General features: G+C 48.1%; 3 protein-coding genes, 1 long non-coding RNA gene and 5 gene segments (V, D, J or C); 7 read left to right on the top strand and 2 right to left on the bottom strand.

Annotated features, from left to right (window-relative positions):
• The first annotated feature begins 7976 nt into the window (after window positions 1-7976).
• Window positions 7977-8517, top strand: LOC123646943. The segment is given in 2 exon segments: window positions 7977-8031; window positions 8171-8517. Coding segments are annotated over 2 exon segments (396 nt in total).
• Window positions 8518-13323: 4806 nt separating this feature from the next.
• Window positions 13324-14170, top strand: LOC123646942. The segment is given in 2 exon segments: window positions 13324-13506; window positions 13629-14170. Coding segments are annotated over 2 exon segments (591 nt in total).
• An 11820-nt stretch (window positions 14171-25990) lies between these two features.
• On the top strand, window positions 25991-59300 carry LOC123647069. The segment is given in 7 exon segments: window positions 25991-26057; window positions 26350-26654; window positions 53293-53350; window positions 57646-58032; window positions 58499-58516; window positions 58665-58771; window positions 59054-59300. Coding segments are annotated over 7 exon segments (930 nt in total).
• Window positions 34348-38568, top strand: PRSS2 (serine protease 2). 2 transcript variants are annotated; one of them, XM_045564263.1, is made up of 6 exons: window positions 34348-34715; window positions 34848-35134; window positions 36190-36349; window positions 37397-37650; window positions 38024-38160; window positions 38360-38568. In XM_045564263.1, the coding sequence occupies exons 2-6, from the start codon at window positions 35023-35025 to the stop codon at window positions 38510-38512; spliced, it is 816 nt and encodes a 271-aa protein (XP_045420219.1). In that variant the 5' UTR covers window positions 34348-34715; window positions 34848-35022; the 3' UTR covers window positions 38513-38568. The 2 variants fall into 2 exon arrangements, with proteins under 2 accessions (XP_045420219.1, XP_045420220.1); XM_045564264.1 differs by having other exon boundaries at window positions 34806-35134.
• LOC123647059 lies at window positions 44200-50556 on the top strand. The segment is given in 5 exon segments: window positions 44200-44329; window positions 48871-49257; window positions 49718-49735; window positions 49884-49990; window positions 50312-50556. Coding segments are annotated over 5 exon segments (648 nt in total).
• A 6070-nt stretch (window positions 59301-65370) lies between the features above and the next one.
• Window positions 65371-66430, bottom strand: LOC123646869. The segment is given in 3 exon segments: window positions 65371-65396; window positions 65584-65871; window positions 66228-66430. Coding segments are annotated over 3 exon segments (357 nt in total).
• Window positions 66431-66458: 28 nt separating this feature from the next.
• LOC123647143 lies at window positions 66459-102656 on the top strand. The gene is made up of 3 exons (XR_006738145.1): window positions 66459-66507; window positions 101763-101879; window positions 102322-102656. It is a non-coding gene; the product is annotated as an uncharacterized LOC123647143 (long non-coding RNA).
• Window positions 102657-102836: 180 nt separating this feature from the next.
• Window positions 102837-118493, top strand: EPHB6 (EPH receptor B6). 2 transcript variants are annotated; one of them, XM_045564110.1, is made up of 19 exons: window positions 102839-103143; window positions 110148-110214; window positions 110521-110721; window positions 111019-111083; window positions 111360-111548; window positions 111825-112128; window positions 112813-112968; window positions 113289-113642; window positions 113806-113930; window positions 114139-114301; window positions 115184-115298; window positions 115536-115588; window positions 115767-115886; window positions 116034-116281; window positions 116524-116697; window positions 117201-117350; window positions 117597-117790; window positions 117914-118069; window positions 118175-118493. In XM_045564110.1, the coding sequence occupies exons 3-19, from the start codon at window positions 110622-110624 to the stop codon at window positions 118281-118283; spliced, it is 2775 nt and encodes a 924-aa protein (XP_045420066.1). In that variant the 5' UTR covers window positions 102839-103143; window positions 110148-110214; window positions 110521-110621; the 3' UTR covers window positions 118284-118493. The 2 variants fall into 2 exon arrangements, with proteins under 2 accessions (XP_045420065.1, XP_045420066.1); XM_045564109.1 differs by having other exon boundaries at window positions 102837-103143; window positions 111360-112128.
• A 93-nt stretch (window positions 118494-118586) lies between these two features.
• Window positions 118587-133526, bottom strand: LOC123646926 (transient receptor potential cation channel subfamily V member 6). Of its 3 annotated transcripts, none has more exons than XM_045564111.1 (15): window positions 133169-133526; window positions 125627-125724; window positions 125358-125480; window positions 124847-124984; window positions 124465-124563; window positions 124143-124318; window positions 123486-123632; window positions 123183-123395; window positions 122819-122905; window positions 122643-122719; window positions 122234-122399; window positions 121856-121922; window positions 121234-121502; window positions 119728-119834; window positions 118587-119388 (listed from the first exon to the last, which is right to left on the bottom strand). In XM_045564111.1, the coding sequence occupies exons 1-15, from the start codon at window positions 133294-133296 to the stop codon at window positions 119106-119108; spliced, it is 2178 nt and encodes a 725-aa protein (XP_045420067.1). In that variant the 5' UTR covers window positions 133297-133526; the 3' UTR covers window positions 118587-119105. The 3 variants fall into 3 exon arrangements, with proteins under 3 accessions (XP_045420067.1, XP_045420068.1, XP_045420069.1); XM_045564112.1 differs by lacking the exon at window positions 133169-133526 and adding an exon at window positions 127101-127139; XM_045564113.1 differs by lacking the exons at window positions 125627-125724; window positions 133169-133526 and having other exon boundaries at window positions 124847-124979; window positions 125358-125448.
• Between the last annotated feature and the right edge of the window lie 7859 nt (window positions 133527-141385).

Genomic DNA, 141385 nt, shown 5'->3' with positions numbered 1-141385 from the left:
GGAAGAGAATCTCACTCTTTTTAATTTTTTTAGTCTCCTTTATGGGCTCTATCTCATCATCACTTTCTCTTTAAAAAACAACTTTCCCCAGAGTTTTGTTTCCTGTTTTCCATGCCCACTTCATCAACCATCTTACCTGCAATAATTATTCTTCTCTCATGAGCTATGAAGTGTTCCATCTAATTGTCTCCTGGACATTCCTAATAGAGTTCCCTAGGATTTTTCCTTCTGCCCTCTTTTTTTCCTCAATATATGTATTTCCCCTCAACTTTTCCACTCACAGTCGTGACAACTTTCGTAAGTTCCTGACTGGCAAATCCACCTGTCTACTGAACACTTCCAGCTGGCTGCTCCCCAGGCAACTCACACTCAAGGAATTGACTCTTGAGTTTACTGTCTCCTCACCCCTACGTGCACCCATTCCGGCCACACGTGTTTCTGTCTCCGTGAGCGGAACAACCATTCTAGGCTCCTCTTTCCTGCTAGCTCTCACATTAAATCCGTTTCCATTTCTGTATCCCACATTGTCATAGGTTACGTTCTTGGAAACAGACTTTTAGAGGGAGATTAGTGTGCAGGGAAGTTACTGGAAAATACTCTTGCAGTCTACACAGGAGGAGAGGAAAGGAAGAAAGTGGGATTGGGCAGAGGGCATGGCTGGGCTACGCTACAGCCTCAGCAATGGCCTTACCTGACCCTACAGAGCGCTCTGGAGCTGGAGGCTCCTTTAGCATCATCCCAAGGCCAGGGGCCAGGTCTTACACCCACTGTCCCTGCAGCCACCTCATTGTATATGGGTCACTCTGAAAAGTGATCGTGAGTGTGGTGGGAAAGAGGTGTCTCTACACCAAGCCAAGAGGGCTGTCAGCATCGGAGTTTCCAAAACACACGTTTATCTGATTCAGCCACTCCTCTCCTCCCTCACTGCTTTTACTTCGTTCAGGCCCTCATCACCCATCCCCTAGAAGAAGACACAAAGCCTCTCCCTGGGCCACCCGCCTCTTCCCTCCTCTCCCGTACTCTGTCTCACCCATCGCCACCAGCACCGTTGTGTCTGACATGTCTCACAGCACACAAAGCTCCATGAGTGATCCTCTGACTAAAAGTATGGCCAAATCTTCCAAATTCACTCCAGCACTTTAGACTCTAGCTCGACTGAACATTTCGTATTTCCTCAGATAGGCCAAGCTGAATCGCACAGCTGTGCCTTTGCAAAGGCTCTTTCCTCCCTCCGAAACAGGCCACTTCTGGACTGCTGGGCTGAGTCTCATACATCCTTTGATGCTCAGATCAGAGATAAGCTTATCTATAAAGGATTTTGTGTCTCCTATAGACAGAAAAGACTCAGCTCCTGGTCTCTTCTCTGTGACAGCTTATACATGCCAAAGCTACCATCGTTATTATGTTTTTTTGCATTTCTTTTCATACTGGCTCTTCACATAAAGACTATATATCCTTTAGTTTGAGAGTAATCTCTCCCATCGTGTATCCCCAGCCCTGAGGACAATGTCTAGCTTAGTGAAGTAACAGTAGAAGGATGGAAGGAAGGGAGGGAAGGAGGAAAGAAAGAAGATAGGAAAGCAGATTCAAATATGTCTTCAAGTACTTCTTCAGGATTTTCTTCCAAGTAACATATTTTCTGGCTTCTGGTGCATGTGTATTTAAGTGCTCCACACCTCCCACCTACAAGTCCCTTTAAAACAAAGAAAATGAGCGTGATTAAGAGAAGACTTGAAAATGAGAAAAGGAGTTTTACTGGACCAAAAATAGAGAGACATATGTAACAATTATTATCTGGTATTACTATCTGATGGTATCATAATATATGATTGGGAACTAGGGCAAAGTGAACCATAATCCCAAACATAGGTGGGAGAATGGTCAGGGGGAAATTAAAACTGCTCTCCTAATACAGTCTGCATTTTGGGACATGGAAAGGAGAATGTATCTATGCATGTGCATGGCATAATTGTTTGGTTTTAATTTTTAACAAACTTATATATGCATATATTGGGGTGGGTTTAAAAATATATTTTAGTTAGAATATGTGATAATTTCCATTCACGCCCAGAGTTCTAGGTTGGTATTACAGGCAAAGAAGCAGAGTTTGGAGCAAGGATGATATGCTCTATTTGAGGGCCATCAGAACTTCCACATGCTGGTATGGTATACAGTCGGCCTTCTGTATCCATGGGGTCACCATCCACAGATTCAACCAATCACAGATCTAGAATATTAAACAAGTATATATAACAATACAACAATAAAAAATAATACAAATAAAAAACAATACATTCTACAAATATTTGCATTGTATTGCATTGTATTAGGTATTATAAGTAATTTAGAGATGAGTTAAAGTATACGAGGGAGCATGTGTGTAGTTTACATGCAAATACTATACCATGTTATATAGGAAACTTGAACATCTGCAGATTTTGGTATCCATGGTGGCGGGTGGTGTCCTGAAACCAATCTCCCATGGATGCCTGTGGACAACTGTGCTCAAAACATGGCATTGAAGCTCATAAAAGGCACTTGGTGTGGGATTCAGACATGTGAGTAGTTGCATGAAAGCCCTGCACCTATGCCCTTTGGTCAGTGTCCGTGATTCTCTGGAATCAAACTCTATCTTGTAAAAATAGGAACCATGATGTCACGGACTATGCTTGGCATGGCAGATTAAACCTCAGAGATAACTCCACTTCCAGGTGGGGCCAGAGCCCTGAGCTAGGTGATATATATCCCTTTTTGGGAAACCAGGACCCTCTGCCTTTCTTGTTTCTGCCTCTTCTGAAGACAGGTAAATCCTATGCTATGGTAAGAAGACTTAGCTTAGCATTGCCATGTTCTGGTTCCAGATTTTTTCACCCTGGCTGAATAGTAAGAGTTCATTTTGTCTTTTGTCTTTATCAGTAGCTCTTTCTCCTACTAATTCTCAGCAGCTTCTCCAGACATTTCCCTAGGTAAGTCAGAAAGGTGGTCTTTGGGGAAAGTGTTTTCATTGATACAAGGCCAGCCATGTGTGAGAGTTATTCCTGCACTGAGCAACAAGTGGTGGACAGTTTACATCTCCTGCAAGTGTCCCTTCATCTGAGTAGGACCTGAGCCTTCTCATATCCACTCCCAACCCAAGATCTACTCTTTTCCTTCTGCTCTTTCCTCAATCACTTCTACTGTGAAGTGTAGATTTACATCCAGACACTGCTGAAGACCTTCATCAACTCATCCTTAAATCTTCTCACACTTAGAACATCTAGGGGCCTCTCCTCTTTCCTTCTGTTGTTTCTTTAGAATTCATCGTAATCTTCCCAAATCTACCTCTTTCACCTTTCTTCAGCAGGGAGCAGTAAAATTTCATTTACTTTTTCTTTCTCAACACTTCTTGTTAAGATGAGACCAGAGTTCACAGTAAAGGCTAACGACAAATGTCATTAATGATGTTAACGATTACCTTTGTCTTAAAGGAGCCTCTAATGGGACAAGAGTATTTCAGGGTTTGCTAAGTCATAATTGTTGTATGAAAGAGCAAGAGTAAGCAGGAGCCTACATGTCTTACATATAAAATACAAAACCCTGACGAAAGACCTGATGCTCAAAGAGTGGGGATAGAATAGTAAAAATCCAAACCCCATGTTGGTATGATGTAACAGGAATTTTAGTTAATGTCAGTTGTGGCTCTTAGTGAACTGAGGCAAAGGAAATAGACAAAGGTAGCAGGAATTTTAGAATTAATCTTTGTGACTCACAATCAAAACCAAAGACGTTTCTGGATGGGGAAAAGGGAGAAAAGAGGAGAACATTTGGTTTGGATGTTGTTTATTGCACCAGCTCTCAAAAACTTTTAGTCAATGTTACCAAAACATGGATTTGCTTGTATTTTCTGTTCTGCCATGATTGATGGTGGAGTAAAAGGAAGATGAATCTAAAATCATTTTAGGTGGAGCCTATATTGACAAAGTTGATGAAGTCTGAACACCAATTTAGTGAAAACTGACACTGAGAAAATTGTGCTATTATCTATAATAATATTATATTTTCTAAGAACTCAGTGAATTCCAGTTACTGCTCTAAGCCTTTACATGTGTTATCTCATTTAATACTCACAACAAGTTCTCCTGCTCCCTGCCCTGTTGATCCACTCTGTTTACTGGGTTCTTCTTCTGAATGTTCTTCCTTTTTGGCTTTGCAGAGTTCATTCCTATTCAACATATAGGCAAAGAACCTGCATAGATATTTCTCAAGAGAAGGCATCCAAGTAAAGAAATGCTCATCATCACTAATCACAAGGGAAATGAATATTAAAACCACAATGAGATACCTTCTCACAACCGTTGGAATGGCTATAACTAAAAAGACAAAAGATAACAAATATTGGTAATGATGTGAAGAAAATGGAACCCTTGTACACTCTTGGTGGGAATGGAAATTATTACAGCCATTATGGAAAATAGTATGGAGGTTACTCAGAAAATTAAAAATAGAACTACCATATGATCTAGTAATTTCACTTCTGGGTATATGTCCAAAGGATATGAAACCTATATGTCAAAGAAATATCTGCACTCTCATGTTTATTGCAGCATTATTCACAATAGCCAAGATATGGGATCAACCTGTTTCCATCTATGGATAAATAGATAAACAACATGTGAGATATATATGTGTATATATATACACACACAGTAGAATACTACTCAACCCTAAAAAAGAATAAAATTCCATCATTTGCAACAACCTGTTTGGACCTGGAAGACATCATGCTAAGTGAAATAATACAGGCACAAGAAGACGAATGCTGCATGACCCACTTATACATGGAATCTAAATAAGTCAAACCCACAGAAGCAGAGAATAGAATGGGGTTGTCAGGGGCCAGGGGAGGGTATGGAGGCAGGGGGTACATGGGAATAGAGAAATGTTGGTCAAAGAGTGCAAAGTTTCTATCAGACAGAAAGAATAAATTTTAGAGATCTATTGTACAGCATGGTGACTATAGCTAATAATAATATATCATACACTTGAAAATTGCTAAGAATGTAGATTTTAAATGTTCTCACCAAAAAAATCCTCAAAAAAACCGTAAGTATGTGAGAAGATACATGTGCTAATTACCTTTATTTAATAATTCCACAGTGTATACAAATATCAAAACATCACATCACAAAGTAAACAATAAGTATATATGATTTTTATTTGTCAATTTTAAATAAATAAATAAATGAAAATGAAATGAGATAGCTTTCAACTAAGATAGCTTAAAAAGCAACATAATGTGAATTTTTTTTACTAACGAATTATAGTAATTTTGGCTTATATTGAATGTGCATTAAACAAGTGTTTGCATAAAATTTAAATTCAAATTACTCTTTACAGCCCACAGAAAGCCATGAAAACATGTGTGCCTTACTGTGGGTACAGAAACAAATAGATTTGTGCTCTTAAACAAAAAAGAAAATTTCATTTTGATTATATATATATATATATATATACACACACACACACATACATATATTTTAGTTTAATATCTATTTTTTGTAGAGAGGATTTGCTGACCTCTTCATTCTGCCATACTGGTTCTGCCATAGCTGGATAGCCTCCCTTGTGTGTTCTTTTGTCTCCTAGGAGCAGGTGGATCTTAGAAACATTTGGGAAAGTCTTATTCTGAGCTTGCCAGGCCACATCCCAGGATCCTTTCTAGACACTGAGCATCAGGCTCTTTCCTCACCTCCTAGGCCCCATGGAAGCCTAAGTCACCCAGACTCCAAGACACCTGATTGCAGAGACAGGAAAGGAGTGCCATGATGTTACATTGGTATCAACTAGAATCAGGTTGGAATTAGAGCTGATTCATTGTTCAGTTAATACTGACATTCTTGACAAGAGATACATTCCTGTTGAAGACTATTTCCTGTTAAAAGTAGAAGTTCTTTCCCCTCCACCCCCACCCTCAGCTCTGAAATCTGCAAAGCTCCTTTAGACATCTCTGTACCTCTGTGCCAACAGTTAGTCCACAGTGCTGCACAGACATGTGCTCACTGCACAAAAGTGACAGTCACAAGAGGAAGGAGTCCCCACCCTCATGAGGCTCCATCTCATCGGGGAAAAGAATCTGTCCTACAGGAGTAGAGAATAGCCCTTTCCAGAGTCTCCAATGTGCATCTTTCCATGGAGTCTGACCTGAGTAGGATACTTGTATCAGATTTCAAAAGACAACTTTCTTTTATCTCCTTGTGCTATACCAGTGGGTGCAGAAAGTCAAGAAAAGTTTTCCAAATATATGACCAGCTCAGATTGAATCATTTCCTATTTCTGAGATTAAATTACATGTATTAAGATCCTTGATCAGCCCTTTCAGCTTTTTTGCTCCTGAGATAGAATATCTCCTTTTCAAATCCCAATCGCATTCATTCCCAGGCCTTTCCTCGTTCTAGTCCTGATCCTGGCTTTTTAGCTGCTGGAGACAATAGCCCACTTTAAGGCATGTTGCAACATACATCTCTCGAGTCACCTGGATCCCTAAATGGCCCAAGTGTTCTCTCAGTTGCTCTATCCAGAGTGGCAGGAATACCTGCATCTCCTCCGCAACACTCTCCTTCCCCATCTGCTCCATAACCACATCTTTACTAAAACCTCTCAAATCCCACCACTGTTTTTCTACCAATATGGTCTTAGCTCAGGCAACCACTGTCCTGAATTACTCTAACACCTTCCAAATATCCGCCTACCTCGTGTCTTACTTCCTTCTCCAACTCTGTTCACTCTGTAGCTTAAAACCCTCCAGTAGATTTCCATTGACTTTAGGCTTATGACCAAACTTCTTTATATCTGTTAACCTACAAGTCCTTTTCCCTTTAGCCAACATCTCCAAACCTATGAATTCTTAAAATCTTCCATGATCTGGCCCTTGCATACCTATCTATTCTTGTGAAACTCACCTACTGTTTACCCACTTCTGGCACACTATGCCCTAATCTTATTCATAATATCTCCTGGAGGTTTCTTCCCAGCCCCAGAGACATCTGCATATCTCCGTGCTAGCAGTTTAGCTAAGGAAATTTACAGCCACATCCTTAGCTGATCAAGAATTTGAGAAATCATCTTCCTAGAAATAATGCTAAATGTCAGAAAGCCACATCAGTGACATTTGATCTTCAGTGCATCTGTGGTGACTAGCATCCCACAATTTCCCTAAAATGCTTTTTTCCCAGAGCAAGCATTATTCAGAGCAGTCACCAGAACAGCCACTTGAGAGGGAGGCAGCTGCTAACAAGTCCCTGCGTCAGCATTTGTCATACCAATTCCATCTGCAGTGAGATGAGTGACTGCCTCAGGTTCAGATTCTCTCTGAACATGTTTAGGTACCTTCTATTATAGTTTTCCTAAGTTTATGTACATATGGTTACTCCATGCCTTCTACCACACCTCTCCGCTCCCTTGAGAGCCCAAGGAGAGAGAAAAGACAAGACCAAAATGCACACAAGCTCCCTGTGGAAAGCATGCACAGCTTGTATAGCACCTGTGGAAATGAAGACCATTAGACTGATTTAAAAGATTAGAGTATTTTGGAGTGAAATTTGAAGTTCGGGTATAGGGATAAAATGGAAAGGAATTTCAAGAAAAGTATTCAGAGAAAACACTCAAGGGCCCTTGTAACACTACTAAATTTACCCTAATAGTTCAGTAAAAATTCAGGAGAAAAAAAAACTATCTTATCAAAAAGCATATATAAAGGAAATTAGAAAATTCACAGAGGCAAAAGATCGCCATGCTGATTCTTCAAGGCAACAACACAGACAGTTTCGTGCGTGGCCTGGATAAATGAAACTACCACCTTATGCTACGTTTCAGAGTCTTAATTCTTTTCTGAAGCAGTGCAGGAGGAGGGTGCTGTTTCTCTGGCCAGGAAGTAGATGAAAAGTGTTGGTATCAGAGGCTGAACGCATCGCAGCACGAGGCAGCATTCTGCATCTGACGCTGCCATGGGCAACAGGCTCCTCTGCTGTGTGGTCCTTTGTCTCCTGAGAGCAGGTGAGTCCTGGGCACAGGTGAGGAGTCCCCGTCGCTGGCTTCCCAGGCCCTAACTACAAAGTGTTTCTTCATGACTGTCACATCAGTCTCCTCTCCCCCAGGCTCTGTCTTTGTTTCATCACCCTTTCTTCCCCTATAGGCCTCAAGGATGCTGTCATCACACAGTTCCCAAGACACAGGATCATTGGGACAGGGAGGGGATTAACTCTACGCTGCTCCCAGAATATGGATCACTTTGCAATGTACTGGTATCGACAGGATCCAGGGTTTGAACTGCAGCTGCTCTATTACTCCCCTGCTACCGCCAGCATTGAAGGTGTCACTGAGGGGTATCGTGTGTCTCGAAATAAGACAGACTATTTTCCCCTGACCCTGGAGTCTGCCAGCACCAACCAGACATCTGTGTATCTCTGTGCCAGCAGCTCATCCACAGCGCTGCACAGCCACATCCTCTCCGCACAGAAAAGGGGCAAACCAAGGCATTAGGGGGACCCTACCCTCCAAGTCATTGCCCCAAGAGAGGTTTCTTCACAAGATTTCACCAAAGCCCTGGCCTGAGCTCAATATTCCTTATCTCCCTTTTCCCATTCTTTTCCTTCCAGGACGCCTTTCCTATTGTAATCTGTCTTTGTCCATTGTCAGTGTCCCACTAGACTAGAGGACATCAACAAAGTGTGAACGCTTTTCTCTTAGTCTGTTGTGCTATCACAAGATACCCCAGACTGAGTAATTGATAAAGAATAGAAATTTATTTCTTTCAATTCTGGAGGCTGAGAAGTCCAAGATCAAGGCACTAGCATGTTCAGTGTCAGGTGAGGGCCCCAGTCTCTGCTTCTGAGATGGCACTTTGAGTGCTGTGTTGTCACAGGGCCTTAGCTAGTCCCCACCCCAGCCCTTTCTAAGGCACTGATCACTTCCCCTAAGGCCCTACCTTTTAATACCACCACAGTGGGGACTATGTTTCAACAAGAATTTGAGAAGGGACATTCAAACCACAGCAACTTTCTAGGCAAACTTCACTTTTCAGATACAAGTGTAGGGAAATTTTGGTGAAATTGAATTCTGTTAAATCAAGTAAAGAAAAATAACTCCCAGGTTTGCAGAGATCCTTCAAGCGTCTCTCACTGGTCAATCATGCCACTTAGGAAAATGAGAAGGGTGGCGGCAAGACTTGCTCACACGTGCAATGCCCGGGCAGCAGTCTAAGAGGGTGAAGAGGGTGTTGAACACTTTTACGAGGTAGCAGACTAGATGTTTCCCTGTTGACTGGATCCTGACACTTATGTTTACTTATCCTGATACTTATTGTTTCTCTGAGGTCCACCTTGAGGTTAGTTTTTCTACTCGTTGGAATTTCAAATGATTGTGCTACCTCCTAAAATAATTATTCAACTGATACGGAAAACTATTTCCATGTCAGGTCACCTTAAAATTCATGCAGATAAAGTTATTTATATATCTTTAAATATGTATTGGCCTAAAAAAATACATATTTATTTTGCTTTGGCTCTGGGAGGAAAAGACCAGGTCTGGAGGAAGCCTTAAGGACACTCCTCTGTGCGTGGCCTCTGGCTCTCAGGGCAGGTGTGCTCCGAGAGCACGTGGGAAACCCCCACTCTGGTGTTTGCAGGCTCTGGGGACAGACCCTTCCTCGTGACTTTCACTTTGGTTTCCTGGTGGGCTCTGTCATCGGTTTCTGCATCTTCTTCCAAGGGCTCATGAGTGTCGAGAAACAGAAAAGAAAGTCATATTGGAATGTTTTCAGAGTAGCAACTAGACAGAATGTTCTGGAATGCATAAAATCTAGGGCTAGGGATAAAGTTGATCCCTTATTCCCCTGAAGTTGGCAGTGTTGAAAAGATGCCCTGAATCAGTATAGTCTAACAAAAATTTAAAAAGGAAGAAATAATGGTCTAATCAAATCCTTAAATTGTCCAGCACTAACCGGACATCTGAATCCCTGTGCCAGCAGTTTATCAATGCAGCCCGTCCCTCTCTGCGCAGATAGGGCAAACCCACAGCGTGCAGCTACCCTGCCCTGTCTCTCTCTCTCTCTCACACGCACACACACACACACAGAGACACACATACACATACACACACACAGAGACACACACAGACACACACACACAGAGACACACACGTGCACGTGGTGTTATTTCCTGCTCCTTCGCTGTTCCCATCCTACTTGCTTTCTTACAATCTTGCCACAGATTTTGATCTCGGTCATTGTATCAGTTTCCTCTTGGTACCATACCAATCAGCACACATTTGGTGGCTTAAAACAACACAAATTTGTTATTTTACAGTCCCGTAGGTCAGACACAGGTCTCATGCAGCTAAACATCCAGGTACTGGCAGGGCTGTGTTCCTTTCTGAAGACTCTGGGAGAGAATCAGTCTCCTTGCCCACGGCTCCCCTCCTCTGTCTTCAAAGGCAACGACGTTTCATCTCCCAGACCCTATCCACAGCCTCGGCCCTCAGGACACACACGGAAAAGGTTCTCACGTTTAAGGACCCGTGTGACTACCCTGGGCTCTCCGTATATCACGGACAGCTGATTAGCAGCCTTAATTGCACCCCCAACCTTAATGCCTATTTGCCCTCTGACTAAACACATACACAGGTTTCTGGGATTAGCACTCGAACAAAGGTCGCTAGGGTACTATTATTCTGCCTACCGCTGCGACGTTCCACTAGAGGGCACTAACATACGCTTTCGCGTCAATGTTAATTGCAGACACTGGTGGGAGAGAAAGTTTGATAAAATCGAATACCACATCATCAATGAAGAGAAAACTCAACATACAAATATCTCTCACTGGGGTCCTTCAAAGGTTAATCTTATAGTACAAGAAAATAAACGGAGTGCAGTGAGTTCCCTAGAACCAAAATAGCCTGAGCATAAATGAAATCAGATTTGAAGAGTGGCAAGAGTTCTACAGTCTATACTTGGGCTCAAAATCACATAGAAAAAAAGATTGTTGCATATTTAAAGGGATAAAGCATGTGTTCCCTTAGAGGGGTTTGTACAAAATGGTTCATCAGTTGAGTAGATACAGACATAATCAGTCTTGTCAGGACACGTTGCCCCAGATGGGTGGATGAGAGACGCAGAGTCACTGAGCAGTGCCTGGACGTAGGGGGAAGAGAGCAGACACCGAAGAGGGTTAGGGAAAGAGAGGAAGGCAGGGCACGGCACAGAAGGAAGTGGAGAAGACCGATGGAGAGTTTCAGAGCTCCAGACATGTAGAAGGTTTGGTTTATTTCTCAGGTCCTTTGTTAGGGACAAAGGAGCTGGCCTGACATTGGGGAAGTGGCATAAGAGCTTCCAAAACTCTTGGATGTGGTGGCATTGGGTAGAAGAGCTCAGAGGGAAGAGTGTGGGAAGGAAGGGGGAAGTCTAACAACTGACTCCTGCCGTGAGGATACTGGTGACGTGGGTCAGCAGCATCGTGTTAGTGCCTTGGCTGACGTGGAGAAGGAAAGGAGAGACCAGAGAAGCCTCACGGTCAGAGCGACGGGGCAGGGAGAAGCCACGTGTCAGAGCAGAGTGAGTAGCTGGCGGAGGGTAGGACTATGGAGCCAGCTACCTCCTAAATCTTGGATTAACCTACTGTGGAAAGGGCTTGGGAAAAACGATACTACTTCGAGGTGTCATTCTCCTCCTCTACATTGGAACCACTATGAACACGGGAAATTTCAGTATCCACTGGATAGCGAGCTTAGCTTTGTGGATGCAGGTAAATTGTGAAAAAAATTCTGAAGATGAAATTTGGGATGAGAAAGTTTACTAAGTACTATGAAATTATTTACCTGAGCTGGTTTTTGAAGAATGAAAACTGCTTTCTTTCCTCCAAGACAGGCAAACCTGTAGTTAGGATATGGAGGATTTGCCAGGACAGTGCAAACACCTGTGACTAAAGTAGAGCCAAGCTTGCTCCCCACGTTCTTTTCCAGAAAGGAATGATACAGAAATGTAATACAAAATAAGAGAACACTCCTCCTTAGATCCTGAGCGCTAGTGACCGCCCCTCCCTCACTCACGTGGAGCGAAAACTGTCAGAGCTGCATGATCCACCACGAAGGGACAGGGTCGGGGAACAAGAAAGCCTTCCCTGAGGTTTGAGGGTAGCCCTGACAACTGGGATGAGGGCCCCCCTCTTGCTTGGGGAGGATAATGATTTGGCAAAACACCGAAGGGCTCTGTGATGCTCTAGCTGTGGTTGGAGCAGTTAGGAGGAGTGTGGCTGCCTCCTTCTCTCTCCGCTCCCAGGGATGCCTTGGTTCCTTGGTATAAGAGAAGTTCACAGATATATGTATATCAAACCATCACACTGTACACAGTAAATATATACAATTTTTACTCATCACCTATACTTTAATAAATAAATTAAAAAGAAAAAAAATAAAAGCTCGAAGGTGTTCAAGAGGGCAGACATTCTACGGAGCCCCAGGACGTCACCTCTGTGCAGGAAGGACACACTTAGCGAAGTGGGCAATCCCTGCAGCTGCTGGAGGAGCTCAGAGGAGAAGCTCGATGCCCCCATCCCCAAATGGGTTCCCCATGATGTGGCTCCATGGCAGAGAAAACCCTGCCTGGCCACACCACAATCTCCAGGGGCAGAAACCAACATGTGGGGGTGGCAAGACAGCAAAGCGTGTGCCCGAAGCAGGCAAGGAAGGAGTTGGCTGGTGAAATATGAGGTTGCTGAAGGAAAAAGATGTTGCTTCTGCCTGTCTCCAGCCCCCTTTGCAGAAAGAGACAGAAGAGGGAACGAAGAAAGATATGCCAGATGCCACCCTGGAGGGAAGCAGCTGCCAGCTCCAGCAACAATGGCTAAGTCTAATCTGCTAATGAGCAAAGAAGCTGCGTGTCTAGGATTTGAACTACATACGGATGAGTAAAATAATCCACGGTGTGAATCTGGCTGAGATTTTACACCTTAGACTCTTTTCAAGAGTAGTGACTGAAAAATGTATCAGTGGATAGACAAAGTCAAAAAATACTTGGAATTTTTTCTGCAGAGAAGAAATGACTTCAAAAAATACGAAAAGGCAGTTTTCATAATAGCATAAGCTTCATGTTCTCACATTGCTAAGCAGTAATCAAATATGGTATATCTATTTATACCATAAGGATCCAAAATACATAAATATTTGACAATTTTTACAAGATGACATTAATAAGAAAACATGGCACATGCATAAGGACAAGCAGCCTCAGAGAGATTAAGGGAAATGAAACCGATCACAAATGTCCCCAGCCTGAGTCGCCCGGCATGGCCTTGGCACACTGCAGCCCTGTGAGGAAAGGGGAGTGGTTCCTCTGCTGAGAACTCTGTGGCCCGAGGAGCTGAAGAGGTGGAGACCTCGCAGAAGCCAGCTAGAGCCCCCAGAGCTGGCAGACACCTGCTGGCACTGCCATGGGCCCCCAGCTCCTTGGCTGTGTGGTCCTTTGTCTCCTGGGAGCAGGTGAGTCCCAGAACACACGGGTGACTCTTGACGTCATCTCCTAGGCTCCAGTCCTGTCCTAAAGGCTGCAGCATCAGGTGCCCCCTCGGCCTTGTCTCCAGCTCTGTCCGCTTCCCTCACAGGCTCCGTGGAAGCCCCAGTGACCCAGACCCCGAGATACCTCATCACAGGGCCTGGAAAGAATGTGACAGTGACCTGTTCTCAGAACATGAACCATGAATACATGTTCTGGTATCGACAAGACGCAGGGCTGGGTTTGAAGCTGATCTACTATTCAGCTAACGCGGACTTGGTGACTGAGGGAGATGATCCCCACGGCTACACTGCCTCTCGGAGAGAGAAGCCGAGCTTCCCGCTGAACCTGGAGTCCACCCGCACCAGCCAGACGGCTCTGTACCTCTGTGCCAGCAGCTTATCCACAGCAGGGCACAGCCAGCTGCCTTCTGCACAAAAAGGGCCACCTCGAGAGCAGGAGGCCCCTCCCTCCGCAGGCCCCGCTCCAACCACGAGGGGAAACGTCCCCACCACCCGAGAAGCCCTGTCCCCACTCCCTGCCTCCGGGCCTCTGAGCAAGGCAGCTGCCCTGCAGCGGGGGCCACCGGGGCCGGCCGGTCTCTCACCGGCTGAACCAGAGAGCCCTCAAAGCTTGGGCAGGACAAGCTAACTGTGCGCAGCGGACACTCTTCAATCCTTTCTCCCTGTGGAGCTTCAGTCTTACCTTCAATCGCGCTGTTGCCCAAAGTGAAGATTCCATTTCCAGTTCAACCACTCTCAGCAAAATTTGGTCCCGTATTCCAGGTCCTGTTCTTGGATGTTTTGTCACTCGGGAGAACACCGTGTTCTGAGCTGTTTACTAAATCCAGCATCTCCCATTTTCTTCACCCCAGCAGGTGGTCCTGCCATCTCCCAAATGCCCAAGCCACAGATGCAGGAGGGACCTTCCCTGCCTCCCTGACACTCTCCTTCTACAAATAACCCATCACCCCACCCTGCATGCTCCTAAGCATTAAATCCCTCACACATTTTACTGTTTTCCTTTAACTTCACTGATAATACTATGGTGCAGCCAAGGTCGCCTCTCACCCGGATTCCTCTAGCCCCCTTCTAAGTAGTCACCCTACCCGCCAGCTTGCTGCCTGTCCCCTTCCACAAGCATTTTCTGGAACCTTTGGCGTCTTTCCATTAACTAGGTAAAGTCTCAAGTTTATGTTGGTTTGCAAGTCTCTCAACACCCTCCGTGATGTGGCCTTTGTGTACATGCCCCCCACCGTCCCAGCAATGACTTCCCCTTCCCTCCAGCTGCCACAACTGCCTGCACTGTCTCCAGAAATATCCCACTTCTCTCAAGCTCCCAAATGAGTCCTGTGCTGACTCACACCTTAGTCTTCATCTACTATGGTCGCCGTATCCAGAGCCCCTTCCCCTCTCTGGCATTCACCCGGCTACCTAGCTAATGATTCCTTCTATACCAGTTTATAAGTCATTTCCTCCAAGTTGATTTTCTTAAATCCCTGACTGGGCTAGTCCCTCCACTGTGTGCTCATACAACAGCCTGAACAGAGCTAACACCCAGACACCCCCATAAACTCACCTGCAGTGGGCCCCAGGCTTCCCCCATCTGTAGCCCTTTGTCTCCTTGGAATAGGTAGACCAGCGCAGGTGTGATGTCCTTGAACTTGGTTTGGCAGACCCTGCGTTAAGCCTGTCTCTGGTGGGTGCACATTAGTCCTTCCTAAGTTCTCTGTCTCTTTTTATCTACAATGTCCATGGATGCTGGTGTCATTGAAATCTCCGTTTACCAGGTTTCAGGGTCAGAAAAGCAGGTGACTCTGTGATGTAACCAGAATATGTTCTATGAACTATTTGTGACAAGAGCCAGGAATGAGACTACAATTAACCTATTATTCGGTCGGTACCCACAGTGCTAACAGGTGGGACATTTCTGAGAGACACTGTGTCTCTTGAGATAAGACTGAGCATTTCTCCCAACCTTCAGACGTCCAGCCCCTCCCAGACACCCTGCCGGCTGTCACCCTGCCACACTGTGTGGCCACTTCCGGTCTGCACAGAAAGGGTTTTCACAAGGGGAGATGTGGTCCTACTTTCCTGAGCCCACCAAAGCCTTTCCCAGTGCCCTGCACTGAGGCCTCTGGAGCCCGGAGGGCCCCGGTCAGTAGGGGTCCATCCCCAGGTCGCTGTGGGGGACGGCACCTATGGTCGAGCTGTCACCATGCTCTCTGCTTGCTTCCTATTTGCTGTTCCCGCAGAGCTTCCTCAGCCCAGGCCTTTCACTACAACTCACCTGCGTCCATCCAGCTGCCCGCACGCCGCCTGCTGCAGAAAGCTGCCTCCCACGCTGGGTCTTCAGGGACCCCCGCGAGAACCCCGCAGGCCTCTCCTTTCATGTACCTGAGCTCCAGGGAACAATTCTAATCTTAGTCTAATACTTTTCATTTAAGCAGGTCAGACTATATTATGCATTTATGGATTTTTGCCAACAACAGAAGCTTTCAGACTTTGTATGTCTCATAAAGAAAAACCCTGTTTTAAAGATAAGAATGATTTATTGATTTAAAACCCTTTATGTAAGCAAATAGGCCAGTCAAACTGAAGTTCAGAGGGTTTTTGTGTTGAGTAGCTGTGTCAATATGCTTGAGTTATGGTAAGGCTAAGTTGTTAAGTTAGTAGACGTTTACAGTAATGTCTAAACTAAGGAATATGGTCTGAACCATTATGATGACTATTTTATATTATTGTAAAAAACGTAGACACTGCTGTTGTGATTATGATTGGTTTGTGCTGTACATAGCAACATTTAAAAAAAATGTGTATACCATTAAGAAGTGTTAATGGATGATATAAGTGAAATAACCACAAGTAAAAATTTACTGAAAATACAGTATAAGCATCACATTGACATCTGAACCTGACCCTTTTGTTTTGATGATTGGTTCTCAATGTGTAGCCAAATGAACTGGTGAGATTTCTTTTTATGGTACGAACACTTCGTACTAGACGAAGTGGTACAAACACTTTGCATGAAATCTACCCTTTAAACAAAATATTATGTCTACAATACAGTACTGTTAACTATAGGCACAACGTTGTACAGCAGATCTCTAGAATTTAATCATCTTGTGTAACTGAAGCCTCACACCAGGTGAATAGCAATTCTCCACTTCCCTCTCTCCTCCTTCCCTGGAAACTGTCATTGTACTCTCTGCTTCTATGTGTTTGACATTACACTTTATGAAATTAGCCAATGACAAGAGGACAAATATAGCATGGAAGGGTTCTTTTATCACCAAAATTATTTAGAATTTCTGACACACGGTGATAATGAAAGCAGAGCCATTTTAATTGGGTATTTTTATCCTTTATAAATTCTCTGCAGACATTACACTCCCTATTGCTTGTACCTAGGGCTGGCCGTGCCCACACCCCACTGTTGGTACAGCACTGTCTCCACCACCCCAGCAGGGGAACCTGCACGTGCGGGCACTGCGCCATTGCTAGCATCGCCACCAGGGCGGCAGCGTGGGAAAGGGGGACATTTTGTAAAAGGAATTAGCCTATTGTCCATTGGGATAATCATCTCTAACTTTCTAATTCTATGGAAGCAAACCAGCAACAATTAGAACAAAAATATCCAAAACTAAATATTTTCACTACACTAATTCCTGCTTGTATTTAAGGACAGACACGCGGAAAAGGAGGACGAAGGGACAGGTGACGCTGCAATACAAGATGCCAACCTGGATGCAAGGGTGTGCTCAGTGTGGCCGGGAATGGCTTGAATTCCATAAAACCTCCTAATGGCTAAAGCAAATCATTTCAAAAGCAGAAAGTAGCATAAGAGGAAGACAGAATTTGACCCAGAACACAAAGTCAGACATACGTCTAACCACTTCTGGTTAAGAGATTCATCTGGAATGTAGGAGAAAAGAATCGATTGCTAGTGTTAGAATTACCTTGGAGTTTGTAGCTTTTCCTTCCTAGTAGGTCAGGCAGGCCTTGGGTGAAGTACGTATTGTAAAAGCATTGTGAGGCTTAGCGAAGGAATCTACAGAGATGGCACAGGACGCATGATAATGACCATAGTTTAATGTCCATCGTGGCTGAAGAGGGCACATTAAGTGTAGGTTTAATTTTGTAATTAAACCTACACTTAATTCATTGAAAAACAATTAGAATTCATTGAAAAACAATTCCTACAGAAGTAGTTTGGAAGGCAAATCTAAAAGGACAAAGACCCCAAAGTGTAATGTCAGGATGTTAAAATAAAAGAAATCTTACATTAATAAAGAATTTTAACATACTGCCTTACACAAAATTAGTATTCAATAGGTGATAGTAGTAGTAATAAACACTGATGTTTTTCACGGCTACCTTTATCAAGCCACTCATGGCTACGACCAATTTACGTGTATCAACTCGCCTTCTTACGGCAACTCTGCAAGGTCCACACTTTCATTGGTTTCACTTTCCATATAAGAACACTGAGGCCCAGAACTCGCCCAGGGTCACAGGCAGTAAATAAAAGAGCCAGATTTCAGACCCAGGCAGCACAGCTCCAAAGCCTGTGCTTCTAGCCAGTACACCACTTGTAGTAATTATTATTATTAAATTAAATGTGTTGAATGAAAAACTACAAGTGCTGGGAAGGAAATCTACGAGAGAGAAAGGGAGAGGGAGGAAGGAAGGATCAGAGTTGATCGGGAAAAAATTATCCCCACTTTCAAAGACTCCCTAGAAGGACTCAAGGCACTTACAGCTGAGATGTACGTATCACAGAGATGTAGTACGGATGCTACAAGCACAAGCAGGAACGACACAGGTAGAGTTTGGAGAAATCCACGTGCCCTGCCCTGTGTCCTCCACCTCTGCGGGGGAGCACACCCTCTCCCCAGCAGTGAAAATGCAGCAACGTGGGGGCAATATTTCCACCCAGGGAAGCCCATTAGAGACTCAGCACCCCAGATACTTTTGGTGGCTGGTGTTATGGGCTGGACCAGTCCCTAAACATTCATATGTTGAAGTCCTAACCTCCAGTATCTCAGAATGTATTAATAACTATATCTGGAGATAAGGTCTTTAAAGAGGTGAGTAAGGTTAATGAGGGCATTGGGGTGGGCCCTTCACCAATATTAGTGGTGTCCTTGTAAGAAGAGGGGGGCAGACACAGACATGCACAGAGGGAAGACAATGTGGAGACACAGGGAGAAGACAGCCATCAGCAACCCAAGGAGAGAGGCCTCAGAAGAAATCAACCCTGCAGACACCTTGATCTCAGACGTCTAGCCTCCAGAATTGTGAGAAAACGAATTTCTGTTGTTGAAGCCATCTAGTCTGTGGTCACTTATGTCAGCCCTAGCAAACTAATATGGCTGATCACACAGGCACCCTCTACCTAGCCGGCACCAAAGTTCCAGACTCAGAGAAGCACAGCAGGTGTGCGGCATGCACCACACTGTTGATGCGGGTAGTCTAGACGCACTGAGCCACACTTGCCAGTTACTGAAATTCAAGTTCCCAGATGCAAGACCAAGGCCCAACTGTGCAAGCAGGCTCTTCTATGAATAGGGTTAATTCTTTCCTATACATGCACACACACACATACTCACATAGACAGACACGCACTGACACTTCTCACGAGGAAAAGGGATGCCCTTTACTGTCTAGCACCTCTAGACTCTCTCTAGTCTAGACAATGGCTGAAAGACCCTGAGTGTGGGCAGGGACAGTGACATCATAGACAATCAACCTACAGCCTGGTGCTGGAAGAACACTCATTCTTTCTTCAAAACTGCCATGGGAATCCGGCTGCTTTGTGGCGTGGCCTTTTGTCTCCTGGGAGCAGGTGAGTCCTGGGAGCAGGGGGGTGCAGACAGCTGATGGGTCTGAGGAGTTGGTGGCAAACCCTCTCCTGTGATCGCCAGGCCTTGAATACAAGACTTTTCCCTCTCGGGCTTCCTGGTGGCCTGTTTGTTCGCTTCCTCTAATCCTTCTCTCACAGGCCTCATGGATTCAAAGGTAACCCAGACTCCGAGACATCTGATCAAAAGGACAGGAGAGAGGGTTTTGCTGGAATGTTCACAGGACATGGACCATGAAAGAATGTTCTGGTATCGACAAGACCCAGGTCTGGGGCTACGGCTCATTTATTTCTCATATGATGTTAACAATGAGGAAAAAGGAGATGTCTCTGAGGGGTATAGTGCCTCTAGGAAGAAGAAGGAGGGTTTCCTTCTGGTTCTGGAGTCTGCCAGCACCAGCCAGACATCTGTGTACCTCTGTGCCAGCCGCTACCCACAGCGCTGCACGGACACATCCCCTCTGCACAAAAACAGCAGACGTCTGAGGGAAGTGACCCTAACTCAGCTGGAGCTGGCTCCTACGGCACATTTGTGCCAATGAGAAAAAGGTGGCCCCTAGGGAGAAATCAGCCCCATAGGCACACCTGTCCGCCAGGAGAGCATGAGGTATTTTTCTCCCCTTGCCAAGTCAGGGGCCATTCTGAAGTCAACCTGCCCACTTTTCTGTGTTCTCCCCAACTTGAGTTCATGATACTCAACATCAATAAGAAGATTTCCTCTCATATAGTCACACCGAAGCTCCGTTTATCATTTTTTATTAATTTTTCCTTCCCTTTCCTATCCTAGTCCCTCTCGCTGTGTGTTTTCTGCTTTGCCCAGTGACTTTGCACTCAGCTGATCTTTCACTAGAGGGCGCTAACCATTCAAAATTCTCGAGAGAGACTTTATCGTCTGGGTGCTGATTCAAGAGAAAGTTTGTAGAATTTGAATTTTTACTCAAAGTGGAAGACTCTGATAAAAACGAAGCTTTCTCCAGGTTGTCTAGTCAATCATGTTGTGTTGGAAAAATTCTGATCAGGGAAGAAATAAACTATGATGCAGGAGGTGGTAAGAATTAGTCAGCCTATAACTGTACTCACAGTCATTTGGAGAAAATGTCTTGTCTGTCTGTTTTTAAGAATAAAATACATACTATGCTGCCATTAAATATTAACAGAGCCTTTTCTGCTTTGGAAATACAAAAGAAATGTGTAAGGTGTTAGAAATCCCAACCTGCAGGGAATTTGCAAAACTATCAACAAGACAAAACAGGCATATGAAAACACATTTTGATTCAGTGCTAAATTTTTATGCGGAGGAAATCAGAGAAAAACATAAATCGAGGTGTATTGCAATATTCAAGATTAAATTTGTATGAGAAATAGGAGTGGAGCTAATTTTGGATAAAAGTAAACAATGAAGAGGAACTGTCAGAAGGAAAAAGGACCCTGCAAGGATTCTGCGACAGAGCCCGCTGGGGGGTGGGGTAAGATCTTTCCCTGAGAAAAGGCAGGAACCACAGCCCTTGTGACTGAGGTCAACCTTTAGAACAGAAAAAACACGTCTTCACAGAAAATAATTAAATAACACGACGCTGTATCTACAAACTTTTATATTCAGTGGGCCGTCGGGGTGTCTGAGAGTCCTACGTTTTCCCACAAATTATTTATTTCCCATAGCAAGCCCTGCCCAAACTCAGAAGCACAACTGCAAGAGAAGGGAACAGGTTCAAGCACTGTGGTCACTCCCAGCGCTGTTTGGGACCACCCCCACCACAGATGCTACCCTCTCCATTGAGTCCCCGGCAGAAAGAGTCCCTGCTCCCTCCAACACACCCTCACTTTGATAATGAACTGCACGCAGCCCAAGGAGAGAGGAAGAACACGTGAATTAAATGGAAAATAAGCATAGAATATCAGACATCAAAATGAGTAACAGAAGACATCCCAAGAGGTCACAAGGATTGTGGATTGGGATAGATTTGAGTTTAGAGATAAACTGAAAAAGTGTTCTAAGGGAAGTTCACGGAATAGACTCTTAAAGACACATAATACATCATTAATGTTCACCATGAGAGTATGGTGAAGAATTCAGAAAATGTAGACCATTATTTCAATAAAAATACATCATATGAAGAGACTAAAAAATTTGCTGAAGGTAAAAATTGCTACTTTAAATCCCCAAGTAAACATTTTTAATTGTGTGACTTGGAAAAATATAAAAAAATAAATTCTTTCTTGTTGAATGGGAACATGATCAGAGCTCTTTGCGGGGACATGGTGGGGAAGAGGCTGTGGCCTCTTCCTGCAGGGAATGAGGACAATGATAGAGAAGGAAGCAATCTTTTCTTTCCCTCTCTCTCATTCTCCGAAGAGCACTGAGATACTGCAGGGAGTTTATTTTAACATACAACAACCCTGACGTGCAAATATTACCTTCTCCTAATTAAAAATTTTAAAAACCCTAAATTTAAATAACTTGCCCATAGCCACACAGCTGGCAAGTTAATGTCAGAGCCCAGTGTTTCTGTACTGTTTTTGAAATGATTAGATGATTGAGTTCAAGGTGGGTATATTTCCATTCTCAGCTGCGTGGGTTCCCACACCCAGCTGTCAGGGTAAAGATGTAACCCACATAGCCGGAAAACTGGACCTTTTACTTCTGTACGGGCAGGATAGTGACAGACAGCATCAAAAACATTTTGCATTTCTTATAATAAACTTTCCACACTTCCCTTTTTGAAGTAGAAGAATGAAGGGTTGTGAGCAGAATCTGGTCTTCCTAAGTGATGGACAAGTGAACATAGCCGTATTAATTGTGGGAGCTTTATAACATTCTTTGGTAACCACTATTAAACCAGTTATAGATGCATTGTACTATCATTTATTACTCCTGTTGCCATCTTATACATAAGGTTAACATGTGGATGTTAACATTCACATGTTAACTGAAGACTTTGAAATTCAATGCTAATATCAAATGATCTTCCTCTTCCAGCATTCTATTAATAATTGACCCAGCCAATTATTTATGGCTTGAAAAATTGGAGGAATATATTCTTACCTGTGCCAGATCTTATTCAATTAATTTCAAATTCATTAAAACAGAAATAGCAGGAAACCAATAGTCAAGGGGGTTTCTTCATCCCATCATTCCCTATAAATGCAGTGACAAACACTCAGATGCAACATAGGTCTCTTTTGTCCTCTGTCAATGGCCTCAGAACTGACTCAGTGCACTCAGACTTTGGTGGTAGGAGGTAAAGGAAGATCTCATCACTTATACACAAGCTTTTAGTAGAATAAACAGGTGCCCGTTCTATTCAACTGATGCTGTCTTATTTAATTTGAAACACTGAAGAGGCATTATTCACTAATGAAACATTAAAAAGCAAGCCATACAGTATCTTTAAAGAAAGAGGAATATGATGAAGGACATATAATCATTGCATATTATATATTGAAGATGTATAGTCAACTGTCTTAGATGGGATACATATCGTCATAAAAGACAATCACAGTCCAATAATGGGAAAATTAGACAAACAAATGGTTACATGGTAATGATATGTAGTAGTAGTTAAAGCAAAAACTTCAGCATTGTATTGCAGGCTATATAACATAGACACTATAGATGACAACTATAACTTAAAGAATGGACGTAGGGAAAATCTATTTATTTGCAAATTTCTTATAATTTAAGTGAAACTTTACCATATTAATTGTAAGTAGATTGCAAATAGTTTAAAATGTATCATATTATATTTTCTAGAATAGCACTAAAAAAATTAAAGAAGTATAGCTGAAAAGCCAATAGATAAAAATCAAAATAGAATTTAAAAAATATTCAAATACTTAAATAGAGTCTATTCCAAGAGCAAGTTTAGTCTAACATTCAAAAATCAACCAATGTAATTTACTTTCTTAACATATTTTTTAAAAAGCTATTAATATTTGATTATCCCTACAGATACAAAAAAACCCCACAAATTCCATACTCATTTATGACAAACACACTCAGCAAATTAAGAAGAGAAAGGGACTTCCTCAATCTAATAAAGGGTATCTGCAAGAAACCAACTAACATTGAACTTAGCAGACATATTAAACATTTTCTATTTTTATTTCTTGAATATTAAACATATTCAAGATCATGAACAAGTCAATATGCTAACTCTCACCACTTTTGTTCCACATTGTACTGGTCCATTAAAACAAGAAAAAGACTAAACAGCTAAAGAACAAAAGATGATGAAAAACTTTTTAAGAGATAAAAGGACTGTTTACACTCAAATATTAAAAGTAATCTATAAAATAACTACTAAAATTAATAAGTGAATTATTAAGGCTACAGGTTACAACTTCAACATATAAAAATTAATTGTATTTTATATACTAATGGCAAACAATTGGATAACTAAATTTTAAAACTTGAATTTACAGCAATGTAAAAAACATAAAATTCTTAAATCTGGCAAAAGACATGCAAGACTTATATACAGTAAACTAAAACTCATTACTGAAAGAAATGAAAGGCAGCCTTAGAAAGTGGAAATATAAATCATGTCCATGGATTAGAAGACTATGTTAAAATGGGTATTCTTCCCAATTTGATCTACAGATTCAATAAAATCCCAATTATTATCTCAACTGTTGTTTTTTTTTTTAAGAAACTGAAAAGCTGATTCTAAAAGGCATATGGAAATGCAAAGACTTTAGGAGGAGTCCAGCTCCAGGTTAGAAGCCTGTGTCTGATCTTTCAGGCCACAGGTGATTACAAAGGCTTTCCCTGGCAGGGCTCCGCGGGGAGGCTGTTCTGCCTGCCCCAGGCTTGGTGCACAGCCAGGGTGCACATATTTAAATCCCTAGCTCAGGGCCTTTGTTCTTAGGTCTCTTTATCTGAGGCCCGGTGCAGAGGTCATCTTCAGGCGCCTCTGCCAAGGCCTCCTAATGGGCGGAGGAGGAGAGAGCCTTGAAGACACTTTTCCCCACTCCCCCTCAGCACCCAGTGGGTGCCCACTGCTGGCCCTTCCCTCTCGCAGGCCTGGATCAGCAGCGAGACGACCCCACGTCTGTCCTGATCCCCCTGGCCTTTGACCAGTGCCATTTCCACGGAAAACATGATTCGGGGAGTTGGTGCTTTCTCCAGCTTTAGATTCTTGCTTTTACTATCAAAGGAGATTAAAGGCTTCACTCTTTCGTTTCTGGCATGTTGCTTTAATTGGCACCTGACGGCTGAGCTGAGTACCTGACCCTCTAGAATAGCCAAAACGGGCCAGGTGCGGTGGCTCACACCTGTAATCCCAGCACGCTGGGAGGCAGACCTGGGAGGATCTCTTGAGGCCTGGAGTTCGAGACCACTGAAGCTTGAAAAGCATGAAAAGGGAGGGGAATGTCTTCACTGCTGTTTTGGACAAAGAAAACACTGATGAAGGAGCAAAAGTTTGGCATTTTGTGAAGAATAGGGATCATTCGGTAATTTTCAGAAGGATTTAGGGTGAATGAAATGAAAAAAGATTTGGGGTTATTCTGGCAGGAAGTTTGATATATTTGACTAAAAGTTTTTAAAACATACCTACATATTGAGAAAAATTCGAGTATTCCATATCTTTTACTAGTTATCCTACTTAGCAGGGTTTATGTTGAGCCACTGCCCATGGCAGACCCCATAGATGGAGGCTGCCCACACACCCCCATGAAAGGGTTACTGGAGTATTGTTATCCCTGATGTGCCACATTTCCTGTTATAAGATAAATTGTTTTTCATGATTTTAGTTTTTTGAAATATGGGTAAGTCCTATAATCAATGTTCACCTTTAATGTAGTAGAATTAACCACCACCCAAAGGTAACAATGACATATTTAATGGTGCATCTTGTAATTGATGGAATCTCAGAATCAAAGGCATAAGATAGGTCGGCTTTGCAAAGCGGTCTTTCTAGAGGTCCCCAGTTTCCTTTAGGGTGTTGGGCCTGTCGTTCTCAGGCACCCACCAGATTCTACGCTCCCAAGGCACAGGCGCCGGCACAGGTGAGGGAATCCTTAACAGCATTAATGCTAACGTTCGGACTTCGGGATCGCAAAGGCATGGATTTGAGTCCTGACTGTCACTTACTCTTAGATTATGTGAACTTGGGTAGGTCCATTTAAGATCTCTAGGTCCCATCTGTAAAATTTCCTAATCTGTAGAAATAGGGTGACAATGGTAGTCTAAATAGCCTAACCCATAAATAGACTGAAATAATACATGCAAAGCACAGAGTAGGTGATCAAAAAAATTTAGCTCCACTTTTATGACAACCATGAAGACCCAGTAGCCAGCTGATATTGTGTTATAAAGTTCCCTTATATTCTAGAATTTTACCTTTAGCTCTTTAGTTCTTTGAAGTCAATACTGCACCCTCTATTTTTGCTTGCATACCCCAAGAGTAGCACACGTGGTGCTCAGTCGTGACAGGTGGTGGGGTGGGGGGCTTGTGAGCGCAGCCGCATCCTCAGGGAGGGGCCGCACAGTTCCACTAGGGGGCAGACTGATTTTTTTGTATTCTGCAGAAATTCAGCCTCCTGCTAGAGGTGGGGAAGAGCAGGAAGGGAAGGAAGTAGGCTGTAACTCGAGGTTGATGTCTTAGTGCCTTTTCTCAGGGGAGAGGCCGTCACTTAGAGATGCGGACTCTCCTGCTCCTTCTCCTGGGACGAGGTAGGAGCCCTGTCTGGGGGGGACAGTCCGGGGTTAATGTTAATGCTGAGTGGAGAGGTGGGGAGACTTTCTCTCCAGAGGGTCTGAAGCCACCAGGCAGATGATGAGCGGGAGATGTTGGATTAGAGGATCCTGGCAGAATAGAAGTTGGCAAAACAAAGAGGAGGCAGTGCCATGGGGTCCTTTGGGAGCCGAGGTGACATTGGTGTCAGAAAGCAGAGACAGTCCTGCCTGTAATGTGTCTAACCACACCCTTGTCGGTCCTCACGGGTCTCCATCTCTCTGGAACTAGGCTCTGTGCTTGCTGTGCTCATCTCTCAAACGCCGAGCAGGGCTATCTGTCAACGTGGAACCTCGGTGATGATCCAGTGTCAAGTCGATAGCCAAGTCAACTTCATGTTCTGGTACCGTCAGCTCCCGGGGCAGAGCTTGATGCTGATGGCAACTGCAAACCAGGGCTCTGAGGCCACATACGAGAGCGGATTTACCAAGGACAAGTTTCCCATCAGCCGCCCAGAGCTAACATTCTCAAACATGACCGTGAGCAACGTGAGCCCCGAAGACAGCAGCTTATACCTCTGCAGCGCTGGAGACACAGTGCTGGGCACAGATCAAAGATCTGAGCAAGAACCTCCGTTCCCTCCTCCCGCCCCAACCTCAAAAGAGCCTGAGGATCCTGCCCGGTTGGGACAGAGGGAGGAAACCACAGCTCTTGGGCAGAGACAGCTGCTTGTGTGTTTTGCGGGTGGGCAGGGGTGTGAATGGGCGGGCTGGGGATGAGGAGAGAATCTGTAGGACTAGCTGGAGGGTTCCATCCACACACAGGAAGAGTGGCTCCTGGAAAGCTGAGGGGAAAATTTCTTCCGGAAGGGTGCTCAGAAATACTCAGTAAAGTCAGTTTGCCTTCAAGTGGCAGAGTCAGCAATAGTCTTTATCTCAAGGCTGTGGTCAGCCTGTTCTCTTTCATAATTTTTCTTGGAAGGACCTTAGTCATCTTGAAACCATCCTGGTCCATTACACTGATGACATGTTGATTGTTCTTAGCAACCAGGAATTATAAGACATTCTAGATGGCTCCATATGACACAGCCATGCCAGACCAATGTAAAATTTGCCAGAGTTCAGGGGTCTGCCACATTGGTGAGCTTTGTAGTGGTCCAGAGGTCTGGGGCATGTTGGAATATCTCCTGCAAAGTGAGAAATAGGCTGCTGCACCTTATACATCCACAGTGGATAAAGAGGTGCGATGCTTAGTCCTCTTGGGACTTTGAATTGTGCATTGCACATACTGCATTTGAGTGTGCTACTCTATTCTATTAATGGTGCAATCTGTAAAGCTGGGACCAGTGCAGAAGAGGGTTCTTCTATAGCAGAACAAGCCTGTGATGAAAGCTTCCTGTTGCCTGGGCCATAGACCAGGCAGACTCTGTTGTCCTTGAAGAGTCTGTGGCAGATAGGGATGTCCTGTGGGGCCCCTGGAATTCCCCAACAAGAGGATCACAAGGCAGCACAAGGCAAGTTCACTGTGCCCTGGCTACCGCTTCAGCCCACTGCATCTTGGGCTGCACTTTTACTACTTGCCTGATTCTGGTGAGACAGAACACTCACACACACAAGTCACATGAAGAGAGTTTATTACAGACAGGCATCAAGGAGCAGCAGAGGCCTACGATTCAAAGAGAGCCAGTCCTTCAAAGCTCCAGAAAGCTGCCCACGGTGGATGGAATCTCACCTGTGCTTGCCCACTTGCACCGCAGCTGCAGTACCCCAGAGAGCAGCCCACCCTGGGTTTCATAACCCAGGAGCAACATGACATCCTGTTCCTAGGAGGGTCTGGAACAGAGCCCAAGCTGTCCTGGCCAGTTCCTCTTGATCTCAGGATATTGTATTCCTGGCACATGCTATAGTTACTCTTAAAAACTGTAAGTGAAAAAGGTGGGCAGGGGGGACTGGGTTTGCCTAAGGCTTCCTGGAGAACTGTCCCACAGGCACATGTAGAGTTTAGGTGCAAAGCCATACTCTCTTCTACCTGCTAACAACTGTTCTTCCTTTGAGAAGCTGCTTCTGGCTCTTTACTGAATACCTCATCACGGCATTCAGAACCTGGTGTTAGCTGATCTGCAAAACTGTAAAGGTGGACATGCACAGAGCATTCTGTTATTAAGCTGGAAATGTATAATCAAGACCAGACTCAAGCACAGCTGGAAGAAGGCACAATTCAATTTCAAGAGCAAGTCTCAAAGTCCCATGGTACCCACTCCTATGTTTCCACCCTTACCATATCCAAGGTTTCATGGGAATTTTGTGTTTCCAGTTGAAAAACATGGGCCTATTTTCTGGATGGGTCTGCATTTTAGTCTGGAATGATCATTGAAGTCTAGCACAAGTATGGTTCTGAAAAGTAGTGGTGAAGGGAAATCCTTTCAGAATTTCAGAACTTCAATCTGTAAATCTGGTTGTCCACATTTTATAGAATAAGAGATGACCTGAAATATAGATCTAGCCTATGTTCAACTTTCACACTATCATCTAATCTGTACCTATTCAGTCATATTTTTCCTCTTTTTGCTTTTCTGTGCTCCATTCAGGTTAATTCCTTTAAAACTACTGTGTAGTTTTCTAATTTACATCTTAGCTCCAATAAGCATCTAATTTAAGCTTTCAACTGACTTTATTTAAATTATATTAATTTTCATTTCTAGGAAATCCACTTGGATCTTTTACAAATATGGCCATTTTTGAAACCATCTTACTCCTTGTGTATTTTTAAATTATTTTATTTCTTTAAGGATATTAAACATATATTTGAAATTTTTATCTAATAATGCCAACATTTGATACCTGTTTGCATCTGGTTTTCTTGGTAGTTGTCTGCTGACTCTCACTCAGGGTGGCTTGTTTCCCTGTGCATTATGTAATATGACATAGTGAATTCATCTTTGAGAATTCTTTAAATCCTGAACTAAAGTTTTTCCAGGAAACATTTATGTTTGCCTCTGTCAAGCAATTGTGGTGCCATAGACCTAACCTCATTGTATTTTATAATTCTCAGTGTGCATCTTCTTACAGTGTCTATCCCAACCCCCAGTGGTCTGACTGCTCGGTGATCATGAATATTCACAGGAATTTTTTTAAATCCTCCACCCAAGGCCAAGGCCAAGATAAGTAATATTCCTTGTTAACTGCTTCTGGGATTATTTTTCTAGTTTGTCTTTTTGCCAGGTGTGTAGCTCTTCTTGTATCCTGGCTTCACAAGGGAGTGACTCCCATCTAGTTCCTGGTCCTGTACAATGTTGAATGGGTCATCTTCAGCATCCACACGCTGATTGACTAGGCCACAGGAGTCACGTGGACCTGTTGTAGCTAATGGGTCCCATGTTACCTTAACTTCCTGCCTTATGCTCCCATAACCCTAAGAAATCAACAAATTCACCTGAAGTAGAGCCTTGGATTATGGAGCACGTTCCTATATTCCAGAAAAATTGTCTACTTAAAAGCAGTAAAGCACTGCAGGTAGGAACTTGAACTCTGTCAAGAGACAGACCTGAGTTTAAAGCTTGGTTTTTTTCCTTTATCACTAGGTGTAAACTTCAACAAGTTACACAATTTCTCTATACCTTAATTTCTCATATAGAAAATAAGGATAATAATGAGATTTTGTAAATGGGGATTTGTTATAACAGTGAGATGAAATCATCTACGTAAAAGCACATAGCACTGTGCCTGGCAGAGACAAAACATGCAATTAATGCAGTTACTACCTCAATTTATTTCTCACTGTAAAAAGCTTACAGTAGCAATTCTTTCCTCAAGGTTAGGTATTACTCTTTCTGAAAAGTTACTATGATAATTGTTTCTCTTTCTTTGAGCTATTTTAATCACATAAAAATGCATGGCATTATAAAATATACAAATTATTAAAATGAGAAAAATTAAAAGTACTCATTTTTAATAAACTTAAGTGACACAATATATAATGTCTTAGAATTTAGTTTCTTAATATTTCATAAATACCATTTCATGTCAAAAAGTTTGTATTACATTAACTTTTGTAAGAATATTTCAATGTATGATGACCATCTGTCATCTCACCAGTTTTTACAATCAAAACTGATGGCAAGGGAGATGTCCAGATGCTAGGGGTATTTCATTTTAAAAAAGCAGTTGGTTATGCGTGTTGATTTATTTCTGTTATAGACTCAGAAGGGAACAATGAAAGTCCTCCTAACTCTCCCTTCACATGGCACGTTCCTCTTATTTAGGTCTTAACTCAAATACCACCTCCCCAAAGAGACCTTTCCTGACCACCCTGTTTAACACAGCACCTCAGCAATCACCCCATGTTATCACTTGACCCTATTTTAATAACACCGAATCACCACTGTCTGAAATAAAGTATGTGTGTATATATGAACACACACGTCAGTTATTCTCTGTCTCCCGTCTCTACACCTCCCCACCTGTGCGTGGACACACACGGGCACATAAATGCCTTGAAAGCAAAGGTCTTTTCTGTCTTCTTCATTACTGTTTCCTTACAGCCTAGAAGAACTCCTGGATATCACAAGAATTCAGTAAATATTTATTGGGCAAATAAATGTGATTTAGAAGATAAAAATGTGTCAAGCAGTAGTGGACTTCCATGGATGAAACTCTTCCCAGGCATTTGAATTTAGGCTATCTAAGCCTGTAACGAAATTGATTAGATTATTCTAATAGGAAGGAACAAACATTTCAAGCTTGACAATTGAATAAACCTTGTATTTGAGTAGAAAGGCACACAATGATGTGTGCCAGCCTCCCTCTGCTGCCTTCCCCAAGGCTGGGAAACAACACAGATGCTGCAGATTCCAGAGAGGCAAAGCCCAGAACCTGCTCGACGCAGTGGCCCTGAGGTGGAAGGTCCCCATGTTGGAGTTATGTCCATGCCTGTGGGACTGAGCACTCTGTTCTGAGCCTTGGGAGCCCTTTGAAGATCCTCCTGGCTATGCTGACCTGGAGAAAATAGCTGAGCAATTGGCTGCCTTCCAAGTGGATGACACAGTCTAGACTTTCTACAAGTCAAATGAGAGCATGCGGAGCCCAGTGGACTGGACACGTCACCAGACCTGGCTTGTGGGTCTCAGTCCAGATCTAGTATGATTTAGAAAAATAGATCCATACATCATTTTTTAAACTGAGTATCATGGAACAAGTCACAGATGTTACAGTAACAACAGCCCACATGGGTGTTCCTCCAGGACTCCACCCTGGCTGTCCCCTGCCTCCGTGCATGGATTCTAGAGTGACTTAAGCAGCTCTAATAGGCCCAATGAGGGAGGGACAAGGAGTGTCCAAAAGGTGAGCAGAGAGACTCACCATGACATTACAGCAACCAATCTGTCTTTAGGTAACTTAAATTTAGCCTCAATTGGTAGAGACTTCCCCATTCACCTATCTATAGAAGCCTGAAGGATAAATAAATCTGCAAACGGAATTTCCCTCTGGACATAAAACTTGCACGTCTTCCATGGCTTCAAGGTATAGCTGACCACCTTGACCATGTCATGCCCCACACCTGCCTCACGATTCAGATTTTCCTCCAGAGCAAACACAGAGCACTCCCTTCTGAGCACTCCCTCCACCACCCAGATTCAGGGATTCCCGGGATGAGATATTCAAGCAAACAATTCCTTATTGGATAAAGAGAAATTGGGTCGTAGGGGAGATATGTAGCTTAGAAAAAAAATAATAGACAAGGAAGGGAGCTGGGAGAGTTGAGGGAGACAGCCTGGAATCTGACAGTCTGGCTGGAGAATGGTGAAGGATCCTGGGACCCACAGAGGAGCTGAGGGAGGTAGACCTGATCCAGCTGGACTAGGAGAAAGTGTTTAAAAAGCAAAAGGAAAATAGTGATTTGGAATCTGACAAAAATATGCTTTTCAGACTACTGGGAGGTCTAGAAGACTCCATGGCATAGCAACATGAAGGGGAATGGGCTTGGTTTGAATAGGAGAGGTTCTGTGCCACCTCTGCATGCCTTAGCCAAGTGACCCTGGAGATGTCACTTAACCTCTGAGCTTTAGATTCCTCCTCTGCAAAAAGGAGAAGACAGCATCTGCCGCCTGCCGCCTCAGTGAGGCTGCGCCAAGGCCCAAGGAAGAGGGCGGGAAGCAGAACGCCCTACGACAGAGAACGTGGGCACTGGAGTCGGCCTGCTCTGCTTAAATCCCATCCGCACAACCTACGCATTGGATCATCTGTCAAATGGGCAACTCTGCAGGTGGTTGTGATGACAAAATGAAAAACAAAAAAGGTCCGTGAAAGACTCACACGATGTTTGGTGTGCAGTGAGCACACAGAAACTAGTCACTGTTACTGTCATCAAGGGACAGTGGTCTGATCTGCTCAGCAGTAAACACGAGCCAGGAGGATGTAGCAGCAGGCAAAGGAATCAGAGCTCAGGACGAACAGTCCCAGGACCGGCACAGACATCCAAATGGCATTTGGGCAGCTGGATCTGAGCCCGTCCGGCACACCCGAGCCAAGGTGTGAGGTGACAGTCTCTACCGCAGCTGTCTCCTCTGCCTGTAAGGCCAGCCCTGCTACTTGGAAGAAGGCTGACCTCAGACTGTGTTGTGGATGTGATAGCATATTTTAAGCAGGAGCGCAAAGTATCAGAAGAAGCTAGTCTTCGAGCTTTAGATACAGAAAACTCTCATGCTCTTGGGAGTTTCCTTTTAGACATTTCCAAAATGATTTCCCACCTTCTGCCAAGGATCAGCTCCCTGGGTGCACCTGTCCAGTATGCTGTCACCTAGAGGTGCCGGAGCAAGAGTTTCTCCTTATCCTCTAAGACAGGAGACCTGTCATGACCCCACAACAAAGGGACAAAACAAAACAGCATGTTTAGGGACATCAGAAGAAAAGTCCCTATATCAGTGCTCCCCAACCTGGCTACCTTGGACTCTGCGTTACCTGTGAGCAGAGAGGTATGTCAGTCACGGCCTCAATGGCTCTGGGGCCATGGCAGGGCAAGGCTGTGAGATAGGTGCCAGGTGCAGGATCAATTCAATCTTCCATTCCTGTAGAAAGAAAAGTGCCAGGAGGGATCCAGATGCCAGGGGACCTCTGGCTTGACCCTCGATAAACCCTTGACCCTCGATAAATTCGTTTAGATGCCTCCTGCGGCAACTCTCACATTCCCCAGTGCTCTCCGTGTCTTCCTGTGGCCTTGAGTCAGCTGTGTCGTTTTTACATCTGCGTTCTTGGGCAAGACAGAATCTTTCTGAGCCCGAGTCTCTTCCTCTGTTAGTGAGAAGAATGTTCTGCACACCTCACAATTAGCAGGTTTGTGAAAAGTTCAACTGTGAAACTCGGCACTAACGAAAAGCCGTGGGCCACTGTTGCTTGCGTAAAAGCTCTTGAAAACCTGCCGTGCACGGTACAAATAGAACAGTATTCCCAGTTAAGCATGAGCACATCAGAAATTAGAGGGGTGCAGGGTGGAGGGGTGGGAGCTCTGAGTGGGGGGCCTTCTGGCTGCGGAGAAGCCGGCGTGGCAGCCATGCCAGGAACTGGAGCAGAGGTGCCCTACGTGTCCCTCCCAGACCCGTGAACCGCGCTTTGGCATTTCCCCCGTTCACTCTAGTTTCCATGTACTGCCTCCCTCCAGCCCACCCTGCCGTCTCCAATTCCACCTCCAGATTTATGGGCTTTTCTCACTGTGTTCACCATCTCCAGAACATTCCTCCTTTCCTACCTTTCAGAGAATTCAGATGTGAGCTCAGCCCACTCCTGCCCGTCACCGGGCCTGAGCTGAGCACTGCAGAGGAGGAGAAGCATCCTCATACGAAAGCTCTTTCAACCGGCTCACGTCAGACACAAACACAGACACCACCTCCCTCTCTACACCCCTCCGGCCAGGTTGTGCCTCAGTGAACTACAGGGCTGCGTCTTGCTGCCCATGGCAGGTTCCAAACGGAGATCCTTTCTGGGAAGATTCACTCTGTACTGAGCCCAGCATAATCTCACCGTATCTAAAATAGAAAATTCCAGACCCACCCCCCATGTCTTGGTTATTAAACCCAATATGTGACCCCTTTGCCACATGCTCATCTCTCTACCCACTGCTGATTCTCTGATCCTAACCCCGACGTACCACTGTCCAGACTCATTCTGATGTCTGATCTGGGGCACATAATTCTAGTACAGGCTGTCAGCCCCTAGCAGATGGGGGCAGCTTTCATCACCTTGAGCACAGATTGAGGCTGCTTAAGGAGAACCCATAACAGGACATACATGAGAGACACAAATGCCTGACATTGAGGAAGAGGAGAAATGTGACATTGGTCTCCCATCTTCCAAATGTGTTGGGTAGGCTCCAACCTAACCCTCACCCCTGCTCATTTGAAACATTCCTCATCCATAGGCCTCGGTAGGAAGGAGCCAGCTGAAAGCCCAGGTTCCCAAGGAACACTGCATCTCCTTCTCATCACCTGCTGGTGTAGGAATTCCGGGCACCAAAGCCTCGGATTTGACCTTCCTGCCCAGTGGTTTAGCCTGGAGAGAAGGGTCTTCATGCTCAGAGGCAAGAGCCTCGGACAGATGTCCTTCCTCCCACGGGGCTCCAGAACACTGAGAAGCCAAGCTTGCTGCCAGTGCCAGCCCTTCCTTAAAGTAAGTTAAACACATTGCCAACAGGCCAGAGGATTTCTGAAACGCAGGCCGTTCTCCCTCCTCCTAACCCCATCTCCTCTGCCTAAGAAGACCCAGCTGTGCCCCTTGGCTTCCCCTGTCTCCCCATGCCAGCATCCTTCCAGGAATCAGCCGGGCTCCCTCCCTGCCCTCAGAAGGCAAGTTTCCTTATCGCCGGCCAGGCACAAATCCACAGAGTGGGCAAACACAGCAGAACTGATGCAACAGCCTGGGAAGGGGAAGCTGCAGGTGTGTTTGTGCTGGGAGGAGCGGCGGCCCTCCGCCTCCCATGCACCTCCGCTGCCTCTGCCAGAGGTATAAAGACGGGCGCTCCACCACCTGCTCCATCACTTCCACCACCATGAACGCACTTCTGATCCTCGCCTTTGTGGGCGCCGCTGGTGAGTCCCACGCCTGGCCTCGGGCCACGCCCGCCCTCCCTGGCAGACAGGTGCCCCACCGTTCTTGCTGCCTCCCTCCCGTTTCACCTGTGCTCTGATGCGCTAGCCCCCTGCCCGGCACCACCTCTCCTTCCCATCTGCCCTGGGCGCTCTATAAGCCTCAGCTCTCTCACCTCCTCCCCGATTCCACTCCCACCCCTCACCTCCTCCCCAGTTCTACCCCCACCGCCATCCTTCATCCACGGCGAGGCTGTGGTGGAAGCTGGAGAGGGACACCAGGTGGAGCTGCCGGGAGAGGAAGCTGCAGGCTCCAGGCTGCGTCGGGCAGCTCTGGGATAGCTGGGGTAGCGCCACTAGAGCTGCACAGCTGCTCTTAATCTCAAATGCACCTGGGGAGGTTGAAAAACTACTCATGCCAGAGACTTACCCCTAAAAATTCTGACTTCATTTATTTGTATGGGTGCAGCCTGCGTACTGAGGTTTTAAGCTTCCCAGGTGAGTTTAACATTTCCAGGTGTGCAGCCAAGGTTAAGAATCACGGTTGCCTCGGCCAGTAACAGTGCCTACCTGTGTCCTGCCTAAGTGGGCCTGGGGGCTGCCTGCCACTCTGGCCTCACTGTACTGAGCAGCCCTGAACTGAGCTGTGGAGAGGCTGGGTACAGCCAGGCTTTCCTAGCCAGGCCAAACCGTCCTGACAATCTGGGGCTCAGGCAGCCATGGGGAGCAGACCAGTGATGACCCGCAGAGGAGAGTAGTCGGTGGGTGAGACACCACATGCCAACTCCTATCCCACGGAGAGCATTATGAGGGGCATTCTCTGTCCTCAGCCTGATGCCCCCAGGAGAGGCCGAGCCCCTAGGGTGTGCCCTACAGACATGCAGAGACCGGGGCAGCCACCTCCTGTGACAGCCCCTGGGAAAGGCAGTGCCCCCGCCCTTGCCTGGCATCACTGTGCCTGCTGAGGAACCCTAGTTAGCGTGAGCCAGGCACAGGGCTGAGGGTTCCAGCCCCAACATCCTGCTAATTTGGCTTCTCCCTCCCTATCTCCACTCAAGTTGCTGTCCCCATTGATGACGATGACAAGATCGTCGGGGGCTACACCTGCGAGGAGAATTCTGTCCCCTACCAGGTGTCCCTGAACTCCGGCTACCACTTCTGTGGAGGCTCCCTCATCAGCAGCCAGTGGGTGGTGTCCGCGGCTCACTGCTACAAGTCGTAAGTGCTGGGCCCCTGGCCATGAAGCCCGCGGCCCAGGCCCCCTCACCGTGTGGGGGCTGCTGAGGTCGGGGAAGATAAGGGGACGGGGATGGAGAAGAGAAGCCGGTGGCAGCAGCTGACGTGCCACAGCCCAGGGTGAAGAGGGGCCCTCCAGGAGGCCTTGCACGCCCACACTCACCCACGCAACAGCAAGGGCCGTGGGTCACAAGAGCAGAGAGGGATTATCTGGGGGTGGTAGGGGCCACTGGGAAAGCACCTCTTGCTGGCTGGCTGCACATTAAAAACCACATAAGAAACAGCAAGAAAAGAAAAAAAACCTCATGCTTGGGTCTTATCCCAGGACAATTAACTCAGAATTTTCAGGAAGAGGCTGTGAATATGGGTGAGTCTTTAAACTCTCTGCCTCTGGTAATTCTACGGTGTAGACAGAGCTGAGAACCACTGCCTGCACCCAGGGTTCTCAAGCCTGAGTGTGCATCAGAGCCACCCGCAGGGCTTGTTAAAACAAATCTCGGGGTCCCATCCTCAAGGTGCTGATGCAGGAGGTCTGGGGAGGGACCGACAATCCGCATTTCTGACAAGTTCTCAGGTGACACTGGTACTGCAGGTCCGGGGGCCACACTTGGGGGCCCACTGGATTCGATCGTGCAGAATGGTGGCGCTCACCAGGCCAAGAAGGAAGGGAGTAGAAATCAGTGTGTGGCGAGCAGGGGCACGGAGGATGAAGAACGCCTGGGAAGCTTCAAGTGGCCCTTCTGTGCCCACGGCGCTGGGTGCCCAAGGGGGTGTGAGAAAGCAGGCGGGAGCACAGGTTGAGGGCAGCCCCCAACTGGATGCCTTCGCTCGCCCCACTCCCCCACCGCCCGCCTCTGACGCAGAGAGGTCCTGGGTCTCACACCTGCATTGACACGCTGCCCCCCGAGCTACCGCCACACCCCCCACCCCAGGCCTCCAGGGTGGCCGTGAACAGGGGGCCTGAGAACCCTGGGGGGGGGTGCAGCAGGCTGCGGAGAGAAGGGCTCACTGTGCCTCCCCTCCCTACAGCCGCATCCAAGTGAGGCTGGGAGAGTACAACATTGAAGTCCTGGAGGGGAACGAACAGTTCATCAACTCGGCCAAGGTCATCCGCCACCCCCAATACAGTTCCTGGACCCTGGACAATGACATCATGCTGATCAAGCTGTCCTCGGCCGCCGTCATCAACTCCCGGGTGTCCACCATCTCCCTGCCCAGCGCCTGTGCTGCCGCGGGCACCGAGTGCCTCATCTCGGGCTGGGGCAACACCCTGAGCTCCGGCTGTGAGTGGAACCCTTCACCCCCCACCTCCCTCTGTCCCCACATGTTCCAGAACCAAGCATGCCCCTGAACTTGAACCCTTTTGCCTACAGGCCACAAATACATTTCTAGTGTCCACTGTGCACAAGGCTCTGTACCGCGTGCCAGAGAGATGCAGGGTCTCAAGGAGGTGGCTCTAGAGTCAAGAGAGGACAAATAGAGACCTTGCTGGGATCACATCTGGGGAGGGGCTCAGCAGCGATCGTTCTGGGAACTGGGGCTTACGTTCCTGGGGTCCTCTCCTGTGGCAGCCCTCAGGGTTCAGCACTAGGTAGTTGTCCCCCATTCTGGCCCGACTTACATTTCTTCTTCCTGATCTCTTCCTGCTCCTCCAAGCCAACTACCCGGACCTGCTGCAGTGCCTGGACGCACCCCTGCTGAGCGAGGCCGAGTGTGAGGCCTCCTACCCCGGGGAGATCACCAGCAACATGATCTGCGCCGGCTTCCTGGAGGGCGGCAAGGATTCCTGCCAGGTGATTTGACCCCTGTCCACCCCGAGGAAGGGAGGAAGGCTCATTTTGGGCTTCGTGTTGTCTCCTTAGTAAGAACAGAGAATGGGCCACACAGACAAGGGTGTGGAGCCACACAGCCGACGGGGACAGGTTCAGAGTAAGCGTAGCTATGTTCCTCCTTGTCTCCCTCTTCATACACCTCGTCTCTCCTTCCCCCCAGGGTGACTCTGGTGGCCCTGTGGTCTGCAACGGACAGCTCCAGGGAATCGTCTCCTGGGGCTACGGCTGTGCCCAGAAGGACAGGCCTGGAGTCTACACCAAGGTGTGCAACTACGTGGACTGGATTCAGGATACCATAGCTGCCAACAGCTAAAGCTCCCCAGTCCCTCCCTGGTCACGGTACCAATAAAGACGTGACTTTGCGCTCACTGCCAGTGTCTGTGCCTGCTCCCTCCAGCTCCCTCACTCTGGCAAACACCCTCTATCCGAGGTGAGACAGGGCTGTGCCCCTCGGGGGGCTCTGCTCATCTCTCACTCCCAAACCTGTCCATGGTACACTGGATTAGCAGCATGCAAAGAGACGGAATCCAAAATGTAATAACAAGCAAGGGGCAAGGGGCTGTGTTCTAGAGAAAAATACATCTCAGAAAGTTGGTGTCGAAGAGGTTTCCTGACCTTGGTACTTCCGTGGGTCTTGGATGTGCTAATGCGTGCACAGGTCAGCTCCCGTGGGCGAGACTGCACTGCCGCCCTTGCCCACGCGATGCACAGACCCGGGAAGCCCAGCGCTGCCTGGCCCGGCTTCTCCCGTGCCCCTTCCACGCTGCCCTTGCTAGCCCAGCTGTGCTCCCCCCGTGCAGATGGCCTGCTTCGAGAAGGCCCCGCTGGCCCTGCTGCCCAACGATGTGCTCAGGTGTCTGAAGGGGAAAGAGAAATCCCTGGGTCTCCATCTCTCATGCTTCTGAGAATCCGCCACTTGTTCATCCCATGTAGTAATGCCAATCCGCATACACCATCCCTGGAGCCTTACAGACATTTTCACACTCAGTTTCTCTCCCTGCTCGGGTGGTTATTACTCCAGAGGTGCAGATAAGAAAGCAGGTTCGGAGCAGTTTGTGAGTTTACCCACGTGCCATACCCAGCAGATGGCCCAGCTGATGTTTGACTCCTCTGTGCCCGGTTCCAAAGCCCTGTCTCTCTACCCTGTCTCACGTCCTGCCACAACTGTGCTCTGAGGGACAACGAGTCCATCAGCTCTCATCTTCAACTTCTCTCTAGCCCACTGTTACCAGCCTCAGTCCCCCCACCCCACGCCTCAGGAGGGGCTCCTCCCGAAGGCTGCCTGGCACACAGCATGGCTGCAAAGCTTCCCAACCTCCCACTGTGTTCACAGTGGAATTCAAGCTCCTAGGGAAACTCAGGATTCTCCTTGCTCTGTCCCTGCCCACACGTCTAGCCTGGGACCTCCCCACCCCTCTCCTGTGCCACTCTCCTCCACTGTCCAGAGTCCTGGTGGGCCACCCAGCAAACCTGGCACCCCAGGCCTCTGTCCCTGGACACTTGGGCTCCCTCGGACTGGATGCCCTTGCCAGCCTCCCCTTCACCCTCTTCAGAAAAGTCTTTCCAGTCTCCTCCTTCTCCTCCTGCATCCCTGTGCTGGCCCCACTGGCTCTGGGGTCTGAGTCAGGAGTCTCTCTCTGCCCCAGCCTGCTTTAGTCACGGTCCTGCTCCTGCCACGTGGGAGCAATGGCTGTGTCCCTCGTGTCACTCTACTGTGAGCTCCTCTGGGGAAGAAACCTTGCCTTCCTCACCCTGGTATCTCCAGTGATTAAACAAAGCCTGGAATATAATAAGCACCTAGGGATGCAAAGGACAAAATGTGAAGCAGGAGTGGAGGGAAATGGACTGAGAAAAGAAAGAACCTTCCAGAAGAATGGTTCTCAAAGAGTGGACCAGCAGTACCAGAATCACCCGGGAATTCAGGAGAAATGCAAATGCTACCCCAACATCTACTGACTCAGAAATTCTGGGTTGGGGCCCAGCAACCCGCATTTTAACAAATCTTCCAGGTCATTCTGGTGCAGGCTGAGACGTGAGAACCAGTGTGGTGGAGCTATCCCTGGGCAGGTATTTCTGTGAGAATTACAGTAACTGACGTTTTCACTCTCCCCAGCCGGGCACCATGATGAACCTTCACAGGTGCTATCTCATTTACTTCTCACAGCGACCCCATGAGGTGGATTTATTCTTATCGTTTACTCTCATTTTGCAGACGAGGGGACTGAGCGTTTAGGAGGCTTAGTGACCGCCCCCATCTCCTAGGCACGGCGCGGGTGGGAGCCCGGCAGTGGGCTCCAGGAGGTGGGCTTCGCTGAGCGGGGGGGACCCGGCAGGGCGTGGTGGCACCTGCCAGAGCCCCAGAACTAAGGAAGGAGTCTTGGGTGGAGGTTGCAGCTCCTCCTCGTCACCGCTGGGCCGCTCATTTTAGCCTCTTCAGGTTTCAGTTCCTCCACTGAGAACATTGTGAGAAAAAATCTAGGTTGAAATGAGTCTGTTAACATGCGGCAAAGCTTTCAAGAATTGCACGTGTGTATAACGTTATTTGCGTGTCTCCCCCAACGCACACCTGCAGAAAGGCGCAGGGGTAACCCCGCTTGCCCCGCGCACCCCTCCAGCCTCTGCACGTTCTTCTCGCCCCCTCAAGTGGCCAAGCTCAGTTTGCAGAGATGTGGGTCCAAAAAGTAAGGAAAGGCTGCCCCCTGCTGCCGAGCTGGTGAATGACTCCACCTTGATACCTGCCTAATGGGTCTACGCCCCTTTAAGAGAAAAAAGTGCCGTAGGAGCACTTGGGCATAGCAAAACTGGGACACACTCCGTCAGGATTAAGAGAAACTATGATGTCAAGACCAACAGGTGTTATTACTGGTAAGGCCAGTCCGGGCGAAGGCCCCCAGCTAGGTCATTAAAAAGAAACTAACTTAGAGGGTAAATTGTTGATAGGCAAAAGGGGTGAATAAAACAGAAAAACATGGGGAAATAAATCAAAATAAACTCTGTGCCCCAACGAGGACAGATAACAAAGAAGAGGCCTTGCCACCTTCCAGCAGATGAAAGCCATCGACCTCTCATTCGGGCATTTGGTAGAGTATGGTGAGGTCTGTCACTATTAATGAGGTAAATAGCCTCCTCTTTCCTTTTTCCCCTAAATTCTAAGGGCCGTTCCCTGGCACCCAGCTCGTGGCACCCCTAGACAGCTCTCTGATGTTCTCCAGGGCTTATCCCTGCCCCGTTCTAGTCAGGGACACGCTATGTGCCCCAGCTCTGGCACTGTGACAGAAATGCCCAGAAGAATTCTTTTTGTTTATTTAAATATAAATTATTAAGCCCAATCCTAGAGACTTTAACTCAATAGGTTACAAGGACTGCTCAGAAATCTGCATTTTTTCACAAGCTTCCTAAGTAGTTGGAGCTCCACTGAGCAAATTCAGGACCATGAAACAGCTTTTTACATCAACTGATGATATTCTTTGGAAAAAATAATGGCTTTGTAAATTAAACAAGTAGCTTTTTTATAGGTAGCAGATATATTTTCAAATATTATTTAAAGCAATATTGTGTTGTCTTTCTTTTATTTTTAAATGTTATAAATTTAAAGTTTGATTTTATATAGATATATGGCCCCAAAATGGAAACAACCCAATAAAGCTGACATTGAGAAATGTAACTTTGACTTCCACTCTGTCTCTGTCTCCTTCACACATCCTTAATAGGTCATCACTTTTATCAGTTTCTTTTGCATCCTTTAAATGCTTTGGCATGAAGAATCAGCTAAACAAAAGTATAATCCTTATTCCCCCCCCTTTGTTAGACTAAAGGTAGCATACGGTTATGCTATTTTGCAGCTTGCTGTTTTCCAGTCAATAATGTATCTTAGAGGGCTTTCCACAGATATAAGAAACATCTTCATTCCTTTTTAGCATGGAATATTATTCCATCATGTGAACATATCACAGTACATTTTTTAGTCCCTTACTGATGGGCATTTGTGCTTTTTCCTATCTTTTTTTTTTTTTTGCTATTCTAAATGATGCAAATATTTTACTCATATTTTTATTTGTATGAAAGAATATGTACAGGATAAATTTTCATAGGTGGGACTTCTGGATGAATGAGCAAATGCATTTGTACTCTTTACAGATACATCCAAATTTCTCTCCATAAGCATCATCTTGGTTTCCTACCAGTGATCCAGGTGTAAAGAGCTGATTTCACCACAAACTAGCTAGTAGAATGATAGTCCAAAACTCAATTTTGTCCATTAAATTAGTGAAAAGTAGTATTTCGATGTAGTTTTACTTTATTTTACCATTGTGAGGGTTTTTTTTTGTTGTTGTTGTTGTTGTTCCTGATAGTTAAACACCACTTGGATTTCTTTTTCCCTGACTCATCTGCTCTTTGCCCATTTCTATTGAACTGTTGGATTATTTTCTTACCGATTTCTAGTTCATCATATATTGGGGAGATTAGCCCTTATGGTGAGAATTGCAAATATTTTTCCCAGGTTGTCACTTATCTTTTGATTCTGTTTATATTTTACCATGCAAATGTGTCTATATCATGTAGTCAAGTTTGTTTGTCTTTTTTTCTTCTTCTGGACTTGAAGTCATAGCTTAAAAGGCAATGAAAGGGGGCACCACTTGATGAAACGGTATCTAGGCCACTCAAGTACAGCTGGAATGTCAGGGTCATCTTGTGCAAGGAAAATAAACTATCTACCAACAACTTAGAATCTCTCTGCTCTTCAGGAAAGAGACAGCAAAGACTGTGACCGTGGCCTTGCGGTTACATCTGAATGTTTTTCAGACTTTCTCTACTGTTCCAGCCTCCATCCATTTCCCCAACCCCCTATACCTGCTCTGATTTCTGAGGCCAAGAAGGAGAGGTCAGGAGAGCTGACGACACAGGTGGTCTTCACTCCCCCACACCCTTCCTGGAAAGGCAGCCAAGCCCCCACTCTCTGTAGCTCATGGTCAAACCTCCAGAGGACTCCAGACCTCAGCTGACCAACCCGGAGGCTCAGAGTTGGCCAAGAGACAGAGTTTAGGTACTGAGGGTCTCGTTCTCAGAGGGAAGGTGATGCACAGCCTCGGGGCAGAGCCAGGGCAGACAGGGGGCTGCAGCTTCCGGACAGGGAGGCTCCCCACTATGACGACAGCTTGGAGGGGGTGGATACTGGGGAGACCAGCCCCCTCAGCAGACAGCCTTACAAAAACACCCAGCTCTGAGGAGTCAGAACGCCCTGAAGACAGGGCGTGGGGGTGAGGAGGGAACCCTGAGCCTGGTCCGTACCCCACACCAGCACCTTGCATGATAAGCGGTGACGTCCAACCCCCACCCCCGTGCCGTCCTCCACTACCCTCAAAAGACCAGCTGCTCTGGTGGTTTCTTCCAGCCTTGGGAGGCGGGCCCATGGGAGGGGCCCTTTTTGTACAAAGCTGTAACATTGTGGGGACAGGGGGGCCACAGTGATTCAACTCCACGGGAAACCTTTACAAAAACCTTTCTGCCTGTCCCAACAATACCCCCATTCCCTCTACTTTTCTCCTGGGTTCCAAGCCCAAGTGTGGTTTGGTTCAGATGCCTCCCTCACCCCGGACCACAGGTCAGACCAAGGCCCTGGCCAAGGACAAGCCCAGATCAGAACCAAAGCTTCCCAGGCAGAGAGAACCAGACGTAAGAAGAATGACTTGGAGGACTCACAAGTAACAGACTCAGGGACAAGGTCAGTGGGAAGGTGCACAGGAGGTGACCAGCTCTACAGAGGACTCAGGAAGAAGCCAGAGGTCTCAATGGAAGGAGTCACAGGTTCTGGGACCCTGCCCTCCTCTCCAGGCTCACATCTTTGATGCACCCTCAGAGAGGGAGCGTCTGTATGGGGCATCCTCTGAGAAAGGAGCCTAGGACTCTCTGGGTGGACTCTGCCATGCTCTGCGGTCCCAAAAGTGAAAAGCTCAAAATGTTCTGTGTGATGACTATAAGGCACAGAGGGGTTGCTTATCTCAGGGTCCCCTAGACATGAGCCAGGACACCCTCCCCTCTCCATGCCTTGAATTTGTTTTCCTCCTTGACCCATGTCACTGTGTGAACACTGAAGTTTTCTTTGGAGAAGGCACCAGGCTTGCAGTTGTAGGTAAGACTTTCCAAGTCCCTCGTGGGGTAAAGTGGATCCAATGTGTCCATTTTAGAGTAGCCGTATTCTGATGTGCCAACTATGATTATACCTTCGGCTCAGGGACCAGGCTCACGGTTGTAGGTAAGGCTGGAGGTCTCTGGGTGTGGTGCCATGAGGGAGGACTTTGCCTTAGGAAATGTCAAAGGGAAGGGAGGATCAACTCCTGGGTCCTGGTTCAGGGAGATGTCATCTCACGTCTGGGATTGAGTTCAGGGAGGTTCCCAGGGAGGGTGGATCCCCCCAGGCAGCCCAGAGGGTCACAGCAGAATCGGAGCTGAGCCTGGGGTGACAGGGCAGGGAAGGGACAGGAGACGGTGCTGCCTTTCCATGTGGCCCCTGAGATGGGGGCCGGGAGAAAGCCCGGGGGTGATGAATGAGCCGCGACACCTGGCTGTCCTCTTCATTGGCAGAGGGTCTCTGCAGGGGCTTCACATCTTCCTGCTCTAGATTTCATGGGAGGCCCTTTCTCACCTGTTCAGGTCCTGGGCAGGCTCTAGAAGGGTGTCATAGTGTTTGAAGCAGGGCTGGTGGCTTTGTGAAAGAAAAGATCCGTAAACGTCCAACCTCTGCCTGAATCCCAGCTGTGCTCGGCAGAGAATGGGAGGTTTTGAAGTGGCCCCTGGAGGCTGTGATCTGGAAACAACCTCTATTTCGGGGAGGGAAGCCAGCTCACTGTTGTGGGTGAGTAAGTTAAGGCTGGGGGTCTGGGAACCTACAAGGAGGGGCTGGGATCCAGATGGAGCCTTTGTCTTGGGTGCTTAGGTTCAAGCGTATTTTGATCAGGAAGATCTGAATTCTTGCCTTGATGTAGACAGGAGGGGACACCTCCATCTCCAGTGTTTCATGGACTGGCTGTGCCAAGCCTGGGATCCCCTCAGAAGGTGGGTAGGCTCAGCTAGGAAGGGATCACCTCGTCCAAGTCCTGTCTCCTTGGAGGGTGCCCACGATGGCCGTGAGAGATGGGAGAGCCCCGGACCTTACAGCTGCATGGTCCTGCCATTTTGCTCCCTCAAGCAGAAAGGAGAGGGACACCAGTGATGGAACATTAGAGGTCACACAGGGCCTGAGTGGTCCTCTGACCACAGCATTTTAGGTTGCATTATTGCCCAACTATCCACTTCCCAGAGTTAAAAATCGCCTAAGGAATGGGAGAGGAGGGCCGGCAGGTGGACTCGGGGAGGCAGGAATGGAAGCAGCAGGTGGTAACTTTTCCTGCGGGGCTTTCATGTTGTGCAACTAATGAAAAACTATTTTTCGGCAGTGGAACCAAGCTCTCCGTCTTGGGTATGTAAAAGGCTTCTTTTAGGATAACATATTGAAAGGGTGGAGTTCCAGGAGTACTCCCTGGAGGGGGCAGGGACTGAGAACACAGCCGAGAAGAGGTTCAGAGAGTGTGGGTGAGTGGAGTATGTGCGAGAGCCACCAGGAGCTCTGCGTGGAAGGGCCAGCTCTGCGGGGATTTGCCACACTCGCGAGGCATTGTGTAGCAATCGGGCACAGCACTTTGGAGATGGGACTCGACTCTCCGTCCTAGGTAAGGTGCAGACCAGGGTGGTAGGGCCATTGTCCCTTACAGCCAGGGTCTCTGCTTCTCGTGCTGGTGCTGGTGGAAGGGGGTTGAGTAAACTCTCTTACCCCGTGGGGGTTTCACAGGGCTGCATCTGCCATCCATTTTGGTGTGACTTGGTCGACTGCTATATTTCGCTTCTCTAAGCCTTCAGTCTGTAATCTGCTTCCTCACTCCTTTCTCCATTCATCCTTCCTTCTTATGTGCATGGATCCGCTCCTCCAAACCCCTTCCTCTTACCCCTCTTGCCCCATGGTACACTGAGGCCTTTTTCTGGATAGAATTCCTTTAGTCCAGAGCCACAGGTCCAGGCAGAGACAGGTGGCCACCCCGCTGTCAGGGAGCTAAGACTTGCCCCCTGGCTGTAGACGTCCGGGTGGGTTTTGTCTCAGCCACCCGCAGCTGTGCTCCTATAACTCGCCCCTCCACTTTGGGCTCGGCACCAGGCTCACCGTGACAGGTATGGGGGCTCCATTCCTGACGGGGGGTGCCCGCGTTCGACCGCAGTGATCAGTGGCTGGGAAGGGAATCGGGTGTAAGGACAGAGATCAGAGCCACCCCTTCCCACCGGGAGCCCTGTGCCCTCTTCTACCTTCCCGGAGCTTGTCTGGCTTGTCGATCTGGTGTGTGCATTGCTGCTGCCGCCACAGAACTCCTCGCTTAGTCTTCAGGGCTTTGTGTTTCCTGCCTTTCTCATTGTTCTCCAGAACTGCTCTCATCTCTGCATTCTTACTGTGTATGTTGTTTTACTTTCCCTTTTGTTGTTATTGTTTCTTCTTCATTTTCCCTTCCTGTTATAACTCCAATTCTGCACTGGTGACTCCGTGTTGGTGAATCGCTCCGTCTTCTACGTCGAAGTCTTTCCCGGCGGCTACCTCCAGCACAGCACTCTGTTCTCGCCTTCGTCTTCCTCCTTCTCTTTCTCTACCGGTCTTCAAAGATCCATATTTGTCTTCTTGAAGTGGCTGAAAGGATCGGGAGGTGGTGGGGACCACGTTGCTGAGACCAGGTGGCTTGAGGGCAGAAGTCCCCGTCACAGCATGGCAGGCATTGCGGGTGCCGCAGGGGAGTCTCTGGGGTGCACCATGCTTGCAGGGGCTGAGAGATAGGTCTGAAAGAACTGTTACCAATGGACACTGACCTCATCTTAGTAAGACATAAGGTATAAAGGAGAGAAAATAGATAGGAGATCCCATCTTCTCAATCTTCGAGGTCTATGCTGGGGTAACAGGGTAAGGGGCCCTTTGGGAAACCCTAACACAAGGCTCACCATGCTGGGGAGGGGGGAGACAGGTGGGCGGAGTGGAGCTGGGATGGGATGGGGTCTGGGCTGGAGACACAGGCAAGGCTGGAGGAACGGGACTCACAGAATCACCAGCCAGGACTGGGGGTTGGGCAGGCACTGTTCTGCTGGTGGGGACACATGCCAAAAAGTTTAATGGAAAATACAAATCATGAGATTCGAAAGCCTGGGCTCAAGGTGTTGGGGAGGTGCAATTTGAGAAGCAACTTAGGCTGCTCGGGCTCTCTAAGTCATGCAAAATGGAAGGGACTAACTTATTTAACATCCTTGGTAAAGTAGTCAATCTATTGTGACTATCATTTTCGTTCCTGATGTTTATTATCACTCGGTCACAGGGTTTGCCTTTTTCCAAACCTATGCCTCAATTTTCTCATCAGAAATATTTCTGAAATTTGAATAAAGGGGACACATCTGGGCTGGCCACATTTCTGTACCAAAAGCTTACTCCCATGGTCGGAACAGAGCCAAATGGAGGGCACAGTAAATTCTAGCAAAAGGGAAGGTGTGTGAAGGATGGATGTGGTTTCTTCCACTCCTTACATGTCTTCAGATGAGGTCATTCCTTCCACTAATCCCAAAAATTCTTCCTTTCATATCTGTTAAGCACGGAAAGGGGCCCAGAGCATTACAAAGTGGACCCTCTGCTGAAATGGCCCTCAGACTTTGCCATTTGTTCATGCTCTCCAAACAAGCTTTTACTACTTTTACGAATGCAAAGCTTGGCTATAAACTAGGATTCCAAACCTGGCCAGGGAGGTTTGTCAGACACTGGGAAAAAAATGGCTGAACAGATTAGCTCTACCTTCCCCAGGATCACAGCTGTCCTTGGCAAACTACCACACACCCTTGCTCTCCAGGCTAGGGGTAACTGTGGAACATCAGATAGGTTATTAGCCAGAGGCAACTTGGCTCTTCAAAGCAGGTTACGTATGGGGAAAAAAAGTGAGTTGGGCATAGAATATAGAATAAATATACTCAGATGTAACAGGATAATTGTCTCTTCTAGTCAAGAAAAGCTAACTCTAACATAGGGCATCACCCAAACAGACAAACACATACACCTCACCAAAAAAGAAAGAAGAAAGAAAGAGAGAGAGAAAGAAAGAGAGACTGAGAGAAAGAAAAAAAGAAAGAAAAATGATAATTAGAAAAAAATCAATGAATCAATGTGATTGCTGTACTCATGCTCATGAGAGTCCACTGCCTCCAAATTCTGACTGATTCAACTCTACCATGACTGCCTCTAAGTCTGAAAAATTAGATAGCCCTGCACCAAGCAGGGCTTTGAACCAGGAAGAAAGATAGACACTTTTTTGATGGATGATCAAACAAGTCTCACGAGTACTAGACACTGCAAAGAAAGCCAAGAAAATGAGGCCACAGTGCCACTTAGGGAGGGGTGAGCTGCTAGGCAGGTGCATCTGTGGGAAAATTCAGAAAGAAGAGGGAAAGCCAAGGGACAGCAGCAACACACACTGGGACAGTGTCCCCAAAGCAATCAGGATCCACTAGGACACAGCTGTGCTTCGCTGTGACCCTCCCAGCCCTCTCTCTCTCACACACATAGGGCCCCTGCCAGGCCCAGGCACTCCCAGACAGCCCTGGCCCCAACCCCTCTTCACTTTCCAGAGGACCTGAAAAAGGTGACCCCACCCAAGGTGGCTGTGTTTGAACCCTCGGAAGCAGAGATCTCCCGCACCCAGAAAGCCACGCTCGTGTGCCTGGCCACAGGCTTCTACCCCGACCACGTGGAGCTGAGCTGGTGGGTGAACGGGAAGGAGGTGCAGAGCGGGGTCAGCACGGACCCCCAGCCCTACAAGGAGCAGCCCGGCCTCAACGACTCCACCTACTGCCTGAGCAGCCGCCTGAGGGTATCGGCCACCTTCTGGCACAATCCCCGCAACCGCTTCCGCTGCCAAGTCCGGTTCTACGGGCTCACAGAGGAAGACGAGTGGACCCAGGATACACCCAAACCCATCACCCAGAATATCATTGCTGAGGCCTGGGGCAGAGCAGGTGAGCATGGCCTGCGGGGGCCCAAGAGGAGGTTGGGTCAGGCCCCCAGAGGGAAATGGGAAGATCCGGGTAGAAAACCAGAAAGATTAGATACAGGAAAAAGAAAAAAATGCAGGGGACTGAAGCCCACCGTGAAGGTAAACTGGGCACCTGTGGCTATTCCTCCCCCAGATCCTCAGCCCAAGACCGCCTTGCAGCCGGGCCCCTCTTCCTCCTTGCCCTGTGCAGCTCAGCGTCCGAGCAGTGCCCCCCTCCCCAGCCCCTTCAGTGCTGCCACGGGCCATGGATTCCAAGGGTGATGTAGCTGACAGTGGCACGACAGAGGGAAGCTGGTGCTGGGCAGTCAGAGGAGGCTGGTCTGGGCCTTGGAGTCTGTGCCAACTGCAAGGCTGACTTAATTTTTAATCTGCTTAAGGAGATGAGGTCTCTCATCCATATTTCTTTCCACTTTTTCTTGCAGACTGTGGCTTCACCTCGGGTAAGTGAGCCTCTCCCCTTTCTCTTTCTCCGTCTCCCGTGGTCCTTGCTCTGGAGCCACGGCCCGGAGAACCCACGGGCACTGGGGCTGGGGGAGGCCAGAGCTACCTGCACAGAGGTTCCTACCTGTTCTCCCTTCCTGCCAACAGTGTCCTACCAGCAAGGGGTCCTGTCTGCCACTGTCCTCTATGAGATCCTGCTGGGGAAGGCCACCGTGTATGCTGTGCTGGTCAGCGCCCTCGTGCTGATGGCCATGGTAGGCATAGGGCGGGATGGGACAGGCAGGTTGGAGGTAACACATGACACCCAGCAACTCATAGCCAGGACTATAGAGACCCTGCCAGGACTGGAAGTGGGCAGTAGGGAAGGAGGGAGTTTCACTCAGATGGCTCAGAAGACAACTTGCACCTCTGTGTGGTCACAGTGGAAGGTCCATGCTGGGAAGGAGAAGCTGGAGTCACCTGGAAACCCAATGTGTGAGGAGCCCCACCACTTGTCTGGTCCTAGGCCCTCCTACATCCTCTCAGTCCCCACCGCTCCTGAGTCTTGGTAACCCCAAAAACCTTTTCTTCTGTAGGTCAAGAGAAAGGATTCCTGAAGCCAGCTCTGGAGGTGGAGCCAGAAGTTTCCCACCCGTTACAGAGTCAGTACGCATTTTCCTTCTGCCAGTGCTTCTGAATGCTGCTCTCACCTCTACGTATCCCAATGTCTGCCCCCTGTGCTTGCGTGCCTGCACGCTCCTGGCTGAAGTCTCCCCAACCCAGAGAGGCCCCTAGTGTGACTCAGTGACTGAACCAATAAAAACGTCCTGGTCTGGCCTGACTCTGACTTGTGAGTGCCTAGATGTCTCTTCTGCCCATCTCCGAACTCCCTGTGACTCTCTCCACTCAGTAGAAACAAGAGGCATTCTAGAAAAATGACAACCCCTCACATAAGAGGAGAGTAAGTGGATGTGAAAATGTTCCCAAATCACTCTTGAAAGGATAGGAAATAAAGTTCCCTAAAACCGAGAATCAGTCCTATTTCTATTTCTAGAAATCCTTCAGAAGCTCCCCAATGTTGCACTGTCACCGTGCTGATATAGTCCTAAGTCCTAAAGATGGTGTAGAAGCCCCTGTGGTTGTCCTGACCTCCTCCTTCCTCACTCTCCCCTCTCCTCTCCTCCCTGATCCGCTCCCCCAAGCTGCTTCTTTTAGAACATTTGCACACGTCCTCCGTCCTCCTCCACCTGGGATGACAGAGAACTCCTGGGTAACTCCTACTGAGCCTTAAAGATTTGGTGCTGATAGCTTCCCGTCCAAACTCCCTTTCCTTACCTCTTACTCCCCTGAGACTGAATTAAATACACCCTTTATTTTGCTCTCACAGTGCCTGTGCATAAACTCCTCATAATACTTATCACATTTGATGGAAACCTCCTCCTTACTTGTCTGACAACCCCATTTGACTGTGAGCTCCTTGGTAACAGGGATGGGTTTTATGATGGTATCCCTGGGCTGTGGCATAGTACCTTGGTGCAGCATAGACACTGGGTAGGCACCTTTGAATAAACAAATGAGTGAGCTCAAAATGACCCACTTCAGGAGCAATCATCCCCATAAGGTTTGCCTGAAATAGTCACTACCCTTCCACTTATGGGACCACACCACACAGCCTTCCCTCTTTATTGAAACACATACATGCAATAAAAGATGTGTGTGTACATGTATACACATGTGTACACACATGTATATATTTACACACAAGTGCACACATTCACCCACTCTTTGAACACATGTCATTGCAATGTGTTACCACCGACTCCCAAGAAAATAAAGATACCCAAATATCAGTCCCGAAGAAGCTTGCCTGTTCCTAACGGGAATTAGTTACAAACAGAAAGAGCTGAACTAGGAGGCAATGTTTTGACACAGCAATGTGAACTCTCTACTAAAATGCAGTCACAGGCTAGTTTCAATTTCTGACTGGGATAATCAGAGAAGAGCTGGGGAAGGTGGAAAACCCTTTAAAAGAAGAATCAGTCTCAGTTGTCCACTCTAGAGAAGGCCATGCCAGTCAGAGGCGTAAACAAAAGCCCAAAGAACATGGTCAGGTACTTCTGGGTACCTCTGTTTAGCTGAGTGCAAGGTTCAGAGATAGGAGCAATCAAAATTAAGGCTAAAAAGGCAGTTTGCGGCACACCACTCTGAGAACGAACTCATATCCACACAACCAGTATGGAGCCTCGCATGTAGTAGGTGTTCGCTTGTGGAATAAATGGGTGAGAAGGAGTTTGGCCTTTGTTCAGGAAGCAATGGAGAATTACAGAGGTTTCAGAGCTGCTTGTCCTTGTGCCATAGGTGCCACCTCTTGCTCTGTGGAGTCCCCTGTTTGAGCTGCCCTTCCACCCCTGGCTCTGCCCAGCCACTTCACTATACGCGCCAGCTTCAGCAGGTGGGCACAGTGAGGCCCAGAGGGGGAGACCCGATGACATAGCTGGAGGTCTCCTTAGGGTGGTACATGTTCCAAGGAGGGGCCTCTCTGCTCCCCCCCCCACTGGCACTGTGACGTCCCCCAAGCCCCTCCCCACCTTATTTTTACCCTGAGTTTGTCTTTCCCAAGCCCCACTCAATCAGACTAACCTCTGCCACCTGCGTTTCCTACCGCTGCTCAGTGGTTAGGGGAGGGAACAAGCGGGGAGGAAACATTTTTGTATCATGGTGTAACATTGTGGGGACTGGGGGGCCACGATGATTCAGGTAAAGGAGGTGCTTTTACAAAAAGCCCTGCCCTAGAAAACATCCCCACCCAGCCCGGGGAGTGCGGCTACCTGATGGGCAGAGGTCTCTGGAGCTGGCCCTGCTGTGGTTTTGCAGAAGCCTGGATCCAGGGAACACCTGTGCAACCGCCGCTCCAGACTCAGCTTCCCAGGAATGGGAAGGCCTCAGCAGCAAAGTGGGATCATCATTCAGCATTTTTCATAAAACTTGACCTTAATAAAGTATTTGCACATGCATTAGTTACTAAGAACTATAGAAACCCCAAGGTAAAGATATTGCCCCATTTTTTAGATGAAGAAACTGAGGTCAGAGAGGTTACAGGTCCTATAACTAATAAGAGGTAGGGTCTAGCCTGCAGCACTTCCCAACTTCAGCCGACCCACCACCACTAATACCCCTTCAGATTTCAAGTCCACTGCATTGTCCCCAAGCCAAGCTGGTTCTTGTCTGCAAATTGACGGTGACCTCCTGCAATGCCCAGGTTACTGCATCCAGCTGATTCTCCAGGTGGGAAGAGAAAAGCCCAGGAAGGAGAGGGAGGTGTGCCCTCAGCCTGTGCTAAGGGAGGTGGGGAAGGAGCAGGAATTCTGGACAGCCCGTGCCACTGTGCTCCTACGGTGAGCAGTTCTTCGGGCCGGGGACCCGGCTCACCGTGCTAGGTAAGAAGGCGCTCCAGGTGGGAGAGGGAGAGGGCTGCTCAGCCTGGAGGAGCCGTGAACCCCGGCCTTAGCGGAGTGGGCGCTACACCATCCAGGGCCCTTGGTCGGGGAAGGCAGGGGGTTTGCGCCGGGGTCCCCAGGGCTGTGCGAACACCGGGCAGCTGTACTTTGGCAACGGCTCCAAGCTGACCGTGCTGGGTAAGGAGGCAGCAGCCCGCGGGCGGCTGGGGAGGGCTGGGCAGCCGCCCGGCTCCGCGCGGGGCCCTGCTGAGAGCGCTGTCCGGCGGCTGGGCTGGAGCTCCTGGTTCTGGCGCCGCCGGGACAGCGATTGCACGCTCAGGGGTGGTGGGGACCCTGAGTCCCAGACAGGAGGAGCGGGCACAGCCGGTTTTTGTCCTGGGCATCCAGGCTGTGAGCACAGATACTGTGTATTTCGGCCCAGGCACCCGGCTGACGGTGCTCGGTAAGCGGGGTCCCGGGGTCCAGGGGCCCCGGGGTGCTGGGGAGCCAGGGTGGGGGCGCCCCGGGACGCGGGGACCCCGGCGGTGCCCGTTTTTGTGCGGCGCCCCGGGGCTGTGAGCCAAAACACTCAGTACTTCGGCGCCGGCACCCGGCTGTCGGTGCTAGGTAAGCGGGGGCCGCCGGGGGCCAGGGCGCGGGACGGCGGCCCGGGTTTTTGTGCGGGGCTCGGGGGCCGTGAACCAAGAAACGCAGTACTTCGGGCCGGGCACGCGGCTCCTGGTGCTAGGTGAGCGCGGGGCGGGCGGCCGGCTCGGGCGGGTTTTTGTGGGGAGACCCCCGGCCGTGCTCCCAGGCCACGGCCCAGACCTTCGGGGCCGGCAGCCGGCTGACCGTGCTGGGTGAGTGCCCGCGGGGCCCGCAGCCGGGCGGCGGGGACGGGGCGGAAGGCGGCGGTTCGGGTATCGTGGCACCGGGTCCCCGGCCCTGCGCCGCAGCCGACAGCCCCAGAGCTCCAGGGACCCCGGCTGGGCGCCCGGCGGTGGGGTAGCTCGAGCGCTGCGGGGTTTGCGTGCGGGGCTGTGCCTCCGTGCTCCTACGAGCAGCATTTCGGGCCGGGCACCAGGCTCACGGTCACAGGTGAGATTCGGGTGTCTCCCACCGTCTGGCCCCTCGGTCCCCTGTGCGGGCTGGTGGACCGGAGCCGCGGGGGGTTGGCGATGGGGGGAGAAGGGGCTCAGCTCTACAGCTTCACCTTCCCGCCCCTCCCCGGCTTCGCGAAGGACTGGGGAGGGTGCGGGGGCCGGGTCGGGACCTGGGCAGAGGCAGGGCCGCCTTCCATCTCTTTTCTCTGAAGTATTTAAGGACAAGGTGAGCAGAGGGAGAAGGAGGTTTGTTAGGACTCTGGGAACCGCTAGATTGGAGAAAAAGACAGAAGGAAAACCTGTTTTGGGGAATGGGTAGGAGGGAGTGTAACCGCTGCTCAGAGGGGAAGAGAGCCGGGAGGGCCCGGAGCAGCGGGAAGAGCGGACACCAGGCCCCGCGGTCCCTCGGGGGCAGCAGGGTGGGTGTCGGGGACAGAAAACACTCAGGGGAGGCTAGGAGGGTGCAACTGAACAGAGGGGGCAAAGGCCGCCAAACAAGAATGGAACAAAGAGTCCGAAAAATAGACAGATAAACATGAGTCAGTAAAGAAAAGAATCCCAAGTTGCAGTTCGGTAGTGTGGCTTTAGACTTAGATTTAAACCCCCTGCTCCTCCTCGTTCCTGTTCCTCCTAAAGCACCGCATCCACGCCTGTCCACGGGCTGGTCAGCAGAGGGGCGCTGGCCTGAGGGCAGGGGACAGAACCTCAGCCATTGCGGGCCACTTACCCCCAGATACATCCTCCCTCCCCCCTGGCCTGAAACCTCCCTTATCACACTCAGTATTCTAGGTCAACCAACCCAGATGGTGCAGGGAGTTCATTTCCCACAAGCATGTCAAAGTGCAGACATTTTGCCTGTTACCTAAGGAAAGTTCCCTGGAAGATCTCAGGATCTTAGAGCTGGTAAGGCGCCCTAAGCATCCCGTGGTGCTGAGACCCCTGAGGCCAGAGAAGCGAAATAACTCACAACAATGGTGTATTAACCTGGATTCTCTGACAACAACCACCACACAACAATGGGCGCATTTGTAGTTAGACCGTCATCAAGCTGGATGCAGTGGGCTCAGCTCAGTTCAGCAGTGAAGTGTGTCCAGCAGAAATGCTGGGTCTTGCAGTCAGCTGGGGTGGATAAAACACAGACTTCTAAAGGCTGGCCCCCAACCCCTGGCTCTTTAGTGATCGGGTGACCTTGGGCAAATTAATGTGTGAACCTCAGTTTTCTCAACTATACAGTATAATTAATAATACCTACCACTTATGACCACTGTGAAGAACAAAAGGGAAGCAAGGCATAGAGTACGGAGGCTGGTGTAACTCAGTGCTTCTCATCCCCAGCTTCCCCTAGGAGGTCACTGGGGAGGGGCTGGAGGTGCAGCCCAGTGCCAAGGGAGGGGTAGGATTTGGATTGTGGAAATGGAGTGAAGGGTGTGAGGGGGGTTGGAGAGAGGACAGGTAACCTTCACAGTTGTGCCTGAGGCTAGTCTAACAGCAGAGCACAGCAAACAGCAGCTCACGAGAACACACACCCACATAGGTGAGCCCCCCCACACCTCACAGGGACTCACAAGCACAGAAGGGTAGTTGACCTTGGCCTCACCGTGTAGTTGTCCAGGTGTATATTGGAGTGTAGTGATGGTCTGCTTGTGCTTGTCATGCCTGTTGCATGCATAGATATCCTACAGGACAGCACACATGGTCAAGGGGCAGCTTTAACTTTTATAATAGGGACTGATGTCTGCTGAGTGAGGAGATCAAAGGGGCACATTCCCTGGTACCCTTGGAGGGCCAGAAGAATCCCAGAGCCAGGGTCTTTGAGATGAGAGTGAAATTATCATGCTGAGAGCAGAAAGAATGATGGAGCCTGGATATCTCCATTTCAGGCCTGGCTTGGCCAGCGAAGGCCTAGAAGCATGGTAGTAATTAGCAAGGTGGGAGTTAGGGGCAGGGAAAGCAGACAGGATGGGAGGCAGGACCAGCTACAAAATGTTCAGGCCCAGCTCAAAATGAAAATGCGAAGGTTCTTGTTTTTTTAAAAAAAAAAATGATTTAGAATTTCAAAATGGGAGTAGCAGAGCATTCAGCCAAGCTCGGGCCCTTCTAAGTCCGTGGTCCCCTGTGACTGCTCAGGGTGCACACCCACGGGGCCAGCCCAGAGAGGGGGCCACATCCTGGGAATGGGAAGAAGTGTCAGAACAAATTTTTCTCCGTAATCCAGGAGACTAGGACTAGGTTCTCATAAGAATAATATTTCTTCATTTTAACAGAATTTCTCAGAAACAAAAAACAATCCATGGAAAGCAAAGGACAGGAAGAAATGGATGGAGGGCAGGCCTAGACAAAGTGGGTCAGCCAGATGGGAAGGGCACTTGGGGGTGAAGGGAGCGCAGTCACCTGTCGCCCCTACGAATCTACAAAGGAGAGGCCTAGGAAAAAATCATATCCGTATAACTAGTAGCAAGAAGTCGGTCTGTTGATCTCAGATGCTTATTTAGGAACTTGCAAGTAGGGAAAAGTGTAACATTTGGAAGCAAGGGGACAAAGATGGCTGAAGAATCCCTGAACTTGAAATAAGGGGAGATTATTATCTGTGTGAGCTGAGGAAACTCAGGTGTGCCTGTGGGGAAAGGGCATGGATAAGATGGTTTCATGCACTACAAAAAGTCAGAAAACCTTGGGTTCTCATGAACGCTCTGCACTGTATGACAAAAGGGTGTCCTCACAGGAGTGCACAAAAATAGGCCATCTGTAGATTGTCAGCTAAAGAAAGCCCACAGCCTCAAAATGTCTCCTTCATCCCCAATTCTCCTTTCTTCCTTAGCACCTTAGATTCAGACACAGATAACCTGACTTAGGATCAGGCTTTCCGAATCCCAGATCGCTTGGTCTCCACACCCTTTCTGGGAAGTCAGTGTGGTGATTGTCACTTCACAAGCAGAAAAAATGATGTCCTAATGTCAGCATTGCTGGGCAAAGACAGGTCTAGGATTTGGGTCCTGTTATTCTGATTCTGTAAGTGCCTTGTTTAAATAACTACTGGATAAAATGGTGAGAAGTTGGCAAGCACATTACTGATGGAGAAGAAATCAAATGAAGTCAATGAAGAGACATTACCCAGAATGTTTGGCTATGGCATGCATGATGCCACCTGAGGGGGTGCGGAGGGAGAGACAGTGGGCAGTGCCCACCATAGGGTGAATGCAAAGGATGGGAAAGGAAGGGGGAGAACAAGGAGGAATGGGACAGTGTCCCCAAAGCAATCAGGATCCACTAGGACACAGCTGTGCTTCGCTGTGACCCTCGCAGCCCTCTCTCTCTCACACACACACAGAGCCCCTGCCAGGCCCAGGCACTCCCAGACAGCCCTGGCCCCAACCCCTCTTCACTTTCCAGAGGACCTGAAAAAGGTGACCCCACCCAAGGTGGCTGTGTTTGAACCCTCGGAAGCAGAGATCTCCCGCACCCAGAAAGCCACGCTCGTGTGCCTGGCCACAGGCTTCTACCCCGACCACGTGGAGCTGAGCTGGTGGGTGAACGGGAAGGAGGTGCAGAGCGGGGTCAGCACGGACCCCCAGCCCTACAAGGAGCAGCCCGGCCTCAACGACTCCACCTACTGCCTGAGCAGCCGCCTGAGGGTATCGGCCACCTTCTGGCACAATCCCCGCAACCGCTTCCGCTGCCAAATCCGGTTCTACGGGCTCACAGAGGAAGACGAGTGGACCCAGGATACACCCAAACCCATCACCCAGAATATCATTGCTGAGGCCTGGGGCAGAGCAGGTGAGCATGGCCTGCGGGGGCCCAAGAGGAGGTTGGGTCAGGCCCCCAGAGGGAAATGGGAAGATCCGGGTAGAGATAAGACTGAGTCCAGAAGAAAGCCAGAGTGGGTGGGATAGGAGGATCAAGGCCCACAGTGCCAGCAATCCACGTGCACGTCCTCCCCGCGGGGCACAGGCCCTCGGCCCTCAGAGCTGTGCTGACAGTCCCCCAGACACCTGAGTGGCGTGCCTCCCACCCCTTGAGGGCTCCTGGTCTCCTAAGATCATAATGACCAGGTCCCTGACACTGGGGCCACATGAGAGCGACAGCACCAGGGCTCTCACAGAAGGCTGACCACACCATCTATACCATCTGACATGCGCGTGCTTGTGGCCTGAGTCTGTGACTTTAAAGTCTATAGTTGAAGGCTCAGTGTCCTCAGGAAGTGGCATTCTTCATCCATATCTCTACTTCTTTTTTCTTGCAGACTGTGGCTTCACCTCGGGTACGTGAGCCTCTCCCCTTTCTCTTTCTCCGTCTCCCGTGGTCCTTGCTCTGGAGCCACGGCCCGGAGAACCCACGGGCACTGGGGCTGGGGGAGGCCAGAGCTACCTGCACAGAGGTTCCTACCTGTTCTCCCTTCCTGCCAACAGTGTCCTACCAGCAAGGGGTCCTGTCTGCCACCATCCTCTACGAGATCCTGCTGGGGAAGGCCACCGTGTATGCTGTGCTGGTCAGCGCCCTCGTGCTGATGGCCATGGTAGGCTCAGGGCGGGATGGGACAGACAATGGGGGTGGGGGCGGAGCATCATACATGGGACCTAAGGGAATCCCAGACCCAGACCCCAATCTGCTGTCATCTCAAGAAACCATAATGGATGGCCCAGCTGGGGAGAAAAGGCAGGGGACAGTACATCACACATTCGCTAAGGATGGGGAGAACCCGAGAGCCCTACTCAAATCAGGCCCCAGAGCCTGCCTGCTCTGCCCCACTCTATTGCCCATGACTCCTGGGACACTGACAATGTCCTCTCCTCCTCAGGTCAAGAGAAAGGACTCCTGAGGCCAGCTCCAAAAGTACATCCTGAGTCGTTCTTCATCCTCACCTGGGATTCTCCTGTACCTGCTCCCAACTGTGTCCCTAAAGAGTTACTGTGTCTCCACCTCTCATCCCCTTCCTACATGGACATCTGTCCTTTTTCTCTGTCTCCCCGCAGATGGAGCTCCCAACCCCCAAGTCTGTAACAGACTAAAGCAATAAACATGGCGTGCTGGGCCTGGCTGTTTCAGGGGTGTCTGTGGAGTTCTGCCATCTGGGGAAAGCAGTACCCCCGCAGGTGTAAGGCGTGACTAGTCCTCTTCCTCCCCGCCCAACGCTGCTTTCTCGTTCATCCTGATGGGGTTCCCCAACCCCATGTCTGCACCCAGGCATGCTGTGTCCCCAGCGGAGGGTTGGTCTGAAGGACAATGCCGGCTTCGAAAAATCCAACATGAGGAGGATAGAGAGGAGCCCAGGAAACCACAACCCCCGCCCAGCGCAGCGCAAAAGGCAGGGCAGACCTATGGGTTCCAATGCCTGGTCACTGCTCAATCCAGATTTCAAGTGTCATTTGTTATATCTTTAGGTTTCATTGGTGTCTCATCTAAACACTTCTAGCCTGTCTTGTTTCAGGATTTGGGCTTGAGATTTAGTGCTGCTCTGCATGTCTAGGTTGGAATCCTAGAGAAGGCAGAGGGTTGAGAAAACTGACATGCGAAGCCTGGGGACAAGTGACTTTCCAGGAGCAGAGAACACAGGGCCAGGCCTTGGGGGAGCTGTGGGAGCAGGACCCAGAGGGGGCTGAGGTGCTACAGCAGGAGAAGCCCTTCCAACACGCTCCTTCCCTTGGAGGGTGGAGACCAGACCACCCCAAACGTAGGCTGAGTTCACTGCGGCAGAGCAGTGCACCAGGGGAGGGGGGGTGGACTGGAGAAGAGGAGGCACAGAAGAGTGACAGGCCATGTCTCAGTGAGCTGAGGCAACATCTGAAAGCAGAGAAGGGTGGGGGAGATGAAGGAGCCCCTTGTGGAGACCCACTTGCTCCAGGCCTCAGGCTGGACACGGGCGGGCACATGCGTTGTGCCACTGAATCCCCACAATGATCTTAGAAGCAGTTATTATTTCCCCTATTTTATAGGTGTAGAAACCGCTGTTCACAGAAGAAATGACTTGCAAGTGGTGAAACTGTGGCATGTTCTTCTGAAGACAGCAACTCTGGAAGCTTTTCCCAAGTAGTGGCCAGGATGGTGTGATTGCTTAAGGCGTCAGGGTGTGACCCTAGAGCTGCTGCTCACAAAATCCAGGGCAGGACTCAGAGTAACACACTGAAGAGACCTTAATATTCCTCCACGTGTTGGTTTCTTAGGGCTGCGGTAACAGAACACACAACAAAGGACCATAACAAAGTGCCACTAGGTGGTTTAAAACAATAGAAATGTATCCTCTCCCAGTTCTGGAGGACAAAATTCCACAATCAAGGTGTCCCCAGGGCCATGCTCTGTGACAATTCTAGGGGAGAATTCTTTCTTCTTGCCACTTCTGATGGCTCCTGGCACTCCTTGGCTTGGGGCAGTGTCACTCTAATCTCATGCTCAAGAAGAGCCCTTCATAAGACAGCCAGGTGCCCACCCTCAGGGCAGAATTTACGAATCTATGAGAGACAGAACAATTAGAACCTTTAAAGAGCTTGAGTTTGCAGAATGGAAAAAGCATGAAGCAGGTAGATGAAAACATTATCATAGCAAAGAATCTGGGCTATAAAGCAAAAAGATCTGGATTCACGCCTTAGTTCTGCCATTTACCAACTATGTGACCTTGGGCAAGTGACTATCTCTGAGACTCAGCTTTCCTTTCTGTAAAATGGGCTCAATCACCATCCCAACTTCACAAGGTGGTTTTATCTTATTTAACCCACATAAAATGTAAAGCTCTTAGCACAATGTTAGTAAATATTAGATGTTATTATAATTACTATTAGCCTGAAGTTTTTTTTAAGCTAAACGTTTTCAGTTCTCTCGACGTTACTCTCATGTAGCACAGTTTTGAGCACTTCCTACTCTCCAAAGCCCAGTCTCTCTTGTATGAAATCGCTGAAGTTCCTTCTTATCCTTCTACCCTTCTAAAAGCATATTGTTCAGAAGCAGACACGGCACGAGGTGGGTGCTGAGAGACACAGGGTAAAGAGGAGGCTTTATCTCCTTGTTCTCAGCACCTCCCACGTTGGTTCCAGTGTAACTTTTCTACTTTTTGTACCCACATCACCCCATTGACTCAGAGCTTACTTTTGACTCAAACCCTGGGTGTTTTTCACGCACACCTTTTGTGAGCCAGATGTTCCCCTTCCTGTGGTCATGCAGTTTCTTTTTTCTCTCTGGTGGTGGGGGGTGGGGGACATTTGCTTAATTTTGTCTTAGTTCTGCAGCTCAGCTCTCCACCCTGTCTAGTTTCTGCAGGATTCCGATTCTGTGGTTTATCGTGTTTATCCCCCTCCCTCATGCCATCTCGGATATGATCGTTTTGCTTTATTTCTTCTTATACAAGTGATTCATAAAATTCACAACAAGATCACAGTGTGGAGCCCATATTCCCTAGGCTTTGTCTGCAGCCCGGGGGTTGCTAAAACACAGAGAACTGGCCCGTGGTCTTCCTCTGTCCCCAGCGGCACGGGCTCGGACAGCACTGACCCCAGAGTCCCACAGTTATCAAGAGGCACTTGGAGCCCTGACACCTGTTCCCTGACCCTCCCCCCCACAGCCTGGGGCCGTGAATGAGGATGAGAAGACAGTGTTAGAAAGGATGGTGGTCCTGAATCAAAGGTCCGGAAGTAAAGAGATGCAGGTGGGGGTCCTTTAGGTTGCAGCAGATGACTGGGGTAGGATAGAGGTGTCTGAGCCCAGGCCTGGCTGCAGGGCTGTTTATCTCTGAGCAGCATCAGCACCAAGTAACAACAGCCACCTGTCTGAGCTCCATCTCGGGGAGTCACAACAGGATGTGGTTTGACATTTACCAGGTCCTACATCTGGGGTACCTGTGAAAGGCCCTCCCCCCACCCACCCTCCAAGCATCACAAGAACCACACTCACCACATCCTGCCCCCAGCCTGCTCCCAGGCTGCTCCTTCTCCCCGGGCCTCTGGTTAGTCCCCTGGCGGTGGAAATAGAACTGCAGAGGGGAGAGGACGGGGTCTCTAAAGGGGAGGCAGCTACCTCAGCTCCACACCCAGCACCCCGTCCCCCCCACGTCTTTTACACCTGCTGGAGGTTAGAAGCAAGATCAAGGGCTGCAGCGGGCACCACAGAGACAGTGGGGAATGAAAAGCAGCTGCGATAACTGCTGTGACCCAACTGGGGTCCCTTTGGTCCCACATCACTCAGGCAACCCCTCCTCCCACCTCTCTCCCCGTGTGCCCTCCCACTTCCTTCCACTCATGTAATGAGATGTGCTAATGAGTCACAGGAAGGGGAGCCCTAGATAATCAACAGACTGCAAAACGGCCAGTCCCTGGGCATTTGAGCTGCCGCCTGTGTGCCGCACTGTCTGGGTTTCTCTGTTTCATTCTCCAGTTACTAAGGCCAGTAAGGTCTGGGTGATGGAAATTTTCTATTCCATCTGGGGAAGAGGATGACGAGGAACATAATGCAGGAGAGAGGCAGAAACTCCCAAAGGAGGGAAGGGGAAACAAGTATGTATATAACAGACTCAAGGACTGTAGCATGCTCAGGCCAAAGCATGTGATCCTGGGCAAAAGTATGAAGTAGCCCAATTTTACAGCCACCAGTTTCCCAACCCTGGCCATTCCCCACCTTCCTCAAGCAGTCTAGAGGCCCCAGAATGTCAAACTATAAATCCCATAGGTGGCTGAGATCTACGCAAAGCATCTTGAAGGGAGTTCCTCTGGCCACCAGTCTGTGGCCCTGGAACTTCCATGCACAGGTGGCCAGGGAATGAGATGTGTGGAGAAATAGTTATCCGGGCACACCTACAGAATACTGGAAGCTCTCCTAGAAAAAAACCCAGCTCATCTGACCCAAGGAGCAAGTGAGGTTGATGAATTCCTGGCAAGAGATAGCATATCTGAGCAGGATCTGCCATCCTTTGTCCTCTGAAATTGCAAGGACTGTGGATTTCTGAGTCCTAGATGCTATAGAAACAGTCATGGGAATAGGAGTCTTCTGCCTGAGTTAGGGCAGGTACACGCAGGATATTAACTTGTTTTGTTGAATTTAGACGGCTTTAAAGCCCCTCCTTAACAAGCCTTGCCTTACCTATCAACGCTCACCTGTCTCTAGGTCACCCTGTGCAGCGGTCAGGACCCTTTTCTCACTGCTTTTTCTGAACTTCCAATATCCACTGAGATTTTCACATTTCTACACAAACTGTCCTGCTTGGAATGTCATTTTGCTTAGCTAAATACTGGCCTCCTAAAAAGCTAAACCTAACTAAAGTTTTATCTCCTTTATGCAGTTTTCTAGAACTTTTGTGAATATCTTACAGGAAGGAAAAACTCTGTCTCAAGTCTCCCACCAACCCCACTTGACTGGTGGTGACGGCCGGGCTGTTTCTCTGTTACGAAGGGGCTGCAGGCTGCCTGAGGTCCCAACAGAAAGGACTGGTGGTCGATACCTGAATGCGCACAACGTGGACCACAAGCTTCACGGGTTTGCCGTCCAAGTATACGTAGCGTTTTAAAATATTTACATGCCTGTAGTTTATAATTTAACATTTTTAAAATGAGTCTTTCTTTTGAGTAAGTTGTAATCAAAATGTCTTGTAAGTTTAAAGAGAGGAAAATAATATCTGTTGAAAATTAGACCCTGTCATAGGGCTTTAGAAACACCATCTTATTTAATACATTTAACAATTCAGTGAGGCAAATGAGGAAAAGGAAGCCTAGAGAGATTAAAAAGATAGCTCAAGGTCAGAACAACTGGTACATTTGGATTCAAAATTCAAGTGCTTTGACTGAACCACGCTGTGACTATGCTCAGCACCTACTGAGTCTACCTCATTTTCCCCTTTGATCTGTGTGATGGCTCACTGTGCCCAGCAAGTAGTAGCTGCTTAATATACAGTTGATCTTTGATCCTTAAAGTGCAGTAGGGACCCTTGGGCATTATTACATGCTCTCTCACTCTTTATTTTATTTTATTTTATTTTATTTTTTTGAGACAGGGTTCCAGGCTGCAGTGCAGTGGTGTGACCTATCATAGCTCACTACAGCCTGGAACTCCTGGGTTTGAGGGATCCTCCTGCCTCAGACTCCCAAATAGCTAGGACTACAGGCACGTGCCACCATGCCTGGCTAATTACTTTTTCGAAATTCTTTTGTAGAGATGGGGTCTTGCTGTGTTACCCAGGCTGGTCATGAACTCCCACAGCACTGGGATTGCAGGCGTGAGCCACGGCACCGGGCCCCCTACATGCCCTCTTGATCACTCTGTGTCTCTGTCTCAGATTTTCTTCTTCAGATTAAATGATACTGGAAACAAACACATGTCTGGATTGTCCTAGATTAAGTGATGCCAGGAACAGGGTATTTTAAGACTTCTTATGCCCTCTTGTGGAGGATAAGGGACATTAGAAAGAGAATCATTTTAAGAAGAAAGAGAACTAGGGAGGGATGACGGATGAGCAAGGAACTCGGTTGCCGGGGTAACCGTGGCACCTCCTCCCAGCCATCCACATCAGCCTTGTCCTCTCCTTGTTTCCATCCAAGAGATTTCTCTTTTTTAGGGCCCTACCATTCCATACACAGCCCTCTTCTTTATTTTCAGTCTTGTGTATCTCTTGGATCACCATCTGTTCCTCTGTTCCCTCTTTGCTACCAGGGAAGGGATGGAAGACAGCACAGCAGGAAATTTTTAAAAGCTCAAAACCCAAAGCAATAATCAGAATTTCTAAGTGCATGATTCTTATACTAAAAACCACACTTCTACCCCGAATGAGAACAATCTCCCGAACGTCTTGCCCTTTCCCTGGCTCCATAAAAGTTCCAGTTTCAGCAGCAACGTCTATGACAGGAGACTCTCCAGGTGATGAAAGTAACCAATTAAGTAACCTGAGTTGGTGTCCCCACCTGCCCCGCTCCCTGCTGTTTGTTCTCCATCCTTTTCCACGCCACATCCTGTCACAGGTGTATCTTTTTTCACTCAGCCACATGTGCACAAACCCTGTACCCGGTGTACACCCCCGGGAATTGGGGAGCCGGGAGCATTAGGTGAGGTACAGCGCACTGCGAGGGCTGGAGTATGAGGTCCAGGGCCAGATAGCCACACACTGGGAACGTGACTACGTGTGGGCAATTCCCAGGTTCTGTGCACTTAAAATTGTTTGTTCTCCCTGAGAACTTAGTAAAGGTTTTTGGAGAATTCTGACTTAGTTCAGTTGCTCTCACATTGGCTAGCAGTCAGAAACCCAGTCACAAATATCCTCCACCCAGCCCCTGAGTGAGAGCTCTAGGGGAGGGTGGTTAGGACTCAGGAGAGGGTGAGGTTTTTGCACAGACGGCGGCCCTGCCCAGCTCAGTGTGATACTCCAGGCACAGAGATAGAAGCCGGAGTGGCTGAGCAGGAGCTTCTCAGAACTCAGGATGAACTGGCCGTCCTCGGGCCTGGAGGCTGAGAGGTTCAGGGGCTCCTCAGACACTGTGTCGTTAATACCAACAGAGTAGAAGAGCAGCTGGAGGGGCCCTCCTGCGGCCTGCCGGTACCAGTAGAGGGTGGGGCTCGATGTCCCCTTCACGGTGCACTTCAGAGAGAGAGGGCTGCCCACAGGCTGCACCCTGACAGCTGGCCATTGCTGAATGGTCTGGGCTCGGGCACCTGTGGGAAGTGGGAAGTGTCATTTAGAGAGGAAGCCCTCCAGCCTGGCTTGCTCACCCAGACAGAGGGGCCGCTCAAGCCCCTCCATGACTCAGGCACGTGGAATCAATCTCGGGGAGTAGACTGGGAGAGACAAGCGTGCAGGGTCCCTGGGCCAGGAGAGACTAAGAGAGCAAACTACTTCCCAGGGGACAGAGGGAACCAAGACTCAGCCCCCTAGACTAAAGTCCCATCCCCTTCCCAGGCAGTTGGAGGAATGTACTCCAGAGTGAAACCAGCAGCTGAGGCTCTGGATGCACAGGGCTGGGTGAGAGGGGGGATTTGAAGGGGGGCTCGCCAGAGAGGAGCGCACCCACCTAAGAGAGTGCCCAGGAGAAGGGCAAGGAGAGAGCAGAGCATGTTCAGTCCAGCCTTTCCTTCAGCTAGCTTGGTTGACGCCTCCTCCTCTAGGACAGAGATGTGGCCGGGCCCCTCCCTCTTTAAGATCTGCTGCCAGGGTAGAGGGATCAGATCCCCCTGAGCTGGGGAGGAAATGAGGCTGGTCTTTCTTAAGTGTGTGGTGAATCATCCCCACCCTCCCTGGGAACCAGCTGTAAACCGCACTTGTTATCTTCATTGCAATCCGCTTATGTCCTGGTATGTAAATGTGTTTAATGACTCATAATTTACCTGTAAACAAGAGGTTACTAGCTCCCCCAAGAGACAGCAGAAGTCTCTGTACTAGTCAGAGAAACTGTGATCCTGGCGGGATGATGAAAAGGGATTTTAGTCTATCTGAAGTTAGAAACTAGAGACAGGACCTGTCACCTAGGAAGCTGGGAAGGAGATAAAAGGATCTCAGGGCTCCAGAGATTTAGGTCTTCGGGGTATTCAGAGCAGAAATGCTTAGTTCTGCGGGAAGGAAGCTGCTGTGACAGCCAGCCGAGGGATCACCTGCACGGTTGTCGCCCTGGCAGACAGGCTTTGTTTGAGACTCGGACAGGCAGAATTAACTACTGAACCTATCAAAGTGGGACTGTGTGTTCCACGTCCCAACTCGATCTAATTTTTCATCCGAGTGCAGCGTGAGGAGGAGGACACATCACGGGGCTGTGGAATACAGTGGATCTGGATTCATGTCACAGCTCTGCTTGTTGCTGGCTCGGGAGCCCTCAGCAAACTCTTACCCTCAATTTTCTCATTGCTAAAATTAAAAAAATGATTATAATACCAACAAATAGTTGAGAGAAGCATTTTGTCTGGTGCATTGCAGGCAGGGTGGTGGCTTTTTTTTTGACCCTAGGGAAGGCCTGTGCCTGCAGCCAGGACTGGGAGACTGACAGTGGGCTGGGACGGAGGGTGGGCTGCAGGGACCACAGAGACACAATCAGCGTTGCCAGATTCACAATAGCCAAGGATGGGAATCTGCTAAGCAGCTGGTATCACCTCACTCTGCTAAATAAGATAGAAGACCCCACCACTCCTGGAGGACAGCCAATCCCCTTGGAACCTCCTCTTCCCTCTGCCTTTGCCATGCTCTGTCTCTGAAGGATTTATTTTCAAAACAATTATTCAACTTGGGTTGGATATGGTGGAGTAGTTTAAGGTGAAGACCTAGCAAAGGAAGCAGTAGAAGTGGCCAAACAGGGAGAATGAGCCTGAGGCAACTCAGGCGTTTGTAGCAAGCGCTTTCCCATTTCATCAGGGGCTAGTGATGTAATGTATTTCTTATTGCTGCTGATGCTGCAATAACACGATTCCCAGTTAGGGTCGGGGTTCTTGCTCCTGGCAGAGTTTCAGCTGTAGCACCACATTTGTTTTGCTTGCCTTTGAACGCACTGTATTTGTGGGGAGTGTGTTTTGTGTTTTATCTCTTCTAAGTGGAATGAATCCTCTTATCACATTTATTTAAATGATAAATCAAGAGGTAAATGGAGTTTGTTTTCTGCGAACATTTGAGACACGTGATGAAAAATAGCTATAGCCAATGAAAGAAGCCAGTGAGGTTCTCCAGTGCAATCTCAGTTTTTATGAATCTGTGGATAGGACTCTGTATACGATCTAAGCATGTTAGGATGGCAGGGAGTGAGGACACACACGACCTATCCCTCCCCTTCTTTCCATGTCTGTTCTCCTTCCTCTTTGCTCCTGAAATTTTTATTGAGCTAGTCCTGAGTGGGGTTGAGAGTGGAGGGAGGGTGGGCAGGGGCGGCGGCCGATGCAGGGAAGAGAGGATGAGAATTGGTCCTGCTCTCGATGGGACGACGGGACGGCGCCATGTTTTCACCTGGCGGCGGGAGGTCTTTCACACCGGCAGGGCCCACGGGACCTGATTTAACTCACCGGTCGCATGAGCTCATTCCCACGTGTGGAGAGCAACGTAATCTTCCTCCTTAGAGATGGCACAGCAGATTGGAGGGCGAGGAGACATATCAGTCAGATCAGAGTAACCAGCTGGCTCCTGACGCCCTGATCATTGTCACAACCCAGTAGCTGGGAGCTCCTTCCATATGGCTGATGCCTTAGGAAAATATATCCTCATTCTCCATTCCCATCTGCAATCCTGCTTATTCATGCAATCACTCAAGTCATTCAGATATTGAAATCTGCGTGGGATTATGATCCCTCTGCTCTGTGGCAGCAGATCTCTAAGAGGGAGGGCCCTGGCCACAGGCCTGGCTTAGCCGAGGAGGGCGGTGTCTAGCAGACTGGCTGGCTGAAAGCTGGCTTGAACCACGCTCTGCGTTCTCCTTTCCCTTCTCCTGAGCTCTCGAAGGTGGGCGTCCACCTCTGTGCAAGCCTCCTCTCAAATCCTTTTGAGAGGCGTGGGCTTCTTTCTCTGCACTAGATCCTTAGTGAATCACTGCTGGTATGATGAAGATTTATACAGGAAGAGAATGGCAATAAGAGTTAACTCATCTTTTTTAGTTTTAAAACTAAAATCTATCCTTATAGAATGGATTTGGAAGACAACTGCAGAGTCTATTTGTTCCTCCACAGAAGAGTTAAAAATTACCTAGGAGGGAGCAAGGAGGGAGAGTCGGCCAAAGAGATGCCCCTGAACTTCCTGAGCTTTGTCTGCTCTGTGCCCGCCCCCTGCTCACCCACATCCTCATCCAGGAAAGAGAAGAGAGAGAGGTGGAGAGGGGAGAAAAGGTTTGGCAGCAGAGGAAGAGTTGTGTTTATTTCCAAGATGAGGGGAACAAGGTCCTAGGTCCCTACGTGTCACACTGGTTAGAGACTAGTAAGTAGAAATGGCTCATAAGCAGATAACGGCCTTCCAAAGATTTCCACATTCCTAATCCCCAGAACCTGTGCCATGTTAGGTTACACGGCTAAGGGGAGCTGAAGATGTAATTAAGGCTTCTAATTGCATGGTCTTAAAATAGGGAGAGTAGCCTGAATGATCCAGGTGTGCCCCATGTAATCACCGGGGTCCCTACACATGGAAAAGGGAAGAAGCCAGTCAGAGACAGAGCTGTGGCCATGGAAGCAGGTTAGACAGATGCTGCGCTGCTGGCTCTGAACACGGAAGGGGGCTTGAGCCCAGGAATGAAGTTGGCCTCTAGACACTGGAGAAGGCCAGGAAATGAATTCTCTCCTAGAGCCTCCAGAAAGGAATGCAGCCCAGCAGACGCCTTGATTTTACCTCGCTGAAACCTGTGTCAGACTTCTGCGCTATAGGACTGTAAGCTAATACACTTGTGTTTTTTTAAGCTGCTAAGTCTGCAGTAATTTATTCTAGCAGCAATGGAAAACTATTTAATACACGGCTTTAGAATGTGTCTTGACAAAGGACACTGAGGTAGTCTCTAAAAAATCCCTGAAGATCTCGGGTTAGATCAGGACTAGCCATTTTCTCATTCATATGAAGACAGATGAACTGAGCGAAGCCATCAAGCCTGAAGGGGCATCACCATTGAGCGTGGGAGACATAGAGTACCCTTCATGGATCAACAGAGAATGAAGGACAGAAAGAGACACCCGAGGGATCAGCAGATGTCAGTGAGGATAGGTGCTGGCAACCAGTGCAAAGGAGAATTCTGAAGAAAAGATCAAGTGACCAAAGACCAAGTACACTCCCCGCTCAATGCCTTGACATTTCATAAGCTCCCCAGGATTTAGCTACCACTCAGGCAGAAAGGATAGGGGAAAGCATGAAGTGTTTGAGAGACTCCTGTATTAGCCACGTGTACCCTAGTGGAATGAGGAACTGCATATAAAATGATTTTGATTATAAAAAATAAAATTACATTTTACCCACCCATATTTGAAGTCCATGAATTTCATATCTAGCTTACATACCTACAGATAGGTGTCGTGGAAAACAAAAAATGAAAAAGACGTGATACTTGCTTTCCAATAACTTATCTATTGCAGGAGGTAAAAGGAGTTCAAATAACAAATGCTAAGAGAGTTTAGGAACTTCTGCTTCCAGTTATGATGGAGGAACTTGTACCCAACTAGTCTTCTATACTGTTACTATTTTTTTTGATCTGCTGTAGCAGAGTACCACAAACTGGGTGGCTTAAAACAACAGAATGTATCGTCTCACAGTTCTGGAAACTAGAAGTCTGAAATCAAAGTATTGGCAGGGCCATGACCCCTCTGAAACCTGGGAGGAAATCTTTCTTTGCCTGTTATTCTGGGGGTTTGCTGGCAATTTTTGACATTCCTTGGCTTGCAGCCTTTGTCATCGCATGGCATTTTCCCTGTGTGTCTCTGCCTTCACCTCGCTGTCTTCTTATATGGACATCAGCTAGGTTAGGAGTCTACAGTGCTCCGGATATGACCTCATCTTAAGTAGTCACCTCTGCAATGACCCTAGTTCCAAATACAGTTACATTCTGAGGTACTGGAAGTTGATAAGTCAACATATCTTTTTCTGGGGAAACACAATTCAACCCATTCCATGCTCCAATCACAAACAACTAGAAAACTAGACAATATATATGAAACAATTGTTTTCTAATATTGGACAATAGACAGTGCAAGACTGTGATCCATGAAAAAAAGGAAACAAATGAGGTGAGCCCTGTGCTTGTTACAGTTTTCTGCCTGGCATTTTCTGGGTTGCCGTGTAGGAGGAGAAATCCAAGCACAGTATGGCACCCTTAAATTCTTACTGAGCTGAGGTTACAACTCAGAGAGGAGGGGACAATGCATAGAAAGAGCCCCAGAAATTTTTACAGGGTTCTCCCTGAGTCTTTGGCTGAATACTAAGTGGTGTGCATAGGGTGAAACCCCACAATGCCAGGTAAAGAATAAATCTGGGGAATTAACAACTACTGGTGACTGTAGTATGAGTAATTACTAAAGCTTGCTCAAGGCCAAGAGATGTACAGCTCTGACCAATCAAGCTTTATTGAATACCTGGCACATTTGATAGACACCCCAGAAAGCCCATAACTTAGAGTAGGACTCAAATAGCATAGAATAAGGCTACTCTACATTAACCCTGACAAACCTTAGAACAACCTTTTAAAGGAAAAAGCAAACAAGTTGATCTGCAAGTAAATTACCTACTAAAATAAAGCTCAACAATCTTTGAAAGAAGAAGACAAGATCCAGACAACAACAACAAAAAGGTGACATTCATAATGTTGAGCATCCAATAAAAAATTACTGGATATACTAAGGAGCTAGAAAATGTGTCTATGTTCAGCAGTAATAGTCAGTTTATACAAATCAACCCAGAAATGACAGACATGATAGAATTAGAAGAATAGGACTTTAAAATAGCTATTATAAATATGTTTAAAGATTTAAAGTAACGATACAGATTGCTTAAAACCAATGATTTAAAAAATAAAAAAAAAATTAAAAGCAGCCAGAGAATAAAAGACACACTACGTACAAAGGAACAAAGTTAAGAGTGACAGCAGTCATCTCATTAGAACCGATTTAGGCACAAATCTGTGGGGCAACACTGAGAAGGTTTGGATGTTTGGCCCCTCCCAAGCTCATGCTGAAATTTGATCCCCGTGTTGGAAGTGTGGCCTGATGGGAGTTGTTGGGTGATGAGGACAGATCCCTCACGAATGGGTTAGTGCCCTCCCCACAATAATGAGTGAGTTCTCACTTATTAGTTCATGTGACAGCTGGTTATTTAAAAGAGCCTGGCACCACCTCCCTCTCTTGCTCCCTCTCTTGCCATGTGACACACCTGCTCCCCCTTCACCTTCCATCTTGATTGGAAGCTCCCTGAAGCCCTCACCAGAGGCAGCTGCTGGTGCCAAGCCTGCACACCCTGCAGAACCGTGAGCCAACTAACCTTTTCTTTATAAATTATCCACCCTCAGATATTCCCTTTGTAGCAATGCAAAACAGACTAACACAAACATCTGTACGTGCTTAACAAAAAAAGATACTGTCAACCTAGTACTCTATAACCAGTGAAAATATCTTTCAAAAACGTCAGCCCAACAAACTTCTCAAACAAACAAAAGTTAAAATAATTTATCCCCAGGAGACACACACTATAAGAAATATGAAAGGATGTCTTTCAGGTAAAGTGAAAAAAAGTCCAGATGAAGTTGGTAAGCCATCTCTCTGGAGGAGGGGGCAATAAAAAGGAAAAACCTGGATTTATAGCATTGGACAATGCCATGTATATAAATATTCCTACCATGGCTAAATTAAAGCTAACAACAGTTTAATAACTAGCTCAAAACATTCCTGAATACTTAACAATTGGATCTCGTGAGCTGGTGCAAACTAGCTACAGAATATTAGATAGATGAAATATCAATATAAATATATGGTAAATATAAAATCAATATTTTGTATTACTTTTAAATCTCTTAAAAAATAATTGATTTTCTAATTCCAGCTAAAATGAAGGGATAAAATATATAAAGCAACAATTTTCAAGACAGTAGACATCAAAAAAACAACATGAGATTTACAATTACCCATGCTTACCCCCTGGAGAGAATTCCAGTCCACAGAGCACAGAGGGAAATTCAGGGGAAAACTAACAAAATCCTTGAGTTGAAGAGACACAGCTTAGAGTTCAAGGAGAATAAGGCAAGTAGAGTTCACAGGGCAGAGTATGGGAAAGGACAGAGGTGCACAAAAAGAGAACTTCTGAGATCTTCAGAGATCCCACCTTTAGTATTCAGCAGAGTATTAATCAGAGCATGAATGCAAGGAAACTCTCTGAGAATGGGAAAATAACTACATAAAAGGATTAAAGGGAATAGTAACTGGATTTCACATACGGCCAGGAAGAGTGTATCGTTTCGCCAGCCAGACTCAAAAGTCTTAAAATCCATGGAGCATTGGGAAGAGAGCTCAGAAGTATTTTCACTCAGAGGTGGAGAAGAATTACCCCTAAACGAAATGCTCTTCTACTCCCATCTAACAAATCTTCAAAGGCAGTCATGAAAGGATCAGATTATTTCAAGAAACTTAATGGTGTTCTAAAACAGAGCTCAAGAATATTTATAGAAACATAAAAAGTTCAACACAAAAGTAAAACTCAGTATGTGGAATGAAATAAAAAATTACCATCCATGCAAAAAAGCAGAAGATACAATTTATAGCGAGGATAAAAACAAATCAAACAAAACTGACTCAGAACTGACACAGACATTAGAATTAGAAGGAAAATACATTAAGACAGTTCTTCTTTTTTAATTTCAGAATATTATGGGGGTACAAACATTTTGGTTATATATAATGACTTTGCCTCACCCAAGCCAGGGCTACAAGCTTGCCCTTCCCCCATACAGTGCCCTCTGCACCCATTAGTTGTGAGTTTGCCCCACCCCCACCTCCCCTTCCACCTGACTGGCATCCAGTGACTATTACTACCATGTGAGCACCGTACTGTTGATCAGTTAGTACCAATTTGATGGTGAGTCATTAAGACAGTTCTTATAACTGTATCTGTATGGTCGAGAAGCTGGAGGAAAGCTTGAACATGTTAAGTATAGACATAGAAAGTATAAAAAAGTCCCAAATAAAACTTCTGGAGCTGAAAACTACAGTATCTGAGATGAAAATATTTTGGATGAGATTAATGGTAGATTATATAATGCAAAAGAAAATATTAATAAACTATGAAAACATAGAAAAAAAGGTAAACCACAATGAAGTGCAGAGAAAAAAATAATTTTTGAAAGTAAATAGACCATCAATTATTATAGGATAACTTCAAGTGAACTAATATACTTGTATCTGGTGTTTTAAAAGAAGAGAAGAGAGATGGGAAGAAAGAAACTGTAACTAGAAGAAATCATAACTGAAAAGTTTCCAAATGTAATAAAACTCTAAACCAACATATCCAAGAAGCTTGACAAAACCCAAGTACATATACAAAGAAAAAAAAATCACAATCAAATTTCTCAAAACTAGTGTTAAACAGAAAATTTTAAAAGCAGCCAGAGAATAAAGACATGTTTTGTACAGCGGAACAAGATAAGAAAGACAGACTTCTTTTTTTTTTTTTTTTTTTTTGAGACAGAGTCTTGCTTTGTTGCCCAGGCTAGAGTGAGTGCCGTGGCGTCAGCCTAGCTCACAGCAACCTCAAACTCCTGGGCTTAAGAGGTCCTCCTGCCTCAGCCTCCCGAGTAGCTGGGACTACAGGCATGTGCCACCATGCCCAGCTAATTTTTTCTATATATATTTTAGTTGGCCAGATAATTTCTTTCTATTTTTAGTAGAGACGGGGTCTTGCTCTTGCTCAGGCTGGTCTCGAACTCCTGAGCTCAAACGATCCGCCCTCCTCAGCCTCCCAGAGTGCTAGGATTACAGGTGTGAGCCACTGCGCCTGGCCAGAAAGACAGATTTCTTGATGGAAACAAAGCAAGTGAGAACACAGTAGAGCAACCTCTTTAAGATACTGAAAGAAAAATACTGTCTTTTTGATAGTACACATCTTAACAGGTGTGAAGTAATATTTCATTGTGGTTTTGATTTGCATTGCCATTGTGATTCATGATGCTGAACACATTTTCATATATCTTTTGGCCATTTAAATGTCTTTAGAAAAATATCTAATCATCGTAAAAGATGATTAGTGATGCTGAGTACCTGTTTCTATACCTGTTAGCCAATTGCATGTCTTCTTTGGAAAAATGGAAAAAAGTATATTGTTTGGAAACAGGTCCTCTGCCCATTTTTGAATTGAGTTACTTGGTATTTTGCTATGGTTTTGCATGAGTTCCTCATATATTTTGGATTTTAACCCCTATTAGAAATATGGTTTGCAAATATTTTCTTTCATTCCGTGGGTTACTCTTTCATTTTGTTGATTGCTTCTTTTGTTGTGCAAAGCTCTTTTTAGTTTAATGTAGTACTATTTGTTTATTTTTGCTTTTATTGTCTGTTCTTTTGTTGTCAAAACCAAAATATTATTGCCAAGATCAGTATCATGTTTTTCCTGTTTTCTTCCAGGAGTTTTACAGTTTCGGGTCTTACATTTAAACCTTTAATCCATTTGGAGTTGATTTTTATGTGTGGTGTGTGATAAATGGCAAATTTCTTTTTCTTGCCTAATTGCTCAGCTAGGACATCCAGTACTATGTTGAATAGATGTGGAAGGAGTGGGCATCCTTGTCTTGATCTTGATCTTAAAGGAAAAGCTTTCAGCTTTTCACTTTTAAGTATGATGTCAGTTGTGGGCTTGTAATATATGGTCTTTATTATGTTGAAGTACATTCCTTATACACCTAATTTGTTGAGAGTTTTTACCATGAAAGAATGTCAAATTCTGTCAAATGCCCTTTTTGACATCTATTGAGATGATCATATGATGTTGTTCTTCATTGTTGAGGATTTTTACAACTATGTTCATCAGGGATACTGGCCTGTAATTTTCTTTTCTTGCAGTATCCTTGTCTGGCTTTGTTGTCAGAGTAATGCTGGCCTCATAAAATGAGTTTGAAACTATTCCATCTTCTTCAGTTTTTTTGGAAGAGTTTGGGAAGGATTAGTATAAGTTTTTCTTTAAATGTTGGGTAGAATCCAGCAGTGAAGCCATCATCATGTCCTGGGCTATTCATTGATGACAGAATTTTTATTACTAATTCAATCTTTTTACTCACTATTGGTCTGTTCATTTTTTGTTTATAATTCAGTCTTGGTAGGTTTAATGTTTCTAGTAATTTATCCATTTTTTCTAGGTTATCCAATTTGTGTATAATTGTTCATAGTAGTCTCATGATCCTTTGTATTTATGTGGTATCAGTTGTAATGTCTTCTCTTTCATTTCTGATTTTATTTAAAAAGAATAGAATAAAATACAAGTTATAATCTCTCCCCCATGCCCAGTGGAATTAAATTAGAAATCAATACAGAAAAATCTGGAAAATCTCCAAATATTTGGAAACTAAATACACACAAATTAACTACCCATGGGTCAAAGAATAAATCAAAAGAGGAATCAGAAAGTATTTTGAAGTAAAAAAAGAATAAAAACATAATATATGAAAAGTTGTGGTATGCTGCTAAATCAGTACATAGAAAGGAAATTATAGCACTAAAATTACCATACCAGTATACAGTAAAGGACTAACTTTGCCCAAAGAAAGTTTTGATCCTCCCTTCCCTCTAGGCTTCTACATAATATCATTTAAGCCCTTGGAATGCCCTGCCTGATGAGAATAACTTTGTTTACCTAGGGAGCTTGAGTAATGCAGATAGTCTACGCAAAAAATGATTTATGGCGGGAACCTTGAGCCACATGATGTATTAATATGTCCATCCTCCAATAAAATACTCTGGACCAACCTCCAGTGAAAACTCTGGACACAAGGCTCAGGTGAACTTCCTGCGTTGTCAATACTTCATGCATATTGTCACCCATCATTGCTGTGGGAAGTAAATGCTGACTCCACAACTCTACTGGGGCCCACTGGAAGCTATATGCCTGGTCTCCCCTAAACCCTGCCTCTTCCCTTTACCATCTTTAATCTGTAATTTTTTCCCTGTAATAAACTGTAGCTATGAATATAGTGATTTTTTGAATCCTGTGAGTCCTTCTACCAAATCATTGAACATATGGTTGGTTTGGGGGACTTCCTAAATTTGTGACTAGAAAACAAAAGTTCTCAAATCAATGACCTCAGATTCTACTTTAAGAAACCAGAAAAAGAAGAGACCATTAAACCTAAAGTAAGCTAAAGAAAGAAAGTAATAAATATTAGAGAAGAAATCAATAAAATAGAGAACAGAAAACCAATAGGGAAAAATCAAAGAAATCAAAAGTTTGTTATTTGAGATCAATAAAATTGATACAAATCTAGCAGACTAATCAGGAAAAAAAGAGAGAAAATACAAATTACTCATATTAGAAATTAAAGAGAGGGCATTGCTACAAATTCTACAGGTATTAAAAGGATGTCAAAGAAATATTATGAACAACTTTATGCCAATAAATTAAAACAAAATAAAGAATCCAAAAATAGATCCACACATATTTCAACAACTGACTTCCAATAAAGCTGAGAAGGCAGTTCATCAGAGAAAAAAATAAGTTTTAACTAAGTGGTTCTGGAGCAATTAACTAGCCATATGCAAAATAACCACAATAATAATGATGAATCTCAACCCTTATTGCATACCACCTTTACAAATGTACTTGAAATGGATCATGTCTAAATGGATGTGCTAAAACTATAAATGTTTGAGAAGAAAACATGAGAGAAAACTTTAGTAACCTTGGATTTGTTAGTGATTCTTAAGCAGAACACAAAAAGTATAAACCATAAAAGGGAAAAATAACTAAATCAAATTTCCTCAACATCTTAAACTGGACATTGAAAAGACACTATTAAATGAATGAAAAGGCAAGCCACAGACTGGGAAAAAATATTTACAAAGGATTTATCTAATGAAAATTGTACCTAGAATATGAAAGAATTCTTAAATTCAACATTAGGAAGACAAACAACCTGATGAAAACACACACAAAAGATTGAAATAGACACTCTCCCTGAAAAGATATAAGGATGGCAAATACACACATGAAAAGGTGAACAACATCAGTAGTCATTCGGGACGTGTGGATTAAAACCACAATGAGCCACTCTACAAAACAACTCTAGTGGGTAAATTAAAAAGACTGATCACCCTATTTTTTTGTTTTGATGAGAATGTAGAGCAACTAAAACTCTTATACACTGCTTATGGAAATGTGAAATAACATAAATAATTTATAAAACCGTTTCACAATTTTCTTTTAAGCTTTCAATACATGCCCACATGTGACCCAACCATTCTGCTCTTAGTCATGTGAACAAAAGAAATGAAGGCACAGGTCCACACAAAGACACAAATATTCATAGCAAATTATCTGTAATAGTCAAAAAGTGGAAACAACCCAATTATCTATTAATGAGTGAATGGATGAAGAAATTATGGGATATCTACATGATGGGAAATTATGCAGCCACAAAAAACAATGAACTGTTTATATTTGTAATGACATGGATAAACTGTCAAAATAATTTTGATAAATGAAAGTAGAGAGACAAAAAAACAGCATATACTTTATAATTCCATTATATAAAATTCTAGCAAATGCAAAGAAGTCCATAGTAACAGAAAGAAGTGTATTAGTGTTTGTCAGGGGACAGTGTAGGGAGAGGGATGGGATTACCAAGGGCCACAAGGGGACTTTTGGAAATGATGTGTAAATTCATTAACTTCATTTTGCTGATGGTTTCCCAGGTGTCTACATATGTCAAAACTTATCAAATTATACATTTAAATATGTTTGTTGTTTATCAAACACACCTTAATAAAGCTGCCAAAGAAAGAATTATTTTTAATTCAGTGTCAGAACAATAGAAAACCACAGGGAATGTTTGAGCAGGAAAGTACCATAATTAATACCGCATTTTAATTAATTAACTACAATTAATCACCATCAATCATTGAGAAGATGAAGATTTTCCAGAGAGACCAGTAAGATTGTTTACAATGCATGTGGCAGGGCAAAGCTTCATAAACTCCCTCTTAAACATGCTTGTGCTTTTGCCAAATTTCCATTCTGGATGCCAGCTACCTTTTGCCTCCCTTTTCTTTCCATAGCCACACCCAGTCTCATTATACTCCCAGACAATTCAGCTCTTGAAACGCATATCCAGCAAAGCAAAAATGTAACAGCAGATTGGCCCCATTTGGAAGGGAGTTGCATCACCACCTCTTTTTATACAAGCTTTGTCTTTACTGGTGTTGCCCTCTCACCTAACACCCTTCACAGAAAGTGACTCATCAAAGCGTACAAAACAAGTCTCTATCTAGGGAGAATTCTGTTACTTATAAAATAAGATTTTCTGCTTCTTGTTATACACAAAAAAGCTGGTAAAATCACAGGAATTGGTTTGAGAGAGAGGAGGATAATAAGTGTCATTTAGCGTTCTGAGCTTGAAGTCACAGTGGTCCCAATTCAGTGGGAAAAAGTACAGGTGAAAGACTGGATTTTTAATGAGACATCAGCACCAGTAATACTGACTTGAGGATCACTTACATGGAGATAATAGTTGAGATGTTTGGAATGGATGAGACCTCCAAAGTATTAATAACATGTGAAGAAAAAAGAACAAAGGTCCAGAAGTAAGAATTGCTGAATATCTCCATTTTTAGGCAAAAGGAGGAAGAAAAGCTTGGAAAATGAAGAAGATAGTCCTAGAGGCAACAAGAAAATCTTTCCAAGATATGTTATTCAATAAAAAAGCAAGTTGCCAATATGTACAAAGCAATATGATTTATATAAAAACACATACAAAAGCAGTTATATGTATATATGTGTGTATATACAGAATGTACACACACACACACATATATATATTTTCATTCATTCAACCAAGAGTAATTGGATGCCTGCTATACATTACCAGGTAACTTGTTTTACTAGGGAATACAAATATATGGAAAGAAGCGTGGCTGGAAAACTGCATACCAGATTGATAATAGTGGTTATTTATGGAAAATAGAGCAGGAGAGGGACCTGTCGAGAGAGTCTTTGCTTGATCTGCAGTGTTTATATTTCTGAGGTGCATATATTTTTATATGTGTATGGAGAACCACCAGTTATGATCCCAAGTTGCACTCTGCTTATTTGAGCAGATAACTGGTAGAATTAAGGCCATTTGGCTCAAACTCCATCTCCTTTTTTTCAGTCTATAGTAAATACTGAGAACAGCATCAAAAAAAAGTTACCAAGGTAGTTCAGACTGACAGAAAATCATGGTGTCTGGTGTGGGTTGAAGAAGAAGAAGGAAAGCAGAAGTCATGGCATAAGGGGATGACCCCAGAGAGGGAGAGAGAATATGTGGATTGGAAATGCTGAAAAAAGAGATGTTGAGAAGGAACTGCCTTGTGAGATAAAGGCGTTCCGTGTCGGGCCCAGTGGTATAAGAGCTAAGACCCCAAAGGCTGACTCGACAGATAGACTGTCCTCATAAATGAAGGCCAGAGGAAGAGGATAGAGAAAAGAACGTGAATCAGTTACTGAATCATCTTTAGATGTGAAAATGGGTCAGCAGGAGATGCTAAACCATGGATTGCAAGAGGACTGTCGGCATCAAAGGCAAAGACTTCAAAGAGTGACAGGCAGACCAAGGGCGGTAGAGGTGGCCAAAGCCCGGCCAGTGCTCTCACCACCTACAGGGCCCCGCCTGTGCTGTTGGTTTCGAGAGCTCCCATTGGAAGAGCAAAGTAGGAGATGCAGTATCAAACGAGGAGAACCATGTTTTACACGGGGCAGGGATGTGCATCTAGAAAAAAGTTGAGGAAAAAACAGAACCGTGTATGTAGCAGCACAGACACTAACTGCAGCACGTGATCGGAACGGGGGTGAGCCTGGGTGCTGCCAACACGGTGGCTGACAGGGATTGAGGGGTGAGGGGCTGGTGCGCTGGCCCTGGGTGTGGTTCACGGGGATAATGGAAACATCTGGGCAGGCAGCAAAAACGATCAGCCACTCAGAGGAAAGTCAGAAGGAGAACCAGGTGTCTGGTTGTTGTCACTCCCAGAGCAAGGTTCCTCAAAGAGGGAAAATCAATTTCAAAAGGCCAGAGGCCAGTGTAGATGCACACACACACACACACACACACTCACACACTTTCTCTCAACCACACACCCTAAGATTCCAAATGTGGAGCTTGCAATGAGTCATACCAATCGCAGCAATGACTTGACCTGTCAGGTATGTTTATTTGTGACTGTTACTAAGAGCAGTGAGGATGTGAGAAAGTTTCATCTTGTATCTCCGTTTGGAATCTTGCAGTGCTCTGTTAAAAGTTGCATGCTAGATTACAATTGAATCGTCTCTGACTAAAGGAAGTTCAGAGAGAAGAAAGGTGGAAAAATTTCAGGACAATGAAGAGTTATCAAAGGAGGTGTCTGATGAAAAATAATAAACTTCATATGCAAATTGAAAATAAATGACAAAGAAAAGTCCCAAATTAGTTTTAAAAACAGTAGACTAAAGCAATTTAAGGAATGGATAAATTTCTTTTTTTTTTTTTTAACAGATAACATAGTATGAGTACTTGCTGTGCCCCGGTGCAGTCTAGTTGTTTTTATACATTATCACCCTGACAATGAAGCTCCATAATCCTGAGAGGTAGTTGCTGTTTGTCCCACTTAACAAATGAGGGCATTGAAGCTTGGAGACACTAAATTGCTTGCCCGTGGTCACACCACACAGGCAGCATCTGGGTTCAATCTAATGCTGACTGGCTACGAGGCTCATGTGTTTAAGCTACACGCCGTATTATTCCCCAGCACAGAGCAAGAGCAGCAGGGATTTGCGGTGCTACTGTGCAGAGGCGCTGCAGTACCCGAAATAGCTGCTAGTGCTCATTGTTCCTCAGGCGTTGCTCTTAGTGTTGTCTGTGTTTAATGAATTTATCTTGGCAAAGACCTTATGCTGCAGTGCTTATATTATCACCCCCACTCCACGGATAAGAAAGCTGAGGCATGGATAAGTTAGAGAATTCTGCCCACGGTCCCAAGATTAGGAAGTACTTGAGCCAAGATACTAACCCAAGGCGTCCGACTCCAAAGCTCTCCATGACGGTGTTGCGCCATATCAGGGGATATGCTTGCTTTTGCTTCCCCCAGGTTAGAGAAACAAGGAAAAGCTACGATCAGAGGCAAGAGGCGAGATTATTTTGCAAGAGGCGAGATTATTTTTTAAAGATTTTCCTCTTCACAAGAGTGTTGAACGGACAAAAGAACAACAAAACTGGGTTTTCTTTTAGCAAATACGTTTGCAGTCTTAAGAATTTCACTTACTTGAAAGGCAATGGGAATGTCACAGAAATTGAGAATTTCGAGATTCCCAAATGACTCTGGAGCTAAGGGTCTCTAAGGTAAACAAAATAATGCTCACTGATATTTGGGAAGAAATCAGGAAATATGGGAAGTATGAGAAAGAGAGGGGAAATATGAGAAAGAGAGAAAAAAATCCCAGGTAAGTGGAATCAAATTGCAAAATAATAATCATAACATAATAATAAAAGCATGTGTCGAGTGTTTACTATGTGTCAGGTATTGTAGACAGAGAGGCTCCTCCTCAGTCAGGATAATCATATGTGTTCAGAACCTCCCCAGAACATGGTGTCCACACCCAGTGCATGGAAGGTTGGATTCAATGACCAATAAGATCTCTTTGAAAGCAATTAATTTTAAAAGGTTATTATGTAAACTGGGCCTATTCTTTGAACTCTGGGATTCTATGATTCTAGAAATAAAACAAGATTCATAGAAATATAGCCAGTGAAACAAATTGCCTGAAGAATTGATCATAACAAAACGCGACCAGCAAACAAACACACACACACACAAAGCAAGAGAAAGAGGGAGAGTGAGAGAGAAGACTAGGAGCAAGAGCAAGAGAGAGAGAGAGAGAGAGAGAGAGAGATCCATGATGTCATTATGTCGAATCTAGGAGTTAGGAAAAGCAGACTACCAGAATTACACCAAGGAGAGAAAAAAAATTTCTAGAAACATTGTTTAAGGAATACCAGCTGGTTTAATAAAGCATAAGATGCAATTAGAAGTCAGTAGAAGACATATTCAGGACCCAAATAGCATCTAGGGAGATGCACATGGATAAAGAATCTTCCTCTACTTTCTATAGGTCTCCCAAAGATTCCTTTTTCTTCATTCAATCACAGTGATAGCAAAACAATGGGCATAGTATTCAAAGTATGTCTGCGAGGCCTTATTTATTAAAATATTTATTTATATTTGAAGTATATTTACATGTAATATCTCTGTACCCATAAATCATAAGTATTACATGTACTATCACCCAATGCTTGATGGAAGCAAAAATGAAGAACAATTAGAGCAACCTAGCAGTTTGGTCACAGCTTGGGTGTTGTCTTTGGAGGGGTACTGCTCCATTTTTCCCTATGGATTTTGAAAGACAGGGGGTGCTCCCTCTTCCTCTTCTCTAAGTCATGTCTCTGGTCCACAGTGAAATACCTGAGGCAAGCTCTGCAGGAGAAGGTTGTGTCACTATGTGGAAAACACACACACACACACACACACGCCCCCTGAGAGAGAGAGAAAGAGTTGGCTCCTCCATGTTTCATAAAAGCCCTAGGTGTGGCCATTACCTCTAGGCTTAATGAAGCTATAATTAGGAAAGTAAAAACATTAAGAGTAAGCCCCTATATTGGTATTTTCACTAATAGCAGGGGCTTAACTGAAAGTTATTAATATAATCCCTAAATCAGGAGGACTCCCATATTTCCTTCTAACAATGTCCCGAGTCCGAGGAAAGCAAAGGATTAGAAGATGAGGATTAAGGAAAGAAGCTGGTGCAGGACAACTGGTCTAGATTCTTCCAAAAAAATTCAATGTAATGGAAAACCAGGCAGGAGAGAAATAGAAGATACTTGTATTGTGCATATGTTATTATTAATATTTGAGAATGTTGGAATCTGTTATAGAGATAAGAAAGTAAACAAGGAGGGTAAAGAAACTAAGTGCAAAAGCAAGTGGCTTGTGAGGCATGGGCAGAATTCATAAGATGTGCTGAGTATAGATAAATAAGTTAGTAACCTCTGGGACACACACAACCAGATAAAATGTAGTCTGAATCTATGTGCCAAATATAGATAGAAAGGAAGGAAGAAAGCAAAAAAAAAAAAAAACGAGAAAGAAAGGAAGCAGTTGATGCAAGTATGACTGACGATATATCAGCAGAGGGCCTTGGGTGCAGGTTCCAGCAGAAGACAGGTGGCAGACACGGGCAGGATGAGCGAAGGAGGAGTCATGACGAGAATCTCACTCTCGCAGGCCTGGTGAGCAGGGCCTACAACACTTGGGAGGGCACTTGGCTCTTAACATGGGACATTATTGCCAAGCATTAAGTATTTTTTCTACACTGAATCAATAAAACAATTATTATCATTTGGGGGTCCTTAAATTATATTTATGTAAAAAGTAAAATCATCTCCTTTGTTGATTGTATTAGAAACCACTGGTCTAGGCAAATCTTCCCAGGCCACCATGAGTCCAGAGATTCATTAATTCCCACAATGAAAGGTCCTCATAGTTCATTCAATCTACTACATTTAAGGAAGAAAATAATGAATCCTAATGTTGTTAAATAATTTTCCTCCCTTGACACTCATATCTTTGTAGGAGTAGAGTCAGGATTTGAACCCAAGTATGTTTAGAGTGAGAAAACAGGATCTCAGAACCTAAGGTAAAGAGTAGCTGAAGCAGGAGCAGATGACAGTAAAGAAATGTATTCATTTTTGGAAGAAAGATTGGGACACAAAGGAGCATATGAGAGGGTCATAAAATGTCCAAAGAGTGAAGAGAGTGGGTCACTTGGTCAATGGAAGAAGACAACTTCAATGAAGCCCAGTCTTTTGAAATGAGAGTGTTTAACTCTCTTAAAAAATATGTAGAGGAGAGGAAGACATGTAAAAAAATAGGGACGTCTCCTGGGTTTTGTTGACTGCCAAAACATTTCTCCAACTACACCCTAGCACGATGGGGATGTCATCACAGTCCAAGGGCAATCTGCAGTTTTCCAGGCTCATAACTTTGTACCATAACAGAAAGAATGGATCAGTCTCTCATGGTCTATTCAAGCTCAAAGAAAAGGCTGTTGCAGAACCTACAAAGAATTTCAATTTATAAATTTAAAATTCAATAATGAAAAATGTAATTTCATGGCTTCTAGGGGTGTGCTCTTCAGCCAGCACATCATTTTCCTGGGCAGAGGCATATCGGAAGACAAATGATGATTGGAAGGTCACTTTGTGAGTACAAGTGGCTCAAAGAGTTTGTTATATCACACTAGGTTAACCTGATACATCTTCTTAGACAAGAGGAGTTCCCCTGCATTAAGGACCCTTCATTCATTTATCTATTCCTTTACTGTAAACCTTTTACATTACCTGCTCAGATCATGGTGACATCCTCTTAACTCTCTCATTAGTCCACAGAAGTGTTCCTTCCAGCCTCACAGTCATATTGAACAATGGGATGTCACCCCCCCCTAGGAAGGGAGACAGAGTGTGGTGAGATAACCTTAATAGATGAGAATCTAGTAATAGTTTGCTTATCCCTTCTCCTAACTAAGCCTCAATACGCCCACATAATTATATCACCACTCATAAAATTCTCTATTGATTAGTTTTATACCTCTAAGCAAGATTCACACATCTTTATTCTTTGATACTTTAAAATCCATAGCATCTCTTGACTCTTCGGTTCATAAGACAATGATATTGTTACCTTAAACCCTCCCTTTGTTTCTTTTCCTTCCTTTCATGCAATAAATATGTCACCTGTAATTTTATTTTCCATTGTCAAGGTTAATAAGATTTACATTCTATTATGTGGCATAATCAAGTATTTTTGTGCCTCATCCATAAGTTGATTCCAAAAGTTGAAAAATTAAAATGGTTATTGTTATTCATAAATAATACTTTATTATTCATAAATAATTGGTTACTGTACAGTCATAAGCTATAATATAATTACAGTTACTCTCTTGTATAACTTTTATCAATTTTTCCTGGAGTAAAAATTCTGTTTTGCTTAAAGTAGTTGACTTTATCATATCCTCAATTTATTTTTTGTGTTCTCTACCAAGAAAAATATTCTATTATGGCAGAAACTGCAAATCATCTCCCAATATCTGTTCTCCACTTCTGTTCTAATAAACCAAAAGTAAATTTAGTTGGGCACATGAACATATGGAATAAAAATTTTTTTTTTCATATTTGTTTGTAGTCAGCTGTAGTCATTGACTTAGTTCTGGTCATAGGGTATGAAGCCCAGTGTTTTGTGCAATTTTCACTAAGAGTCCTTTTTAGGAGTCTGCCTGTCCATTCTTTCACCCTCCTCTATTCTGCTCCTCAGTACCTGAGTTGGATGCCTTGCACTCAGTATTGAGCTATATGTATTCTAGGGAGAGCAAATCAGAAAATTGTTCTGGGTCCTAGATCGTGATGTAGCTGCTACAACTGCCCTGAACTACTCACATTCAGGCTTTAATGTGGAAGAGAAATAAATCTCCACCTTGCTAAAACCACCCTGAGCCTTCTTATCAGTTCAAGACTGCTTTACTCTGGGTTTCTTTTACATGAACAGAACAAAACAAAACAAAACCTTTATGATTTTTGGTCATTTGACCCTTGATTATTTAACATCTCTCACCACGGAAAAATGCATAACCTAACTGATACAAACTCAAAAAGAATGTCCTTGCTTTGGATACCTGCTTGCCTCATCTACTTCATAAACCAACACATGAAGGATGCTCAGAATTGATCTTAGAGCACAGAAGTAGGAAATAAAGCAGGACCCAAGGATTACTTGAGTGGGTCTAGTGACACTTGCTCCTAATCAAATGTATTTTAGAATTGAACATCATTGTAAAACAACGGCTTCATTTAGCTGGCTAGAGTGCACTCCAAGATGAAAAATCAGAGGGAGAAGGAAGAGAAAAAGGAAGAAGAAAATGAGACTCTTAATGTGAAATTCTCCATGTAGCCAATATTTTATCCCAAAGATCCTAAGGTCACAGAAAAGGTCAAAGCAGAGCTGCATCTGGACAATCAATCCACCTCTTCAACCCAAGTTTTCTTTCAATCCTATAATTTCTGGACCTAACTTCTCAATAAATTTATATTCGCTTTTCCGTATCCAAGATTATCCTGCTAGCTACCCATATTACCCTAGTTCTTTTCATTTTATTCTTTTCAAAACTCTGTGTCTTCCTTCCTGTCAGCTTGTTATCAAAACCCCCAGAGCTCTCGAGTAAACCAGAAATGTGTCCTCTGTGTATCTTTGTCATATTCATACACTGACACAGTGGGAGGGGATGAGCAGAAAATCACTTAGCCACAGGGATGGTGCACAGGAAGGAGATGACAGCAGTCTTGTGGATAAATTGCTCTCACACAGATGCTCAGATGAATCTGTAATAAAAAGGAAATCTGAATGCTTGGCCAAGGAGAAATAAATCCCCCGAGGTCAATCCTTTGTTGGTCTCTTTGCTCTTCTTCAGTAATGGGTCAATCAGACCACCTGCCCCGAAGCTCAGATGCTGTCCACATGATTTGCCTGCTATCTCTGTGTCCTAGCTAGAGTCTGGGATTTAGGTTGCCCTTGCATTCAAGAGGCCTGGATTAGGAGAGAGAATGATAATACTTAGCACTTATACTACGTACATACCATATATATGCGTATTTTTACATATATTATCTAATTTAGTTTTCACAACAAACCTGAGAGACAGCTAGGTGGTTCTTTTTAAAAATAATTTATCATATTTAAAATAAAATTTATTGTATTTTTAGTTTATGACAGGCATGTATGAGGTACATGTTTAATCATTTCAGCAGCTCAACACCTAGACCATATTTTAAAGTTGAAGAAACCAAGGCACCCAGTTAGTAAATGCTACTGGTACAAGTAAATTGGTAAAGGTTTTTTAAAATGATAATACCTACTGCTGTTGGACTTATAAAATAGTATTGTATTTCTGGAAAACAATTTGCTATACATATATAAAGTCATAAAAAAGCAAATATCCTTTGAGTCAGCAATTCCACTTCAATAAATTTGATTCAAGAAAATTATCTAACATCCCAAGTACAAGAATCCCCACTGCAGAGTTGTTTTTAATTATGAAAACCAATACTGGAATAACCTAAATATTCAATCAGAAGAAACTATAGTTAAATTATGGTATACTATAAAATGGAATAGTTTTCATGTTCCAAAACTTGTTTTAGAATATGATTTAATGATATAGAAAATAGTTATACTGACATGGAAAATCATATTTTGCTAAGTGAAACATTTAAGTTCAAGATGATAAATTGAAGAAAACTCATTGATTTCCCTTCACTCTAACAAAAAGGAATAAACTATAGAAATATGTTATAGTAAGAAAGCATAAAAGAGAAGAAACTAATATAATTGCCAAGTACTAGAAGGAGAATATTAGCAAAATAAGAGTTTATGAGTTTCTGAAAGACCAGAGATGGCTACAGCCAAGGCGATATGCCAGCCAGCGTGGAGAGAGCCACAGCTCAATGCACGTAGAGGAGAATGCAGCAAGCAGGGAGGGCCATTTTCGCAGCTTTCCCTGAGTCCTTTGGGATGTCAAAGCAAGGGACTAGCAAACTGTGTGTCCAGTGGCTGCTGAGTCAGGGCTCCCTTTCTGAACATTGCGTGTGTATGTGTAAGGAAAGCTCTATAACGTGAGGCTGAATGAAACTATCAGCCTAAGAGGGCAGTGACTTTCAGAGTACAGGCTGCCAGCTTGCTTATCTTACAGTGAAGCCTGCCAGTCCACGAGCCGCACCCACAAACAGAAAGCTTGCAGTCCATCCTTACTACCAGAGAAAATGTTAGTCAGTTACAGGTAATAACCAACATTTTTAAATTCTATATCGGGCAACTGAGAGTATTAGCAGACATTTGACTTAAAGAAAAAAACCAGTTGTGGCAAAGACAATTGTATAGATTTATCAAACCATTTTATCATCCACTTGGGAGTACAGAAAAACCACATTTCCCAGTTCCCTTGCATCTAGACTGGGCCAGAGGACCAGTTCTAAATAGTGGAATGTGAGCAGAAACATTACCCACTTCCAGGCTTGGCCAAAACCACAAAATCCCCTACACGAGATCCTCCTCTCTCTCACCTTTTGTAGCAACAGTGGGGATCCTTGGGTGGTGATGCCCCGTGTCTCCAAGTCATCTCTTAAAGGACAGCTGCCCAGGACACCCCCCCCCCACGAAGGAGGAAGATATACATTGGCTTTATGTGAGGAGAAAACAAACAACTTCCTGTGAGTTGTCTAGGAATTTGGGAACAGTTTGTAATAACAGGTTGTATTAATTACTCTTACTAACACAGCAGCATAAAAGAGAAAGATCAAGTTAATCAAACAGAATAACGACTCCAGAGGAAACAGAGATAATTCAGGGAAAAGACAAAGACTTTAATTGAATTCTAAGTCTCCTTTTTCTTTTTAGAAAATTTGGGAATATATTATATTCATTTATTAGGAAAAGAATAAAATTTAGAAAGAAAAAAGTCAAAGAAGAAGGGAGAGTTCATGGAAGTTAAAAGTTATTGCTTAAATGAACATTTCAGGAGAAAAGCTAGAAAAAAATGTAAACCACAACTAAACAAACAAAAATACACAAAAGAGATAAAAAATATTGGGGAGAAAGGCAAGCAACAATGGATAAATATTTTTTACATATTCTCCTAAAATTTCAGAACAATGAAGATAAAAAGAAAATTCCAAAGTATCAGAAAAGAATAAATAAATAAAACAAGTTACCTTGGGAGGAAAGTCAATCAGATTGGCAGCTTCATAGCAGCCACATCAGATGCTAGAAGTGAATGGAGTCAGGTTGTCAGGCCATAAAAGAAAATGTTTTACATCTCAAATCCTACACCTAACCAAAATATTAATTAAACATTAAAATGCAATAAAGCTATTTTTAAGATATGCAGGATGGAATTTTTCCTGTAAAGCGTATGAACTGTGGTGAGAAAAATGAAATCCTAAAAAAAATGAAGATAGGAGATCAAACCCCAAAATGCAATAAAAAATCAATTTCAGGATTACTAGGTGGTAGTTCTGCAGTAGAACCGGGGAATACACCACTCAAATGAGAACAAGAAATAAGAGACTTAGGTGTTGTTGTTGTTGTTGTTTTTCCCATCTATCATTTTAAAAAAGGAACTTCCAAGATCCTTCTACTCACTCATCTATATCCAGTCAGTAAAAAGAAAATAAAACATAGATACAGCACACCTGCCTACTAAGCTCCTTGGCCTGGAGGTAACACAGGTTATCTCTGACTTCAAGCAAACACTGGGAGAACCAGTCACCTGACCCCTTAGAGATCTCTCTCTCTCTCTCTTCCTCCCCCCACATCTTTCAGCTTTGCTGTATCGTCATTATTTCCCCAGATCCTCCACCCTCCCTCTCAGATCCCACATGAAAATCTCCAGGTGGCCTTCCCAGCAAAGCCATATGGTGATTTTTGATGTCTTAGGAAAAAGGAACAGAGGTACCTAATTATGACTAACTATGACAGATTATGACCATTATCTAAAGAAAGGTAACCCAGGGTCGCTGAACCCTTTCCTAAAAGATACATGCCTGTCTGGACTGAAAGAAAATGAGCCATAGCCACCAAGACTTTGTTCAGGAATCTCGTTTGCTACCACTTTTGCTTCATTAACTGATTACAAAGAAAGTTGTCCTTTAATATCTCAAATAAGGCAAAAAATAATTGCTAATGGATTTTCTCACAAGACTCCTGGGGAAGCATATGTCAGGGTCTAGCCCCATGGAGAGTAGCATTAAAGACCATGCTACCCCCTCTCTTGACTGGTAGAATAGGAGCCTGAGGAGAGCCAGCCCTAAGGCCACCAACAGCTCCTCTGTTGTCATCGCCCACCCGCCCCCACCTGCGTCACTGATGAAGCCTGGAGACCTGAAGTTGCAGAGCTGATAGCTGGATCTCTTTGATCAGTACATTTTATTGAGAAGAAAGAAATTGTGATCCCTTTTGACTGCCCTCACTTTTTTGGTATCCTGAAATTTACATCTAATTGCTATTTTAAAAATAATTAAATTCAAACCCTTAAAGACTGACTCTTTTATTATGTAAAGCAATTCAGCTCTGCCTAAGCAACTATACCCACATTTACATAGGCAGCCTATACCCCCCTCCCAAAAAAAAAAAAAACCCAAAACAAATGGTGGTCAACGTGTGTTAGCCCTTGGACTTAAAGGGCAATTTAAGCGCAACTTGCAGTACCTAAGATGCACTCTACCATCTCCCTTGCCCCAAATATCTTACCAACACATTTCTTCTAAATAAAACAAAACAAAACAACTCTCCCCTAGGAGAATTTTCAAACCAGATGCTAAGAGGGAAAAACTAACAACATTCTCTATCACATTATACTAACTTCTACTGCCTGAATGTTTCACCAAATCGGCTTGTCTCTCTGCCAACCAGTTTCTTAGCAGCCTTTTTTTGAAATTATTCAATGGCATTTAGCAGATGGGAAAACCCTAGATCAGAGGGAAAGGCACCCATCATAATCATACACAAACTTATTTGAGTCCCAACAAAAACAGTTTTAAAGGCCCTAATCATTTATTTACAAAGACATGAAGTTGTTTGTTTCCATTTGGAAAAACAGACTGACATAACTGAAGAATACATTGATGACTAATGAAGTGGATTATGCAGGAATAGACATTTGACACATAATAAAAATAACTGCAACATAATTAATGTAAACCACAGACAATCCCCATTTTAAGAGCACGGCCTCCACCCCCTACCCCCCACCACCATCTCTACCACAAAAAAAAGAAAAATGTGTTTGAATGGAAGGAGAATTGCTTTCTAAAAATGCTTATAGAATAAAATTTTATCAATATTCTTCTTGGTGTTCAGAATTTAAAGCATTCACCAAAGAAGCTATTTTAAAATCTTAAATATTCTAGTCTGAAATGAGAAGAGGGAAAAGAAAAAGAAGAGCAAACCTCACATTTTTTCTTCACCCCTTAAACTATTAGCAGTTGCAGAAAAAGTTATTTGTAATTGTAAGATACAATAGTCCATAAAACTTCCCACTCTGTTAGCTTATTTGAAGCCCATTACAAGATGTGTAGATTCTCATAGTGTGCCATCATTATTAGTCTTCAGAATGAATTACTTAAAGTCAGACTGTGTTGCTGTGTTCCTTTACAATCAACTACCTCACTCAGTTCCTCCCAAACTCAAATTAAAGAAAATGATGGCTCTTGGAGACCATTAGAAATAATTGTCCCTTCTACAATCTGTAATTTGATTGTGGATAATTATGTGATGTAACAATAGAATAATTAGACTTGTTTCCCTATCTGTGTTTGTGTGTAGCCTAGTCATGCTAAATTATTTTTCAAATGACCTATTAAAATTGGTCAACTCTATAAATGTCATGGCTGGAAAAGATGTAGATAATTGCAATGGATGTGCTACTCAAGATTGTATTTTATTTTCTTTTCTTAGTACTGAAAAAATTAATTCAATAAAAAATTGTACACTGAATTATTTCAATGGGTTACACACTATTAGAAGACAAGAAAGCAGATGTGACTTGGAAATCATTATGGAGCATCAGTCCTGGGGAGGAGAAAAACATCCCTCAAAACCACACAAATAAATACACATTTACAATTATAAACATGATGAAAGAAAAAGCACAGTCTTCTGTGAGTATAATGTGATTTTAAAAGGTTTCCCTGAAACAACCACCTGTGGACTGAGATTTTTTTATTGTGATAAAATATACATAAGTTAATATTGATCATTTTAACCACAATTCAGTGGCATTAAATGCATTCACAATGTCGTGCAACCGTCATCGCTCTCTACACCCAAAACTTATTCATCATCCTCAACAAACATTCAATATCCTTAAAACAATGACTCTCCCTCCTTCAACCACCCCAGTCCCTGGTAGCCTCAATTCTATTTTCTGTCTCTGTGAATTTGCCTATTCTTGTACCTCATTGCTATGATCTGAATGTTTGGGTCTTCCCCAAATTTCATATATTGGAATCCTAACCTCTACGGTGATGGTGTTAGGAGGTAGGGCCTTTGGGAGGTGAGTGGGTGGTGAAGGCAGAGACCTCATGAATGGGATTTCTAGAAGTCCAATGCGCTATCCACTGCACCACAGGGCCGGCCATACATGAGATTTCTGCCCTTATAAAAGAGGTCCAAGAGAGACCCTTCATCCCTTCGCCATGTGAGGACACAGTGAAAAGATAACCATCTATGAACCAGGAAGCTGGCCCTTACCGACACTGAGTCTGCTGGAGCCTTGATCTTGGACTTCAAAGCCTCCAGAACAGTGAGAAATAAATTTCTGTTGTTTATAAGTGACCCAGTTTATGATATTTTGTTATAGCGGCCTGATCAAACTAAGATACTCATACAACGGGAATAATATAATATCTATCCTTCTACCTCTGGCTTATTTCAATAAAAGAATGTTTTGAAGATCCATCCATATGTAGCACAAATCAAAATTTTGTTTCTTTTTATGCTTGAATAATATTCCATTGTATATATACACCACATTTTGTTCATCCATTTATCTGTTCATGGACGCTTGGCTTGTTCCCACCTTTGGCTATTGTGAATAATGCTGCTATGAACATTGGTGTACAAACATCTGTTCTGGTCCTTGCTTTCAGTTCTTTGGGGTATAAACCTAGAAGTGGAATTGCTGGATCATATGGCAACTCTATGTTTAATTTCTTTAAGGACTGCCATACTGTCTTCCACAGTGGCTACATAATTTTATATTCCCTCCAGTGATGCACAAGGGTTCCGATTTCTCCACATCTTCACCAGCACTCGTTACTTTTTGCTTTTGTTGTTTTGTTTTGTAATAGCCATCCTACTAGGTGTAAAGTAGTATCACATGGTTTCAATTTGCATTTCCCTAATGACTAATGATGCGGAGCATCCTTTCATATGCTTGATGGGCATTTGTATATCTGCTCAGGACAAATGTCTATTTAAGTCTTTGGCCACTTTTGAATTGGGTTGTTTGGTTTATTGTTGAGTCTTAGGAGTTCGTTATATATTCTGGGCATTAGTCCATTAGCAGATATAATAATTTGCAAATATTTTCTCCCCTTCTGTAGATTGTGTTTTCACTTTCTTCATAGTATCGTTTGATGCAAAAAATTCTTTATTTTGATGAAGTCCAATTTATCTACTTATTCTTTTGTTGCCTGCACTTTTGGTGTCATATCCATGAAATTGTTGCAACTCCAATGTTATGAAGATTTCCCCCCAATGCTTTCTTCTAAGAATTTTGTATTAATAGTTGTAGTTTTTGAGTTTAGGTTTTTGACCCATTCTGAATTAATTTTTATATATAGTGTAAGGCAAGGGCCAAACTTCAGTTTTTGCATGTGGATATCCAGTTTTCTCAGTACCATTTGTTGAAAAGATTGTGTTTTCCCCACTGAATAGTCTCGGCATACTTGTCAAAAATCAGTTGGCCATATATGTGAGGGTTTATTTCTGGGCTGAGAGCTGATATTTTAAGGACAAACAGGAATTAAATTAATCTGGCATTTGAAGTCTCTTTGGGATGATTCTGAGTTATTCACTTTACTCTGGTTTCTTCAGCAGAATAACACAGGGTGACACTAAATCCATTCTTCTTTGTCATCTTGCAACCAATGTAAGTCATAAATATGCCACTTTTTATTCTTTCTAGTAACCAACAGGTAGCAGTGATTCAGAAAAACACAACTCCCAAGGCCACATATTAATTCTCATAAATAGTACAGAACAAAGTTGCAAGGAGGAAGAATGTAATTATCTAACAATTAGTGAAGCCCACCTTGCCCACAATAAACTGAGTAATTTACATTGTTATTAAAAACAGTATTAGAAAAGCTCCTTCCAAGCAATTAAAAGATTTGTGGAGGGGAAAGGGAAGAGGAGTTGGTGTTGTCAACTGGGGATTTAATGAGAATTAACATGGGAAATTTCTGTAATTTATACTAATTATATTTAAAATTTTATATTATCTGTCAAATGTCTCTTCCTCATAAATCTACTTTGAACAGAATGAAGAAATACATCTGGTTAAGAAATATACTCTATTTTCCAATATGGAAATAAACAATTTCATGTCTTCATTTAAAGTGATTAAAGTCTTTGAATCTGCATTTTTACGATTTTTAAAAATCATCTCCTATTTTCACACAGTATCTTCTTAGGTTTATAATATATAAAAAGTGGGCTCATTTCTGAGTTACCTTTTCATGATTGCTGCTTTTGCTACACAAAGACTGAGATTAAGCTTTGAAATTATTGCTTGTAGGAGCCTAATCAATTTTGCAGACAAGTCAACATTATCTTCCTGTCTTTCCTTGGGTTGTGAACGTGCAGGAAAGAGATGAGGAGGGAGGAGAAGAGGTGGAGCACAGGGTAGGGTGGCAATTTTCTCCTTCCAATTATGTGTGTCTGTGTTTGTGTGTGTCTATTTAAACTCCACAGTTTAAATATTTCAAAATTATATATTTAATTTTAACAGCATTAATTTGTACTGTCACTACTGCTTCCAGTGCTATTTGAGAAATTAAAGGGTCAGGTGTCCCCCAAATATTGTCCCTTTTATATAAATATTTCTAGAAATTCAATAGACAACAGTTTATTTATGTATACTATAAAATGGGAAAGAGATGTTTTGTTACTGCTACATGAAGAAATTTCACAGCATACTTATTCCATTGACTTACCATAGAAATTGTTCTAGAATATTATGCTTATTAGGACCTTGTACTTGGTTTGACATCTGTCACTTTAATTATGCTTTCTATATTTTAATGCTTCCTGTTACCTTTTATCTGCTTTGCCTTTGGATGAATGAACTATGTCCATTTGCTTTTATCTGTGTCTTGCAAGGTTAACATCCTACTTTAAAGATAATCTTACATGATTATCTTAAAACATTAAAATTCTTTTTACCGGCCGGGCGCGGTGGCTCAAGCCTGTAATCCTAGCACTTGGGAGGCCGAGGCGGGCGGATTGTGTGAGCTCAGGAGTTCGAGACCAAGCCTGAGCAAGAACGAGACCCCGTCTCTACTAAAAAATAGAAAGAAACTATATGGACAGCTAAAAATATATATATAGAAAAAAAATTAGCCGGGCATGGTGGCACATGCCTGTAGTCCCAGCAACTCGGGAGGCTGAGGCAGTAGGATCGCTTAAGCCCAGGAGTTTGAGGTTGCTGTGAGCTAGGCTGACGCCACGGCACTCACTCTAGCCCGGGCAACAGAGTGACACTCTGTCTCAAAAAAAAAAAAAAAAAAAATTCTTTTTACCTAATTATGCCAACAATAACTATTGACTTCCTCTGATGGATGTCAAGAAATTTATCACTGATGACATCCATGTCTTTGCTCTTTTATATTTTGCATTATATTAACCTGGATTTTTAAAATATCCTTTGAAAAAGAGACTTACTTTTTATATTTACATTTAGTATTTTACTTTTGTTGTCATAATTACTCTCAATTACTTAATTTTCCTCTTATTATTGGTTCGTGATTTGCAGGTTTGTGTTTTCTTTTGTGTTTTATTTATCCCACAATTTTAGATAGTTTAGGTGATTATAACCACTTTTTTCAATCACAACTTTCCTAATGAAGACTGCAATTGCTTATTCATCTCTTAATTGTTCGGAGCACATTTGTAACGTGTCTCGCTGGAAAACAGACTTGAGTGGCAAATTTTCTAAGATCTGAAAATGGCTTTATCTTGCCTTTTGAAAATAGTAAGCCCTTGGCTAGAGATATAATGTTTGAGTCCATATCCATCAGAGATGTATGAAACTCCAAGTAACAAAAACGCAATCACAGGTGTTTATGTTTCTCGTTGTAAGAAGTCTGTATGTAGTCGCTAGCTTTGGCTCAGAAGCCAGTATTGGTGCTGTACCCAGCCATCATGTCTGTGGTAGGTAGAATAGTGGTCCCAAATATGCCCACATCCTAATCTTTGGGATCTGTTAGTATGTTAGATTATACGACAAAGGGGATTGGAGGTTGCTGATTAGCTAACTTTGAGATGGGAGATTATCCTGGATTATCCAGGTTGGCCTGATATAATCACACGGGCCCTTAAAAGTGGGAGAGGGAGACAGGGATGGCAGCATGAGAAGGACCCAGCCTGATGTTGCTGGATTTGAAAATAGAGGAGAGGGCCATGAGCTAAGGAGTATGGTGGTGGCTTCTAGGAGCCACCTGGGAAAGGCAAGGAAATAGATCGTCCCTAGCAACTCCAGAAGGAACACAGCCCTGCCAACACCCAGCAAGACCCACCTCAGACTTCTGACCTACAGAACTGTACGATGATAAATGTGTGTTGTTTCCAGCCACTAAGTTTTGTCATGGCATTGATAGGAAACTAATGCAACGTCCAAGTGTTTTCTCAAAGCAAGACAGAGAGAAAAGGGCACACCAAATATGTGTCTTTTTATCAGAAATCCAAAAACTTTCTCAGAAATGCCCCCAGCAGAATTCTGTTTTCTTTGAGTGAACCAGAATTAACTCTTATATCTACTCCTAGAGGTAAAAAAGGTTAGGAGGGCAATGATTTAGCTTTTCAGCTTCAAATTGGGGTAACTAAGAAGGGAGTTGGGAATGATTTTTCAAAGCAAATCAATAGTGTTATGTTATCCTTTTCTTATGAAAACTCTGAAGGTATTACTCCTTTACACTCATTGATGGATGCCTCAGGGAACAAACATGAATTTTTCTTAATTTTAACTACTGTTAAAAGTAAACTCTGTGTGTGTGCACACGTGTGTGTGTGCAAACTTATAAGGTACTGACGGGAAAGTATTTACTAGAATATATTATATCTTGCCATTGATTTCTGATTATTAGTTTTACTTAGAAGATGGCAAAAATTTTCAGTCTCATAGCTTTTTTCAGTTAATTCAATTATTTAATAAATATTTGCTGGCCAGGCACAGTGTCTCACACCTATAGTCCTAGCACTTTGGGAGGCCAAGATCAGAGGATCACTTGAGGCCAGGAGTTTGAGACTAGCCTGGGCAACATAGTGAGACCCCATCTCTACAAATAATAGCAAAATTAGCCAGGCGTGGTGGCATGCACTTGTAGTCCCACCTACTTATGGGGCTGAGGCAGGAGGACTGCTTGAGCCCAGGAGTTTGAGCTTGCAGTGAGCTATGATGACAACACTGCATTTCAGCCTGAGCAATGAAGTGAGACTGCTTCAAAAAAATTAATATAAGTAAATAAATAAATATTTGTTAAGCATTTAATATGTGCCAGGTGGTAAAATAAATAAATAAATTTCTTTAGTTTTGTCTTTGTGCTTTTTTTTTTCTCTTGTGTATTTGATCTTTTCATTCTGGAATTATTGTTATTTTAAGGTCAGATGTATTTGATCTTTCTTTTCATTCTGGAATTATTATTATTTTAAGGTCAGAATTCCCTATTGTATTTTCCAGACCTTTAACCTTCTTTGTTATTTAAAAATTGATCTATTTATGTCACACATCTTGAATGTCTTCCAGGTTATATTATATTTCACTAGTTTGTGTTTCCTGGAGTTTTAAGCCATTTTTCTGCAAGCCTGAGGTTTTACTGTGGCTGTTGTGCTTTTCCTTTTCTTTTTTTTTTTAAACCCTTTTGACACCAACCTTTTAAAATAGCTTGCACATCTGCTTTTAACTCATTAAGAATATTAAGACAGGTTCCTTCGACCTAAAGTGAAAGGATACAGACCAGGAAAAAAGCAGAGAGTGGTGTGGAGCATTTATCAATCCTGTTCTGCACATGAGGACTGACAAAAATCTTACTAAAATCTAGAATGTTTTCAACTCTTCTCGTTCATATCAGTAACTGTAGAGGATTTTTTATTTTTCTTTTGAGACAGTGTCATAGTTATTTTATTTTATTATTTGAGACAGAGTCTCGCTCTATTGCCCCGGCTAGAGTGCTGTGGTGTCAGCCTAGCTCACAACAACCTCAAACTCCTGGGCTCAAGCAATCCTTCTGCCTCAGCCTCCCGAGTAGCTGGGACTACAGGCATGTGCCACCATGACCGGCTAATTTTTTTCTATATATTTTTAGTTGTCCAGCTAATTTCTTTCTATTTTTAGTAGAGATGGGGGTCTCGCCCTTGCCCAGGCTGGTCTCGAACTCCTAACCTCAAGCAATCCTCCCACCTTGGCCTCCCAGAGTGCTAGGATTACAGGCATGAGCCACCACGCCTAGCCTGTCATAGTTATTTTAAAGAGAAGAAGTTCCTAGCATTTCCATTCACTCCACTAACTTCCTGGGAATCATCTCTGAACATTAAAAACATACGTTAAAGATGATGGTTTGGGGGAAAATACCAGCAAGGATGTCCTATAAAAAGCCTCCATCTTTGCTGATCACAAGGAAAGACTAGATCACTGCGATCATTTTATCTCATTTGTGGCAGAGACTGCTGGTTGCCTGTCTAATATTCCGTCTCTCCTCCTCTCTTACTAACAGCCTTAATTTTATTTGGTGTAGCTTGTATTTCCCAGGTTGCCTGCAGGTAGAGGTGGTCAGGTGACACAGTCTTGGCCAATAATATGTAAAGATAAGTCACTTAGTACGGCTTCCGGAAAGACTCTTTTAACAGTGCTAACTTGGCGGGATGTACGTCTTTAATTCTGTTCGCTTCTTTTTCTTGCCTGAAATTCATAGACATTATAATTGGAGCTCTAGCTGATACGTTGAGAACCTGAGAACAGGCCATCACCCTAAAGTTGCAGTCTTATTGACCTGGAGCCTTCATAGTATTCCTGGCTTACTCATTTGTTTCAACCACTGTCATACAACTTTTCTGTTACACGCAGCTGAAGTCAAACCCTAACTAAGGAAAAAGCCATTCTCTTTCTCTCGGTGCACTAATACCTCTGAATACCTTGCATTATTGCTTGGTTAAAGTAATATCAAAGTGTAAGACCGTGATGGGTAAACCCTGAAGGCCACCATCCAAGGTATCCATCGCTGTTTTTCTACAAATCAGTTGCAATCTGGGTCTGTCTTTCAAATAAACCATAGGAGAATTCTACAACACCCTAGAAATTTCTGAACAGAAAAAAGAAAAAAAAAAGTTTAGTTGTATGCATGGGCATTTGACACTTTTACTGGCAAAATGTTTGGAGGCCAGACTCCAGCTTTTGGGATCTAGGACTGCACCTAGAGGCCACAGGGTCTCAACCCAGCTCAGCGAAGGGCCAGGGCACCTGTGCGGTCACCCATTGGTAGCTATAACTTATGTTTTGGAAGAAGAGATCTGGGAGCGGCTCAGGAGATTCCTTTATTGTTGTTTGCTAGAATTCTTATCACTGAAATTACTTGTAAAGCTCTTTGTTTATAATAACATCAGCTCATATTAGCTGTTCTAAGGGGAAATAAGGAACAAGAAAATTGCACATCCTAGGGGAGTGATAGATAGTGAAGAGAGGAAAACCCAAGGAGGCGAAAATGCAGGGAAAAAAAAAAGAGGCAGAATCAATCTAGGAGCTATCCATCCCACCTGGAATTTTCTACTCAGGAGTTCCTTTTGGCTCCACATTTACATTGTAGATTGTTGCGTGCCAGAGATAATGAATTCTGTGAGCCACAAACTTTATTAGGTCCTACACTTCAGCACAAAACAAGTTTAAATATTGTGTTTTATTCACTCATTCTAAAACACTGCTAAGTACCTAATGTGTGCCAGCCATTGAAAAATTAGAGCAAAGATTTATGTTCGACTTTAGAAATGAATTCATTACCTTGCTTTTTAATAGCTGCAGATTGCAGAATTTAACAATCCATTCTGTGCTGTCCACCTACCATTAAAACTTGGTTTGATAACACAAAGGAGATTATAATACCAGGCCAATTGTAACCACAGATTTAAACCTCTTCACATCCTAAGTACAATGGCATATTCTTTGAAAACTAGATGCCGCTCGATTTTATTAACAAGAGAAAAATAACTACTTACAGAAGCCTTGAATAGCAAAAATTTAATTTCAGTTATGGGCAAGTACTATGAAATAAGTCATACAATTAAATAGAAAGGAATACAGATATTTTTACTTAATATTACTACGTGGTATATTGCAAATCACTACTGGAATTTCTAGGTTTTGTAAAGTAACATCTATGTTTTGGCTTTGTTGGTACTTTATTTTAACGTAATTTAGTTACATGCTTTATTATTTTTTTTTTACTTTCCAATACAACCATAGATTTCTAGCAATCAGGCGGGTGGTTAATATATCCACGATGGTAAGTTATATAATATTGCAGACAATGTAAATTCAGGTTTCTTCAGAAGTCTTTGAAAGTCTTGGAGATAACTGATTAGGAAATGAAAGCAGCCCTCTACCACTGAGTTTCAGAGCAAAGGGAAGAAACAAGATATAGATCCACCGGTGCAAGCGGAGTTGTTAATGAGGTTCAAATGCAGAATCATTTACACACGATTAGGCTTATTAATTGAGTGCGGATATTAAGAGCGAACAACCCTCTGGCCAGGTGCGGACTAGTTCAGCAGCTTTAATCTTTCTTTCTGTCACTCATTCAGTCAATTCATTAAAGCCTGCCTGTCTCTCCCGGTGCCTCCTAAGGAGTGTCACTGTTTTGTTACTGGGCTTGTTGGCTCATAGATCTCTTTCACCATTTTCACTGGCTTCTGAATGCTCCCTCAGTACCAGTTTTGATCAGCTCATTTGCAGCTAATGCTTTAATAAACACGTCTTTGAATAAATGAGAGAAGTCGGAGAGCAAGATGGGACAGGGTGATACGGGGAGAAAAGGGGTCACGTGGAATTCCACCAGGTGCCTGTGTTCCCCGGAAGGACCAGCAGATGGTAGCAACACTTCGTGGGAAGGCTCCAGCCCAGCTCCGTAGGGCGAAACAATAGACCCCAAATGCAGCCCTCGGTTGGAGAAGAGGTGAGGGCTGGGAGGAAACCTGTGTCCCCGCGGCACCCCGTCCGTTCCTTAAGCCTGCCTCCAGGCACCCGCTTGCAGCACCTTCCACCGCCTCTCCCCAGCGCATCACGGGGGGAGGTTCCCTCCGGAGCGCCGGCAGGGGAGGCGGCACCCGGAGGCGCAGCGACTTGCCCAAGCAATGTCAGAGCCACAACCCGGCAGCAGGACTTCCCCTTTGCAACCCCGGGCTGCCCTGCCCCTTGGGGAGGATGGCGGGAGGCAGGTTCAAGCCAGAGCCCCCACGCTGACCAGGATGCAGACACGGAAAGGGAGAAGAGTTTCAGGCTGGCACAGAGACGCCTGCGAGGCAGCCGAACCTCCCCCCGCCCCCGCCCGAACCCTCTCGCATTTCTCAGTTTGTCTTTCCCTCCACCCCCTGCTTTTCCTTCCTTCTCTTTCTCAGCTCACGCCCACCTGAGTTCAAAGCTGAGTAGGAGCCCCGCTGTTGGAGTTCCTAGAGTTAAAGCCGAACAGGAGGGGAGGCGCGAGGGCTGTGCCGGGCTTCTGCCCTGCCCTGGCCCTCCTCCGTCCGCCAGCTGCGCTGGGCTCTGCGGTGCCCAAGCCCCGGCCCGCGCGCGCCCAGCGCGAGCCCCCAGGGATTTCGATCCGGCCGCTTCCCCGTCCCGCCGCCTCCAGGCCCCTCACGCGTGCCAGCTCCCTGCGCGTCCCTCCCGCCCGGCCGGGACCAGCGGGAGGAGGCCGCCCCCTCTCCGGCGCGCAGGCGGGGCCCGGGCGCGCCCCGCGTCTCCCCCGCGCTCTCCCCCGCGCGCCGAGGCCGGGGAGCGGGCGCAGCGCACTAGCCGCCCAGGCGGGGAGGCGGGCGGGCTCGGCTCCCCGGAAGAGGGGAGAGGGAAGGCGGCCGTAGGGGCCGGAGGGGCGGGCCGGGCTGGGAGGGGACGCGGAGGGGGCGGGCCGGGCTGCGCTCTCTCCAGCCGCGGCTCCAGAGCAGCGGGCGGCGGGACCTGCGACCCAGCTCGGCTACTGCGATCGCAACGCGGGGCCCCCACGATCCCCCGGCGCCCCGCCTCCAGAGCAGCCCCTGCCGCCAGCGCCGGGTCCGCCCCGGAATCCCAGAGACTCGCTGAGCCGAACGGACCCGGGCCGCGGGGGAGCGGGGTCCCTGGACCCGAGAGGACGCCCGTGGCGCCCCGGGAGCTCCGGGAGCAGCAGCTCCACCACGGGCCCTCGGGGGCGCAGACCTGCAGAGACTGCGGCCGGCGGGAAGGTGAGCCCAGGGGGTGCAGGCGGCGTTGAGGGATCAGGGGAGAGCGGGCCTGGGGACAGAGGAATTAGGTTTTCAAAAGTAGAGGGGCTCTCCAGCCAGGGCTTCTGCAGATCCTAGGGGCCCTCCTGGGCAAGTACTGACTATCCCTCCCCAAGGCGAGAGCACTGTTCACCAGGGTGAGAAACTGGCCAACATGGTACCCCATCACCAGCCATCACTGACACCCCATTACTCTTGATGTTAGGATCCCTCCACTATGTTCCCAGAGATCCTCCTCTGGCTTTGGCTTGGGGGTCCTGATCGGGGGGTATGTCCTCTCAGAGCCCGGGCTCCAGCGTTCTGAAAAAGATCGCCCATCTCTCGGGCTCCAGTGGCACCACTCCAATCCCCGTGCAGCTGGGAGGAGCCAGGAGGCTGACCTACCCCATACTCTGCCCACCCCTCATGCCCACATTTAAGCCTTAGAGCTGGAGATGAGGCTTGGTTCCTGCTCCCCAGCCATTACTCCCAAGTTGCAACCAAAGTCTCTTGCTTGATCCTACAGCGGCCCCACCCTCTCTCCTTGCATCTGGGTGCCTGGCCCTGCCTGCCCCACACCCCCGCCCACTGATCTTGGCCGTCTGGCACCCTCTCTCCTCCCATCCCTAGGGGAGCTGGCAGGGGCCCAGCATAGCCGCTCTTGTAATGTCCCTGGCAGTGCCCATGGAGAGGAATGGCTGGGCCTGTTCCCAATCAGTTAACCTAGGCCCTCTGCTCGCCAGGGGAACTTGACTCAGGCTCTATGAGGGGACATGATGGTTCTGAGCTGAGACCAGCGGCAAGGAGCTCTGCAGAGCTGTTTGTAGTCCACAGGAGCTGCCCAAGTAATGGAGCACTGAGCACTGGGCATTGAGACTTGCTGATTGCTGCTCAGCAGGGCCTTGTGGCTTTTTCAGGGCAACGGGCCTTTTTCTCAAAGGAAGACTAGGATGGGGGTTTCTATGTACTTGTGTAGTGGCAGAGGAAGGAGGAGGAGTCCTCTTGGTCCATTCAGGCTGCAAGAAGATGGCTGGCAATGGCCATTGTGTTACCAGGATGCCAGGGAGCAACATGCTGGGATGGGCTGAGTGTGGGAAAGGCAGGATCCTCCTTCTGGGACAGCCGTTGTCCCAGCTATGACCATCTTCTGAACCCAGGCCCTGAGTTCCACCCCACCCCTCATGGTAGGTGGAAGAGGATGGTAGGGTCTGGAAGGTTTGGGAAGCCTAAGGTTTCCCTTCCTCACCTCCCCTGTTTGGCTCCCTCTCCCAGCCCAGGTGTTTCTGCAGAAGCTGCTCCTGGGGCCAAGAGCAGCTCACAGCCAGACAGGGGCCAAATGAGAGGGAGAAGGGCTCGTGGGATCCCTGCAGAGCCAGCACTGATGTGCACGCTCTGGCACAAGCAAGCACACCTCTCGGCACCTCCAGGACTGCTCCCACCCACCTTGCCTCGTATAAATTCCCTGCGCACTCCACCAGGTAGACACATCCTCAGGCATTCACTGTCACAGGCACTGCTCCTGGCACTCAGGGGCTTTCTCCCACAACCTTCCACTTACTCATCTTTCATGCACACTTGCCTCTTGCCCCAACACCCTCCCTTACGCTCTTTTCCAGAGCCTCGCATGTGCCCGGTCACTGCACAGAGTGGCTCATTCTAAGTGGCTGTCTGGCTAGACCCAGACACTGCCTGCATCTTAAAAGCCTCCCCCAGCTCCACAGCCTGAGAGTGGGAGGCACATTTGTCTGAGTCAGAGTGCTCTGGGGGACCTTCTCAGAGGCTGGAGGCCTCAAGGGACACAGGACTGTCCTTTGCTAGGTAATCAACAAATTGGCTTCTCCAGCCAGGGCAGCAGGGGATAGAAGGGCCGGAGGACAGCTGCCTCTGCACTGTCTGTCCTGGATGCCACCGTAAAGCCCGATGGGATCCTTCTCAAGGCAGGAGGCCAGAGCACGAAGACATGTCCAAGGTGGAGATTAAAGGGTATAGGCTGCAGCATTAAGCTGAGTAAGGATTACGCTGGAATTTCCTGGGCGTTTAACAGCTGCAGGACAGGGCGGAGGACAGAGCTTGTGGTGCTGACCTGGTGGCGAACAGGTGTGAAGACCAGCCCAGCAACCACAGCAGACATAAAACCACCGGCCCCTTTGCCCTTGGGACTGTCCCTCTCCCCCCTGGACTCTGCAGCCCGCTTGGCCTCCCTAAATCCTTCCTGTCTGGGCTCACTTTGCGACGATGCCCCTCATTATGTGTTCTGACTGGACAGCCCCCTCTGCTGTCCTCTCCCCCTCCGTAGTCCCAGGTCTTTGCTCCACATTGTGGAAGAGCAGCATGACATGGTCACTGGGACAATTTCAACATCTTGGGAAAGAAGCTTAAGGAACATCCGGGGATAAAAGTTATTTTGCTTCTATTGTCCATTTCTTTCATTCATTCTCAGCTCCTACTCTTTCCATCTCTACTTTCTTATAGATGAAAATTTCTGGATATTTTGAAATCTAGAAAGAAAAAAAGGGGGGAATAAAATGTAAACATATATTATAGTTGTCTAGATTTTAGAAATATTTTCCTTTTTTGTTTAGATTTTTAATTATGAGATTTCGTTTTAATTATAAAAATAATGCATGCCTAGTATAACAAGAAAAATAATTGAAATATGTGTAAGACAAAGTTAATCCCCCCACCTACGTTCCTTCACTTCTACCTCCCACGGTAACCGATTTTAATGCCCCAATATGTCTTCTGCTGTACCTTCCTCCAAGCTTGTTTGGCTTAAATTATTTAAGTTTTTAAAAATTCATTTGTGGATTGAGGTGCATAAACTATATTAAATAAGCTTGATTTGTTCGTGAAATCGTCATATTTAGCATTTAATTTGAGCATAGTTATTTTTTTTAATTCTTACAGATTCACTAATTTAATGTACTTTCCAATCTTTCATTTTTATAGTAACAGAATTCACGAGCTATGCCTTATAATCTAAGATTCTACAAGTCTTTAATTTTTGCCAGTTTTGAAAACAGAATACAGCCTTGATGCCTAAGAAACTGTCTTATTCTCGTAAACCAAAGAAATGTAGCAGGCTTGTGGGTCTTGTCTGCACCGTATCAACAAGATATTAAATGATATATCCAGAAAAGAAGCTGAGAAAAAATTATGAATTCCTAGAATGCAATTTTTGTCACATGAAACTGTGTCTAATCAGTTTCATTTTCTGAGCTATCATTTTACATCCACATTTCTGCTGCTTCTGGGGTTTTATATTTTTAAAACCTTATACGCATCTGATATTTGAATGTTTTCCTGACTGAGATAAGTTGTCCTCCCTCTCACGTGTTGCCCAGTGCCTGTGGTGAGCTGGAGAAGAGAGTGGATCTCAGGCAGGCTGCGAGGGAGAAGAGCAGGGCCTGCCTCGCAGAGGCCTCTTCCCGCCGGGGTGGCAGGAGGGATGGGCTTGGAGGCTCCTGGGATGTCGGGACCACATGCAGAAGATGCTCCACGTCCACAACCACTGAAGCCACCTTTGAAAATCAAGTTCTAAGTCCTGCTTGCTTAGTATTCCAGACACATGGAGCAGCCGTGTTCTTTAGGTTTCTGCCTTTGAAATCTGCTTCAAAAGAAGCTGCAGTGGTATGAACTGGTTGACAGCAATTTATTCCATATCCCAATACAGCTTCCTCTTGCCTTATTTGTATTCTTGCAATAGAGATACAGTCAAGATTCTTTTTATATATTAAAAAAATAAAACGCTTAAAATTATCTGATCTGTTTAATGAGCTAGAACTGACCTAACTTCCTAGTCTGACTCAGCAACAATTGTTTTTTTCCTGAAGAAACTTGTCTATAACCTTCAGTCTTCTGGATCTGAATCCCAAAGAGATCCTCATCAAACATTGAAAGTACACTCTGTGTACTTTAAGATCTTCAACCATTGCTTTTTAATGAATATCTTTTTCCTTAGTACAATTTAAAAAAAAAAAACAGTAGTGACAATCCACAGGCTGCGTCTCCATTTTATTCTTTTCTTTCTGCTGCTTCTCGAGGACAGAAGCTGAGTGGCTTTAACATGCACGTTTCATAATTGCTTTTGCTCTTTTCTGGGTCTCCTGGAGGGAGGCCAGCCTCACGTTTTCATTAAGATGCTTGCTAAGGCGATGCAAGCCTGCCCTATTGCAGCCACATGTGGCCGTGTGACTTGTGTTGTGGGTCATCAAAGCAAATGCCTTGCCTTTCTTCATCTTCTAGAATGTTCCATAGTCTCTGCAAGTGCATCTTTTCTATCTTGTTTGGCTGTCTTTCAGAAAAAAAAATTCATTGAGATGTTTCCAAAATATTTATTATTCCTTCTCCATGATGATTTGTCTAGTTGTAAGCTTGAGAAGATAGAGTGCTAATTGTTTCTTCTTTGTACAGATTACAGAGTCCATCCATGTTCTGACAGAAAGAAAGAGATTATTTTAAAAAATAGCTTCTGGGCGAATGGTAAAATAGCCTTCGTTGTTTAAAATTTTACTGCTGGCATTTTCTGTTCCTGGTAGTAGTATTCCTAAAGCCGCTGTGGCTCTGGGCAAAATCTGGTGTGTCAAGCCTGTCTCCGAAAATGAAGCCATTGAGAGTTTGGGGGATGCACCTACGACGCGAATCGCTACAGGGTGTTTGTTAAACAGCCATAGGTGATGGTGTCTGTGCTACAGAATTTAAGAGCTGTGCGTGCTTTTTATTTCATCATCTCTCTGTTCTCCTCTGAAGCATTTATTGAATTTGTGACTTATCCTAGTGGTGTTTGAGACAGTATTTGCAAAGAACCTCTGTTTCTGAAGAGCAATTTGTCATATGGAAATGCTTCTTACTTGTCTCCATAGGCTGTAGATTGAACTCTCTATTTCACAAATAGGGATATAGAAGTACGAAAGGTAACTTTCAGGAGCTAATTGGCACAAGCCCACTAGACAGCAGCCCATACGTTTGTAGAAATGGCATCTCTCTGTGATAAGTCCACGGATGGGGTTAACACTGAAGGCTACACCTTCCAGCACAGCCAGCGTTACCAGAAAAAAAATATGATTTTTGTATTTATCACAGTTAAATATAGTTTCATTGTACGAGTTCAGTTTCATTGTGGTTTTCAATACCACTGTGGATCACAAGGCCACATGTATCCAGGAGAAAACAGGTTGCAACTTCCCTTCCTTCCAACTGGCTTTTTTTTTTTTTTTCTCTCCATTCTACGTCTTTTGAGCAATCCAGGCAACATGCCTCTTATTTTTCTTCTCAACAGAAATAAAGGATTATACTGCACTCGTCCACAAAGTTCACGGACTTGTGAGACACAGGCACGAGGAGAGAGGGGCACCACCCGTCTCTAGGTCAACAGGCAAAGGAGGCGCCGAGCTTGTTGGTCTTCACTGTGACACTGGAGGTGGCCGCTGCCCCAGTCCATTTGCTTGCGAGCATGGTGCTGTCTTCTGAGGGCTCAGGAAGGTTTTATACAAGATGTAGCTTATTATGTGGTTACAAGAAATCATTTTGAAGGCATGAGCCCTCAACATTTTGATTTATTTTACCACGCAGTGATTAAATACAGTTTTAAAGAAAATTTTAATTAACAATTTAGTTGAAAAGATAATACATGTGCAAGATTTCTAAAACGCAAAAATGATAGTGAAAGTGAATCTCCCTTACGCTGGGTCCCAGTCCTCTGGTTCTGCCTTTTTTCACAGGTTTTTAGATGTTCTTCCATAAATATCCTTCCATGTATATGTATATGCAAATTCTTCTCAACAAATGGCAGCTTACTTTACACTGCTCTACACTCTACTACTTTCACTTGGGAATTATTTTCATATCAATACATAAACAGTTGCCCATATTCCTTTTTAAGGATGTGCCGTAACTTTTTAACCATCTTCCTGTTGGTGGACAGTTTATAGCCTTTTCCCATGTAAACGATTTGCAGTTAATGTCCTTGTTCAAGCATCTGCGCAAACTGATGCCAACAGACAGTACCTGGAGGACAAATTCTTAGAAGTGAAGCTGCTGGGTAGATATTGCCCAGTTGTCCTCCCGAGAGACTATGCCAGTTTGAACGCTGAGCACCGTGTCTATCAGAGGACCTATTCCCCGTGCCTTCTCCAAGGCAGTGTGTTATCAGTGTAATAGGTAAAAACCGTGTCTTCGTCAACTGGGGCTGCTGTACCAAAGTATAATTAGACCAGGCGGCTTATAAACAATAGAAGTTTACTTCTTGCAGTTCTGGAGGCTGGAAGGAAGTCTGAGCTCAGGGTGCCAGCATGATCATGTCCCGGGGAGTTTGAAACCCTCTTCTGGGTTTCAGACTGCTCTCTTCCCTCTGTATCCTCACAGGGCAGAAAGAAGGTGAAAAGCCCTTTGGGGTCTGTTGTATAAGGGCACTAATCCCATTCGTGGGGGCTCTACCCTCATGACCTAGTTACCTCCCAAAGGCCCTGCCTCCTGGTACATCATCTTCATCTTAGGGGTTAGGATTTCAACATATGAATCGAGGGGAGACACAAACATTCAGTCTGTAACAAATGGCTTGTCACTGTTGTTTTAATACGCCTTCCTTTAAATGTAAGCATACAAGAAGCATTTTTTCATGTGTTTAATCCACACATTTATTCTTCTATAAGCCGTGGGAAAACACGTGCCCCTTGGGGGAGGAGAGTCTTTGTTCACAAAGTGTCCGCCAGACCTGCGTGTGTCTGTCCCCTCCCTACATTGCCTCGTTTGTCACACAGAATCTCGCACCCACGTTCCTTTGCATGTATTCTCCTACCTTCCCTCCCGTCATACCCCACAGCTATCTTTCTGTGCCCCTCTTGCTTCACTGCCTCTCTGAGATTTCTAGAACTTCCAGGTCCAACAAGGGTCAGGTGTTGCTGGGGGAGTAGAATCCGTGCGCCCATAAGGGTGGAGCAGCTTCTTACCTGCCTGCCTGTAATGGGAATTTCTAACTTCCAATACAGGTGGCTGTTGGAGGCAGGGAGGAGAGTAAATGAAGAGAAAGAACTGGAATAACGCCTTCCAGAGAGGGTAAGATTGACCTGGAACTACCGTGTGCCCCACCTCTAGGCGAGAGAGCCATGAGAAATGAACACACAGAGGCGGGGTCGCACAGGGAGCAGGGCAGAGCCGCCTGGCACATGGCCCTCCACGAGGGTCAGATTTGCACAGACTCAGGAGGGGCCATAAGCCACCTGCTGGCTTCTGTCTCATGGTCGGTGTTGGGGCAGTTTGAGAGCTGTAGGAGGGGACGCGGGATCAGGTTTGGGGGCCTGGGCTGTATGTGAAGCAATGCACTTTCCTCCCACCTCCCTCTCCGGTCCTGTGTGTCTCCAGGAAGCACACTTGGCTGCACACCCCCAGCCTTGCGCAAGCGGCAGCCCCACCCGGGAGCAGGGTGGAGGCTGGGGCGATGGTGGGCGCCCTGAAGATGCCCCATGGCTACTGAAGGGGCTGCCCGGCCAGGGAGCAGAGTGGCGGGCATGGTGTGCAGCCTGGGGGTCCTGCTCCTGGTGTCTTCAGTTCTAGCCCTGGAAGGTAAGAGAGAGGGGAGACAGGCGAACCCCTGCCTGCCAGTGGAGACCCAGCGCCGGTGGGAAGTGGGAAGGACTCAGAAAAGAAAAGAGTAAAGACATCAAAAGAGGGAAGGGCACAGCGAGGACAACCAGGCCCTGTGTCAGGTGTGTCAGAGGAGGGGTCCTGGCAGGTGCTGTGCTGTTGCTGTCAGAGTGAGTGGACAGGGAGGGAAGTTCCTCTGTTCCCACTGGGACTGGAACGGGGCCCAGTTGCTGGCTGGAGGCTTGGCCACTGTGTGCCCCTCTTGTCTCTGGGCAGAGGTATTGCTGGACACCACGGGAGAGACATCTGAGATTGGCTGGCTCACCTACCCGCCAGGAGGGGTGAGTGTCACTCTCTAATTCTGAGTCCCTCCACCCTCCCCGTTCCCTGGAAAGTGGAACTCAGGAAGGAAACCCTGGGCAGAGATGGGTGGGGCACGACCCCCCACCCAGCTCCAGAGGAGCATGGTTTCAGGGTCTCCTCTCCCTGCTTTGCTTATCATTAGTTTTAAGTCTCAGTAGAAGAGCTATGTCCCCATGTCCCCTCCCTGTCCCCTCTCCTCCCCTACTCCCCACCCAAGCCCTGAGCCCCCAGTGCTTCCCTGGCCCTCCCTGCAGTGGGACGAGGTGAGCGTTCTGGACGACCAGCGACGCCTGACTCGGACCTTCGAGGCTTGCCACGTGGCAGGGGCCCCTCCAGGCACCGGGCAGGACAATTGGCTGCAGACCCACTTTGTGGAGCGGCGAGGGGCCCAGAGGGTGCACATCCGACTGCACTTCTCCGTGCGGGCATGCTCCAGCCTGGGGGTGAGCGGGGGCACCTGCCGGGAGACCTTCACCCTTTACTACCGCCAGGCTGAGGAGCCCGACAGCCCTGGCAGCGTGCCAGCCTGGCACCTCAAACGCTGGACCAAGGTGGACACAATTGCAGCTGATGAGAGCTTCCCCCCTTCATCCTCCTCCTCCTCCTTGGCGTGGGCGGTGGGACCCCACGGGGCTGGGCAGCGGGCCGGGCTGCAGCTGAACGTCAAAGAGAGGAGCTTCGGGCCTCTCACCCAGCGTGGCTTCTACGTGGCCTTCCAGGACACAGGGGCCTGCCTGGCCCTCGTCGCGGTCAGGCTCTTCTCCTACACCTGCCCCTCCGTGCTCCGGGCCTTTGCCTCCTTTCCAGAGACGCAGGCCAGCGGGGCCGGGGGGGCCTCCCTGGTGGCAGCCGTGGGCACCTGTGTGGCTCACGCAGAGCCAGAGGAGGATGGAGTGGGGGGCCAGGCGGGGGGCAGCCCCCCCAGGCTGCACTGCAATGGGGAGGGCAAGTGGATGGTAGCCGTCGGGGGCTGCCGCTGCCAGCCTGGACACCAGCCCGCGCGAGGGGACAAGGCCTGCCAAGGTGAGAGCCCACTGCCCTGCACGTGCCCGCGACCCCCCACTTCCCTCCTGCCCCCTACTTCAGGCTCTTCTCCTGAACACCCCAAAAGGTCTTGTCCCCAAAAGGTCAGGAATAAGCCATCGTAGGAAAGGACCTCTATTTGCCCCGATTTTATTTCCTAAAGTACTCAAATTTGCTGTCACTCACTCATCTGAAATTTCTGGAACCATCTGGAGCCTTTCACAGCAATTGCTGAGGGTCCGAGGGCTCCAGGTCTGAGAAATGATGGAGATCAAAAGGTGTTAGACTCCCCAGTTGCCTGGGGCTGGGGTCTTTTGTCCTCATTCACCGGTCAGTGGGGGGGGATGCAGGAGGAAGGAGGCAGGGGACCACCAGCTGAGCAGAAGGCCTCCCCCTGCCCCACAGAGGGAGGTTATGCAACAAGCCAGAGACACCCACCCCTGCCGCTGGGCCTGCCTTAGCACCCCTGCACCTCCCTTTCTCCTTCAGTAGAAATGGGGCTCTGGCCCAGCAAACGCAGAAGGAATCTCTGCGAGGGGAGAGTGAGTGGGGTTAGGTCTGGGAAGGAAGAGAGAACAGAGAACCAGCGCTGGTGGGGAGAAGGCGGTGAGGCCAGGTGTTCTGGGCACTCAGGGCGGGCGGGCGGAGTGAGCGTGACACCCACTGTCCTCTCTGACTCCTCAGCCTGTCCCCGGGGGCTCTACAAGGCCCAACCTGGAGATGCCCCCTGCTCACCCTGCCCGGCCCGCAGCCACGCTGCCACCCCCGCAGCGCCTGTTTGCCCCTGCCTCCAGGGCTTCTACCGCGCCAGTTCCGACCCACCAGAGGCCCCCTGCACTGGTGAGTCCCTCACCCAGCCCGGTGAGGAGAAGAGACTGGGAGGGCGACCACAGTACGGAGCCTGGGGGCGACACTATGGGGACTTTGCATTTGGAGTGACTTCTCTTTCTCCTGTTTTCTTGGTGTCCTCCCCACCCTGCCCCCCACTCCCCTTCCTGGTCCACCTCCTGTCCTTCTCCTCGCCCACCTGCCCCCATGCTCGTCTGTCTCCTCCCCTCTGGGCCACCCCCGCTCCCCTGCCTCCTTCCTCCCTCAACCCCCACACACCACAACTCCCACCTTCTTGGCCTTTCCGTGGCCGCACCCCCCGGCCCCCCAAGGCCCTCCTTCGGCTCCCCGGGAGCTGTGGTTCGAGGTGCAAGGCTCGGCGCTCATGCTGCACTGGCGCCTGCCTCAGGAGCTGGGGGGCCGAGGGGACCTGCTTTTCAATGTCGTGTGCAAGGAGTGCGGAGGCCAGCAGGAGCCGGGCAGCAGCGGGAGCACGTGTCGCCGCTGCAGGGATGAGGTCCACTTTGACCCCCGCCAGAGGGGCCTTACTGAGAGCCGAGTGTTAGTGGGGGGGCTCCGAGCACACGTGCCCTACATCCTGGAGGTGCAGGCTGTCAACGGGGTGTCTGAGCTCAGCCCGGACCCTCCCCAGGCTGCAGCCATCAATGTCAGCACCAGCCATGAAGGTGAGCCCTTCCTCAGCCTTCAGGGTGCCCTGCCTGGGCTCCCTAGCACCCCTTCCCCTCCCGCCGTCCAGCCCGCCTGCTGGAGCTCCGTCCAGTCCACTCCACCCCCTGATGCTCCTGCTCCCAGGAATTCCCGTCCCCCTAATGAGCCGCCCCACTCCAGTCCCCTCCGCAGTGCCCGTGGTGCACCAGGTGAGCCGGGCATCCAACAGCATCACAGTGTCCTGGCCGCAGCCCGACCAGGCCAATGGCAACATCCTGGACTATCAGCTCCGCTACTATGACCAGGTGGGCAGCAGTGGGGCACCGCGACGGGGCTGGCGGCAGCTCTCCGTCCTCAGGGTGGGGGCTGGAGGTCAGTGGGGGCAGGGACAGGTGCAGGGGGCCTGCACGGGGAGTGAGCCTGAAAGCCCAATGACCAGGGAGGGTGGCTGGGCACGCGGGGGTCAGCAGGGGTGAGAGGGGCAGGCAGGGAGTGAGTGGCTGTCACCCCCAGGCAGAAGACGAGTCCCACTCCTTCACCCTGACCAGTGAGACCAACACTGCCACCGTGACGCAGCTAAGCCCCGGCCACATCTACGGCTTCCAGGTGCGGGCGAGGACCGCTGCTGGCCACGGCCCCTACGGGGGCAAGGTCTACTTCCAGACGCTGCCCCAAGGTGAAGGAGCCTGGGTGGCCCAGTTTGCAGGGGGAGGCCCAACGGGGTAGGGAGGGCAGGCCTGGGGACTGTCCCAACCGTGCACCCTGACACAGTGTCCTCCAGACCGGAGGTTCTGTGGGACAGGAAGGTGTTGGTGGCCAAGCTGACCTTAGGGGCTGTCTGTGTAGGGGTGGGGGGTTGTGGGTGTGTGTAGGGGTGGGGGGTTGTGGGTGTGTAGGGTGGGGGTTGTGGGTGTGTGTAGGGGTGGGGGGTTGTGGGTGTGTAGGGTGGGGGTTGTGGGGTGTAGGGGTGGGGGTTGTGGGTGTGTGTAGGGTGGAAGGTTGGGGGGTGTAGGGTGGGGGTTGTGGGGTGTAGGGTGGGGGTTGTGGGGTGTGTAGGGTGGGGGTTGTGGGTGTGTGTAGGGTGTAAGGTTGGGGGGTGTGTAGGGTGGGGGTTGTGGGTGTGTGTAGGGTGTAAGGTTGGGGGGTGTGTAGGGTGGGGGTTGTGGGTGTGTGTAGGGTGGGGGTTGTGGGTGTGTGTAGGGTGTAAGGTTGGGGGGGTGTAGGGTGGGGGTTGTGGGTGTGTGTAGGGTGGGGGTTGTGGGTGTGTGTAGGGTGTAAGGTTGGGGGGTGTGTAGGGTGGGAGGTTGGGGGGGTGTAGGGTGGAGGTTGTGGGTGTGTGTAGGGTGGGGGTTGTGGGTGTGTGTAGGGTGGGGGTTGTGGGTGTGTGGGTGCAGGGATGTGCTGTGTGTGCTGTGTGTGCTGTGTGGGTGTGGAGGGTTGTGTGTACGTGTGTGAGGGGCATTCAGGGTGTGTAGTGGGTGGCTGGGTGGGTGGTTGGGCACGTGGGCAGGTGCATGGGGAGGCCTAGCCCACCCGTGACCCAGCGCTGGTCCCCCAGGCGAGCTGTCCTCCCAGCTTCCAGAGAGACTGTCCTTGGTGATCGGCTCCGTCCTGGGGGCCTTGGCCTTCCTCCTGCTGGCGGCCATCACCGTGCTGGCCGTGGTCTTCCAGCGGTGAGCCCCACCCCGCCCGGTGCATTCACTCCTCCAGGCGCGACCCGAGTCCTGCCGATTCCTGGCAGCCCCGGCCGCCGCAGAGATGCCACCAGCGCCCCTCCCACCAGCCAGCCCTGCCCTGGGCCCCACGCAGGGGTGGGAAGGGGAGGCCCGGCATCCTCTCCCGCCACGGGAGGGCGGGGAGGGCAGGGGTGGAAATGGGAGTGTCATTCCAGGCCCTGGTTTGCCCCTCAGGAAGCGGCGCGGGACGGGCTACACGGAGCAACTGCAGCAGTACAGCAGCCCAGGTGGGGTCGGGGGAGCTCAGGGGGCGCTGGGGGCTCGGGCTGGGTGCAGGCAGGGCTGGGTGCCCCCAAGGTCAAGGGGAGCTACTTATGCCATTTTCCAGAAGTGAGAGGGCATGCTGGGGTGTGTGGGCAGCACCCCCTTGCACCGCACCCCATAACATCCCCCACACCCCTACAGGGCTCGGGGTGAAGTATTACATCGACCCCTCCACGTACGAGGACCCCTGCCAGGCCATCCGGGAACTTGCCCGGGAGGTCGATCCTGCATATATCAAGATTGAGGAGGTCATTGGGACAGGTACTGCAGGGGCTGGGGGGTGAGGATGGGAGGGCCGGGCTCTCTTGTGGGTCCCCCTTGGCCAGAGTCCCGTCTAAACACGTCAGGGCACCGTGAGCCTGTGGTCCTTCCTTGGCCCCCAGCCCCAACCTGCACCTGTCCTCCCAGGCTCTTTTGGAGAAGTGCGCCGGGGCCGCCTGCAGCCCAGGGGACGGCGGGAGCAGGCTGTGGCCATCCAGGCCCTGTGGGCCGGGGGTGCCGAGAGCCTGCAGATGACCTTCCTGGGCCGGGCGGCGGTGCTGGGCCAGTTTCAGCACCCCAACATCCTGCGGCTGGAGGGCGTGGTCACCAAGAGCCGACCCCTCATGGTGCTGACAGAGCTAATGGAGCTCGGCCCCCTGGACAGCTTCCTCAGGGTCAGTCTGGCTTGGGCAAAGGAGGAGGGTCCCTGGGTCCAGGAAACTTGGGGTTCTCTGCTCTTCCAGGAGACGGGGCCCTGTCTTTGTTCCTCCCACCCCACCTCCCATGGTATCATCCTTCCTTCCCAGGCCATTTCTGATTCCTACGTCCGCACCCCCTGCCCTCTCATGCCGATGTCTGCTGTGCAGGGTCAAGGTCCCATCCCCGGCCTCACTGACCTCTGCCCCTTGCCCCTCAGCAGCGGGAGGGCCATTTCAGCAGCCTGCAGCTGGTGGCCATGCAGCGGGGAGTGGCCGCCGCCATGCAGTACCTGTCCAGCTTTGCCTTCGTGCACCGCGCGCTCTCTGCCCACAGCGTGCTGGTGAACAGCCACCTGGTGTGCAAGGTGGCCCGTCTTGGCCACAGTCCTCAGGTGAGAGCACAGCCTTGGGGCTCGGCACCCTTCAGCAGGCGCAGGAGGGCAAGCCGGCATCTAGGGTGGGTAGCGCAGGTGGGATATCGTAGTGTCTTAAGGGAGGAGGCTCCCCGCTGTGGTGGGGCGGTAGAAGCCTGGTGAGGTGGGTATTGAGGGATTTCAGGGACCAAGGCAATGAAAGGGGACTGGGGAGGGCAGGAGACCTGCTGAATCTAGAACCATCTCCTGCCCTCCCCCCAATACAGAGGTTGCACAGGCTCCAGAGTCAGCGTAGCCAGTACAAATCCTGACCACTCCACTCTCGAGTTCTGTGACCTTGGACAAGCTCTTGTTCTCTAAGACTCAGCCTCTGCATCTGGAGAACCAAGATAATATCATCCGCCCTACAGGGTTGTTATGAGGATTAAACAAGATGCGTGGTGTGAAGCCTTAGGCACACATCTGAGCACATAGTAGTTGCTACAATTATTACTCCTGTTGCTTTTGGCTTCACTCCTCAGGGCCCAGGTTGTTTGCTGCGCTGGGCGGCCCCGGAGGTCATTGCACACGGAAAGCATACAACAGCCAGCGACGTCTGGAGCTTTGGCATAGTCATGTGGGAAGTGATGAGTTATGGAGAACGGCCCTATTGGGACATGAGTGAGCAGGAGGTGAGCGCTGGCCTAGCCACTGCTGATTCCCCACTCCCGATCCCTCCCAGGCTGGAATATTCCAGGACTTCCATTCCTAATCCATTCAAGTTCTAAGATCTCATGTCTCTTGGATTCCATATCTTTAAGTTCCTTCCTGGCTCCAACCTCATGCTCTACTGGATCCAGCATATCCCCTTACCTCATCACATACTCCCCTCCACTAGCCATAACTTTCCATTCTCACATTGTTCCTCTGACCCCCAGGTACTAAATGCAATAGAGCAGGAGTTCCGGTTGCCCCCACCTCCAGGTTGTCCTCCTGGACTACATCTGCTTATGTTGGACACTTGGCAAAAGGATCGTGCCCGGCGGCCTCACTTTGACCAGCTGGTGGCTGCATTTGACAAGATGATTCGCAAGCCAGACACCCTGCAGGCTGGCGGGGACCTTGGGGACAGGTCTGGAGTTTGGGGCTAGAGCCTGGGAAAGCCAGGGAGGGTAGATGCAAACCAAAAAGCAAACTGAGGAGAGGGGGCTAAGATGAAAAGGAGATCTTGACCCACTTGCCCCTCCCTCCTTAGGCCTTCCCAGGCCCTTCTGAACCCCGTGGCCCTGGACTTTCTCTGTCTGGACTCCCCCCAGGCCTGGCTTTCGGCCATTGGACTGGAATGCTACCAGGACAACTTCTCCAAGTTTGGCCTCTGTACCTTCAGTGACGTGGCTCAGCTCAGCCTGGAGTAAGCAGGGAGGGGGTGGGGCGAGCACTCTGGGCCCCAGGCCAGGGGTCGTGTGGGGCATCATGGAGACGCTGGCCCACGTTTGACCCCCTCCCTCCCCACCAGAGACCTGCCTGCCCTGGGAGTCACCCTGGCCGGCCACCAGAAGAAGCTGCTGCACAACATCCAGCTCCTTCAGCAGCACCTGCAGCAGCCAGGCTCAGTGGAGGTCTGAGGCCCGGGCAGGAAGCTGTGGACTGACACTGCCCCAACCCTGCCCTGGACACAGGCCGAGAAGGGACATGGGAGACATGAGCCAGGCTCCCTCTCGGCCTCCGTGAGAGATGCCCACAGCAAACCCAACTGTCCGACCTACCAATGCTGCATCTCCAGCCCTCTGCCCCTCCACCAGCCTCCCCACATTAAAGGGAAAGAAGGGAATTGGCTGGTTTGGGTGTGGTGAGGCCTAAGTCTGCAAGGAAGGGCGGAGAGGCTGAGGGGCAGGGCGGGCAGGTGGCACAAAGAGATGCAGAAGGGGAGCGGCAGGGAGCAGGAAACGACTTTATTATTGGAAGGTGGAAGGTGGCAAGACTCTACCCTGCCGCACCCCACCCCTGCCGGTCTCCCCGCTCTGCACACCTTGCCACAAGCCCTGTGCCTACCCTGCACCTGTCTGGAGCAACCTGGGAAGGGCCCTTTCCCTTCCCACTTATGACACTGGGCTGGAGACCGGGTGCCCTGAGAGGGCCAGCCTGTCGTAAAGTGCTCTGACGTGCAGCGGTGCTGTCGGAAGTGGGTGCTGAACGGGCAGCCACAGGCCCCTTGCACAGCGGGGGTGTGGCGTACCCCCGGCCGGCTCCGTCTGTGCTGGAGCTGGAGGGGTGGTGCGGACCTGGAGCAGTTGTTCCCGACACGACACACATGCATCCCCTGGTGCTCTGGCGACTCTCCTTTCCCCCGTGGTTCCGGGAGATTAGACCTCTAGGTGGTTTTGGTTTTGTTTTCATGCTCCCAGAAAAATGAGAGCAACTTCCGGGAGGCCAAGCGGAGCCGGCCCTCAGATCTGGTATTCCCAGCCCTCCCAGTCCTCCAGGCCCCTGCTGATCAGCCCCCGCAGGTCCTTCCTCAGGGTCCCCTGCCGAAGCCGGTCCCAGTTGGCGCTGCTGCGGGAGGTACTTCGAGACACTGAGGGCGTAGGAAGGGACAGGTGGGAGCTGGAGGGGTGGCCCAGCTCTAGTTTTCCCACTGAGCCCTTGTCCAAGTCCTCGGAGTCCGGGTTGTGGAAGGCCTGGGCGTAGCGTAGGATCCGCTGCCGGTTCACGTCCTGCCTGTCTTCCACCCTGCAGAGTGCGGAGGACTTGAGAGGCAGCTGGGAATGCGAGAGCACCTCCAAGACCGAGGCTTGTCTATCTCCCGGCCCCACCACTGGTGGCCTTTTCCATTCTCTGTGGCCGGTGTGGGTGCTGGGGCCACTGGCCCTTGGCAGCCAGGCCTCAGGAAGCAGCAGCTCTGGTCCTCCAGCTCCGGGGACACTGTGAGGGGTCCAAGCTCCTAACGGGGCCCTTTCCTCACCAGCTCGGTCAGCAGGCGTGGGGCCCCCGGGAGCAGGAGGTGGTCCAAGCTGAGGGACACCACGCAGAGAACACTGCTCAGGGGACACCCAGCCCCACGACACTCACCGCAGGAACCAGCGGTCCCCCAGGCCATACTCGCGCCCGCAGATCCCAGAGCGCGGCCACAGGCAGCGAGGCAGCTTCCGCTCCAGCATCACCGTGGTGGCCACGACCTGCGTGGGGGGACAGAAGGGAAGTCAGACATGAGGCTGGGCACAGACGGAGAGATGAGAGCTGTAGACTGAGAAGAAGGCGGGGGGTGGAGGGGCGGCAGCTTAGCAACAGGAAACTCTGGAGCTCCTGGTTTCCCAGGGATGAGGAACAACACCCCTGATCTGGAAGGTGCCGTGAGCGTTGCCGATCCTCTTCTGTGGGAGAGAGTTGATGGGACTTGAGCCCCACGATTCTTCACCCAGTGACCAGACATCCATGGCAAAGCCTGGCAGGAAGCAGGCGGGGTGCAGGAGGGTGTGCAGGTGGGATGTGGGGGGATGCAGGTAGGATGCAGAAGGGATACAGAAATAAAGCTAACAGTGGCTAAAACCACATCCGGTAAATTCTGTTCCCTAATAAACAGCAGTATCAAGTCTTCTGGGGTGGGGTGCAGGAGGGTGTGCAGGTGGGATGTGGGGGGATGCAGGCAGGATGCAGAAGAGATACAAGTGAGATGCAGGAGGGTGTGCAGGTGGGATGTGGGGGGATGCAGGTAGGATGCAGAAGGGATACAGGTGGGGTGGAGGAGGGTGTGCAGGTGGGTTGTGGGGGGATGCAGGTAGGATGCAGAAGGGATATAGGTGGGATACAGGAGGCAGAGAGACCTGTTCCAAAGAGAACAGGGGCCAGAGCAAAGGAAATAAAAAGGAGTCTTAAGGGCTCTGGGATATTTTGTCCCTACAGACAATAAAGGCCTCTTATAAACATCCCACTTAGCATGTTAATATATATTCATGGAGAAAATATTTTCCCATTTAGTTAGCTTAGTTTTTCACTCCATTTTATACACAGCACAATTAAATGCCTTTCAGTTTGGGGGATTTCCATTTTTATTTTGCTGAAATTAATTTTTTGAGATAAATTCTTTTCTAAGTATATAATTTTTAATGAGGATTTGATTCATCTAATGGTTTTCTGTCTCCATCACAATGATCTGACTGAGGATAGCCTTAGCTGCAATAGGAAGTTTTTGTGGCATTATTTTTAACATGTCCAATTTTTCTGGGTCAAATTTTGCCAACTTAAATATTGCCAAGAAGACTTGATACTGCTGTTTATTAGGGAACAGAATTTACCGGATGTGGTTTTAGCCACTGTTAGCTTTATTTCTTGTTGATTATTTCAGAGAAGACTGAGGTTTTAACTGTTGAGGAAACTGTGAGTTCTTTCCAGCGATCCTAGTATCGTTGGTTGCATTGCTAATCCGATTCTTGTGTACACCTTGCGTGATTTTATATACTGTGCAACGACTGTGCAAACATACATCGGGTTCTAAATATCCTGCCTTTATCTGAGCCTGACCGGCTCCTTGGCAGGAAGGGCCTGGCTTGCACTGACCCCCCAGCCCCAGGGGCTCACCTGGGCCCTCCAGAGCTCGTCCCGCTCATGGGCCACCCGCCAGTGTGTGTCTCCCATCATGGCGATGAGGAGGTTGAGCATGAGCAGCGTGGCGATGATGGCGAAGGCAGCATAGGTGACACTGTACATGATGGGCAGATCCACGCTGTAGTTGGCAGGGCCGTCGATGATGGTGAGGAACAGCTCAAAGGTGCTGAACAGAGCCATGGGGTAATCGTAGAAGTGGCCCAGCTCTTCGGGGTCCTGGGTCTGGAAGATGACATAGAAGGCTGCTCCACCCAAGGGGGTGAGGGTTACCTTGGCAACCATATAGGTGACTTGCCCACACCCAGCTCACTCTGTCCATGTTGGTCCTGTGCCCTCATCTCCGGTATCACCACTGCAGCCCCCCAGTGCTCCACACTTTGGGTTTTATGGTTCACACTCCCGATCTCGAGAGCCGCCACTGCCTAACGCTCCCCATTTTCTCTCACCTCTGGGGCACGTCCCATCTGCAGACATCGTACGGCCTCCTCCAATCTCTGCCTCCTCTCCCTTCCCCAAGTTCGGCCAGAGGCATCTGTGCTCCCTAGGTCCCTCAACTTCTCACTCCCGTGGCCCCCATCCTGGACAGATGATTTACCTGAAGCAAAGCCCAGGATGACCACAGCCATCAGCCAGCAGAACCGCATCAGGTCACCAAAGATCATCTGGGGGGGAGGAGGCAGAGAACATCGTTCCCTGAGCAACTGCCCCCTCTGACCTCCAGTGAGTCTAACGTAGACAGGGGCGGCAAACTATGGCCCTCGGACCAACCCCACCTGCCCTGATTTGGTATGGCTCTTGAGCTAAGAATGGATTTTACATTTTTAAAGAATTGTTAAAAAAGAAGAAGATGATGAACAAGACCGTGTGCAGCTTGCAAAACCTAGAATGCCTACTATTTGGCCCTTTACAAAACTGTTTGCTGACCCCCTGCTCGGGGACCTTTGTCCAGGAAACTGGGGGGGAAGGCACTGACCTTCTGGATCATGATGGTGAAGGGGCCCAGCATCTGGAATCCTCGGGCAAAGTACATGACATTGCACCAGCCCAGCACCAGGGCCAGGGACATGGGCACCACCTCCCCGTCGGTGTTGGTGAGCCGCATCACCATGGTCACCAGCACCATGAAGGCGTAGGTGATGCTGGGGGAGAGCAGAGGGGGTGATGAGAGGAGGGCTGGATGATCCGGGGGACCCGATGGCGAGAGTGGAACTGGACAGCACCCGCACACTCAGAGTCAGTCCTCACACGCTCAACACACAGGGGCACACACGCACCGCTGGAGGGGCACATCTGGAGCTGAGGTTCCCCAGAGGTCAGGGGTCCAGGAAGTGGAGCTGGAGCCCTGGCGAGGGAAGGGCTAGGGCTGGGAGAAGGAGACTCACATGAGGACATGAAATGGCCCCCCGAGGATGGTATGTCCAAAGAAGCGAGTGACCCCCATCCTGAGGATGTCTGGAATCTGGAGAGAAGTCAGGGAGACGCAAAGGCACTCATAGACCAGAGCTCGAGCCGGATCCGGAGGCAGACAGTCTCACCCTGGGTCCCGGCCACACCTCACCTCCACCAGCAGGATGATCAGAGCCCCGATGACGGTCACCAGCTCCCCCACCAGCCGCATGTTATCCCTGGAGGTCACATAGGCTTCCTGAGGGAGGGGAGGGATGGTCAAAGCACGCAGGGCTCCCAGCACCCGCCCTGCACGTGCCGGGTTCCTGTGGCCACAGCCCATCAGAGCCTTTGCAACCTGTTAGGTTCGGCTGTTCTCAAAGGCTCCTCTCAGAGCTGTGGGTACTCGGAGTCCATACCCAGGATTTGACATCAGGGTGAGGGGAGAAACGTGGGTACGAGGACAGGGAAGCAATACCCATCTGAGAAAGAGCAGCGAGCCGAGCCCTGCCCATCCGCCACTCCCAGGGTGTCACCTGAAGCAGCTTCTGCTCCAGCAGGGTGTTGTCCCGGGAGCTGGTGCGGTTGCTGGTCCGGGCCTTGAGCGGGCGGTAGGCGCAGCACATGGTGAAGCAGACGATGTAGAGCAGGTAGACGGCCCCCAGCACGCAGAAGTACGGCCGCCCGTACCGCCGCCACTTGAGGCTCACCAGCTCCTTCACCGGCGTCTGGTCCAGGATCTGGCGAGCCTGCGGGGGGGCGGGGGGAGAGCACCGGGCTCAGGGGCCCTGAGGGGGCCACCCGCGCGCGTGCCCGGCCACAAGGACCCCTGCCCTTACCTCGCGCTTCTTGGTGGTGACAATGAGTTCCAGCAGGGACTGATCGTCCCCTGAGGAGTCGATCTCTGTGAGGTCGTAGAGGGTGGAGGTCAGCGGCCCGTATGTCCACTGGATGTGCTTCCGCTTCTGCATCAGGTGCTGGAACATCTGACGAGGGTGGGGAGGTCAGGAGCAGGGGCAAAGGGGACAGTCCCAGAGCGAGGGTGGGAGGTGATCCGGGAGGAGAGCACCCCGGGAGGGGGTGGGCGCGCTTCCCTCCTCCCATTTCGGGCAGAAGAACCCACAGTCATGCTGACGCCCTGACCCCCTCCCCCAGGCCTCCCTCCAGAGCTTGGGGAAGGGAGGTGGGGTAGACCTGAGGGCTCGGGAAAGGGAGGTGACAGGCTGGAGGGCGGCTGCCCTGGGGCGGAGAGGGCAGGGGGGCCTGGGCATCACAGGCAATCCCAGCGTGGGTCCCAGATCTGTAAGCCCCCCACGCCTCAGGGGAGAAAGGGAACAGGGGACAAGGGAGATAGGGGTTGAGAAGGACATCCCAATCTGAGGAGGGAATGGGCCCTCACTGTCCGGGGTGCGTGTTCACGTCTGTTTGCTCCCTGGACCAGCAGGGTAGGGTGAGGGTCACTGCAAAGGCATCGCAGGCATGGGGGCGTCCCTCACCACGGTGTTGCCCTCCACTCCGGCCAGCTTGAAGGGGGTGAGCCCCTGGTGGTTGGGCACAGCCTCCAGGGGCTGCAGGTGGTCTCCACGGCCATCGTAGGACAGCAGCAGGTTGTACATCTGGCAGGCAAAGTTTTTGTTGGGCTGGAGGATGAGGATGTGCAACACTGTGTTTCCTGGGGGAGGACACAGGGTGTCACGGGGCCACTGGCCTAGAGTCCCTGATATCCCCATCCACACCCGGGGTAGGCCTGGGGGCTGTCCCAGCCCCTCCTCTCACCCCCTGGCAGCAGCCAGCTCCCCTCCCCACCCCAGCTCTTACCCAGGGAGTCCTGGGCCCGGATGTCGGCTCCATGCTCAATGAGCAGCCGCACGATCTCCTCGCTGCCCACACAGGCGGCAAAAGACAAAGGGTGCTCCCCTGGGGACACAGAGGGATCCATGGCAGGAGAGCACAGCATGGCAGGATGGGATGGGCTGTGTCCCCCAAGTGCCTGCTTCCTCCTCCCCTACACCTCAGCCCGGGTCTTGGGGACACCTGGCAGAACCAGAGGATGGGCTGTGGGGAATTGGCCTCTGGCCTAATCGAGCCCTGGAAGGGCTGCCCGTCCCGGCTGCTGGGCAGACAGAGCCGAGGGCAGGGCCCCCGTCTGTCCTTGGTCACCTCTCTGCCCGCCTGTCCTCCCAGCCCGCCCTGCTCTCACCGAAGTAGATGAGGTTCCGGGGACTGTGGTGGAAGGCGGCACCCGTAGCTCTGGCAGAGACGCTGGCCCCGTGGGCCAGCAGGGCTCGCACCAGGTTCACGTTCTGGTTCACGACAGCGATGTGCAGTGCAGTCTGACCTGGCCCAGAGGCAGTTGTCAGTCACGGGACTGTCCCCAGGATCCTGCAGCCATCCCTCCTATGACCACCCATGGTCTTCCTCTCTGGAGGGGCAGCCTGGAATTTAGGGCAGGAGCCCGGGGTGCTCAGGGTTCCCAGGGGACTCAGTGACTCCCTGTCTCTTTCCCTCCTCCAGGCCGCTGGCATTTCAGGGTCAGGCGTCCGTATGATTCTGCCATCAGGATTGACAAGGAGGATGGGAGACAGGGAAGGGAATAAAGACCAGGGAGGCGCAGATCCCCTCTTTGGCTTCCCCAAGTATCCAGCACAGAGGCTGATGAATTGTCTAGCGGGCCCCTCCTGCTGTCCACGGCGGGCCCCTGGGCCCCTCACCCTCATAGAGTTCTGACGTCATGGGCTCAAAGACCAGCTCGGGGGCAGCCTCCATCAGCAGGATGGCAGCCTCCAGGTTGTCATAGAGGGCTGCCACGTGCAGCGCCGTCTCCCCCATGGCTCCTGTCATTGACAGAGAGAAGGATCACACGGGAGGGGAATGGGGACCATGCAGAGTCAGGTGCCCACAGCACAAGGTCCCAGGCTCTCCTGGGCAGGCCTGGCGTCGGGCTGGCCCAGGACGTTGGTGCTGGGGGCCTGCTCCCTACCTCTCTGGTGCACCTCACAGGCCTTATATTTGAGCAGCTTGTTCAGAGCCTGAACGTCATTCTCTTTGGCAGCTAGAAGCAAAGGAGACTCCCAGATCCTACAAGGGAAAGGGGTAGAGAAGGCAGCAGTGGTGAGCGTGCCCAGTTGTGGAGCGGGGGCCCTGGCTTGGCTCCATTCTACACGGATGTGTGTACCCAGCAGTGAACTCCAAGGTGCTCGATCAAGGCAGTCCGGCCCACGAAGTGCAAAGGCTGCCCGATGCCTTTTCAGGCAGTTGGTCAGTTAACACAAACCTACTTTTTGCCCATTTAGCTTGTGCGGGACTGTTTCCTATCCCCTGGGGTGCTGGGACCAGAATGTATGGTGTGTGGATGAATTCTCCGTGCATTCCAGGCAAAGAGAAGAGTTTTACTTAAACACATATTCACCTCCTGACAGGTTGACCCCTGGAGTGGCCCTGTTTTAGCCTCACCAGGTGCCCTGAGATTGCCCTGCGGGATAAGCCTTGTTTGGCCTAGACCAGGGGTGCAGGGAGGTCCTCTCTGCTATTTGTGGAGGACGTTGACATGCAGAGGCCAGGGGGTGTCCTCCCGCGGCCTGTGCTCTGCCGACCCAACCTCAGCAAACTCTCCATCTTGGCACTTTTGTCTCTGCAGTAGCATCTCCAGGGCTCAACCCGAAAGCAACAGTGGCCCATGAGAACAAGCCTGGCTCCAGGCTTCCCTTTCTCCCGGGCGCTCATTCAATCATTCATTCACTGATTATCTCTCCCGCTCTCTCTCTCTCTCTCTCTTTCTCTCTCCCCCTCTCACTTTTTCACCTCCACAGTCTTCCTTCACAAAGTGGACCCCAGAGCATCAGCATCACATGGGCTCTTAGAAGAAATGTAAACTCCCAGGCCCACCCTTCAACCTACTAAACCAAAATCTGCATTTTAAGAAGATTTCCCAGCTGATTCTTGTGCATGTTAAAGTTTGAGAAGCACTGCTCAAGTACGTGAGTGTGGTCCCTGCATATGAAAACCTGTGGCCGTACGTCAGAGGTGGATCTCCATGTGAGACAGCCCACATTAAAGTTCGGGAAGCGATGTTCTCCATCATTCCCAGACCAGCTATCTATAGGGCCTCGGGTGCCACTTCATTTTGCCTGTTAGCACCTATGGAGACATAAACTGTGGCCAATAATGATAGAGACAGAGAAACAAGAGGATCCAATTTACAGGATTCATTTATTGAATTTCACATGGACCTGCCTAAATATTCCCATTCTGCCCTCCGACCCTTCTCGGGTTTACCCAATTTGGATTCATGGATCCCTTTTTTCGTTCTGGTCCCTAAGTTAGATTATTGTCTCTCCTGACTTATTTTCCACTTCTCACTTATTTTAGGTAAAATCATTCTCTGACTCCCCAGACCATGTCTCTAGTCTTATTCCTACAATGAACTAAAAATCTTTTTTAAACTCAAAACTTACCCCAACTAAGACACATGGGTCGCTTTGGTTCAATTTTCTCTCTCGGCCTGGAGCCATTTGGCCTTTCTATGGGAATGAATGAAATAAGCCGATTTACCCATAGATGCCCAATTATGTGACCTACCAAAAGACACAGACAGGAGCTCACATCCTGAAGTTCTGGCAGCCGCAAGAAATCTACTCCAGAGCTGGGGTGGGGGAACCATCAGAGAGGAGCCATGTGCCCACACACCTCCCAGCTCTTCCCTGCATGTCACACGGGCAGCCACCAGACCCTGTCAACTCAGCATCTAAAGCTCTCTCTCCATCCAGTCCCCACCTCCTTGCTCCTACTAACCTTCACCAATTCGTGTCCTCACTCTCCAGCCCAAGATTAGCAAAATCTCCTAACCAGTTTCCCTGTACCCTGTCTACCCCCAATCCATCCTTCTCAATGCTGCCGAGACAATCTTTCTAAGTGGCAAATGCAGTCACAGCTTACAAAAGTCTGATGGGGCCCTAAACTCCCAAGGAGAAGGAACAGAGAGGCCCTTACAGTCTTTGTGCAATGACTTTTCCACCCTCTGCTCCTCCCACCCACTCCTTACACCTGGCATTTTGGTCTCACCACGTGCGTCAGCACTGCGGAGCACACTCTTCTCCCTGTGCCTGTACCCACAGGGTCCTCCCTCTGAGAAGCCAGCTCCCCCAGCCCACGCATTGTTCATTGTACCCAGGGATATGCCTGGCTAGAGCAGGTGCTCACTGACACCCTCTGTGGAAGGAAGGAATGGGCAGCAATGCCAAGGGGTGGTTTGGCTTCACTGCCCTCGCTCCTATCTCCATCAGCCACCCCTGAAGCCAACCTGCAGCAACGATATAATCTAAGTGAAAAGCAGAGTGCTTGGTGTGCAAATACAGCTGCAAAACAAGCTTTCTACACCCCTCCACGACCACCCCCAACAATTTGCCCACACTTCTCCGCAAATATCCTGGAGCCAGCACTGGAACGGGGGAAACAAAGACAGCTTCCCCCCCACACCACACACACACCCTCTCCAGGAAGTTCTTCACTCTCCCCTCTGGCCTTGCTTTTATTTTGGCATCTTTCACTGTGTGCTGTAATCAGTTCCTGTCTCTTCCTCTACACGGAGGGCAGAGGCCAGCGCTTACTCATCTCTGTACCTCTTCCCTGCCCTCCTCCCATTAGCTTCCAGTTTTGTGCCCCATTTTGACCACCTGTATGAAAAGTTAATGGAAAATCTGGAAACAAATCCAAGGGGAGTGCCTTATCTGAGTCCAGAGTATTTGGAGCTCCCTGCCATCTAAGAGATGAGTGGTGGTGCAGTCAATGGCAGGTCCAAAGAGTTCCCCTTAGTCCCTGTACAGCTCTGAAGCCCATAAATGTCCCCCATAAGTCCCCATTCTCTCTCTATAGTCCTTTTCTAGCCTCTGCTGACACCTTAGTGGGCCTGGGGAGGATGAGAAGCTATCTTCAGATCTAGGGTTGACAGATTTACCAAATAAAAGTACAGGATGCTCAGTTAAACTTGAATTATAGACACAGAACTATTTTTTAGTGTCACTAAAGTATGTCTGTCCCATGCAATATTTGGACATCTTTATACTAACAACTTATTATTTATCCGAAATTCAGTTGAACTGGGTGTCCTGTATTTTACCTGGCAACCTACTCAGACCACAGCCTGGGTGAAAAATTAGCTTATGACTCAACCCAGCAAGGTTTGTAGAGAACTGGCCTTCTCTGGTTGCAAACTCCAGAATCCAGCACCAAGCAGGGCAGGTGGGTGTGTGGTTGGGTTCCCAGGATTTGAGGCAGAGCCATTACTTGCAGTAACATAGGACAGCCACAAGGGGACAGCAGAGAAAGCCCCAGCTCACTTCTTGGCAGCAAGGCAGACTCCAAAACACCTGGCTATCCTTGGGCCCCGCACAGCGGGTGCACAGAGCGGACTTAGCCCAAGATTCTTGTGCTTGGGGCACAGGGACTTCCTGGATGGCCCACCACCAGAGTTTAGATAACAGCCAGAGAGAAACGGGCAGGGACACTGCTAAACACCCTGCACAGGACAGCCCCCACCCCCACCCCGCCACAAACAGTTATCCTGCCCAAAATGTCAATGGTGCCAAGGAGGAGAAACACTGATTCAGAGGTGCAATTATTCACAATCCGTTTTAGAAACAATATTTTTCACGCTAAAAAGACTTAGAAATTCCTGATACATAAAAAATGCTTTTTTACGGATCATTAAGTACTCAAGTAAAGGAGAAACAAAAGGTGAAGCCTTTTAAACTCCCACTGATTAAGAAGCAAAAAGAAATTATAGAGCAAATCTGAAATTATAATAATATGAAAGGCATTTTCAGGTTCTTGTATGTTTTGTGTTACTGGGCAATTAATTATAAAATTGAACAGTCAGTTCAATATTAGACTGGTAGAAACCCAACTGTCGGGTTCCTGGCACAAAAACTATCATACTTTTTTGTTGAGCAAACAAATCAATAATCTGCCCCTTAGAGCCACCTCTGGGCTACCAAGTGGGGATCCCCGCCTTCCCCTCTCCCTGTCGCCCTCTGCCCCACACCCCTGCTGCTCCCCGTCCTCCTGGACCTGAACACCATGTGTGGGTAAGTCAGGTTTTGTTTTTAGTTGCTGAAAAACAAGGCAGGATCAAGACAGTCTTGAGAAAATTCAGATCAGAATTTTAGAGCTAGGACGTCCTCAGAAATCAAGTCTCATCTGTTCATATATCAGATGGAGAAAGAAGCCTGGAGTCCTGAAGTGACTTGTCCAAGCAAGTCACAGGCAGAGCCCGACGAGTGCCCATTTTGTCACTTCTCTGTCTCTATTCTCTGTGTTTGTTAGGGTTGGAGGAAAGAGAAGGCACAGGGGACTGTGGGACATGCATGGGGCTCACTGGTTTCTCCACAGACACCCTCTCAGACTGTGAGTGTGCCCTCGGGGCGGGGGTGGCATGGCACAAGCCCTGCTTGCAGACGCATTCTGGGTGGGTACATTTCTGTTGGGAGAGTGTTCACAGCCTCTCTAACTCCCGACTTTTCCGTGTCAAAGCAGCATCTCACTTATTAGCACTTTTGCTCTTTATGACCTTTGAACATGGGCTGAGTAATTCTCCCACGTTTCAGAAAAGGAAACTGAGGCAGCATGGACAAATTATTGCCAGAAGATCACACAGAGTTAAAGGCAGACTACTTGGCCAAGAATCTAGCCCCAGGCTCTTACCACTAAATTATGTGGTTCTTCTAGTTTTATGGCTCCTCCTGCTGCTTCTTGGGGGGTGGGGGGCAGGCCCCAGTAGCAGCCACAGATGAAGGAAAGAGCAGTCATGTGTGGGGAGGAGGCATACACCTGGCGCTTGTGAGCCACCTCCCTCCAGCGCAGGTTCCTGGCAGTGGGATAAAGAAGGCAAAGCCCTGGGGAAAGTGGCTATTTAGAGACTTGGGAGCCAGGCCACCTTCCTAACCGCCGGGACTCCTTTTATGCACGTAAGTAGACGTGTGTGTATGTGTTTGCAAGACAGGAGTGCGCAATATGCGGCAGAGTCCCTGGGCTAACTTTTCACAGACGCTTCAATTCACATACATTCACACAGGTCTCCGTCTGACCACAGGAAACCCTGCGGTGTGCACTGCCTGCCCTCCACACCCTCGTGGGGCGACAAAGCCCCAGCCTGGGGGGAGGGCAGCCTCTGTGACGCTGCCCAGCACACCCACAGCAGCCACCGACACCACGGCTTCCTCCTCTCTGCTCCCAGAACACGTGCTTAGACCCTTCATGACATTCACCAAGCTCACCTTAACCCAAGCGTTTGCCGATTGGCAAATTTTGCTTATTGGAACGTGAGCTTCTTGAGAGCAGGGAATGTGTCACATTTATTTTCTGCAAACCTGGTGCAGCCTTATGCTTAATAAATGTTTAATGCCTTTAATATCAGGAAATGAGAAAATCTAAGCCCAAGGGACAGCTGATCTGGAGAAATGGGAGAAAGCTGAGAGCTCAGCTTAGATCCTGACAATGTGGATTTAAGGAGAGTCGGCTGCATGTTAAGACCCAAGAAAAGTCTACCATAGACAGAGGTGTGTTGGGTTTCCAACCATCCTGGAGAAACCTTAAGGCCTTCCCTTCTCACTGGGCCATCCTCTTCCTCGGGGAAACCTGCCTGACTCCACTCCAAATCCCTGAGTCCCTCTTGCTTTGGGACTATAGGAGATAAGGCAGATGGTGGCAGCAGCTAGTCCAGGCCAGTTGTCAGTCCCTCACCTGCTCCTCGCTCCCATCAGCCCCCTCCCCTGTCCCCACTGTTCCTAATTCCACAGCCATCCTGTGTTTAACTAGCTGCCCCCATGTCTCCGCTTTGTCTGGCTGACTGCACAGACTAGGGAACTCCTGGCCAGGCAGTTTCAGTGTCCTTCTGGGAAGGGCCAGCCCAGTGGGGAGTCAATACTCCCGATACTCCGGGCACCAGGTGTCCAAGAAGAAGAGGGCCAAGAAACTGTGGGAGCAGATGGGGAGATCAGGGAATGAGGGGGATCCCCACAAATGGTGGCATTAGGCCCTCCTAGCCCAAGGCTACAGAGGAGGCTTCTCCCCAGATGGTCTTAAGAAGTTGTTGGGCAGACAAGATGCGTGGAAGTAGCCCATCCTCACCCAGGCTGCACCTCCTGCCAGGGCCTCCGCTCTGTCCTCCCCTGACATCGGCACACAAGGCACCCTCAGTATCCCTTCCATCCCCTGGGCCTGTCTGTGCTCTGGGCCTGGCTCCCCCGGCCCCGGGGTCCTAAGAGTGGGAGAAGGATGAGCGGAGCCAGTGACACCTGTTCTCTAACAACAATGCCGTTCTGTTGCCCCTGTTGTCCCAACACGTCACCAGCCAAACATGTGCCCCAGTCCCCGCTCTCCCAGGTGGGTGGCTGGTGTGAGAGACAGGAAGCCACAGCTCACAGAAGGAGCACGTCCCCAGCCCCAGTCCTTGAACAAAAGAAAACTCAAGGGCCCCAGGCAGCCTCCTGGTCAGGACAAGACAGGCCTCTGTTTTTGGAGATGGAGAAAAACTCTAAGACACAAAAACCTCAGGCTTTCCTCTAGGAAGAGACGTAGCATCTGCCTCCTTGGGGGCCCAGGGACAGCCCCGGCTCGCAGGACTTCCTTCTAGCATGCCACCAACTGGGCAGAAAAATCCAGTAGAGACCTTGAGGAAGAGACTACGCACAGGGTAGCACCAGGTTCTCCGGATTTCCCCTCCGCTCCTGCTCCTGACCCTAACATGCCACCAGTGGAGGAAGTGCCAATGAGTTTAGGGAAGTTTGGGGGGGCTGGGAGCAAGTGAGATCTCCTTAGGGCTCGAACTCGAGGGCCTCTCAAGTCCCCCAACCTGAAGGACAGAGTGGGTAACAGTGGCCCTAAGCACACCTGGTATTTTGGCAGGTCACCCGCGTCCCTGCCCCCCAGAGAGCTTTCCTGGTCTTTCTTCCTAGGCACCCCGTGCCTGGCTACAGCAGGGCCTTCCCCGATGTCTGATAAGATAAATGCATAGAAATGGTAACTATTTTTCCCCTTTTGTCTTATTTTGTGGTTACTAGTGTCTGCAGTTCTCTCTCGCTTCATTCATTCAATCGTTCATTCATTCCCACATGTATATACGGTGTGTTTCTGCCAGAGAGACTCTTCCAGAGGCCGGGAGTAGAGACGTATGAGGCATTGTCCTGGCCTGCCAGCACCTCTTGGGTGCAGGGACTGCAATGCCAGACCCCTGCAAGGCCCAGCGAGCTGCTCACAAGAGGCTGGACTGAACTGGATGGGAGAGATAGTGAGCACCTGTGTCCGTCCGGCCCCCTCCTCCCCCGCACGGCATCCTGGGGCCCTAGCACCGCAGGCCAGGGCTCTTGAAACCTCTTGAGACAAAATGCTGCCAAGGAGCCAGTCCAGGCCTGGGAGCAGGGTTTGTGCAGCCAAACAAAGAAGTGGCAAACAAAGACCAAAGATGGAGGTGCGAAGGGTGAGGGGCGGCACTGCGGCCTGGGGAAGGGGCAGACGGAGAGGGGCTTACCTCTTCTGCTGCAGCAGGTTCTGCTCATCTCGGCTCTGAGCCCAGGACTCCCGTCTCTGGAACCATCTGCAGAACTTGCTCCACAGGCAGAGAATTAGCCCCTTCTCCTTGGGCAGTGGCAACCCCATGGGGTGTAGGGCCGGTTCCTTGGGGGGCGGAGGCTGAGGCCAGACCCTGACTGGACTCAGCCTCGGGGCCACATTGGCCCCCCCAAGGGCCGGCCTGTCCTCTCTCTGTAGAGGTCCCGTTTCCTACCTCCGGGGTGAGCTCCCCGGGGAGTCTCCCTGTGGCCTTGGCTGCCCCAGCCAGTCTGGAGAGGACTCCGAGTTTGTTACACTTGGCAGAGGCAGCCCGGACTGTGGAGCTGCAGCTGGGAGTGAGCAGGAGCTCAGACACTCCCTCCCTCCTCCCAAATTACCTGAGATTTAAAGAGACAGGCCTCAGACCTGCCTACCACGGGGGCTTGCGTCAACCCCAATTCTTTCTCCGCCCAGGTCTTGCTTGCTGCCCCCAGGCCAAGTCACAGCAGGGCAGGGGAAGCCTTGGAAGAGATTGGCCAGGCCTGCCCTGGACTTTGGGTGACCTCTGGAAAGGCCTGGACAGGTCAGGCCAGCCTGAGAGACTCCAGGCATCCAGGGCAGAGGGGAGGAGTCGGCCGCCCATTCCCAGGACGAGGGGCCCAGGAGTGTGCCCAGTCCTCACATTGGCTTCTCCGCCACCTCCTTCCCCTCACTGTCTGCCATCCCCCTCCTTGTGTCCTGGAGACTTGGATTTTCTTGACTCTTCCAGGTTAATCCCTTGCCTGGCCCAGAAGAGGCATAGAGAGGAAGGACTCTTAGTTCTCCCAAAGTCCCCTTGCAGCCCCTCACCAACTTTGAGTCAGCAAACTTTTTCTGCAAAGGGCCAGAGAGTACATGTAAATATTTCAGGCCTTGCAAGTTGCATGCAGTCTCTGATGTACACCCTTCTTTGTTACTGATGTTTGTTTTTATTAACAACCCTTTAAAGATGTAAAATGCCCTCTTAGCTCTCCAGCCAGGGCACAAAATCTAGCTGTGGGCAGATCCCTTCCCTGAGCTAAGGAGACCCTCCACAATGCCAGTACGTGGGTGGGTGCCAGAGAAACACAGCACACCCGGTCACGCTTGCATTTTGGGTAAACAGCAAAGAATTTTCTAGTATAAATATGTCCCAAATTGTGCCAGTATTTTATCCATCAGCCCTCCAGTGGAGACATTTATTCACCTGCCATGGTGTGCTGGCCCATTGAACTCCATTCCCCCACAAACACACAGCAAACCAGCGAGACGGGTATTGGCAGCAAAGTTCATCTCCCAAGGTCACAGGAGTGGCAGAGGTGAGACTCAAGCCCCCCTCGCCTCCAAGCCCACCTTCGTCCTCCTACCACACTCCCTCACTCCTGCCGGCGCAGGGCTCCAGAGAGGCCAAGTGACTTGCACATCACACCATCACACCGAGGAGTGACGCCGTACGGCAGGAGCCCATCCTCGTCCCACAACGTAGAAATTGTGGAACCCATCCTAAAAGCCACGTAGCTCAACTTTCCCACTGGAAAGAAGCAGAGGCTGGGTTTATCGTGTCCCACCGCCAGCCAGGGCTGAGCGCCTGGGGCGCAGTGCGGTGTGTTCAGTCCCAGGTGTGGGGGTCGCTTCTTAGCTTCGGAGTCAGTTTTCCCCTGTCTGTGAGTCAGAGCTGGGAGGTCCAGGGAGGGGAGTGTGTGAGCGTGTGTGGTGCGTGCACACAGCATGTGTGTACGTGTGTGGTGTGTGGTGTGTCGTGTGAGTGGTGAGTGTAGTGTGTAGGTGTTACATGTGTGAGTGCATTTGTGGTGTTTGTGTAATGTGTTGGTATGTGGGATATGGGCATGTTATATATAGGTGTATGGTGTGTGGTGTGTGTGTTGTATTGTGTTCTATGTATGTATGGGGTGTGTGGTGTGTGATATGTGTTGTGTGTTTCTAGTGTGTGTATGTGGTATGTGTAATGTGTGTGTGGTTTGGTATGTGTATGTTTGGTGTATATGATGTGTGTGTATGCATGTATGTTGTGTGGTGTGCCGTGTGTGTTGTGTGTATGTATGATATGTGTGGTATGTGTATGTTGTATATGGTGTGTGTATGACATGTGTATGTGGGCCTGTGATGGTGTGTGTGATTTGGGGTGTGTGTTGTACGTGTGCTATGTGTATGTGTGTAGGGTGTGTGTGGCATGTGATGTGTGTTGTATGTTAGTGGTGCATATGTGCGTGTGTGTAGTGTGTATGTGTGTGTGTTATGTGTAGTATGCGTGGTGTGTGGAGGTGTGCACGCACCAGCGTGCGTTTAGGGAGGGCATGCCAGCTGAGGGGCGGGGGCAGAAGGGCCACCTTCAAAGGGAAAGCTGCTGTGCTCCCGCTGCTGGGCCCAGGCCAGGCCACGCAGCCCTGAGCAAACAGAGCAGTCTGATTAGCGCCGTCCCCACCCGCCAGATCAGCGGGTTCAGACTGGGTGGGGGGATGGCGCTAAGATGCAAACCTTGAACCCAGGACCTTTGTGCCCATTAGCCAGTGCTTGTCTGCTGGCTGACCCACCCACCTGTGCTCTACCCAGCTCCAGGTGAGACCCCAGGTTAGTCCCTGGTGGGGGAGGGGACAATGCATAGCGTGTTTGTCCCACTGGAGAGGGAGGCTGCAGGGGACAGGATGGGCAGACGAAGTCATTTTCCAAGTTTCTTAACCTCCTTTGGCTTCCTCCAGCTGGTGTTGCCTTTGCGGTCAGCCCACAGGTGGAAATTTGAGAACAGGCTCAAAGAGGTTGCAGGGATAGGAGGGGAGGGGAGTTTTGGAGATACAAGCTCTGGCAGCAATGCTCCCTCAGTCCCCACACCCAGCCTCGTGTGCTTGGTCATCAGGGAGGGAGGGCCACGGGGTGGGTGGCCCCCCAGGGGCTCATAACGGCACCCCCATTCACTTCCAGGCTCACATTGGAAACTACTAGTATTCCCTGTCCCTTCCCAGAGCGCTGGTTCCCAGGGGACAGGGAGGATGGTCTGGCCCTCCTCCTCCCTTGGAATGGCACAGCCGCCTCCCCACCCCCAGGCCTGCGCCACCCCCCTGGCGGGTAACTCCTGACAGGACACGGGAGCAGTCGGTTCTGTGACCCCAAGTCAGGGAGAGTTGGGGGTGAGGGGAGTGAGAAGACATTACAACTCATGGGAGGGTGGTCTCGGGGCCGGCTTCGTCTTGTGAGACCTGCCATCACACCCTCTCCAGCCCGCCTGGCCAGGCTCCAAATTCAAGGAGGCTTTTGTGATGCTGAGCAAGTCACCGTTGTCCCTCTTAGTGGTCTCATCCATCATGATGAGTGAGTGAACTGACGTCTACTCTGCCCTGACCTCCTGGTGGTTCCAACCGAGCCCCGGGGAGAAGTGAAGGGGTCTCACCTCGTGAGAGGGAGGACAGATCCATATCGTGTTGAGCTGCTCAGGACGGGTGGTTCTAACCAGATCTTCATGCCTTGGGCTGAGCCTCAAACTCTAAGTAAAAATTAGGTCCTCAGGATGCACTGAGGGCCTCAGAGTAGGACTGGTCCCCTCCAGGCCCTGCACAGTGGGGGCTGGAGGCGCTTGGAAAGGTATGTGTGTGCAGATGTCAGTGCCCGCAGCACAGGGTCACAGTCCTGCTTGGGGGCATAGCAGCTGTCAGACGCTGGTGTTAGCGTTTGGGGCATGGTTTCTCCACCTGGGCACTACTGATCATACTTTGGAACAAATAATTCTTTTCTGTGGGGGCTGTCCTAGCAATTGCAGAATGTTTAGTAGCATCCAAGCCTCCATTCACTAGGTGACAGTAGCATGTCCCTCCCCTCAGTCGTGACAACCAAAAGTGTCTTTAGACATTGCCCAATGTCCCCTGAGTGGCAGAATCATCCTTAATTGAGAACCACTGATTTAGACCAAAAAAGCGCACGTGTGTGTGTGTGTGTGTGTGTGTGTGTACATATACATTTTTTTCTAGTATTGTCTCTTTTTTTGTTTGTTCTGTGTCTATGTTTCCCTCAGTTTTTCCTCTGTTACTGCCTCTGTCACTGTGCAATTGTATCTCTGCCCTCTTAGTCTCTGTGCTGTAGCATGTGTGCGCGCGCATGTGTTGTGTGTGTGGTATTTGATGTGTGTGTGCTATATATTCATATAGCGTGTTGTATAGTATGTGTGCTGTGTGTGCGGTGGTGTGTGTGAGTTTGTGTGTGGCATGTGTGGTGTGTGGTGTGCACATGTGTATGGTGTGGTTGTCTTTGTATGTGTCAGGTGTGCACATGTGCATTGTGTGTGTTGTATGTGGTGTGTGTGTGGTGTGTAGGGTAGGGATGTGTGTGATTTGGGGTGAGTTGTGTTGTGTGTGGTGTGTGTGGTGTGCACGTGTGTGTTGTGTTTGTGAGTGTGTGTGCCTGTGTCTATGACTGGGTGGTCTCTCTGTGGCCCCCTGGACTCCCTCTGTCCTGTTCCTCCTGCTCTCTGCCTGCCCCTGCCTGCAGCCGGCCTGGCTCTGCCCCCTGCCCTGGCGGACTGACCGTGTCTCCTCCACCCTCTGTCCTAAGCGGGGCTGGCGGGGCGGGCCCAGGTGCTCCGAGGATGGAGCCAGCCCCGGGCAGTGAGGGAGCCAGCCCCAGGCAGTGAGGTCAGCAGCACGGCTCTCGCACCTTGGACTTCGCTCCAGTCACTGGGTTCAGGAGCCCTGGGTGCCAACTCACACAGCCTGCAAAGGAGCTGGTCACAGCATGGACACACCAAGAGCACCTCCCGGGCTGGGGAGGACGGACAGGGCACTGCTGAGAGGTCTGACTGGGAGCCCCATGAATTCACTGTCACTCCCCAGGTAGCCCTCAGTGCTGAAACCCTGGGAGGTCCTTCTCAACTCAAACATCCCGAGATTCTGAAGAAATACGAGTCACGTTTCAAGTGTATGCAAAGTCACTTCAGCTTTCCTAGGTCAAGAGGTCTAATTTGTTGCAGAACTCTCATGTACTTTTCCCCAAAATGTGATTTTAGTCCCTAACCCCCTGTTCTCATCCCCATTGGCAGTCACAGAGCCATCTCTTTGCCCCGAGCCCTCATTTCCTATCACCTTGCAGTCCCAAGCCCCCTTAAGCCCCACCCCCTGGGCGCGTTGTTCCTGGAACTTCAGACTTCGCAGTGCTTTCTTGGCAAGGCCTGGGGAGGGGCCCCGAGGAAGGCGGTGGAAGGGCTGAGTCCGTGACGGGGCATGGGGAGGCAGCCAGCTCACCTGCTCAGATGTGCATGTGCAGGTGAGTTGACATAAATTTATGCATGGTGTATTTTATGTCAACATGAATCAATACATTAGAGCAATGTTTTGGAACAACTGTGTGTATGTGTCTGTTTTCTGGCATTCTCCCAGCAGTACGTAGATTTCAAAATCCACAGGCATTGAGTCCTCCTGGCCCCCCACCCTTGTGCAGAATGTGATATAGGGCACATATGGACACATGCAGGGGAGCACCCTCCCCTCCTCTTGTCCATTGTCCTCCCCTGCCACCTGCCTCTGCAGTGGGAGGCTGGTCCCACCTGGAGAGGGCTCACGTAGTTTGTGGGCCTCCCTCACCCTCTCCCTGAGTTTGAGCACCGTGATTCCTGAGTCCCCCATCAGGAGATGTCAGGGGAGGGGCTGAGCGCTGGTCGTGGGAGAATGGCTGCTGTCCCTCCTGGGTTTGTTTGGGGGCCCCACAGAGCTCTGACTTGCCCCACCCAGCCCCGGCGTGGGCCCCCTGGAGATCTGGCACATGTCAAAGTCCACAGCCTTCCCTGCACCAAGCCTTGGGTCCTGCTGGCCATGTGCCCAGGCCTCTTTCTCTGCCCCTCTCGGTCTCTGCCCCTCACCAGACACCGAGGTCTTCTCGCTCTCCAGGCTGCTGGCCAGTCCTCTCCACCCTGCTGCACCTGCCCCATCCCTTCTCTTGCAGGCACCAAAGTTAACCAGAAAGAGAGCCTGCAGCCCACCCCCGCAAGGAGCTTTACAAGTGAGCTGAAGGTGCCCTGAGGTGGGCTGGCTGTCTAGGAGGTGAAACAGAGATGTAATCGATTTGTAGTCAGGACAGCTGCATTTTAACCCCAATTCCGCCAGAAATCATTTGGTTGACCTTGGCCACGTCACTGATGTTTTAGTTTCCTCATCTGCAAAAGTAAGGACTCTGCATTTTGAGTTCCCTGCTCCTTTCTCCACCCTCTGCTCCCCGGCAGCCCCCTCAGCTTCCAGGTACAGGAGGGATGGTGCTCGAAGCTTCATCACGGCAGGAAGGGCTCGTCGCTCTCCGGCTGCGTCTGGCTGGCTGAGTCTCTGCACCACACTGGCAGGTGCTCCGCCAGGCAGGGGGGAGCGAGAAGGCAGGCAGGGCATGGGACACAGCCTCTGATCATCCTCTGGCCAAGTGGCCGGTTCTGCGGTCCAATACCCTGGGCAAACCTCCCCAACGATGGGGACTCCCAGAGCTCTGGAAAGCCACAGATTGGGGAGGGGACACAGTGTGTGGTCCCTCTGACAAGGTGGGACTGGGCTGGCTTCCTACTCCCGGGCAGTGTCCCCAGACACTGGGCTCCATGGCACCGACTGTCTTTACTCTGCAAGGACCTGGTTGTTGACTCTAAGCCAGGGGTGTGGAAGGGGGACGTGAGACCACCGAGCCCAGAGTACACAGCACGGGTTGTGGCTCAGGAGACAGGACCCAGCCATTAACCCAGATCCCATCACCGCTGTTAAAACTCCAAACCCAAAGCAAAACCCTTGTCCCAAAGCCCATATTCAGTCTGCTAACCAGAGCCTCCGAGCTTCACCCCCGCAGGACAGCCTTTGATTCCAGTCTTCCCCCAGTTTGTCCCCACCTGCATTTCTTAGTCTCCTCTCCCCAGCCCAACAAACTCAGTGAGAGGGTAGCAGGTGATAAGAACTCCTTTGAATTCTATTTATTTAAGGCAAGCACTCACCCAAACACCCCACCACCTCAATCAAAAAAACCAAGGAAACGGCCAGACTTGTTTAAGAGTAGGGGTAATTGTTCGGTGTGTGCGGACGAGCCCAAGCCATGGGAAGGGGAGACGCTGGGAGCAAGCCAGCGTGCTTCTGCCTGGAGGTGTGGGGCTGAGTCCAGGGCAGAGAGACCCGGGAGGAAGGCAGGAGCAGAACGGAAGAGGAGGAAATGCCTGAGAGTCTAGGGGCTGAAAGGGAGCCCCAGTGAGTCAGGGTGCAAACTTCCCCCAGCCCCAGCTGCAGCTCATGGCCTCACCCTCTGATGCAGTCCGGGGAGGAGGTGACCCGGCCTCCCTCCGGACTGCGAGGCCACGCCAAGCCAGGGCACGAGGGATTGAGCAGATCCTGCGGCAGATACCTGAGCAGGGTGCGGTGGGAGGCCGAGAGGAGGGCGGAGAGGCAGGAGCCCAGGGGGCCGGGAGGTGGTGTTCCTGGGGGTACAAGGGAGGGACCGAAGCCAAACAGTACGTTCTCCACATGGCTGTTGGGCAATTCTGGACCTACCTAGGCACTAAGAGCATAAGGTCCCTAGTCAGCCACCACAATAACAGGAACTAGGAAATTTTTAAAAAAGGATTTTAGCTATTGTACAATTTCCCCACCTCTCCTGCCCCCACCACACATGTTTCCTGGAACACGGGGGATGGTTCCCTCCTGAGGGGCCCCGTGCACTCAGGACTGGGGATGTTGGAATGTGCCACCTGGATTTGTCTGAGCCTGTGTGCACTGGAACCTGCACAGGGCGGCTGGGGGGGTTCATTTGCTGGAGTATGCGAGGATCTCCTGATAGGGGTCTGTTCACCTAATCATCCCTGTTATCACAGAGCTGCATGCTGTGCCCTGGGGCAGTTTTCCTGCTGTGGCTCCCTCTTGCCCTCCTTTATTCTGTCCTCCTCCTCCTCTCCCTCCTCCTGGCTTTGCTGAGGTTCCCAACTCTAGCAGCTGACTCTGGAATGCCTGAGGGACCTACGGGTCCCCAAGCTGGGAAGTCTGGAGCCATTTTGCAGTCAGGGCTGCAACCCAACTCTGTTGCACGCAGACCAGAGTGCAGAAGGAAACATCACAGCGCAGGGCTGCCTAGGAGCCAACACGGAGGGTGCCAGGGTGTGATTCGGTGGCCGAGGTTGTGTGGCCATCACTGAGAGTGGCTGATGGAATGTGTTAAAACATACTTATTG

The sequence above is a fragment of the Lemur catta genome, chromosome 11, assembly GCF_020740605.2.
Source record: "Lemur catta isolate mLemCat1 chromosome 11, mLemCat1.pri, whole genome shotgun sequence".
NCBI classification, from domain to species: Eukaryota; Metazoa; Chordata; class Mammalia; order Primates; family Lemuridae; genus Lemur; species Lemur catta.
This window is presented reverse-complemented; position numbering and strand designations above follow the sequence as displayed.

What these genes read in the sequence shown, in the direction of transcription:
- LOC123646926 (XM_045564111.1), bottom strand. Translation starts at nt 133,296, where the DNA reads ATGGGGTTGCCACTGCCCAAGGAGAAGGGGCTAATTCTCTGCCTGTGG. An exon ending in GACGTCAGAACTCTATGAGG is followed by an intron (nt 124,985 to 125,357) that starts GTGAGGGGCCCA and finishes CCTCTGGGCCAG; the next exon opens with GTCAGACTGCACTGCACATC. An exon ending in CCGGAACCTCATCTACTTCG is followed by an intron (nt 124,564 to 124,846) that starts GTGAGAGCAGGG and finishes CTGTGTCCCCAG; the next exon opens with GGGAGCACCCTTTGTCTTTT.
- PRSS2 (XM_045564263.1), top strand. Translation starts at nt 35,023, where the DNA reads ATGCACCTCCGCTGCCTCTGCCAGAGGTATAAAGACGGGCGCTCCACC. An exon ending in CAACACCCTGAGCTCCGGCT is followed by an intron (nt 37,651 to 38,023) that starts GTGAGTGGAACC and finishes TGCTCCTCCAAG; the next exon opens with CCAACTACCCGGACCTGCTG. An exon ending in GCGGCAAGGATTCCTGCCAG is followed by an intron (nt 38,161 to 38,359) that starts GTGATTTGACCC and finishes CCTTCCCCCCAG; the next exon opens with GGTGACTCTGGTGGCCCTGT.
- EPHB6 (XM_045564109.1), top strand. Translation starts at nt 110,622, where the DNA reads ATGGCTACTGAAGGGGCTGCCCGGCCAGGGAGCAGAGTGGCGGGCATG. An exon ending in CTTCCAGACGCTGCCCCAAG is followed by an intron (nt 114,302 to 115,183) that starts GTGAAGGAGCCT and finishes CTGGTCCCCCAG; the next exon opens with GCGAGCTGTCCTCCCAGCTT. An exon ending in GTGGCTCAGCTCAGCCTGGA is followed by an intron (nt 118,070 to 118,174) that starts GTAAGCAGGGAG and finishes CCTCCCCACCAG; the next exon opens with AGACCTGCCTGCCCTGGGAG.